The 128,747-nt window shown below is 33.4% G+C and overlaps 19 protein-coding genes and 1 pseudogene across 29 annotated transcripts; 15 read left to right on the forward strand and 5 right to left on the reverse strand.

The window, feature by feature from the left end:
• The first annotated feature begins 807 nt into the window (after positions 1 to 807).
• LOC125419137 (purine permease 21) lies at positions 808 to 2,666 on the forward strand. Its single transcript, XM_048464433.2, has 2 exons — positions 808 to 1,114; positions 1,237 to 2,666. The coding sequence occupies exons 1-2, from the start codon at positions 958 to 960 to the stop codon at positions 2,349 to 2,351; spliced, it is 1,272 nt and encodes a 423-aa protein (XP_048320390.2). The 5' UTR covers positions 808 to 957; the 3' UTR covers positions 2,352 to 2,666.
• Positions 2,667 to 9,307: 6,641 nt separating this feature from the next.
• On the forward strand, positions 9,308 to 10,564 carry LOC107431138 (purine permease 21-like). Its single transcript, XM_016042021.3, has 2 exons — positions 9,308 to 9,344; positions 9,474 to 10,564. The coding sequence occupies exons 1-2, from the start codon at positions 9,308 to 9,310 to the stop codon at positions 10,562 to 10,564; spliced, it is 1,128 nt and encodes a 375-aa protein (XP_015897507.3).
• A 3,062-nt stretch (positions 10,565 to 13,626) lies between these two features.
• LOC125419074 (purine permease 21) lies at positions 13,627 to 15,518 on the forward strand. The gene is made up of 2 exons (XM_048464149.2): positions 13,627 to 13,873; positions 14,077 to 15,518. Exons 1-2 carry the CDS (start codon positions 13,837 to 13,839, stop codon positions 15,201 to 15,203), a joined length of 1,164 nt encoding a protein of 387 aa, XP_048320106.1. The 5' UTR covers positions 13,627 to 13,836; the 3' UTR covers positions 15,204 to 15,518.
• Positions 15,519 to 21,088: 5,570 nt separating this feature from the next.
• On the forward strand, positions 21,089 to 22,699 carry LOC107431175 (purine permease 21-like). The gene is made up of 2 exons (XM_016042059.4): positions 21,089 to 21,295; positions 21,435 to 22,699. Exons 1-2 carry the CDS (start codon positions 21,190 to 21,192, stop codon positions 22,568 to 22,570), a joined length of 1,242 nt encoding a protein of 413 aa, XP_015897545.1. The 5' UTR covers positions 21,089 to 21,189; the 3' UTR covers positions 22,571 to 22,699.
• Positions 22,700 to 28,929: 6,230 nt separating this feature from the next.
• Positions 28,930 to 30,612, forward strand: LOC107431164 (purine permease 21). The gene is made up of 2 exons (XM_016042042.4): positions 28,930 to 29,086; positions 29,289 to 30,612. Exons 1-2 carry the CDS (start codon positions 29,083 to 29,085, stop codon positions 30,407 to 30,409), a joined length of 1,125 nt encoding a protein of 374 aa, XP_015897528.2. The 5' UTR covers positions 28,930 to 29,082; the 3' UTR covers positions 30,410 to 30,612.
• A 3,556-nt stretch (positions 30,613 to 34,168) lies between these two features.
• On the forward strand, positions 34,169 to 36,236 carry LOC107431165 (purine permease 21). The gene is made up of 2 exons (XM_016042043.4): positions 34,169 to 34,390; positions 34,747 to 36,236. Exons 1-2 carry the CDS (start codon positions 34,351 to 34,353, stop codon positions 35,883 to 35,885), a joined length of 1,179 nt encoding a protein of 392 aa, XP_015897529.3. The 5' UTR covers positions 34,169 to 34,350; the 3' UTR covers positions 35,886 to 36,236.
• A 639-nt stretch (positions 36,237 to 36,875) lies between these two features.
• LOC107431205 (alpha,alpha-trehalose-phosphate synthase [UDP-forming] 5) lies at positions 36,876 to 41,713 on the reverse strand. Of its 3 annotated transcripts, none has more exons than XM_060818508.1 (5): positions 41,389 to 41,713; positions 41,071 to 41,131; positions 38,561 to 40,639; positions 37,625 to 37,898; positions 36,876 to 37,513 (listed from the first exon to the last, which is right to left on the reverse strand). In XM_060818508.1, the coding sequence occupies exons 3-5, from the start codon at positions 40,543 to 40,545 to the stop codon at positions 37,196 to 37,198; spliced, it is 2,577 nt and encodes an 858-aa protein (XP_060674491.1). In that variant the 5' UTR covers positions 40,546 to 40,639; positions 41,071 to 41,131; positions 41,389 to 41,713; the 3' UTR covers positions 36,876 to 37,195. The 3 variants fall into 3 exon arrangements, with proteins under 3 accessions (XP_060674491.1, XP_060674490.1, XP_048320480.1); XM_060818507.1 differs by having other exon boundaries at positions 38,561 to 40,627; positions 41,071 to 41,127; positions 41,389 to 41,712; XM_048464523.2 differs by having other exon boundaries at positions 38,561 to 40,627; positions 41,389 to 41,712.
• Positions 41,714 to 49,813: 8,100 nt separating this feature from the next.
• Positions 49,814 to 53,102, reverse strand: LOC107431166 (pentatricopeptide repeat-containing protein At3g16010). Of its 5 annotated transcripts, none has more exons than XM_025079479.3 (4): positions 52,861 to 53,102; positions 52,530 to 52,600; positions 52,101 to 52,293; positions 49,814 to 51,918 (listed from the first exon to the last, which is right to left on the reverse strand). In XM_025079479.3, the coding sequence occupies exons 3-4, from the start codon at positions 52,183 to 52,185 to the stop codon at positions 50,078 to 50,080; spliced, it is 1,926 nt and encodes a 641-aa protein (XP_024935247.2). In that variant the 5' UTR covers positions 52,186 to 52,293; positions 52,530 to 52,600; positions 52,861 to 53,102; the 3' UTR covers positions 49,814 to 50,077. The 5 variants fall into 5 exon arrangements, with proteins under 5 accessions (XP_024935247.2, XP_015897532.2, XP_048320432.1 ...); XM_016042046.4 differs by having other exon boundaries at positions 52,522 to 52,600; XM_048464475.2 differs by having other exon boundaries at positions 52,483 to 52,600.
• A 1,535-nt stretch (positions 53,103 to 54,637) lies between these two features.
• Positions 54,638 to 59,970, forward strand: LOC107431208 (uncharacterized). Its single transcript, XM_016042090.4, has 7 exons — positions 54,638 to 55,382; positions 55,766 to 55,840; positions 55,932 to 56,448; positions 57,541 to 57,926; positions 58,231 to 58,457; positions 58,566 to 58,713; positions 59,624 to 59,970. Exons 1-7 carry the CDS (start codon positions 54,675 to 54,677, stop codon positions 59,750 to 59,752), a joined length of 2,190 nt encoding a protein of 729 aa, XP_015897576.2. The 5' UTR covers positions 54,638 to 54,674; the 3' UTR covers positions 59,753 to 59,970.
• Positions 59,971 to 60,541: 571 nt separating this feature from the next.
• LOC107431139 (uncharacterized) lies at positions 60,542 to 62,523 on the forward strand (annotated as a pseudogene).
• A 1,991-nt stretch (positions 62,524 to 64,514) lies between these two features.
• On the forward strand, positions 64,515 to 68,688 carry LOC107431170 (uncharacterized). Of its 2 annotated transcripts, none has more exons than XM_016042054.4 (7): positions 64,515 to 65,224; positions 65,344 to 65,421; positions 65,516 to 66,035; positions 66,218 to 66,603; positions 66,800 to 67,026; positions 67,117 to 67,264; positions 67,606 to 68,688. In XM_016042054.4, the coding sequence occupies exons 1-7, from the start codon at positions 64,592 to 64,594 to the stop codon at positions 67,714 to 67,716; spliced, it is 2,103 nt and encodes a 700-aa protein (XP_015897540.3). In that variant the 5' UTR covers positions 64,515 to 64,591; the 3' UTR covers positions 67,717 to 68,688. The 2 variants fall into 2 exon arrangements, with proteins under 2 accessions (XP_015897540.3, XP_015897537.3); XM_016042051.4 differs by having other exon boundaries at positions 64,517 to 65,224; positions 67,544 to 68,688.
• Positions 68,689 to 68,724: 36 nt separating this feature from the next.
• On the reverse strand, positions 68,725 to 71,277 carry LOC107431173 (uncharacterized). Of its 2 annotated transcripts, none has more exons than XM_016042057.4 (7): positions 71,065 to 71,277; positions 70,775 to 70,864; positions 70,413 to 70,567; positions 69,700 to 69,820; positions 69,368 to 69,487; positions 69,201 to 69,271; positions 68,725 to 69,111 (listed from the first exon to the last, which is right to left on the reverse strand). In XM_016042057.4, exons 1-7 carry the CDS (start codon positions 71,185 to 71,187, stop codon positions 68,865 to 68,867), a joined length of 927 nt encoding a protein of 308 aa, XP_015897543.3. In that variant the 5' UTR covers positions 71,188 to 71,277; the 3' UTR covers positions 68,725 to 68,864. The 2 variants fall into 2 exon arrangements, with proteins under 2 accessions (XP_015897543.3, XP_024935074.2); XM_025079306.3 differs by having other exon boundaries at positions 70,413 to 70,544; positions 71,065 to 71,116.
• Positions 71,278 to 71,777: 500 nt separating this feature from the next.
• Positions 71,778 to 75,773, forward strand: LOC107431185 (heat shock factor protein HSF8). Its single transcript, XM_048463944.2, has 2 exons — positions 71,778 to 72,349; positions 74,236 to 75,773. Exons 1-2 carry the CDS (start codon positions 72,071 to 72,073, stop codon positions 75,505 to 75,507), a joined length of 1,551 nt encoding a protein of 516 aa, XP_048319901.1. The 5' UTR covers positions 71,778 to 72,070; the 3' UTR covers positions 75,508 to 75,773.
• Positions 75,774 to 75,945: 172 nt separating this feature from the next.
• On the forward strand, positions 75,946 to 77,661 carry LOC107431186 (mitogen-activated protein kinase kinase 10). The gene has a single exon (XM_016042067.4). The coding sequence runs from the start codon at positions 76,625 to 76,627 to the stop codon at positions 77,642 to 77,644; it is 1,020 nt and encodes a 339-aa protein (XP_015897553.2). The 5' UTR covers positions 75,946 to 76,624; the 3' UTR covers positions 77,645 to 77,661.
• A 121-nt stretch (positions 77,662 to 77,782) lies between these two features.
• On the reverse strand, positions 77,783 to 79,920 carry LOC107431190 (protein SAMBA). 3 transcript variants are annotated; one of them, XR_003057834.3, is made up of 4 exons: positions 79,717 to 79,920; positions 78,765 to 78,875; positions 78,369 to 78,492; positions 77,783 to 78,227 (listed from the first exon to the last, which is right to left on the reverse strand). XR_003057834.3 is itself a non-coding variant. In XM_025079024.3 (3 exons), exons 1-3 carry the CDS (start codon positions 79,880 to 79,882, stop codon positions 78,431 to 78,433), a joined length of 315 nt encoding a protein of 104 aa, XP_024934792.1. In that variant the 5' UTR covers positions 79,883 to 79,920; the 3' UTR covers positions 78,214 to 78,430. The 3 variants fall into 3 exon arrangements, 2 of the variants coding, with proteins under 2 accessions (XP_024934792.1, XP_015897556.1); XM_025079024.3 differs by having other exon boundaries at positions 78,214 to 78,492; positions 78,765 to 78,851; XM_016042070.4 differs by having other exon boundaries at positions 78,214 to 78,492.
• Positions 79,921 to 80,045: 125 nt separating this feature from the next.
• On the forward strand, positions 80,046 to 82,510 carry LOC107431188 (uncharacterized). The gene is made up of 5 exons (XM_016042068.4): positions 80,046 to 80,171; positions 80,390 to 80,511; positions 81,190 to 81,580; positions 81,693 to 81,859; positions 82,161 to 82,510. Exons 1-5 carry the CDS (start codon positions 80,159 to 80,161, stop codon positions 82,482 to 82,484), a joined length of 1,017 nt encoding a protein of 338 aa, XP_015897554.3. The 5' UTR covers positions 80,046 to 80,158; the 3' UTR covers positions 82,485 to 82,510.
• Positions 82,511 to 82,766: 256 nt separating this feature from the next.
• On the reverse strand, positions 82,767 to 87,024 carry LOC107431189 (syntaxin-22). Its single transcript, XM_016042069.4, has 7 exons — positions 86,501 to 87,024; positions 85,480 to 85,573; positions 84,582 to 84,721; positions 84,263 to 84,337; positions 83,853 to 84,010; positions 83,673 to 83,773; positions 82,767 to 83,176 (listed from the first exon to the last, which is right to left on the reverse strand). The coding sequence occupies exons 1-7, from the start codon at positions 86,689 to 86,691 to the stop codon at positions 83,111 to 83,113; spliced, it is 825 nt and encodes a 274-aa protein (XP_015897555.2). The 5' UTR covers positions 86,692 to 87,024; the 3' UTR covers positions 82,767 to 83,110.
• Positions 87,025 to 90,068: 3,044 nt separating this feature from the next.
• On the forward strand, positions 90,069 to 93,587 carry LOC107431163 (binding partner of ACD11 1). Its single transcript, XM_016042041.4, has 5 exons — positions 90,069 to 90,225; positions 91,660 to 91,763; positions 91,852 to 91,927; positions 92,695 to 92,775; positions 92,849 to 93,587. The coding sequence occupies exons 1-5, from the start codon at positions 90,220 to 90,222 to the stop codon at positions 93,428 to 93,430; spliced, it is 849 nt and encodes a 282-aa protein (XP_015897527.1). The 5' UTR covers positions 90,069 to 90,219; the 3' UTR covers positions 93,431 to 93,587.
• Positions 93,588 to 118,786: 25,199 nt separating this feature from the next.
• Positions 118,787 to 120,181, forward strand: LOC125418919 (putative disease resistance protein RGA3). The gene has a single exon (XM_048463628.2). The coding sequence runs from the start codon at positions 118,787 to 118,789 to the stop codon at positions 120,179 to 120,181; it is 1,395 nt and encodes a 464-aa protein (XP_048319585.2).
• A 960-nt stretch (positions 120,182 to 121,141) lies between these two features.
• On the forward strand, positions 121,142 to 124,797 carry LOC107431142 (disease resistance protein RPV1-like). Its single transcript, XM_016042024.3, has 3 exons — positions 121,142 to 122,259; positions 123,483 to 123,531; positions 123,613 to 124,797. The coding sequence occupies exon 1, from the start codon at positions 121,176 to 121,178 to the stop codon at positions 122,211 to 122,213; it is 1,038 nt and encodes a 345-aa protein (XP_015897510.2). The 5' UTR covers positions 121,142 to 121,175; the 3' UTR covers positions 122,214 to 122,259; positions 123,483 to 123,531; positions 123,613 to 124,797.
• The last annotated feature ends 3,950 nt before the right edge of the window (positions 124,798 to 128,747 follow it).

A 128,747-nucleotide genomic window follows, 5' to 3' on the forward strand; every position in this document is an offset into this window, starting at 1 on the left:
TAATTTAACTCTAATTTTATTGATTGTCTACCTATTATTGCTTGATTAAAGAAAAAAAAAAAAAAAGCAAAAAGCTTCTAACTTCTTATCAATAAATGATTCCCAAGATTTTTTTTTTTTTTTTTTTGGGGGACTGAGACAATGATTCCAAAGAATTAATATTTAATTTCTATTGTGGTGAAATGCTTCCACAAGAATAGATGCTCTTTTTTTTTTTTTTTTTTCCATGGTTGCTAAGAACTAGAATAAATGTTTTGTCTATTAAAATTTAATTTCCAATAGAAATTAAAAAGGAAAAAGTTTATGCGACTGAAAGAGATTGAACAAAGATATAGTAGGTTTACTATTCTTCTTCTCCTTCTTCTTCTTATTATTGAAGAACAAAAAAAAAAAAAAAAAAGCCAGCGTACTGGTCAAATACTATATTATATATATATATATATATATACACACAGAACTTGGTCAAATACTATATATTATATATATATACAGAACTTAAATAGTAGGTTTACTTTTTTTTTTTTTTTTTTTTTGGCTTTTTTCTCTCTTCTTCTTCTTCTTTTTTACTACAACAGAGAAAATATATTAATTACTAGTCAAAGTTACATCCCCATTATTAAGACATTGGTTTACCAAACCAAAAAAAAAAACAAAAAAAGCATTAAAGTGTGTTTGGCTATCCACGACCCTTGACTAGCTAGTAGTAGAGCTCCATATATAGGTTTCTCATTTATAAATATAAATTTTTGTAATATTACTTCTTCATTTTCTAACATTATTTCTCATATTTAATAGTTAAATTAGTGAATTTAAAAACAAAAAAGAAAAAGAAAAAGTTCCCTACAACTTAGTTATGTCTATCCAAAATTGAGTGGAGTTAATTCCCATCCACACATCCAGAGCATAATCTACAGTCATATAATAAAATTGAATTTGTTGGTCATCAAGATAGTCTCTATGCATGAGAACTTGAAAAGAAATAAAGAAATAAAGGAAAAAAAAAAACAAAAAAAAAGAGAGCCGTTGCTACTGTTTGCATTTTATAGAACCTCTTCACCTTTGGATCGGAAACAACATATGGCAGAAACTCAAGAAATTAATCTTCACGTAATGGGTAAGCAATCCTCTTTATTTCCAGTAATGTATAAAACTATTTTAATTTATCAATTCATTACCTGCACAAGTGGGTTAAGTCTTTCAAAACACTTTTTGTGTTTTTTTTTTTTTTTTTTTCAGTACAAGATGATCAGGAAAACAAGGAAACAAAACTTGAAGCAGCAAGAAATTACCAGTGGTGGATAAGAATAGCAATTTATATACTATTTCTGTTGTGTGGCCAATCATCAGCAACCCTTTTGGGGAGATTGTATTATGATCAAGGTGGACAAAGGAAATGGATAGCAGCTCTTGTCCAAGTTGTTGGTTTTCCAATTCTACTTCCTTTGTATTTCATTTCTTCTTCTTCTTCTTCATCATCCAAATTTGGAAAACAGCAAGCGAAACCTTCATCACCTTCTCTTTTAGCCCTATCAATGGTTTATGGTGTTTTAGGCCTAATTATCGCATTAGGCTCGTTCTTAACCTCCTACGGGTTTTTGTACCTCCCAGCTTCCACTTTTACAATCATTTTTGCATCCCAGTTGGGCTTCACAGCTCTCTTCTCCTTCTTCCTCAATTCCCAAAAGTTCACACCTTTCATTATCAATTCCATTGTCCTTCTCACTATCTCCTCCACCCTACTTGCTTTTCAACCCAATTCTTCGTCCCTCTCGGGAGTCTCTAAAGCAAAGCAAGCAATAGGTTTCATATGCACTGTTTGCTCATCAGCTTTAGCTGCACTTGGGCTTTCGCTCTCACAGTTCTTCTTCCGCAGAGTTATAAAGAAGGAATCTTTTAGAGTTGTGTTGGATATGGTAATCTTTGAGTTGCTAGTAGCAAGTTGCATGATCTTGGTTGGTGTTTTTGCTAGCGGTGAGTGGAAGGATTTAAGCAAAGAGATGGATGGATTTGGATTGGGTAAAATTTCCTATGTCATGACTCTTCTTTGGAGTACTATAGTTTTGCAAGTTTTCCAAATTGGTATAGTGGCTCTTATTTTTGAGGTTTCTTCTCTTTTCTGCAATATCATAAGTGCTTTGGCATTGCCTATTGTTCAAGTCTTGGCTGCTATCATTTTCCATGACAATATGGACGGTTTGAAAGTGATTTCAATAGTTTTGGCTATTGGGGGCTCTGTTTCTTATATCTATCAGAACTACCTTGACGATCAGAAGTCCAAGAGTAGTACTACCGTTGAAAGTGCAAATTCAAATGCCCATATTGGAGTTTCAGAAGCAGCTTCCTCTATGTGAAAGAGCGTCAAGGAAGGATTTCTCTTTTTCAATTTTTTTTTAATTTTTTTTTTTTAATCTGGGGTTAGAAGATTCCAATTTAAAATCATTACATGGGGAAACTATAGTTTTACCACTAAGTTATTCCAAAGATCGATCAAAGAAAGATGAATAAGTGGATATGAATGCATTAGCATAGTTTTAACGAGAATAGTATTCGTTCGGAACTGTTATGCATGAAAGTGGAATGTCACATTTGTAACATATATATGCTGTCTTGAGTGTGGTCATGTCATGACATGCAGCCATATAAGATTTGGTTTGGAACTGTTACTTAATGAAATTTCTTTGTTCTCTCATATCTGCACAATAAAATCTCTCTTTAACTAAATATAATTTTCTCAACCCTTGCAAAATTGAGTTTTTGACAGAGTCATGTTGTTTGTAACTAGATGGTCATTTTTTGTTTTTTTGGACCAAGTAACTAGATAGTCATTGTAGCCTAAACAGAGTAGGCTTTATCTGCCGCTAATAGCATATATAAAATGTAGCAGCCAACTTGGGCACTACTCCCACTTATTTTCCTTTGTTTTTTTCTTGGCTTTGAACATAGGGCTCTTCATATATATTCACATATATATTCACATATAAAATGTTATTGAATTTATTTTCTATAAATAGTATTTTGACAACACTAATGTAATACCCCGTCCCAAACCACATCGGAATTCGTGCACGTTGATCGAGGTTGATCGTTGACTGAGTGGGTCAAAAGTTGACTTTTTGTTCCAGTTGAAATTTTGAGTTGACCAGGGTACCGTGGCGAAGTGCATGATGCCCTGAGTTCGTAGACTAGTAGCACGTCGAAAACGGAGCTACGGTTTGAAAGTTATGGGCAAAACAAGTCGAGGTGCAAACTGTCCAAAAGGTGCCGGGAGTTGACTTTTTATCATTGTATAATTTTGCTTTGACTTTTGTATGGTTGTAAAGTACTCATCGATACGAGTCCATAGACTAGCGGCACGCTTAAATCGGATATCTGGTTAAAAAGTTATAGACGTGTAAAGTTTGCCGGATACCGTAATATTTTATTATATCTGGCTTAAGTGTACAGTAATGCCACGTGTCGTCACCTGATTGGTCCACGTGGGTGAACAGTGTCACCCACGATGGCTTTTATTTGGCAAAAATATCGGGGAGGAGAGAGAAAGAGAGAGAGAGAGAGAAACGACCGGCCGCCGGAATCGACAAATTTTCCGGCCGATTCTTGCTACACGCGCCGGCCAAACGGGAGCCCCTCCCCATTTCCGGCCAAACCCCAAAATTTCACGACCGCCGGTCGCCGGACGCACCCAGATCGAGCCGGCGAAGCTCGGCGGCGATTTTCCCCTCCACCGCCGTTTGACCCCTTTCCGGCCATTTTTAGGCCACACGTACCAGCCACCCCTCACCACCTCCTCATTTCCGGCCAGCCCACCAAATTTCACGACCACCGGACCTCCCACGAGTCGGGATCGAAGCATTTTCCGGCGAGACGCCGAAAACCTTCAAACCTCGATTTCTTCGTCGTCCGGCCTCCGTTTGCCTCACCGCCGGTCCCGTTGGAACCCTCTCCCCTTGATCTACAAAACCCCCAAAAATCTCAGCCAACGGCCACCGCACGCGCCGCCGCCAACGACGGTTGCAGGTGACCGCAACGGCTCGCCGGAAGTCATTATTCTGGCGAGTACCCAGTTGCACCGCCGGTTCATCTCCACTGATTCCGACCCCCTAAATCCAAATCCGGGGTCCTTTTCCGCCAATTCACGAAGGATTGAGAGGATCGAAGAGTTGAATCCCGAAAGTTTTCCGGCGAGATTCCGGCCACCACTGGTCCGATCTCCGGGAAGTAAGACCGAATTTGTAATCCTCATCGCTCAAGCTTCGATTCGGTATATTACTCGTCAACTTTGGTTGTCGTTTGTGTTCGCTCCCCGGGTACCCATTTGGGAGTTACCCGATTAAAATATTAATATTTTTTGTTTGGTGTATTGTGGATGTTTTAGGTGTACGTGCGAGTAGTGGAGTCGATCCTGTAGAGGATCTTGATTGAGATACGTGCTTAAGGTGAGTGACCCACCTTCAAATTAATTTCGGGAATTAAATTTGTGAATATTATGTGTAATTTGAATATTTGAAATTTATATTCCATGTGTCAAATTTTAATTGATTTATTTTGGAAATTATTGGTGGATTTATTTTGATTAAAGAAAATACGCATTATATAAATTTATGCCGTGTGAAAATTATTTTATGGTATTGAGAATTTTGGAATTCAATTATATATAAAATTCTTGTGGTTTTAACATTATTTTAGGCATGATTTGATTTTCAAATATTTCAAAGAAAATATTTGTTTATGTTGGTGACTTCAATTCTTATAAGTATGCCCATAGAATGTTATGTGATTTAATTTATTATATTTCAAAAATATTTATGCCATTGGAAAAATTGGAATATTTAAATTGGTGGATTTGGGAGTTGGTGGATTTGAAATTCATGGAATTTATGACGTTGATTATAAAGAAATTGTGGAGAATTTCCGGGTTTAATTGGATGGAATAAACCCGGTATGTTTATGGAAAATTTGAAATTTTGCGATGTATTGATTTATGATTTTTAGATGCACCATACACGTACTAGTGTTCTGTTTATATGTGATATGGTTAGTGTGCACACGGATGTGATTAACGCGCAGATGGGTGTGAGTAGCACGCAGGTGATTTTATGGGGTTGTCCTGTGTTTGCCATCGGATGAGGGTAGGCCGCCCCTCCATGGCCGGGACATCTGGTTGTAGCGGCGCGGTGGGACGCCACGTGACCATATGCCGGTTTCTCTCTATAACCTCCTGTCTGGCGGTACCTTGGGACGCTGGGTACTGTTGGCGCCACTGGTATATAGTGGGTGCATCAAGTGATTTTCAGAACTGGAATTTTAAAATAAATATTTTGAAATTGTATTGGAATTAAAAATATAATTAATACTGCTTTTGGTATTTATTCGAATGGGGATTTTAAATTGGTTTAATTTTCCCTTTACTTAATTATTCAATAAATTAATTTCTTTTAATTATAAATTTTGGATGCTTGACTTATTATATTTTATTTGATATTTAGTTGAATAAATTGATGTCTTGGTTTTCGGGGAATACGAATAAAGGGTTTGTGAAAAGGTTTTAAAAGGGGAACTTTTCCAACCTAGAGAATCGTAAGGGTTTTGAGAGAAATTATTATTTCCAATTAATTATTATTTATCTACTTTATTACCGTGGTATTATAATTGTATAGTAGATAGGGTTACTCACTGAGATGATTAGCATCTCATATTTTTAAATTCCGTTCCTCTAGGTACTAGGTTTGTCGGTATTCATCCGGAGCAGACTTGATCTTCTTCGCTATCTTAGTTCGAGAAGAACCTTTGCCTTCTTTTATTGCAGTTGTAATACTTCTTTCACTCTTGTTGTATTCTATGTTTAATAGTAATTCATGAAGCTCTGTATACTGTATTGGACACTTATGTATTAATTATGCACTGGATTACTGTTGTTCTTTTGAAGTGCTGTAAATTTGTGGAATCAACTTGTAGTATTGTGGGAGGAATAAGGGGATGAATATAGGAGTGTGTTTTCAGTGCAGGAAATTTGTGGTAAGTCCATCCCTTAGGGGAGGTTCTGCCGAATTTTCAATTGGAGAGTCCGGTATGGTTTCCCTGGGATCAGAGTTTGTCTAGGATTCCAGTGAGAAATTTTGGACGGTTCCTGACACTAATCTTCAGTCGTTCACTTAGGAGCGAATTCAACTCTTAATGAACTTTTTTCCTTCCAATGATGGGCTCAGGAATATTTTTCGGGAGTGCGTTGTGTGATATAATAACACTTTTTTTTTTTTGGAATTTTTAATAAATTGGATCTGTTTCGTTTTTTATTATTTTCCATTAATTTTATTTTGTTAGAGCAATGTAATTTCAATATTTTAACAATTATTTGACATTTATAATAAATACGTTAAAATTTTATATTAAAAAATCGTAGTTTAAAGCAAAAAGAGAAAAAAATTATTTTAAATTTTGTTAGAATTAGTCAACCAAAATAAATCGAGCACTAGACATAGAACAATAAAGTTAATCATTAAAATGAAGAATTGACGTCTTCATAATTAAAAGATCATAAAATAGTAATTAAATAAATATTATTTATAAATAATTATTTTAAATTATGTAATTATTTTGTTATTAACTTACAGAATTCATTGTAAATGTAAATGATCATTATTTTTAAAATTTGTAATTAATAAGTTATTATATTGTATTTCAAAAAAAAAAGTATTATATAATAGATAAATATTATAACTATATTCAATAAGTATGACTGTAAATAAATAAGAGATGATCAACCCAAAAAAAAAAAAAAAAAAAGATAAGTGAGATAGAATGTATTAAAACTAAGAAAAAGGAGAAAATAAAAAATAAAATAAAAAATGAAAGCTGTTAAACTGAATTTAGAATGTGTGCATTTTCAGAGGCAATGGAGAATTGATATAATACTGCTGGATGATTTCTTAAAATATAAAAAACGATTGCGAATTGAAAAACTAAATTGTATTCACTATTTATCTTTAGTAAACAATTAATATTTAAGCCAATACGAGTTATATATATAATTTATAGATGTATTAGTTTTGTTAAAGAAAGTGCATAACTACATATACCATTTTCTAAAAATATCACTTTAATGGTATAATTTTGGATTTGTATAAAAAAAAAAGTTTAATTGTATGATCATTGATGATAACAAAGTAGATATTAAATTATGTTTGTCTAAAAAAATTTTAAGCTTGAGGGGTATGAGGCCCATCAATTTATGAGAGGAGGGAGCATTATTGCGAGAGCAACAAGAATTTGCTCTTGTATTTCATGTCACATGTAGCCGAGCTTCAATCACTTGCTATTGTTTTTGGATTTGAAGTTTTAATTTTTTAGTCCATAGAATTTGAATATTTTATTTCCTCCTTTTTGCTCATTAGTGATGGCGTGGTGTATATTGCGTTACCATTGAAACTGCACCATCCATTATATATATATATATATATATATATAAAATAATCAAAAGACAGGAAGCATAACATTTCTAGCATATTCACCAAAAACATAAAAAGCATCAATGGTGCTCTTTTTTTCTTTTTTTTCTTTTTTTTTTTTTTCAGTTATAGTGGTGATCTTTAATTGATTATTTCTTTTAAAAATGAAAAGAGCAACAACAGTAATAATAATAATTAATCAACATTTTGAAATGCCTTGCGAGTTGTGGAATGGTCCAAGATAACAAGGTGGACGATAATGGAGGAAAAGAGCCAAAGCATCGGTATCTAACTATCAACCCAATTTTTAACTAAAAGGTGCGTACAATTATTTGGAAAAAATATTCAATTATAGGAAATATGTTTTTCTTTTTTTCTTTTTTCTTTTTTTTTTTTAATACAGAGCAATCATTGTTGTGGTAATTAAAACTGTTGACTAATAAGTTTATAACAGTAATAATTAATATTATTTTTAATTAAGTAGTATTAATGAAATTCATACTGAAATAATAAATATTAATTAAATATATTTAATTATATAATTATTTTATATTTTTTTAAAACAATTAATTAAATTGTCAAATCCCATATAAATTCCACTGGCAGCTAATAATGACAAATAGATTTTTTCATTATTTTATCAATGAAAATTAGCAAATTTGTACATCAGAGTATGTACATCAGAGTCTCACAGCCTGCAATTTTTATTAGATGCTTGAATAAAATAAATGCTTTGTCTATGGTATTTAAATAAAATGTCAGAGAAAAAGACGAAACCTTTCAGTACTGAAAAGAGAAAGAAGATTAAATTAAATAAAGAGCGAGTGGAGTTATTTTATTTTATTTTTCCTTTGGCAAAGAGTACATTATTACTAATTTTACATTTTCGTCATTTCAGGCCCATTACAACACCCATTCCACACCTTCTATAGCCAAAATTCTAATAATAAAATAAAAACAAAAACAGAGAACTTGAAAGTTAGATAAATAAAATAAAACAAAGTAAAAACAAAAATTAATGGTTATCAAATCGATTTCCACCAACAGATTGTCTTGCAAACTATCAGTCGACTTTTGATAATGTGTATTACTATTATTAATGATTTTCATAGAATAATTTGATATATTGCTTATAATCAACTTATTCTATGATGAAAGTAGACTAATTCTCAACCTCAACTTATTATTTAAAATTCTATAAGCTACAATTGAACTACATTAGTTCCAATATAGAATTACAGGAGCTTTTATTCTTTAAATATTAAAAATGGAAAAACATCAAGTTAACAAAATGCTCGTGTTGGACTAAGTGATGTTCACAGATAATAAATATTTGTTGTTTGTAGTGGTATAGGTAATAATTTTTTGATTAATTTTCAATTGCTAATTAAACTGATGAAATTAATGCTTTTCTCATTATAATGATATCCTTTTTTTGTTATTTTGTCTTATCCAAAAATGTGAGTGGAGTCCCATGAAAACTCAAATATCATTTCATCTGCAATATTAATATATACAACTAACAACTTTATATATATATATATATATATATATATATGTAGTAATTTTCTCCTAGGCAATGAAGCTCAAGACATGTTGGATGGCAACACTTATACTTTGTTAAAGTTTTGCATCATCGAAATCATTTTAGTTCGTATCCTATTATATGTGCCGTGGACAATGTCCTAGGTTCCATGATCGGGAGAAAAACATTATATAAATATATGCCAATGTTATCATAAAAATGTGCAACATATAATCAGTTTCCCAAGTCTCTGCGTATAAAGGTTACCCCATTGAGTTACTCAGAGTCTTTGTTTTTGTGTATTTTTTATTGTAACCTCAGTGTTCACCCCTTTGATATGGCAAACACTCCAGAACTGCAGCTTAATGTAAGAGGTAATTAAACTAAGTTATGAGCTTTTGTAAATTACTGTAATGGCTAACTAAGAAGTTCGTCAGTGCCTCCTCTTTTGTTCTGAGATTATTTTGCTTAATAAATTCTTCTGTGTACTGTTTTTCCGCCAGATGAGGAAGATGACAAGCATATCACAAATTCAGACTCATCAGCTGGATCAAGAAAATTGAACTACAAAGGGTGGATTAGAAGAGGCATGTATATGATCTTCTTCATTGCAGGGCAAGCAACAGGAACTATGTTAGGAAGATTGTATTATGCTCAGGGCGGACAGAGCAAATGGTTGTCAGCTTTGCTTCTAGCTGTAGGCTTTCCTGTTCTTCTTCCATTCTACTTCATTTCTTCATCACCAAACCCCACCACCATTAATGTTGGAAACCAGACAAAACCATCTTCTACCTTAGCCTTAGCAATGGTTTATTTAACCCTTGGTTTGCTCACAGCAGCAGGGTGCTTCTTGACTGCGTATGGACTTTCTTACCTCCCGGTTTCTACACTTATAATCGTCATGTCGTCGCAACTGGCTTTCACTTCTTTGTTCTCCAACTTTCTCAATTCCCAAAAGTTCAATGCTTTCATTATCAATTCGGTAGTGCTTCTCACCATCTCCTCCACTCTCATTGCCTTTCAACCCGGATCTTCGAAGCTCACTGGAGTTTCAAAAGCGAAGCAAGCGATAGGATTCATTTGCACTTTAGGTGCTTCGGTTTGTGCATCGATTTTGCTTACCCTAACACAGTTCTTCTTCAAGAGAGTTATAAGGAAGCAAACTTTCAACACCATGCTCAACTTGATAATCGTCGAGTCATTGGTAGTGAGTTGTTTGATACTGATTAGTTTCCTTATTAGCAATGAATGGAAGAGCTTGAGCAAAGAAATGGAGGAGTTTGGATTGGGAAAGGTTTCCTATGTAATGACTGTTGTATGGATGGCCGCTACTTACCAGCTTGCGCAAATTGGTGCAGTGGGACTTATATTTGAAGTGTCTTCTCTGTGTTGCAATGTAATGGGTTTTTCGAGTCTTCCTGCTATTCAAGTTCTAGCTGTGATTGTTTTCCATGACAAAATGGATGGTGTAAAAGTGATGGCAATGATTTTGGCCATCTGGGGCTTTGTTTCTTATACCTATCAGCTCTATCTTAATGACATTAAGTGTGAGATCCCATATTGGTTGGAAATGAGAACGAAGCATGCCTTATAAGAGGATATGGATACATTTTCCTTTAGAGGCCTTTTAAAACCGTGCAGGCTAGGTCCAAAGCGGACAATATCTCATGCAGATAGACTGGGCTGTTACAGTTGGTATCAGAGCCAGACTCGGATCGGTATGCCAACGAGGACGCTGGCCCCAAAGGGGGTGGATTGTGAGATCCCACATCAGTTGGAAAGGGAAACGAAGCATGTCTTATAAGAGGGTATGGATACCTTTCCCGGGAAAAGCCTTTTAAAACCGTGTTCTCATGCAGATGGACCGGGCTGTTATATAAGTCTAAGAATGCTCAAGAAAACCCTTTCATGCGGGTGGACTGGGCTCTTATATAAGTCCAAGAATGCTCAAGAAAATGCTTTCCTTTCTAGTGGAGAGATGTCAAGAAATGATCAACAAGGAATATAATATTCATAATGTTAAATAATATGGAGACCTGCTTTGTCTATATCTATATATGTAATTTATATGTACATATGCATGTACACATGTAGAAGCAAGGATGTGTTGTCCAATGATTATGATATGAATGTGATATGGTGATTCTGGTTGGAAGTTTTGAAAATGATTTCAAAGACAAATCAGAAGTGCGCTTATAATCATTTACCTCCCATAAGTATTGAATATGGTTTTATTTAGTTATAGATATTGATTTCTTCCTTAATTTTCAATGTATTTTAGATAACTTTTCACATTTGGCAAGTTAAATATATATATATATATATATATATGTTTGATATGATAAAGAATTTAGAAAAATCAACTGTGAGGGATAGTCATTTATAATCATCAAATCATAAAATTATGATGATTTTCATGATCTAACACAATTGCTCTCCATAAGTCCTTACCATATATATATATATATATATATATAATGGATTTCACATGTGGATATTACGATTTTAACGAAATTAGGATGCACTAATTACATACAATTTTTGAATGGAGAAAAATTAGCTACCTGATCTATGAAGAGAGATTTGCTACATGCATGGCACTCGGATGTGAAAATTTATTTTATATATATATATAGAATTCCATATGCACAAATCTTGGCCAAGTTAGCTTTTCATTGATTCAAACGGAAGCTAACGAAATATTGGATTAGATAGCAAAGCAAGCAAGGTCGAACAAGGTTATTAGCCACGGACTAGTCTCTCATTCTTTTACTGGGGAGTTGAATGCTATGCCTCAGGATTCTAATTTTTCTTAATTTATGGTCTGTTTTCACAGTTGACCAAAATTGAAAAATAAATTCCATATGCATGTAATGGTAAGCCAAATGGGTTTAACTGAAATATATAGTTTATATGGCACCTATATGTGGATCACCAGATAATAAGGAAGAAAATTAATTAAGTTCATATAATTCACAATACCAGGGAAGGGTAAGACCAAGTTTGATGTATCTTGTAGAACTGTTCTAAAAATAAAAAATAAAAAATAAAAAAGCTTATATATATGCGATCTAAACAATTGGATTCCAATAACAAAATAATAATGATAATCAGAAATGAGGACTGGATAGAGACATGATTAAGGACACCCGGACAAGGAATTAAACGCCAAAGAACAAGCCACCCAAACCAAACAAATAGATTAAATGAGAAAGAAATAGTGTCACAAGAGTAAAATCAAAACTAAAACGACTCAGCCTAATAAGGAAAGTAAATAGATTCACAAGATATAGGAAAATCAAAAACAATAAAGGGCTCAACCAACTAATAACCACCACCACCTCCGCAAAACCTAACTCACAATTAGAAAAGTTAAAAGAGTACTGACAAAGTATATACAGACCAAAAACAAATACAATTCATTACGAAACCGAAATGATATCTATCCCAGGCCAAATCATCCACTTGAGCTGAAAGACAAAAGTTAGGAAGAATATGCATCCAGTTTTCTGTGAAGCTTCAATTGCAGCCTTAGAATGCAAGTCAATGGTACAACCGAAGTGTATACACTCCGGTTGTACTAGAAATTTTTCCCACAAAATATGTAAGAAACACTTGGTGTGCGTGAACAATGAAATTAAAAGGAGCATATAATAAGAATAATAATAATAATAATGTGTACGCCAATTATAAGGTCCGAGGCCACAGGTTCAAAAGCATTCCCTGTTACAACTTTTAAAAGCTATAGAGTATCAGATTTGGAGAATTAAAAAAACAAAAACAAAAAATTAAAGTTAAAGGAAAACAAAAAAAACAAAAACAAAAAATGATTATCAGTTCGATTTCCAACTACTGGTTGTCTTCAAACTACCAGTCAGACTTTGATAATATATATTATACCATTATTAATAATTTTCAGAGAGTAACGGATATATTGGTTATAATCAATTCATTATATAATGAAAATGGACTAATTCTTAACTAATTATTTAGAATTCTATAAGTTTATCAAAAAAAAAAAAATTAGAATTCTATAAGCTACAGATCAACTTGCTACAAATCAACTTACTAACTCCAATAAATAATTAAAAGGAGCTTTTGCTCTTTAATGTTTTCTCCCTCTCTCTCTCTCTCTCTATATATATATATATATGAGTATAGAAATTGATTATGGACAAAAAAAGTAACGTTGACTTGAAGAGGCATATATGAGTGAGCAAATCTGTATATAATTAAACGGAACTTGTACAACTGGTACGTTTAATATTCATCTTTGACTGGTTGCTATCATGCTGTATCCTTATACAGGATTTTTTTTATTTTCCTTTCCTTCTTTTTTTTATTTTTTTTTCCTTTTTTTATTATTATTGTTTTTTTTGGGTGGGAATGATCAGCAACTAGTGCACAACCACAATTTTTGTTGTTTTGAACGTGAAGTAAACCAAAATGCACGTGTTGCAAAAAATGAATATCATAATCACAAATAATTTTGTTTATTCATCGTGGCAGTACTTGATACTTTTATTTAATTAATTATCAATTAGTATAAGTGCAAAATATCAATTAATCTGATTAAATCATTACTTTATCGTGAGCAATAATATGAATGTTCCACACCCCCCCCCCCCCCCCCCCCCCTCCTCCCTCTCTCCTCTTTCATTATTTTTGTCTTATCCAACATTGTGAGCACTGAGCACTGACTCACATGGGTGTCCCCATACCGATATCTCTTCAACATTAATATACAACTCACACTGATTGCTATTATAAAATTGTGCAACAAGATAATAAACCAGTTACCAAGTCTCTTTGTACAAGATAGCTCAGCTCACTGTGTGATACAGAGAGAACTCTTCACCTTTTGAAATGGCAGAGACTCCAGAACTGCAGCTTAGCATAAGAGGTAATTAGTATATGCTCTTAGCTTATATTGTAATGGGAGTAACTAACTAACAACTTCATCAACCAAGCAGTTCCCAAATATTGCTTTTAATTTATATATATATATATATATATATGTATATATATTTTTTTTTTGCTTAATTCTTTTGTGTTTTTGTTCTGTTTCTTTTTTTCATTCTTTCCTCCCCTCCCCCCCCCAACCAGACCAAGAACATAATGAGAACCAGAACACAAACTCATCATCAGCTGGATCAAGAAACATAAACTTCAAAAAATGGATCAAAATGGGCATGTATATGATCTTCTTCTTCGCAGGGCAAGCAACAGGAACGATGTTAGGAAGATTGTATTACGCTCAAGGTGGACAGAGCAAATGGTTATCAGCTCTGCTTCAAGCTATAGGCTTTCCTCTTCTTCTTCCATTGTACTTCATTTCTCCATCATCACCATCCTCAAACCCTACCACAAATGGTGGAAACCAGACAAAACCACCTTCTGTCTTAGCCTTAGCAATGGTTTACACAATACTTGGTTTGCTCACAGCAGTAGGTTGCTTCTTGACTGCGTATGGACTTTCTTACCTCCCGGTGTCTACCTTTTTGGTCATCATGTCGTCGCAGCTGGTTTTCACTTCTTTGTTCTCCTACTTTCTCAATTCCCAAAAGTTCAACGCTTTCATTATCAATTCAGTAGTGCTTCTCACCATCTCCTCCACTCTCGTTGCCTTTCAACCCGGGTCTTCGAAGCTCACCGGAGTTTCAAAAGCGAAGCAAGCGATAGGATTCATTTGCGCTTTAGGTGCTTCGGTTTGTGCATCCCTTATGCTTACCCTAACACAGTTCTTCTTCAGGAAAGTTATAAGGAAGCAAACTTTCAACGCCATGCTCGACGTGATAATCTACGAGTCGTTGGTAGCGAGCTGTTTGATACTGATTGGTTTCTTTGTTAGCAAAGAGTGGAAGAGCTTGAGCAAAGAAATGGAAGTGTTTGGATTGGGAAAGGCTTCCTACGTATTGACTGTTGTATGGCAAGCCACCAGTTACCAGCTTGGCCAAATTGGTGCATTGGGACTTATATTTGAAGTGTCTTCTCTGTTCTGCAATGTAATGGGTTTTTCGACTGTTCCTGCTGTTCAAATTCTAGCAGTGATTATTTTCCATGATGAAGTGGATGGTGTAAAAGTGATTGCTATGATTTTGTCATTTTGGGGCTTTGTTTCTTATGTCTATCAGCTCTATCTCGATGACATCAAGTCCAAAACAGCTCAGTTAAATGCTTCATCTTCCAACGGAGAGAGGTTAGCAAATGATCTTCATCAACAAGGCATATAATACTATGTAATGTCAAATAATCATGGAGTACTCTACTGCTCTACTTCCCCAAAATTTTGTTTCGGTTTCCTCTTCCAGTGGAGTCAAGGATCTATATGTAGTAATAGTACTCTTATGTAAGACTCAAGTATTTTTCGTCGTCTTGTCCCTAGCTTATATCTACATCTATGTATTTGTATGTGTACATGTACAAGCAAAATGTATTATCCAGTGATTATTCATGTGATAAGATGTAACATAGTGATGCTGGTTGGAAATTCGAAAATAATCATTTCAAAAACAAATAAAAGCTGCATAATAAAGGCTTAATTATAATATTCATTTACCTTTCCAACGATATTGAATATGGTATTGTGTATCATAAAGGCTTATAATCATTCCATATGCATGAAATGGTGGCTGATCTAATAGTTTAAGTGAAGATAAATTTTGTTTATCAAGTCTTTTTTATTCAATATTAATATTCATAATAGCAGGGGGATAAGATCAAGTGTGATGTATCCTACAGTGCTGCTTAATTATTTAACTTCTGGACGCAAGAGATCATCATAAATAGATAGTATTGCATATGCAATAATTAGTTTAGCCACAGATATTTAAATTTGTTCACTTGTTTGTTGGTTCTAACAAAGAGTATATATACACACACACACATACAATCTAAGCAATTGAAAAAACTTTGATCCTTCCAGTAAACAATTGAATTCCTAACAAAACGCTAATATTACAATAATAATAATGTGTATGATTATGCTAATTATTAGGTCCAAAGTCCAAGAACATTCTATGTTATAACCAGAGGCGGCCACAGCATGAGGCATGGAAACAGCTGCCCCATGTTAATTCAAATTACCTTTTTTTTTTTTTTTTTTTTTTGACATGCACATAATATAAGGCGCTGGCCTTTTCTTTCTCGTCTTGACTGTTTATTTTTTATTATTATTTTTTTGGATAAATACTGCTCTTATGATTGTGAAAAGGGTAAAAGGACAACCCCATAGAGATTAGCTTGCTTCCATTGGTGGCGGGCCAGGCAAAGGGTCCAAAGGATACGTATCCTGGGGAGAGCGAAAAATATATTCAATATTATATGAGGAAAAAATCTATATATTTACTCGTTTGCCCCTTTATGAAAATTTTGTCATGTTTACAGATAGATTTTTTTTCTAATTTTGTCATGTTTATAGATAGATTTTTTTTCCTTTATTATTCATAACAATTTTCCCCTCTCTCCCATCCTAGTGTTGGGAGTGAATGATAAATACATCAACTAAGTCAACATTTTTTGACATAAATAAAGTTAATATTGTAAAAAAAAAAAAATATATATATATATATATATATTATATTTTGAATTATTGCATCAATGAATTTATTGAATGTGAAAATAGATTGATAGGTTTAGAATCTTCACCTAATTAAATTAATGTTGGGAATATGGAATACACTCCAATTGGGATCATAAATAGCATACTCACCATAAATAATACACAATTAAAGCTTAAAAAAAAAAAAAAAAAAACTCTTCTATTATTCTATTCATGATTAACTTTAAAAAAAAAAAAACTGTTTTATTATTTATATACCAATTGTTTTACTCAAACTAACTTGTAAATATTAGTATATTCGAAATTTTTAAGCTGTTTTGGATTTTAAATATATTTTTCTTATTATATGCTTAAATCCTTTTTTTAAAAATCCTTTTAAAAAGTCCTTAAATTCTTATTTTATTAATTAAAATTTATTTTTATAAGCTATTAAGCATTTGCAAAATAATAATAATAATAATTTACAGATCCCTTTTTTATTTATTTTTATAATAAACTAAGTTTTTTTTTTTTTTTTTTTTTTTTTTTTTTTTTTTTGGTGAAGGAGAGTTTATTGTCAGAATTGAGTGGTGGCAGTTGAGGGATAGTTGTGAAAGTACTCAGAGCCACGTTTAATTGGGAAATGAAGCAATTAAGGTGACTCACAATACAAGGACCAGGTATGGAAAAGAGATTGAGCAATCAAGGACCAGGTATGGAAAGAGATTGAGCAGCATGCCCCGCAGATGAGAAAATTTTCAGTGCAACGGTACTGGTACCACTTCAAGTCAGTACATGACACCTGTTAAAATTTAATGTCAGTTTATCTTCCCAATTTATTATATTCATTATTATTATTATTATTTTTTAAAGTTTTAAAATCTTTTACAGGAGAAAAGCGTGGAGGCCAGGCCACTTATCGATGGGTTTATGGCTTATTCCTTTGCCAACACCATTGTGATTAAGGGTTTGAATGAAAACGTAATAATTAAAACAAAGATAATAAAAGCATCCTCCATATAAAGCTACATAACTCTCCAAAACCTACATTCCAGAAGCATTAGAACTCTCCAAAATCTTTATTCGGAAGCATTAGAGAGAGAAAGCTAGCCTTCAAAGGGAGCTCCAAAGCTCTTTCTTGTTTTTTTTCCTTTTTTGTTTTTTATATGTGTGTTAAAATCATCATGGAAATCTTAGATCCAAATCAAATGAGCACTGACGAATAGAGATACAGAGGTATATTATTCTAATAGACCCACTTATGCAAGATCTCATGTGTTACAGTGCTCGAATGCATTGTCTATCCATCTAATATAAATAAAAAACAATTTGAAAATGAAGGAATCCTATGGATGGATCAATTTAAAGAAAAAAAAAATTATAGCTTTGAGGATCTAAAATTGCAGACAAAGAAAAGGACCGTTCATTTACGCCATGGAAGGGAAGAAAAAGAATCTTTTGAAGAAGGAAATCGCACCACATTCTTTGAAAATTCAAAATACTAAAATGCTATTAACCTTTTAGTTTTATTCTTTGATTCTTAACTCTTTTCTAGGTAAATTAAAAGTTTTTTTCTTCTTTTCTTTTTTTTTTTTTTTTTTTTTTGGTCCCTCCTGTTTGACTTACGGTTAAGATAATGAATAAGAACCGCATTGTTTGCAATAATTGAATGATCAAAAAGTTACAATTATTGAACTTATATACGCCAATAATTTATTACAAGATACAATATAAGAAAGTAAGATTCCTAATCTGTCTAAGTGTAAGCGTCTTAGCTAACTCGCTTGCATACTCACAGCACAGCATTATATAAGATCATAATCTGATAAAATAACATTAAGTAAGGACAAACAGTCGACCAACTTTTACTTTTTTAGGTGAAACATATCTTGGCCAACTTATCACCAATCGAGTCATGCTGTATCTGCAGCCATTAATGCAACTTCCAGTTGAAATTTGGATACCGTTCCTAATTGAGCTTTGTCAGTCTCAAAGTTGTGCAGGTACAGCTAGTTGCATATAAATGACTCAGGCCATTCGGGGGTTACATTTATTTGTATCTACCATTCAACACTACTTTTTTAATAATGATGATGATGATGTACGACAAGTCCATGAAAACTGAAAATTTGCAAAATCTTCCACATCGCAAAATGCCAATTGAGTTTTCAAATGAAGCTGCTTTATCTATGCATTGTGTGAACAGGAAGTATCCGTACTTTTTTTATATATACCACTTGTAAGCACATGCATGCAAGATTTGTTGTCGTGTTTTTGATACATTGACCACATAATTGATTTAAGGTTTTTTTTTAATTTTTTATTATTATTTTTTTTTAATCGGCAGGGTTGGAACCCACTATATTTATTCTTCTTCGTCGCCACTTTCCATTCTTGATTAATACCTTGTACCATATTTCGCTTTTCTTAGGAAAAAGATATTAAAACAGTATACAACCTTATGGCTACAATTGAAGCGTTTGTCATAAAATCACAGGGTTGGACCGACTAAATTAATTCTTCTCTTTATACACTTCTCCATTGTTGATAAATCACCAAGTACCTTTTTTTTTATTATTATTATTATAAGACAAAGATATAAAACTATTAATAAAACGTAATATGGATATAAACATTAATTTATAACGTGGATATTCATTCCATTAGATTTGATCGAACTAAAATGTTTTAAATTTTTATAAAATCAAACTTCAAATATAATTCATTCTAGTCCAGTACTACAGCTCTAGATGAACAAATATTTGTAGCACCACATTGTGCAATACGCATAGCACCAATTAATACTACCCAGCATTTGACAGTCTCGGTACGTTTGCATACCCTAACAATTAACGTGTGGGCCTACCTTTTTTAATGTTGTCGACACAACCTACTCCGACTTATGGAGGTAGGATCATGGACTCATAGATGAGGCCCTTTTTTTTTTCCCCTTTTTTTTTAAATACATTGATTTTTTTAAAAAAAAATTTGTTTAATAACTTTTGCTTGGCCATAAACTTTTTCATAATTTTTATTTAAAAAAATCATTCAAATAATATTAATTTATAGTTTTCAATGTTCTTTTTCTTTTCTTTTTTTTTTCTTTGGGGAAAAATGTTTGACTTTTTTTCTTAATTCTTTTGGTTAATGTAATTATTAGTATGAATAGTAATCAAAATTTTATTTAATATATTAAAGATAATGTAATAATTTTAAAAAATTATATTATAATATTAAATAATAAATTTAATTTTTATTAATTATATTAGAAAATAAAATAGTATTAATTTTCTGATTTTTTAATGTTAAAAATTTTTGTTAATTCTTTTAATATTATATAACTTTTGATACTGTACTAGTATCATGACTAATAATAAAAACTCTATTAAATATGTTATGAGTAATGTAATTTTTTTTTTTAAAGAATTATGTGAGCAATAATGAAAAGTCAATTTAACTATTTTAAAAAATGTTATTATTTATAAAAATAATATATGAATAATAATAAAAAATTAATAATCTATTTTGAATAATGTAATTATTCAAGAAAAACATATGAATAATACTGAAAATTAAAATTTTTTTTTTTAGTTAAAATTAAAAAAATAATTATAATATAATACAATCATGCATCAAACATTATATAATATTAATATAGTACAATACTACACATTTCAATATAGTTTAATCCAATAAAATAAAATAAAACAGTACAGAGCGTATCTATGTTATACTAGATAAATAAGGAAGAACCCAAAGGGCCAAAACAACAATTAAAAAGGTTGACTAGGTCAGGGTCCAAAATGTGGCTATTGGATAAACTCCCCTTCTTGCTGATGCTATGTGGTCTTGGTCCATAAAGTAACTTGAATTAAAGCCCAAAAATTAGTTGCACCCACTTACATTCAAGCCCAAATATTAGTTAGCCCGTTGTTGAGTGTCGTTGACAATCAAAGACTTCAAGTTAACCACCGAGTGCAAGTTGAATATGAGATGAACTAGAAGATAATTCATAAAATCACCAGACCACTCCATTTTCGTTAAAGCAAATATATGCACGTTAATAGCACCAAAAATGTCACATTCAATTGAATATGGATATTGAATATTTTGACATTATGGTAAGCATATGTTGAAAGTGAAATAATTCTAAGTTGAATTATTATTTTAAAAAAATAAAAAAAGAAGAAGATTTTTACCACTTGGCTATCTTCACAAAAACTTATAGCGAGCAACTAAGTAAACATTAATATTATTTTAAAAAAAAAATAAAAATAAAAAAAGCATTATTTTTTGTACTATTGCTTTGCCCATATATTCGAGACCAATAATGTTAATTAGTGCCACACAGTGCGTAGTAGGTTCATTAATTAATTATTACTCCTCCTTTCACCTCAGTCTCAGCGTAAAATTTGATTGATGGCTCTTCCAAGCAATTGCTTCAAAAATATTAGTTTAAAACTTTTATAAAATACGAAACCTTTTTCTTTTCTTTTTTTTTCATTATACTTTTAGTAAACAAAATTTCACGTGAGGAATGAAGTAACAATACCATTTAAAAACAACAAAACTATTCGTTTAATTTGTCTTCTACATATCATTGCAAGTGGACAGGGCACCTTTTCACAGAGCAGCCATACTAATATAAATTAAAGAGCATCACTACTTGGTATCTTTGTATGAGATCCAGCTTTAGATCAAGAACACAGTTGGCTCTCAGTGCGCTAAGCTTTTTGGACATGGCAGATATTCAAGAACCCCAAGATCACCATATTAATGTATTGGGTAAGTAAGGCAATTTTTAAGCAATCTTTGAGTTAAAAAAAAAAAAAAAAAAAAAAGGAAAGCTCTTATTTTGATATATAATACCAGTCAAAGATTGATCTTAACGTATTCTTCAACATTAATTCTTTTGTTTTACAAGATCTGGAAGACAATAGCAAAGCAAGCTCATCCTCAACTGAAAATTCCACGAACTTTCAAGCAAGAAACTACAAGTGGTGGATTCGAATATCCATGTATATACTTTTTGTTTTGTGTGGACAATCAACAGCAACCCTTTTGGGAAGATTATATTATGATCAAGGTGGACATAGCAAATGGATAGCTACTCTTGTTCAAACTGTGGGTTTTCCAATTCTCCTTCCTTTCTATTTCATATCTTCTTCTTCTTCTTCATCAAACCCTACCACCATTAATGGAAGCAATAATAACAACCAAGCAAAACCAAAGTCTATCTTAGTATCCCTATCAATGGTTTATGTTACCCTAGGCTTGCTCATAGCAACAAGCTGTTTCTTAATCTCATATGGGCTTATGTACCTTCAAGTTTCTACTTTGTCAATCATTTTAGCATCCCAACTAGGTTTCACTGCTTTCTTCTCTTTCTTCCTCAATTCCCAAAAGTTCACTCCTTTCATCGTGAACTCCATTTTCCTTCTCACTATCTCCTCCGTCCTCATCGCCTTTCAACCTAATTCTTCGAACCTCAACGGTGTCTCTAAAGCAAAGCAGGCAATAGGGTTCATATGCACTCTTGCTTCTTCAGCACTCAACGCGCTCATCCTCGCTCTCTCGCAGTTCTTCTTCCGAAAGGTTATAAAAAAAGAAACCTTCAAAGCTGTTTTGAACTTGATTTTGTTTGAGTCGATAGTAGCAAGCTTTGCTATAGTGGTTGGTCTTTTTGCTAGCAGTGAATGGAATGGTTTAGGTGGAGAAATGGTGGGGTTTGGGTTGGGAAAAGCTTCTTATGTTATGACTCTTGTTTGGACTGCTATAACTTGGATGCTTTTTCAAATTGGTGCGGTGGGATTGATATTTGAAATTTCTTCTTTGTTCTGCAATGTGATTTCTGCTTTGGCTTTGCCTCTTACTCAAGTTTTGGCTGTGATTGTTTTCCATGATAAGATGGATGGCGTTAAGGCTATGGCAATGGTTTTGGCCATTTGGGGCTCGGGCTCCTATATCTACCAGCATTACATTGATGATTATAAGGCAAAGAAGAATAACAATGTAGCTGAAAATTATGGAAATTCAAGTACTGGAGTACTAGCTAGCTAATTCTGGCTGCTATTTCCTCTACTAGTGAATGAATGAAATGTAAATGGGAGACATTTGTCTTTTCCCTTTAGCCAGGTCCTACAACTTTTGTTTTTTAAGAAAATAAAATGTGAGTTACTTCCTCCTTAATATTTTTCTTAATTTCCTGCTTTACTTTATACATCAAACTGGAATACCACATGTTTAAGCACTGGTTGGTGCAGTGGTTGAGCTGCAACCTATATTATATATGTATGAAATTGCTATGGTGAGGGAAGATGCTCACCAAGTGGTAGACTTCTTCCCCTACCATACACGATATATATATCTTGTTGTTCATAAACTTCAATTATATATAATTTCATTCATTAATTAGTTTTTTAACATAAATGAGACAATTTAATTTTCATAACAAAATTATACATATGTGTTAATTATTAATTTGAAAGTAAGTTTACAATACATATTAACTTTAATTAGGCTTATTATCATTGTAGTTGATAATTTCCTAGTCAACGTACTGGTTGTATTAATTGTAGAGAGCCAGTTAATTTGTTCTGTTTAGTCTGTATAATTGAGCTTAAATAGCCCATCTTTATAAATATTTTGAGTAAAATATTAAGATTTTCTTATAGATATCTTAAATTCCAAAAGCATCAAGAAGTGTCAATTGTTCTTCCCTATTTATTCTAATTATATATGATAGTATAACAGCTGGGGTAAGATCTGCTATCCGTATGATTATATGGTGACCTGGTTACTAGCTAGGACTAATTTACAAAATTGATTCGTAGTTACTTCATCTGCATGATCTTATCACATATGGTCTAACCTTTTTTTTTTTTTTTCTATGACTTGTAATTTATCATAGATTATATTCTTATTTACCTAATTAAGATCTCTAAAAATAGGACCAAAACACTATAAGATAGACTAGAAACTTTTCAATTTTCAATCTCACTAATATATATTATATATAACCGCTTCATAAATGGATTCTATTTGTTATTTTATGTCCTTTAGACGTCTAGCAAAGTAATAGAACTTAAAGATATAATTACTATATATTACGGTCGTTCCAATCAAAGATTTAGCTCAGCTTCTTAATTATGCGAGTAGGCATGAAACTTAATGGATAAGGGGAAAAAATTGTTAGGATTTATTGCACTTTTATATCTAACTTTGGTTAAATTTCACATTTGGCCCTTGAATTTCAATTCCAATTTTTCATATTAGTCTAATTTTCAAATTGGTAACCAAATTAATTAACAAAAAACTAGTCAATTTTTTTTAAAAAATTTTTAATACTTTCTGTTAATGAATTCGGGAATTGAAATGTGGAACATTTTGAATTCAATGCTATCAATGTGCAATATAACAATCATACAGCTATTAAAACGTAATTATCCCCAATTATTAACCCAAAAAAATATTCATACATTTCCATCATTTTATTCCTGTGCTAGTTATCAATTCATATACTTAGAGAGAGAGAGAGAATTTCAACTTTATTATACTTTGTCAAAGAAGGGGCCACTTTTCTGATAATTGCTATCGTTGCTTTTAATTATTTTATTCTAAATGGACAACCATTGATTGGTAAAGGGTAACTACTAATTAGTTTCCATTATTCGACCTCTAATTAATGTTTTTTTCAAAAAAAAAAAATAGATTGTTTCCTAATTTCTCTTCTCCCTTTTACGTAATATGACATTGACACATATAGGCCCAGTTTAAGTTATCCTTATCTGATATTGGAGATCATCACGTTTAGACCTGCCCTTGATCTCTAGTTCTGTGGACTTTGCAATATAAAAGCTGCCATAATCATGGGCTAATTAACAACTTCAATTAATATGATAAAGAAAAAAAAAAAAAATCCTTACACTAGTAGTCAATTTTGTATATATATATATAAATTTTTTTTTAATCTTTATTTGCCAAAGTACCATTAGTTTTCTATGGCATAGATATGTAAAATTAAAAAATGCATTTGGAATATATATGCACATAAAAAGTCTCTATGAGGTTTAGTCTTATTTTTCTTGATATTCACTGTTTGTGTTTCACAGCTTCAGCAGAGGACCCCTGCTTGTGTTTGCATGCACTCTCATACTTCTTCTTCCTAAGGATCATAAAAAAACCAAATTACCACTGGTTGCGCTCTTCTCCAAAAGTTTTAAGCTATTAATTAACAAGTAAACTGTCATTATATTTATATTATCTTAACACTACTTCACATATAAATCCGGCCAATTTTTTGGACTCAATTGAATTTTTTTTTTTTTTTAGTGTACTTTTTGGTGGAATTGTTAATTAATAATGAGTGGAAGGGTCTAAACAAAGAGAGATATGGAGGGATATGGATTAACTGGGGAAGGTTATATATAATTCATATGGTAATATGAGGTAATGGCAATGGTGCTTTAGAAGGTGTTTGATTTGGGGTTCCGTTTGATCTTATTTCCATCAGCTTTACCCTGATGATACAAGTCCAATAAGTATACTGATTCTTCAAAAAAGGAGAAAAAAAGAAATCCAAGCAGAATACTGAAAATGCAAAATTTGAAAAATAGGTGGGCATCTTTGATAGATGCTAACACCACTATTTAACTAAACATATATTAGCGTATGTATATAGAGATCAACTCAAATATTATTATTTCCTGCACTTTATGTGCCAAGACACTCAAAGTGGAGTATCACATGCTTAGCTAGCTAAGCTTTGGTTTGGTGTGGTGGTTTCCCTTTTTTTTTCCCCTCTTTTTTTTTTTTTTTTTTTTTTGGTTTTGTTTTTTATGGTGGTTGTGACCTATATATGCAAGCTATTTTCATATACAGGAAGTCCTTATTTTGACTACCAACTTAATATACAATAAGCTGTAGGGGCATCAATTTGTTCACTAATTTTTTGATAACATATATATACATACTATTATCTTCATGGATCTCCATTTATTTACTTATTTAGATTACATTAAAATATATCAACCAATGATGTATTATCACATTAGTTGATGTCTAAAATGTTGGTAAAATAAAAAGCTAATAATCCTAAAATAAAAAAGTTAATAATCCTAATAGTAGTCCATTAATATATTAAATCAATTAGTTTCGTCAATTGTTGTTTCTATCTTTTCTATACTCCGAATTCATGTAAAATAAAAAATAAAAAAAATAATTTGCTATCCCTATCACCCCATACTGGCAAAAGAGGAGCCAACTTGGCTGCGCCATCGCTTACTTGATTAGCTTAGAATCAGCTAAAGTTGTGCGTTACAATTTGGCTTCTCTGCCATAGCTCCCAATATATACATAATGTAGCTTTTTTTTTATTCTCGGTTTGGCATCCTTTTCTCCACTGAAACATTTCTTCTCCTCTCGTTTTTATCATTTTTTAATACCTTTCAATTTTTATGTCAGATCGTTCTCCTGTGACCATTTTGCTAAAGGGGAAAGAAATTGTAATATTTTTATATGGGGTTTTGGATATGGCAGCAGAGATAACAATTCTCCCACTCATATCATTATTTTAATTGCTAAAGCTGAACCTTCCATTATATGTTTAAATAATGAAGAGATAACAGAGGAAAATATTTGGTGAAATGAATGTTGGAATGAGTGGAAGACGGTGGATTCTTTCTTTTTTCTTCTTGTTGCATTTTGAAGTCAAAAATAAAAAATAAAAAAAAGAAGAAGAAGAAGAAGAAGAAAAATTTGGTTCAAACAAAAAAAAAAATGTAAGTTAGCAAACAAATGAAAAAGTATACTTATAATAAGTACTTGTTTTTAAAAATATGCAAAGAAAAAAGAAAACAGTACTGGTATAATGAGTAAGCAAACAAAGTATATATTTTTGTCTACCACCAGAGAAGAAAAAAAAGTATAATTTTTTGTGTTTAGATCCTCATCACCAAACCCCTAACCCTTTTCCTTTGATTCCCACAAGTCATGACTCTTCCAAAAGAGATAGAAAGAGAATATTCTATTTTATTTATTGCTTAAAGAATTTTTTTTTTTTTTTTATCTTGCCATAAAAAGAGAATATGGAAACCATGACTTGGAATTTTTTTTTTTTTAATTATTATTTGAGCATTTGATTTTTTTTTTTTTCCATTTTGAAAATTAGCATTTGATAATTTTAACCGACTTTTTTTCTATGTGACTTAACAAGGGCTGCCTATTATAGGCTTCTGGTGGTTATTGGTTGGGTGTAAATTACTAAATCATGCTCACTAATATTATATAAACCAGTCAAGGGATCCAAATGATTATATAATTTTAATCTTAAAAAATTATACCCGTAGTTTCTGCCTTTTTAAGATTTGGGTGGTCAATCGGTCTCTACGACCATAACATAAATATGCTTCCTTTAGCCAAAAACTTTAAATTTTTTATCTATAATGGGTACATCATAAGTATGATGCATGATATTTTTTATTTCTTAACATTTTACTGTGAGACGTACACTTTATGATGGAAATATATATATATATATATATATATATCAATGTCTATAAATGATTCCATTTGGATTGAGTAATTATCCACTCAAAAAATAGGAATTGTACCATTCTAATACTTAAAAAGGATTAAAAAAAATATTATTCATACTGGAAAAAGTGAAAGAATCTTGAATAGAATCTTAACCTTGAGAATATAAGCTTTCTTCTTCTTCTTCTTCTTCTTCTTTCTGTTTTTTTTTTTTTTTTTTTTTTTTTTCCCTGGAAGAGAATATAAGCTGTCTTGAGTTGTTCTTTCGATAGAACATGAATGAATAAACTATATATGCTTTATTAGCTTGGCCTTAATGTAGCATCTTAAAATTTCACATAGAAAAGGAAGAAAATAGAAAGAAAAAAAACCTTTTTGAGTGTGTAACAAAAGATTAAATAAAAATCGTTAGTGGACCATAAGTCTCTCTCTCTCTCTTTCTCACACACACACACACACACACACACACACATACTCGAACAGAGACACTTAAAAATACATAGTGTAAATTAAAAAAATAAAATTGAGAATCTCAATTAAAAAATATTGCAAATACAGAACCATTTAATCAAAAGTAATTAGGACAAAGAGAAAGCCCAAAAATATAATTAGATCTTTATATAAGAATTCTTTTCCCCCTGTTTCATAATCTTTTTAACACAAATAAATAAATAAATACATACATACAGACACATAAATGGGTTTGATGCCAAAAACAAAAGCAAAAAGACAAAACATATAAATCTGGTCTGGGTAGGTTTAAGTAATTATCTTTGAATAAGTATCATAGTCCATAAACACTTGTTTTCTTGTGAACTTGTGGTCAACATGTTGGGTCGTTTTGATGAAATATAGGGGAAAAGAGGATTATTTATAATTAACTATAAACAATTTTAGCAACAAAAAAAAATAAAATTAATAATATTAACAAAATAACATTTAATTCAAAGTGCATGCACCTGTTGTTTCTCAAAGGAAAAAGGTGAGCAACGAATTAAGTGAAAATGGGTGGTCTGACTTTCTTCGCCCGGAAAATTAAGCTTGGAGAAAATAATTTTTCTATTTTGGACTACAGGTAGGACAGCATAATGAAAAAGATAAATTGTCCTTTTTCTTTTAATTTTTATTTTATAATTATGCTGGTCAATTCAATAGGAAATACTTTTTAATCTTGAAACACTAAATTATTATTGACGACCCAAAAAAAAAATTATGATTAAGAATAATTAAATTATATATATGTTAAATCACAGAATGTTAATTTTGAAAACAAAAATGTTATGTCTAATATCAGGACATATAAATGGATAATTGATTGATCAATACTTATTCTCAAAAAAGAATTCATAAATACAGTTGGCACGGGATTTACTGGTTCATGTCTTTATCTATACTTAATTTATAATTTATCCAGATTCTCTAATTAACGTATATGTGAGACCCATTAATATCACTAGCTACTTCTAAAGTAGATATTATCACCACTAGATTTTTTTTCTTTATTTTATTTTGAAAGGAAAGTTAAATCTATTTTTCTATCGCATGACTAAAAGAATTAACTTAATAATATTATGTCATAATTAATATATAAAATTATTAATTATTAATTATTAGATAAATAACTAAAAAGAGAAATTGATTTTTAAATTGATTAATTAATAAAACTCTATTAGGAGCTCATCTTGACGTCACAACATGATCATAATGTTTTTAAATAAGTTTGTATTTTCACACACCCTTTTTGTAGACTAGTGGAGTTAATGATATTTTTTTGTTTGGTTTTGTTTTTTTGTTTTTTTAAACTTTCAATTTGTCTACCATCCAAAATAGTGAATGGACTTCCATGTGACACCTCACCAGCAAGAATATTGACATGTTATAAATGTGCATCTGTTCTCAAGTCTCAATGTAGAAAGATCACCGAGAGAGTGAGAAAGGGAGAAAGAGAGCTAAAAAACGCTGCGTTTCCACCTCCTCCTAACCTCTTCACCACCACCTCTTTTTACCTGCCAGAAACTCAAAGCCTTCGGATTTATATAATGGGTAAGTGAAAAATGCTTCACGAAGACCAATCCTGTTTCTCAATATGTTCTATGATCTTTCTTTTATTATTATTTTTTTTTTCTCAAATTAATTTTATAAAAACAAATAATTTTTTAAAATTAAAAAAAAAAAAAAGGAACATTTTTTTGTTTAAGTTATGTAGTCTTATTTCTCTGTTTTTCTTATGTTCTTCATCACCCAGATCTAGAGAAAGAATCAAACCCACAAAACCAAAATTCAACAAACTTCAGTGGGAGAAATTGCAAATGGTGGATAAAAATGGTGATGTCTATGGTGTTTGTGTTGGCTGGTCAAGCTTCAGCAACCCTTCTGGGAAGATTGTATTATGCTAAAGGTGGACAAAGACAATGGATTGCAGCTTTTGTCCAAACTGTGGGTTTCCCAATACTCCTTCCTTTTTATCTTCTATCTTCTTCTTCATCCCCAAATTCCACAACCAGTGGTAACACCACCAACCAAACAAAATCACCCTCTTTCTTAGCCCTCACAATGGTCTATGCTATTCTTGGTTTTCTTATAGCTCTGAGCTCTTTCTTATCCTCATATGGCCTTTCATACCTCTCAGCTTCCACTTTCGCAATCATTTTTGCATCCCAATTGGGTTTCACAGCTCTTTTTTCATTTTTCTTAAATTCCCAAAAATTCACTCCTTTCATTATCAATTCCTTAATCCTCCTCACAATCTCCTCTGTCCTCCTTGCTTTTCAACCAAGTTCCTCATCACTCGCCGGGGTTTCAAAAGCAAAGCATGCAATTGGGTTCATTTGCACTGTTCTTGCTGCAGCAGGGACAGCACTCAGTCTTGCTCTCTCACAGTTCTTCTTCAGGAAAATTATCAAAAAGGAAAATTTTTCAGCTGTTTTGGACATGATTTTCTTTGAGTCATTCTTTGCGAGCTGTATGATTTTGATTGGGCTTTTTGCTAGTGGTGAGTGGAAGGGGCTGCGCGGAGAAATGGAAGGGTATGAATTGGGGAAAGTTTCCTATGTAATGACTCTTACATGGACTGCAATTTCTTGGCAACTTTTCCAAATTGGTGCAGTGGGGCTGATATTTGAAGTATCTTCTCTGTTCTGCAATGTTATGAGTGCTTTGGGATTGCCTCTGATTCAAGTATTTGCCGTGATCATTTTCCATGACAAAATGGATGGTCTAAAGGTTGTGGCAATGATTTTGGCCATTTGGGGATTTGTTTCTTATATTTATCAGCACTATATTGATGAGCACAAGTCCAAGACTAGTAATAGTACTGAAAATAATGCAAATGCTAATGGAGTCGTAGTTACAAAACCTCCTGTGTGATATTTAGTAGGTCATCAGAAATGAATAACATGCAGTAGAAATGGGTATTTCTTACCCTTTTTTTTTTTCAAAGAGGTCGTTTTCTCTTGGTTGGTAGATGCTTTATATACCAGCCATCATATGTAATTAAGGAAAGTATTTGACAAAGTTTTTGACTAATATCATCTTAATCATTGAATCAAAATATTTAAAAAATGTGTAAATTATGACTATAACCATCTATAACTTTTCATTGTTATCTTTGCCACGTATCTACTAAAGGGCCAATACAATTTGGTAAATATTTTGGTTTACAAAACTCTCGTGTGTGTATAGATATATATATATATATATATTATTACCTCCAAAATTAAAAATAATAATATTATTCTTTCTTGCCCATTTTTATATATCAAAGTGCGATGTCAGAATCGCAAGGTATGACATGTGCTGAGATGGTTATGATGCAGCCTTTTATATATGTTCATATAATTATACTTGTAGTGCCATGCCACTACAGTATGACTGTCTTGTCGGAGCATATCAACTAATCATTTTGTTATAAGAAAAATAAATTAAATTAAATTTTAAAAAATAAAATAAAGAAATAAAACTAATCATTTGCCTGTAGAATTGTGTAATAGTATTGATTGCTCGTAGTTTTTTTTTTTAATTATTATTATTTTATTCCTGTGGAGAGAAAAGCTTTCACTGGAATTCTGCCCTGATTTTCAGAATTCAGATCAACTTTAACGTATAACGGTTTAACAAAGCTGCGTTTGCCGCAGTTATAAGTACCGAGTAGCCACACATATACACACAAAATAATATAAAATAAAATATAGTTAATATCATATAACTTTACTCGTTCTAATACTTATACTGAAAAATAAGTTACGAATTAATTAAAAATCTCAAAAGCGAATTGCATTTGATATTTATGATAATTAATGCGTTAAGAGGCACCCATTAAACCACTATTAAAAATTATTTTTACAATTTTTGTATGTTTCCAATTATTTTGACAATTTGTTATGTTCTCAGCTATATACAGTAAAACTTCTATAAATTAAATGAATATCTTTAGGAACATAAAAATTAGCCATTTAAAATAATTATTTATTTGAATAATTTATTGATTTATTGATAAATAAATATTATTAATTTAAAAATAATTTTATATTATTAATTTTAAAATAATTTTATATTATTTTTGAAAAATAATTTTATATTATTTTTGAAAAATAATTTTATGAGCTATATAATATATATTAATAAAGAAAAAGATCAATCAGACTTGATCAAATTTATAGTCATAAAATTGATCACCACTCAATTAAAAGTAAAAAACAAGGAGAATCAATAGAGTATCAGTTAATTAATTTTATTTCAAATCTTATTACATCTCGATAAAAGCAAAAAATTATAAATGCATATTTTGGAAAGAGGCCAAATTAGTGAAGAATAAAAAAAAAAAAAAAGCATATTAAGTAAAATTGTCTTATCATGTATGGTAAATGTTTATATATATTATTAATTTTTTAAAATTTAATCAAACATTAGTTTATATATTTGAATGTGTCCAAAAAAAATTTTAAAAAATTATTATTTTATGAATTTAGTGAATTTATTCATTTAGTACGCTAGTCCAAATTGAAACAGAACAATTTTATTTATTGAATTACTGTATTTTTTATTTTTTATAAATAAAAAGCTCACCCAAACAGTATTACATTTCTTTAAGATTCTTATTCAAAAAAAGCTCTGCTGTCAAACAGTATTACATTTCTTTGAGATTCTTGAGAATTGTTATTTATGAGCTACTACTTGTTCTTGAAGAAATATATGAGCTTTTTTTTTTTTAAAAAAAAAAAAAACCAGTGAAAATAACGGGCCAACTACTCTCGCATTGACTACCATTATTCTCTAATTAGAAATTTTAAAAAATTTAAATTATTTCTTAATCTAACCTTTTTAACACAACTTAGCCTTAAACTATAAAGAAATGTTATTTATCGCAAGATCTTTATCATCTCTTAAAAATGATTGACGACTGAAATTTTAATTAATTTTTTAAAAATAAATTAATCATCACAAATAGACAAAACTCTTAAAAGCTATTCTACTTTACCTTTAACAGCTCTGGAAACAGAAAAGAAATGTAAACAATAGCATTTACTTTCCTGAGTGGACGACATTCAAACCGGCCCTCTCTACCTCTGTGGAGTCTCTAGCTCTGTCCAGTCCTGTACAATAAATACTTATCTGTCATATTCAGCATAATAAAATATAATAGTTTCTTTCTATTGAGTTTTAAAATGGAAAAGAAATTCTTTTAAGAAGATTCTGTCTTTCTCTTCTCAAATGAAGTTTCATATCTCAATCTAAATCTTATTTATATATGAACATAATTAATCTCGCAGATGAGACACATCAAAATCCTAATTCTTATCGAAGTCTGCAATCAGGTGAGATTGTCTATTATCAATTATATATTATTGATAATAATTTTGTCACTCGCTCTACTTCTCTAATATTTTATATATGATTTTAGGATAATCTATCTTTTTAAAAGTATATAAAAAGTATGGATTGTTCAGGATTAACTTTTTACATTGAAATCTCAAACTTTCAAGAACATATCTTGGACATATCCATTGATATTTTGGCCTTTTTCTTTTTTCTTGTTTTTTCCTTCTTCCTTATAAAATATTAACAACTTTTGATTTGGTAAAATTCATGCTAATAAAATTCATGACATTTGATAACCACTTTCTTATAAATGGAAACAAGGTTGCTCAAAGATTTTATATATATCTTCATAAAGTTTAAAGTTAGTCTCCTTTAAAAATAAATTACAAGCTGACATATATTTTTTTTATTAATTAAAGCTAAACCACGCAAATCTCATGAGCCTTTTACGTGTAAAACTATATCTTTTGGAATACACTAATTGTGAAGGGCACCATTAGTTAGCCTAACGATATTTCTTAATCTATTTTTGAACAAAAATAAATAAATAAACTCTTTTTTTTTTTAATTTTCTGATTTACCATATTTAATTTTGCATTAATGGGTTGACAACGACACAACCATATATCTCATTTACTCTATTTATGCATACAATTCAGACTGTATATATATATATATATATATAAAGTATATAATTGTGAAGGAGGAGCTTACATGTCCTCCTCAAAATTATCTCTCAAATTCTAATGTCACCATAATATGGTGAGACGCAGTACATTATATATATGGATGAGAACTTAATTTATAATTTAAAAATAAAAAATAAAACTCTGAGTGGAAATATGGCAATCTGAAACACTTTATCGATCATTATGTATTTCATTATATTATAAGTGACGATCAAATCAACTGATTAATGAAGTATTACATATATTAGCCAGCCATATATACCCTTTTAAAAAAACTCTTTGTCTTTTTTTTGTCTTTCATTATGTGAAAGAAAATAAATTAACAAGGAAAACATTTGCTTTTTATTCTTTTTAATGTAAATTTTTCTACAGACTATAGATTGATTGACAAAGAAATTTTGCTACATTACGAAAAAAGCGAGCTTACCATACAACAAAAATTTTAAAGAAAAATCATAAAAATTGTATTTGCAAAAACAAAACTGAAAGTGATAGTTCAAAAGGACAATTATTTACGTAAAGTTATTAAAAAAAAAAGAAAAAAAAAAAAAGAAAATTGCATGCACACTGCCGACATAAGTAAAACTGGCCCGTTCAAAATTCAATTATTTTGGTTTATATCTAAAAGTTGTGACTTGAGTCCGTCTGTCTCTCTCATATCAATGGAGAAGAATTAATATGATTAATTATATCTTTAATATTTATACATAAACATGTGTGTTGAAAAATCTAGCTAGTACTAATAAGAAGGATCATTTTGAGTTTATCTTTGCGCTTTTTAACCTTCCCTTTCCCTTGGATATGGCAGAACTAGCTCAAGAACTTCAGCTTCCAGTAATGGGTAAGTTATTTTTTCAATTTCATTAGTACAAAAGTAAGATGTCAAGATCTTGTTATCTAAAGCAAAGAAGTGATCCTTAAACGAAAAATAGTTTCTTATTAGTTCCTAGTTACGATATTGACTAATTGAAGGAATTTTGATATCCTTCTTGCTTTTTCATTATTATTTTTCAATTAAATAATAATTCCCCTTGACATAAATCTAGATCCCTCTTTTGACGTTCCTTATTATGTATATTTTTTCTCCCCCAACTTCAAAACTTGCTTTGTAGATATCATAAACCTTAATATAGCAAATGTTCATCATTAATTTTGATTTAGGAAGCAAGTCTGTTTGTGTTTTTTGTCCATTCTTAGGAAATAAACATGAGGAAGACAAGGAGGCAAACACATCAACTGGTCATCAACAACAACGCTCCACAAATCTTAGAGCAAGAAGTTACAAATGGTGGCTAAGAATGGTAATCTACATGCTCTTTCTTCTTGCTGGACAATCAACAGCAACGCTATTAGGAAGATTATATTTTGATGAAGGAGGAAAAAGCAAATGGATAGAATCATTGGTTCAAACTGCTGGTTTTCCAATTCTGATTCCTTTCTATTTTTTATTTCAACCATTTTCCAAATTTCCCACAACTCAAAATAGCCAATCAGATTCAAAACTTGGGCCATCAATCTCAAAACTAGCAATGGTTTATGTTACCCTTGGTTTGATCACAGCAGCTGCCTGTTTCTTGAGTTCAATTGGGCTTCTTTACCTCCCAGTTTCTACTTTGTCAATCATTTTTGCATCCCAATTGGGTTTCACAGCTTTCTTTTCTTTCTTCCTCAATTCCCAGAAGTTCACTCCTTTCATTATCAACTCTTTAGTCCTCCTCACTATCTCCTCCACCCTCCTTGCATTTCAACCAAACGCTGGACATCTTAATGGAGTCACCAAAGGGAAATATGCAATAGGTTTCGTATGCACTTTCTTTGCTTCAGCCATAAGTGGACTTGTACTTTCTCTCTCACAGTTCTTCTTCCGGAAGGTTATCAAAAACGAATCGTTTAAGGCGGTTTTGGATATGAATTTCTTTCAGTGTCTGGTAGCAAGCTTTGCAACCTTAATTGGACTATTTGCTAGCAATGAGTGGAAAGGTCTAAGGAAAGAGTTGGTGGGGTATGAATTGGGTAATGTTTCCTATATCATGACCCTTGTCTGGACAGCTTTGAGTTGGCAACTTTTCTCAATTGGTGCAGTGGGGTTGATTTTTGAAGTCTCTTCACTATTCTGCAATGTGATTAGCTGTTTGGGATTGCCTATCGTTCAAGTCTTAGCAGCGGTCATTTTCCATGATAAGATGGATGGTTTGAAGGTGATTTCAATGATTTTGGCCATTTGGGGTTTTCTTTCTTATATCTATCAGCATTATGTTGATGACCAGAAGTCCAAGACTACTATTGAAAATAGTACAAATGCCAATGGAGTTTCCAAGCCTTCCTTCTCTGTCTAAAAGGTGAATGATTAATTATAGTATTCTTATTTGGTATGTTTAAGAACTTAAAGGTATTGTTCGACAAAATCGGATTCATGTCAGGTCGACATGATTATTATAGCGTCGATCAAATTTTGATGATAAAACTATCAAGTTTACTTGATATGTGAAGATGATTGTTTAAGATGCAATATAAATAATTTTGTAGCAATAAGCCAATATAATAATTTAAATTACCTTGCCAGAAGCAGTGCTTTTGTTTATTTTTTGTCTATTTTGTATCCATTGAGAAACTGGGGAAGAAAGTAGAGTGTAATTGAATTTTCCAGCTTTAAAAAAAATAAAATAAAATTTGCTATATTCTATTTAGCATTATGTTGAAATTACACAGAGTCCATTAGGAATTTATCATACGGTTTAAAGAAGTATTAACAAGTGCTTAATGATATTCATATTCTGGTGTTGAATATTGTATGAATTGATTGGTTGACTCATAAAGGTACATTAAATAAATAATTAACATATCACATCAGAATCCTTGTCCAATAAACCCACTTGTTCGTGGAAAATTAATCCTTTCAAATTTGGTTTTTCATGTCTAATTTATTTCTTCTTTAGTGTTACTTGTAAAACTATTATTAGGCATGTTACATCAACTAGCTCTCAAAATATATATATTTCATTCAAGAGGAGACAGGAGAGACAAATTATTTGCTGTGGAAATATAAAGGAAGAAAAAACTGCCGTTGTCTTGGTCAATATTGTCGAAAAGCATGGAGCCAATTTTTCAAGTTTTTGTTTTTTACTTAAGTAGCAAATTAATAAAGATTATGTCCATTAAAGGACAGAACAAAATGTGAAAAATATATTTAATATATAAAATTTGATCCGTAACTGAAATCTAATATGATTTGAATTAACCTGAAAAAAATACAATTTCTTAGTGGATCACCTGGAACAACATACATCATTTGATATTTTTTATTAAACCCATAAAATCACAAAAAATAAAAAATTAATTAATTAATTAATAGAAGAAAATCCCATATCATAAACAAAATTCAAGAGAAAAGAATCCCAAAATAGCCATGCTCAATGCATAACAAGGAGTATATAATATATATAGTTATTATATATAGTAATGAATCTAACCCATTTCAGGTACTTTGCAGCAAGCAGTCAAATAAAAAGCTGAGTGTCTAAATGAATCCAAGAAATTCCACACAGGACCAACCCAATATACCCCTATAATTGTGACCCCAACCATCTTGACCTTTTATGGTGGTTAACGGTTTTGGATAGAGACAGTGACACAGACCTATTTTACTCTATGCAACAAAGGCTCTCTGGGTATTTTGTGGAGCATTTCTAGCAGCAGCCTGCTCTGAAGCACTAGCAAGGGCCTGCAGCATTCTCAGAATCTCAGTTGTGTCTTCCAAGTAATACTTGGCCTTGCTCGGTTTCCGGCCAACAGTGCAAGCAAATACTTCAGCTACCGGAGAGAGTGAGTCTTTTGCGCTCGCTATCACCTCGAACATGTCCTCATCAGATCGGTCATCCCCGATACAGAGAACGAAATCTGGAAGTATAGACTTCTGTTTCATCGTCACGAGGAGACGTTCTGCTACAAGGCCCTTGTTCACACCCTGTTGAGAATGGTGACAAAGGAAGTGAAGTGAGTTAAAAAAAATTTCGACAATTTTGAGAGGACTTATCGAATAATACCAGAAAAGTTAGCGAAACAAAATCTGGCTAACCTGAGGTTTAACTTCTACAATGTGCTGGCCACTCTTGACAGAAACTGGCTCATTAGCAAGAACACTTTCAAGGTGATCAAGAAGCTCCTTAGCTTGACATGAGCCAAAGTCCGGATCTGCATGCTGGTAATTCCAAGCAAGAGCACTCTCTTTGCTCTCTATCGTAGAACCATCAGTTGTTTCAGCATATAACTGCATTACCGGTTCAGCAATTTGCTTCCAGTCAAAATCTGGAATTGAGGCACAAGTTTCCCAATCTGCTTCCTGGTTTGGCCTGAGTAAAGAATAAACCCCAACTCCTTATTACACACTCAGAATGAAAGCAAATATGGTTTCGTGCCATGCTTTTCTTTTTACCACAATGGGACCAGGATAAAAGGACCATCACCAACACTAAATCAATTGTATAAAGCATAACAAATATTCAATGCTTCTCTTTCACTAAATAATAGAAAATGGAACAAGAAATATGATGAAAATAGGCTTCCTTTTTTTCATTCGAATTAATAATATAATAGTTAAATTTTTATGGCTCCGATTTTAGATTTTTCTTGTAAACCGAGTGTGTTAGCCTAAATGAGCCAAGAAGCCACGCAGTATAGGGCAGAAGATACCTAGCCAAGCAAGTTTGTAAACTGAACAAAAGCAAATTCCAAACTTTTCAGCGCCTAAAAGCTCGAAAGTGGCATCTCTAGTCTGCTTTATACCAAATCAAAGCCAATTCACCTAATGGCTTACCAGGACTACATCAATTCCATTAAGTTTCTATGATAATTTCCAAGACATCCAAAGCAGCACAGCAAACGGTTTAAAATTTGTATTTTTGTTCACCATAATCATTATTTATACTTGCTTAAGCAGTATTCAAGAAAAGTGCACATTCATTATGATCTCAATATAAATGTTCAAAGAATGCATAACAAAAGAAGTGCCTACCTCAGAAAATAACCATGCTCTGCTGCAATCCCAAGCAGTTCACAAGAAGAAAACCATTCTGTCAGAGTCTTTCTATCTTTGCCACTAACAAGGAAGACAATATTTTTAGGGTCTCTGCACAAGCTGTTTAAGATACCAACAGCCTCTGAGCTAGGAGTTGCGCTAATAGAGCTTGGTAGCATCACAGCCCCATCATAATCCAACAAAATTGCTCGGTTCTTGGTTCTCTTATAAGCTGAAACAATATGCTCACTTGAAAGCTTTCTGAAATTCGGATCCAAAGCAATCACTCGGAAACCTAAACCAAAACCAATACCCCAGCACCTCCTCCTAACATGATCTCTACATGCCCTTTCAAGATCCTGCCAAAAGCTTCGCGCCCAATATCCAACATCATGTGTGCTCACATACCTATGATGTTTCTCATGTCGCAATTGTTTCTCTGATTCAGCAACTACAAGAGCAGAATTCATTGCTTCAGCAACAGCATCAATGTTCCATGGATTAACTCGAATTGCCCCACTTAGGGAAGGAGAGCAGCCAATAAACTCGGATAGAACCAGCATGCTTTTTTTTGGGCTTTCAGGGTTTAACCTCAAAGTCTCATCTAGTTTCTCATTTCCTTGCCGGCATATTATATATTCATAGGGTATGAGATTCATACCATCCCTCACCGCCGTAACAAGACAGCATTCCGCAAGTACATAATAAGCAATTCGCTCGTAAAACTGAAGTGGGATATCAATCAAGACCACAGGTTGATATCCTGGCCGACCAAATGTCTCATTAATTCTACCAACCGTGGCATTTGTTTCGGATTGGACCTCCTGTACGTCTCTCCCCCTGCCCCTTGCAGGGTTCGCAATTTGAACCAAAACAACTTTACCTCTCTTATCAGGATGCTGTATAAGCAATTGTTCCATGGCCAAAAGTTTCAAGCTTATTCCCTTAAAGATATCCATGTCATCAACCCCAAGCAAAATAGTTTGATCCCTAAACTGATCTCTCAACTCTGCAACTTTGGATTCAGTCTCAGGAAGGTTCAACACATATTGGAGTTGGCCTATATGTATACCAACAGGAAGAATCTTAATGCTCACCGTTCGACCATAATACTCTAGCCCTATGTAGCCCCTTTTGGATTGATAAGAAAGACCAAGCATTCTACTACAACAAGAAAGGAAGTGCCTAGCATAATCAAAAGTGTGGAAGCCAATAAGATCGGAGTTCAGAAGTGCTCTTAGAAGTTCATCTCTTACAGGAAGTGTCCTGTAAATCTCAGAGGAAGGGAATGGACTATGGAGGAAAAAACCGAGCTTCACCCTATTAAACCTTTTCCTCAAGAAGGTTGGAAGAACCATCAAATGGTAATCATGAACCCACACAAAATCATCATCAGGGCTAATCACTTCCATCACTTTATCAGCAAAAATCTTGTTCACTGAAAGGTAAGCTTGCCATAGAGACCTGTCGAACCGACCACCAAGATCCGGTGACAGAGGAAGCATGTAGTGGAACAAGGGCCACAGATGCTGTTTACAGAATCCATGGTAGAATTTACTAAAAAGCTCAGGAGGGAGAAATGCAGGGACACATTTGAAAGAATCAAGTAAAGTTTGAGCTACATCATCTTGCTCATCCAGGTCAATTTCTTCTTTAAGGCCGCCGATATAGATCACTTCCACATCTTCACCTAGTCCATCTTTGAGTTGCAAAAGGAGTGAGTCTTCGTCCCAGCTGAAGTCCCACTCCCCATTTTCTTTTCGATGCACCCGAAGTGGAAGCTGGTTTCCCACAATGATCATCCTTTCTTGAGAAACCGATGATGGAGCATCGGAGCCAACACTGTTACAATTATCATCATCTAGTTCAGATAATGCTCCGGCAACTGTTGTTGCCCGTGGAAGTCTCTTCTTCTCTCGACCGAAGGTCGGCGAATCACCCGAAATAAGATCTAGCAAGTTCGAATAAGACCTCGAAACCATTTTTTTAAGACAAATGAATGAACTTTTGCTCAGCTGGGAATAGAAAAAGATTCGAACTTTGTTTATTTCCCCTGTTAGAGTTCTACAAAGAAAACTCCAATGAAAAAGCATAATCAGAAAAACAAAATTGTATAAATTCTTGCAATATGAATGTAAGTACAATAGCAAGTTCTTCTGTTGAGCTAAAAAAATTCCAGTAAAGTCTAAGATTTCGCTGTCGCTTCAGGATTCTTGAAGCCTAAAACTGGCATATTGTTGTATTAAAAAGATATATTCACCATTTAAAACAAAGAAAAACAAGAACTCACCATATAGCTACTCCAATTTGCCCAGAAGAAAAAAAGTTGAAAATTTTTCAGAAGTAAAGATTTCATTTGGAAATATGGAGATAAAAACTTAAAAAATCTGATTTTAAACACTGCTTTGAGCAAAACTAAGATAGTAAATGGAAATTAACATAAGGATTTGGAACTACCAAGAAGCTAAATCAAGCAAAAATAACATCAAACCGTAATAATAGATTACCTTCAAACTGCAATTAATGAAACGGCAACCCAGAAAAACTCAAGCGTTTAAGAAGGTCTATCTACAAAGCAAAACCGATCAAAAGAGCTTAGAAATCCCAAATGCATATTCATAGCTATTAGAGACAGAAGAGAGGTTCAACTTATTGGAAGTGAAGCAGCACGCAAAACCAAAACCAATTTAGGGGAAGAAGAAGGTGTATGAAAGGACCAGAAAATGGCATGAAAAATATGAAAGAGAAGAAGACGAAGAAGAAGAATATCACTGAAAAAGAAGCTTAAATTTATACAGGTTTCAGAAAAAAAGAGTGAAGCTTACCCCTGAAGTTAGAGTGAGAGTGTAAAGACAGAGAGAGAGAGAGAGAGAGAGAGGGAGATAGAGAGAGAGAGTGTGTTACTGGGTGGTGGGCTTAAGTCACAGACCAAAAGATTCTTCTTTCTCTCTCCTTTTTCTCTCTGTTGCTCTTTTTTATTATTGTTATTTTTTATATATTTTTTTTTTATGACAAAGGCTTTAGAGCATGCCTTTTTTCTTTTACTTTTGAGTTCAATACAAAAATTTCATTCTGATATTTTTTTTTTTTTTTTTTAATCTTTCCCTATTACATCAAGCAACAAATGGGATGTCTTTGTTGGAAGAATTGGATTCTCTCTCTCTCTCTCTCCCCCAATCTAATGACTGTAGTTTTTTCTAGTTTTTAGTGTGAGAGAATGACGAAATGAGGGACAAGAAAACAGTAGTAGAGAAGTCCAAACCAAACTCTCTCTCTCTCTCTCTCTCTCTCTCTGTTTACAACTAAAACAAACCATGGTTAGGTTCATGAGGCTGGGGGACTACCTAACTCCAATGCGTAGAATCTGGAGGGAAACCCAGCTCAGCATACTGGTCTATCGCGTGTTCTGCACTTCCATTAATCATTGGAAATCAATCTACTCCCATTGTTTATTGGCTTTTTTTTCTTAATTTTGCAGTCTTTTCAAACTTTGAGAGGGAGATACGGCTACCATTTCCTTTCATAAATGAAAAATAATAATAATTAATAAAATAAGTAAACCTTTTGATGGAGATATCAATACCAATAATCCCTCGACACGTGTAAATCATTTTTTATGTTGTCGAAATATCATTACTCAATTTTTTTTTAAATTTTTTTTATTTTTACTTAATGGTAGAGTTTGTATGTAAATTGTTATTCGATATGTTAATAATTTTAAAATAGCTGATGTAATCAAAAGAAGGAAAAAGAAAGCTGGAAAGTAAAGGAAAAAAGAAAAATGGACTCTGGCTCATGTTTTACCAATGAATTATTACCATCTCATTGAGAAAATTTCACCTCTTTTCCATTGGTTTTTCCATCCACTTCTCCATGCCGTTTGCTTTTTGACTTTACTTATTCTGTCTCCTTGTCTTCCTAATATCTTTTGCACAATAGCTTCCTTTTGTTTTTTTTTTCCCCCCATAAGGAGAACATGGAGGACAAATTATTAGAAACTTTAAAATTGTTTCAGAATTGGATTATGTAGACAAGGGGATTGGGATTTATTTGGAGAAGTGAATTTTAAAACTAGCTTGTAGCTTAAAAATTGACGCTCGAATTGGATTGATGAAGAATGATGTTTGTGAATAGGATCAATATACTTTCCTAAACAATACTATATAAACTATTTAACTTATCAATATATCTATAATATATATATATATATATATTATTAATTAATTGATTTATATTTAATAATATTTATTTTTTAAAATGTTCAACTATTTATTTTTATATTATATTAATATATTAATAAAATAAATAGTGACATATATATATTTGATAAATATATTAGTAGACTAAGTAGTAATTATAACATCACTTAATTTCCATGCACAAATTTTGATTTGTGGAAAAATAAAAAATAAAAATCATCCAAAGTGTTGATTACTATGGGATTTGTCTTTTTATAGAATTGGGGATGAATCCCACTTTTCTTTAATCTTAAAAAGAAAATAATATCTTAATAAAATAAATTACATTGAAGCTTCCTCCATAGATTCAAATCTTCTTCTTAGGAATGAGCCTCTGATCAGTGGTTTAGGTTTTGTTTCTTCACATCCATGGTAATGTCAAGTTAATTTGGGTTTGGCAGTAAACCAGAAAGCAAAAGGTAAACGAAATGCGACAAAAGAAGAAGAATTATTTAAATGAAATGGAAATAATTTATTTTGACGAAAGACGGTAAATTAAGGACAGAAGATATCGGTCCAAGAAAAATAAAGATAAAAATTGGTGGATGACGTAAGGAATTGGGGGGTAACTGAACACGCGCTGTGGAATCGCGTAGGAAGAATTATGCGGTTGCTTTTCTTTTCCTTTTTTTTTTTTTTTTTTTTTCCTGAACTAAATTTAAACAGTACGGGTAAGGATCGAATGGAGTCGTTTACTTTATAATCGAATAGTACCATTTCCAAGTGTTGTCATTTCGCAGCCTAATCGTAAGCTTTTCATTACTTAAGAAATTGCAATCTGCCACGCTAAGGACCATCAAATACCACCTAACTTGTCCATCCAACTGTAGCAACTGCACGTGGCACCAAAAAGTCTGCTCTCTCCACCATGGGATCTTTCCCTTTTTGTTGAAAAAGCTTTTTTGGGGTTCAGGACTCAAGAGTTTCATGTTTTAACGCATTGTTGTTACACACAATATTTTGGTCTCTAATTTTTTTTTTTTTTTTTTTTTTGTGGGGCTAACTTTTTGATATATAAGCTAATCCAATTTCTTTAAGTTAGAATACAATTTCTAATAAACAAGTTAATCTAATAGTTATTGGAACTTTAAAACACCTTTTTTTTTCGTATTTAGTTTTTAAAAAAATCTCATATGAGAGCATCTAAGATAATAACAAAATTTATCAAAATTTAAATATTAATTTTAAACTTTAAAATATTTTTTTTATATTTTTTTATAAAAATATTTTTAATTTAGTTAAATATAAAGATTCTTCATGAGGTAATAATCATATGGTAGTCATTTAATATCAAATTTTTTAATGATTTGTGATCTAATTTTAAGAAGTTATGTTGCAATATTATAAGGTACTTAGTTAATAGATCTTATATTGGAAAAAAAAAATTTACTTAAATCCATAAGCTTAGAGCATCTCCAATAATATTTATTAATTTAAAAAATATAATATTTAAAATAAAGAGTATATTAGAAAATTTTATAAAATAAAACGCTTGATTTTTTATCAAACTTCAATGGCGCTCTTTAGCATACTTTTTAGTTTTTCATTTCTAAATAAATATTTAATATTCACCATTTTTTTTATTTGTTTATTTTTTTATTTTTTTATTTTTTGTTTCCATCAATGGTTTCCCTCAATATATATATATATTTATATATATATTCAAACAAATTATACTAACAGTGCATACAAAAATATTGGTATAATAAATACATGCATTAAAAATTTTGTACAAGAGAGTTTGACTTTTTATATTTGGATATATATAATCAAATAAATTATACTAACTGTGCATAAAAAAATATTAGTGTAATAAATGCATGCATTAAAAATTTTGTACAAGAGAGTTTGACTTTCAAGTCCTACTCGTTATTTAATTTTTAATTTAAGAGTGCATTGAAGTTGTAGAAAAAAATTTGACTTTTTAAAATGGAGAAAATAAAACTTTTAAAAAATTTGTTGGAGATGTTTTTATTAAGATAAAAACAAGAAATAAATGCCACCTTAACTAATAAATTAAATTTTTATGCTTTGTCTTCAAAAATATAAGTGTCGAATAAAATTAAATTGATAGACCTTAAGTTTGAAAAAAATAATTAATATGCATTTAAACCCCTAAGCTTAGTGTATCTCCATTTATATTCATTAATTTGAATAGCATAATTTTTAACCTAAAGAGTTATTAGAGAATCTTATAAAATAAAAAGCTTGATTTTTTATCAAACTCCAATTGTGCTATTTATCATACTTTTAATTTTTATTTCTAAATAAATATTTAATATTCACTTTTATCTTCTTCTTCTTTTTAATCAATGATTTTCCTCTTTATATATATATATATATATACACATATATAATCAAATAAATTATATTAATTGTGCGTGGAAAAATGTTAGTGTAATAAATGCATTCGTTAAAAAATTTTATATAGAGAATTTGACTCTTTATATTTGGATAATTAAATCCTATTTTTTATTTTAACTTTTTAATTTAAAAGTGCAATAAAGTTGTGGATAAAAAAGATTTGACTTTTTAAAATAGAGAAAATAAAACTTTTAAAAAGCTTGTTGGAGATGTTCTTATTAAGATAAAAACAAAAAACAAATGCCACCTTAATTAAAAAATGAAATTTTTATGCTCTGTGTTTACATATATAAGTGTCAAATAAAATTAAATTGATAGATCTTAAATTGAAAAAAATAATAATAATATGAGCTTAAGATCTCCAATGTTATTCATTAACTTAAAGAACATAACTTTAAAAATAAAAAATATATTGGAGAATCTTATAAAATAAAAAGTTTGGTTTTTTTATCAAATTCCAATGGTGCTCTTTATCATACTTTTTAAAATTTTCATTTCTAAATAAATATTTAATATTCACTTTTCTCTTTTTCTTTTTCTTCATCAATCAATCGTTTCCCTCTTTATATATATATATATATATATAATCAAATAAATTATATTAATTGTGCATAAAAAAATATTGGTTTAATAAATGCATGCATTAAAAATTTTATATAGAATGTTTGATTCTTTATATTTTGGGAGCCAAAAGCCCTACTCTTTATTTTAATTTTTTTAATGTAAGAGTGCATTGAAGTTGTGGGAAAAAAAAATCAACTTTTTAAAATAGAAAAAAAAAACTTTTAAAATGTTTGTCAGAGATGTTTTTATAAGATAAAAACAAGAAAGAAATACCACCTTAATTAAGAAATGAAATTTTTATGCTTTATCTTCAAAGATACAAATGTCAAATAAAATTATGCTCAAAATTCATCCGTAAATGCAAAATTATTTTTGTCAGGTTTACTTTTTTATGATGAAATATTTAAAAATATAGTAGTGATCATTGCCATGAAATTGAAAATTATGAGTTGTATTAAGCATAATACTTTCAAACACTAGTGATCATCATACTCACTAGTACTCCTTTGTTTTTTTTTGGGCTTCCAATCACACACAATAGTACTTGCTTACCCATTTTGGCTCAGCGTTGGTGAATTAATAGTGTCAATAATTATAATGGTGAATCACCACTACACAGCCTAATAATTCAAATTAATAGTGAGTTTTATATTTGAGATTCTTCTTGGAATACTATAAAAAACCAATGAAATGAAAAAGAAAATCCTCATATAATAGTCTAATGGAAAGTCTATCATCTTTTGTGATAGAAATTTCGTTCTCAAATGAAATTCAATAATTCCATTGGAATTATAATGTACGTTCACATTGTATAATTCATAATCTTGCATCTACATTGGAAAATTTGGTTTTGTGGGTCAATAATTTTATAAGTCCCATGTCATTCAAAAAATAAAATAAAATAAATTGTTTTGCTCTTCTTGCAAGCAAAGACACAAAGTTTGAATGACCTTACCATGACCTTAAAATAAAACCTGTCATATTCATTGCAAACGGAAATCCCATCATTCTACATTAGCAATTTATAATATTTAATTAGTAGGTGCTTTATATAATTACGTTTCTAGAATTATTAATAATTGTTAGTGTAAGCTTTAAAGTTTCCATAAAGGGAAAGTCTGGCGGAATTTTTTTCAAACAGAAAATTACAAAAATATGGCTTCTATGTTTTTGTTTAAATACATTAAATTTTCAAAAAAAAGTGTTCCAAAACATAAACAATTTAAAAATACAAGAGAAAATGATATAATTTATAGTTTAAAAAAACTTACATTTCTAGAACTATTTTTCTTATAATAAATCAACTAAGCATTGAATTATTTTGTTGTAGGAAAAATATGAATTTGAAAAGAATAAAAGAAAATAAAAAGAAGAAACATGGGCACAAAGGCCTTGGACATTTGGGTGAGTTCTTCTGAGTCGAGTTCCTGCTTTTTTTTTTTCCTTTTTTTTTTTTTAAAAAAATTTTGATTTGAAAAATAGAAATTAAAAAAAATAAAGAAAAAGAAAAAGAAAGCTCAACAGCACAAGAGCGAGGTCACATCGAATTCATGATTACGATGTGATTGGCTGGTCATCAAACTCAATCACTTAATGCCCAACGTGTCCCCGAAATGTATCAAACAACCTCTGCGAAATGATTGCCAATGACGAAGAAAGTGGGGGTCACAATTGGAATGAAAAAAAAAAAAAAAAGGATGAACCCCCCATGCTTTGACACGTGTACGGACCTACTCAGAGGAAGGCTTTTTGTCGTTTTATGCAACATGTTAAAATGCCCGGTGATGTTAGCATTTAACCTATGGAGGACTTTGCCTATGGAGTCTGGTTTCTCTGGTAATGGTTCCAAGTAAAAGGCAGCCCTGTCGATGGTCAATTTGCTCATCCTTCAAAGAGTATGTTTTACGGCAAAACCTTATGATATATATAATATGATTTTCACCCAGACAAAGAAAAATAAAATAACATTATATGATTGTTTAGATAAAGTTGTTTAACTTAACCAATCATTCATAAACCAACATTCAATAAATATTTTTAAAATTTATATACTTTATTTTATCTTCTTATGATATTAATTATAGATTGGGTGAACCTGAAATCACCATTAAATATAAATTTTACTAGTATTTTACTAGTGGATCAATTCGTGCTTTGCTTTGATGTTTTAAGATTGAAGCTTGAAACTCTTTATTTATATTTTCTTTTGGATAAATAAGCTTGAAACTCTTTTGTTGGAATTTGGTAAGTGCAAAATATATGGAATTAATGAATAGATATAAACATAATAATACATGAATTAAAAGGAAAAAAAATATAGTTATTTACATTAATTTAGTGACCATGTAAGGAGTAATGACAAAAACATTATAAGCAAATGTTGTGATTCAATGAGTAATTAATGACAAAAACATTGAAAATCAAATTTAAACACCTATTTATAATTTCTTCAAAAATGCAAGTAGAATATAATAAATATAATTAAAAAAATTGTAAAAAAAAAATAAAAAATATCTAGATATATGTACTCGATAAGTCATAAGGAAAAGGCATTGGAATATTTTCTTATTGTTTTTTTTCCATCTTTTCCACAGCCCCTACCCATAATATAAGGTGGTGGTGGAGTGGTATAATTTATGGCCTATAAATAGGTAAGGGGCAAAGGTCCCAAAATATTCTTCTTACCGGATAAAAAAAGGTCCCAAAATATTCCAATTCTCAACAATATCTATAATTTGTCTCCCTTGTGGGTGCCATCTTATGGTGCCTAGAGCTATACACTATAGAAATGTCAAAAATCATGATGTACCATGTAAAATTAACACCATATAACTTCCACATGCAACAAAATACTTGTACATAACCATTATGTAGATTCCTTTCACAATCCTATTTTCCATGACTAATGATTATTCCCCTAATAATTACATTTGGGATTGATTTACTAAATATTGTTGATCCATTATTAGCAGTATTTATTTAAAGTAATCATTTTTACTTGGATTATGTCATGTATTAGCTCATTGATAAGGGCATTCGAACTTTAATTGATTTTGACCGGGATCAACAATCCAACTCAATTATGCATATATAAAAAAACAGATCATATGCGTTTATGATGCTTCCTATTCTCTAGCAAAAATGATATAAATTGTAATTTAATATTTTTTTTAACCCAATAATAATAACAATAATTACTAGTGGACGTCATAATTAGAATAGCTCATTTTCTATAAGTGCTCACTCACTCTAATTAGTATATTGTTTAATTCAATTAAGTGCTACAAGGTCTAAACTATTGTAAAATGCTTTCTTAGACTAATAATCATGTATGACACATAAAGAAAAGAGTAGAGAAAGTAGAAAAGGTATTTGGAAAAAAAAAAAATTGTAACAATAATTGTTAACATCACCAGTCTTGTATGCGTTGGTGACAATTACCTTCTATAAGTATAATAAACATTCTTTTACATCCGAATTTTTTAAATAAATTAAAAGGTTTTATTTAATTATAGTAAGTTATAAATCTATATCTACATCATGCTTAGGCAATTTTGGACATAAACCACTTGCTGTTATGAAATTCAAGATTGTAATCATAGTGTAGCAAAAAGAAAAGTACACAATAGGGCTCTTTTCCTTTTTTCCTTTTTTTAATCTTTTTGGGGTAAATAAGTACATAATGGTGCTTTTTCATTTTTTATTTTATTTTTTATTTTTATTATTTTATTTTTTGGTTTTGGTGAATAAGTACATAACAGTGCTTGGAAGTTCAACAACAGTGCATCATCATAAAAGAAAACTCACTTTAACTCTTTTTTTTTTTTTTTTTTTTTTTTTTTTTTTGGTGTATTTACCAAGTTACCTTTTCGAGATGGACATATAAGTTACCTTTGACCATATGATGTACGATTTAATAGTTCTTATGCCTTTTTTTTTTTTGGGTGGACCAGTTTTTGTGCTTTGAACAGTTTTATTGTATACTTGAGCATTATCATAGCGATTGGGCAACTGAAAAGTAAAGTTGGGCTTGAGAAACCCCTCAAGGCGGCAACATGAAAACCTAAATAAAACACTTTCAACGTAAATATATATTTAGAATATCACTACATGTAGTTAATTATGATATTCAATATTTATATGTACAAGGATGTATATTTGACATTCAATTAGAAAAATACAGGCCATTCATATTTGTTGCTACCATATATCTGTTTCGTGAAATATTACACTTAACAAGTTCTTAAAAAAAAGGAGTATAAAATCAAAGAATTTTCAAAAATTTTGAGTCAGGGAGTTTTAAACTTTACTTTTGAAGAACAAGAACTATACAACAGCAGATCATTTATCACAAAGTGATACGATTAGAGACTTCATCAACCTTGCCAACTGCCTCTAATATTGACGAGTAAGTGATAAGATCATACTGAAAACCTTTGGAATTCATTTCTTTCATCAGCTTTGCAGCATCCTCAAACATACCAGCTCGGCTGAGACAGCCAAGAACGGTGTTGTAAGAGACTGCATCAGGAATAATCTTAGACTGCTTCATCTTTGTGAACATTTCTATAGCCCGCTTCGGGCCGCCAACCCGAGCTAAGCCATTTAGGATGATATTATGTGAGTTTATGTCTGGAACACAACCATTTTCTTCCATGGTCTTGAGTAAGGAATGAGCTTCATCTACCATGCCAGCCCTTACCATCCCCGACATAAGGGCATTATAAGCATAAACATCAGGGTTGCATCCAAGTTTCTTCATCTCGTTAAATAGATCCACAGCTTCGTTGAGACGCCCACATTTTCCATAGTGTTTAATCATCACAGCATATACCCGAGCACTTGAACATCCATAATTCTCTTTCAATTCTTGAAATAACTCATTTGCAGCTTCATACCGTTTAGCTTTTCCTAGACTATTGATCAAGCTGCAATAGGCAGCTGGACATGGAGGAAAACCCTTTTCATCCATCTCTTCAAGAAGCAAAAGAGCTTTCTCAACTCTATTTGTTTTACAAAAACCATCTATAAGAATTGAGAAGGTAAATGAACTTGGAACAACACCATTTTTCTTCATCTTCTCAAACCACAGAGAAGCCTCAGAAGTGGGAGCTTTGGAGTCAAATAAAGCTTTAATGATAGAGTTGTATGTCACCACATTAGGCATACACTGAAAATACTTCATCTCCTCAAAAATCTTGAGGGCATCTTCCAAACGACGTGCCTTGCCTAAAATGTTAATCAAATTGTTTATGAGCACTACATCTGGTTTATATCCCTCCTTCAGGATTTTCAAATATATGCTATAGGCATCTTCAACTTTTCCAGCTCTACCAAGCCCCTTTATCAGTTCTGTGTAAGTGAAGACAGTAGGAGGACATCCCTTCTCTTTCATCTCCTTCATGAGATCTAAAGCTTTCTCTACTTTACCTGAATTAACATATATCGTCATCAAGTTAGTATAAATCTTTGCAGTAGGCTGTAACCCATTCTCCTTCATCTCGTCAAACAACCTAATGGCAGACTCATCACGCCCCAATTTCCTAAATGCTATTATAAGTGCATTGTATGTAACAGTGTCTGGTAAACAGTTGCCTTCATTACACATCTCATTGTAAAGCTCATGGACTTTCTCATAGTGACCTTCCTGTATCAACATCAAGATCATAGAGTTGTAAGTATTTGCAGTTGGCTTGCACTTCCGGCCTTTTATCTGGTAAAATATGGATAGAGCCTTGTTCATCATCTTAGACTTTCCCAAGATTCTGATGAGTTCAGAGAGTTCAGCAGGACCAAAAATGCATGGACTCCGAACCATGTCCTGGATAGTCTTCCACATTTCACCAACCAGTCCTGCTTCATCCAAGCAGTGGATTAAAGCCATGTACGTAGTTGAGTCATGCTGAAAGTTCCTTCTTTTTCCAGCCCACTTGAAAAACTGAATCTTAACGTTGACCTCAACATCTATTTTCAGGACCTCACGAACCAACCGATGATCAACTTTCAGCTTTAGAACTTCCAGTGCCTTTTCTGCATCAGGTCCCCACTTGAATATTTTCAGGATCCTTATGAACCTTTCATCCAATATCCGAACTGAAGGATCCTTCCTTGACATCTTAGCATTCATGGGTGAGTTTTGCATTTCACCTGCTAGACTAGGCAAGCTGAACATTTGAACTATCTGACTCTCTGCCGAGTTAAGATCATAATTAGAACAGGACTTCACATGGTCAACACGATATATATAAGAAAATATTTCAAACTTACCATTATGAATTGACAATGCCAACCAAATACATGAAAACATAAGTAAAATCATATATTTACAAAAGCCATTCATATGCTTCGATTTCAAAGGTAATGAACTTTACCTGTTTGCTTAACTCTCTCACTGAGATTAGGCAAAGTTGATATAGACCGCTTCAAAGCAGATGATCCAAGAATCATTTTAGCCATACTCAAAATTTGCAAACCAGATTAGACCAATAGGCAGGCAAACATCTGCTTGTGATGCTAACAAAATTGCACGAAGATCACCCACTTCATAACAGCCAATTTCAGCATCTGAACAAAAAAAAGAAAAAATAAATAAATAAATCGTAAATTGCCAAAGCACCATGCAATAGTAAATATTCAGTAATATATACATCAGGCAAAACCAAAAATTGTCTCCCACACAAAGCGCTTGACGCAATAAGATAGCATTGGAACCACCAAATACATTATATGCCAATGAGAACATAGCTACATTACTATCAATTAGGAGCAACAGTGAGAACAGCATTGTCTAACCAAGATACCACTTTTCATCAAGAAAGGCTTAGTGGAGTCCACAAAGCTCATGTTTTTTTCCTCTATAATTCACTGTTAGCTGCACACCATTAGAGATCCAAGGACCCATATCAGTTAACAGAGTTTGGCAGTCAAAACAGACATCCCAATACAGACCCACATGGATTTTCACAAAGCTCAAATCCACAAAGACATATTTTTATGAACAAAACCCACATTAACAAGAAAAAATTATCAAGTTCAACATTTCAAATCCATCTAGAATAAACATTTTCATGATAAAATTGAAAAAATAAATAAATAAATATATAAATAGAATTCCATCCGAATGGAACTTACACTGTTTAGCAGCTACGGGTTTTTGCTAAACCACGGTAATTTCACCCGAAATTCCTCATTTGCAAAGAAAACTAAGATTACTTTGCATTTTATCGAATTTGAAATTCTATTGAATTCAAATTATTGTTATTATTATTATTGGTTTTTTTTAAAACCCTAAAACACAAAGGTGGTGGACCAAAGAGAAGAGCAAGGCGGAAAAGACGACAAGAGAGACAGAAGAAGACCGACGGAGCTTGGGAGACTTAGTGGAAGATAGGTACGACGTCGTTTAGCGTATAAAAAAACATATCAATTTTAAGAGGTTTATATCATTTTTGAACATTATATTCGAAAACAAAAACTAATAATTAAGATCAAGTTGGTAATTTTCACCAAAAAAAAAAGTGTATATAATAATAATAATAATAATAATAAAGTTGGTAATTTGAAAATTTAAGAGTAAATATCACTTTAATCTCTCCTACTTTGTTATTTTTTTAATATTATAATTTTACTATGAATAATATAACTCCCTTGTATTTCATTTTTCTTTTAACTAATTTTAAAAAAATCTAATAATAAAGTTAAAATTTAATCCATTTATTTTTCACTTAATAAAATTCTTTTAAACTTTATTAAAAATGAAAAATAATAAAAATTAATGTATAAAAATAATATGATCAAATTCATAATTAATTTTTTTCTTTTAAAAGTTAGTTTTAAATGTACTAAACTTAAATTTTAAATTTATATTTATGACAATCATAATTTCTATACATAACTTATTCTTATTATGTTTATATTTTTATAGAGGGAGCGGAGATTTTAGTATGAATATCTTAAAGATTTAGCAATTTTAAAATAAATATGTATATATATTTTTGTGTGTACCTTTTTCAAAATTCTTAGAAATCAAAAAAAAAAAAAAAATATATATATATATATATATATATACATATATAAGTTTAAAAAAAAAAGGGGAGGTCAAAGGAAGGGTAAATTTGGTGAATTCTAATTTTATGAGTAAGAGTTTTAAAAAATAATATTATATAAAACAAAAATGAAATTAATGAAAATTAACGAACAAAGTAATATGTTCAAACCTACAATTAACTTTTTTTTACTTTTTTAAAAAAATAGTTTCAGATATACTAAATTTAACACTTAAATTTGTATCTAAGATTATCATTATCATTATATATAATTTCTTAATAAAGAAAATGGAGATTTTACTATCAATATCTTAAAGATTTTTTTTTTAAAAAAAAAAATATGTATATGTATTTGTATGTGTATTTATGTATATGTATTTATGTGTGCATTTTTTTTTCAAAATTCTTAGAAATAAATTATATATAAGTGAAAATAAAAAAATTCAAAAAAAGGTAAATTAGTCGAATTTTAATGTTATGATTAAAGTTTTACAAAATATATTATATTAAAACAAAAGCAAAATATATAAGGGTTGTGTTGTAATAATAGCTTTCATAACATAAATCTAGCATAGAAAAAAATAATAAATTAGGAATTTATCTAAAATTTAATGAAAAATTTCATAAGAATATGGTATTACTTTCAAATTTTATATAATTAATTTTTATACAATTCTAAACACTAACTTTATTCGTTTTAATATGAGACAAAAAAGTTCAAGGATAAAGAATCTCTGAGTGTATGTTCAAAAAAAAAAAAAAAAAAAAGAATCTCTGAGTTTTATAAATTATAAATTATAGTTATTATTATTTTTTTAAAAAAATAAAAGACAATAAAATTAGTAATTTTTTTTTTCCCATCGAAATTCATTAACGAAAATTCAGCGGCAGAAATGAGCAATGAAAACATATATCAACAGTTACAGGTTCCATGCATTTTTCTTTTTGTTTAGTTTTTTTTCTTGTAATAGCGCGCAAAGTGTTTGTTACAGTTGTGACTTTGCCGCCATGATGAATCCTGGAGAAGGAAGAAGAAGACAGGGACGCCATCCTAGATTAGAGGAAGGTCACGAGGCTCGGATTCCGAAACCCATTGGTGAAGAAGATCATATTCCAACTCCGGATTCTATTTCTGGTTCGTCGCCTTCAGTATCTTCGACTTCTCAGCCGCAAAAGAATCTCGAATCTACTACCACTGCCGCCGCTACCAAGGTACCCTTACGCAGAACCCCGAAATACCATAGATATCCCAAGTGGGGTTCGAGGAATCGGCGTGCCCGTGGGGTCAAACCTCAGTTTGTGGAGAAATCTGAGGTGGGTTCTTCGAATTCTGAGGTGGGTTCTGCGAATGGTGAAGTGGGTGGGTTTAGTTTTGGTGAAAGAGCGAGTGAGGAACAAGAAGATCACGAAGAAACCCAGGAACAAGAAAAGCAAGAGAATTTGGCGGCGAAGAATGGAATGAGAGAAGAGAAAATTGAAGAAATGTTCGAGTCCAGTCAGGAAGTGGATGATATTGTCAGTCGATTGGCAGAGTTGCAATTGGGTGCTGAAGAGCCAGAGTTGTCAGAAGAGCAGCTGAGGATCAATGACCAGTTGCAGGAGGATGAGGTATTTATGTAAATTCATATTGGTTATATGTGTTCACTATATTGTTGCCATTCTTTCAGTGCTCATTTGTGTTTTAGTTTCAGCTGCTGATTATAAATTTCTTTTAGATATTTATTCACATGGAATCTGAAATATTTCCCCTTCACCTCTACTTTGTTCAGTTAATGAAATTTTCATGTGAGATAATGTTTGATCCTCTGAGGATCTATTTTCTTTTTTGGATCAGTGGTAGGAACATTGGATTGATTTGTGCTACTAGCAGGAAATGCTAAATTCTAGAGATAGTGAACAGTAACTTTGTAGGAAAATTATGCCTTCTCTGTATGAACATTATAACTGCTCTTGTTGTCCCTGCATTCTTTCATCTTTAATTTTTCTTGCAGCTACTTGCTATGGAGTCCATTTATGGAGAGAATCTTTTCATCCTCGACAAACAGAGAGACCTTCGGTCTTTTCAGGTTTTGCAATAACTTTGTTGCTTTAGATTAAATATTCTTATTCAGCGAAAAGTAAAGATGTAAATAGTCTGACAGCTATGTGTCTTTGCAGATTCATATACATATTGAACTTCCTAATGAAATTACTGTTATTACAAACTTAAGTTCTTCTGGTGATCTGAAGACCATAACCGACAATTCTGATTACTTTTCATACTCATTCAAAGTTCAGTATCTTCCACCGATTGTGTTGACATGTTTATTACCTAAATCGTACCCAAGTCACCTACCTCCCCATTTTACGTTATCTGTTCGGTGGTTGGATTCTATTAGAATTTCAAATCTTTGCTCCATGCTGGACTCTATATGGATGGAACAAATGGGCCAGGAGGTTATATACCAATGGGTGGAATGGTTACACAGTTCTTCTCTTTCTCATCTTGCTTTTGATGAAGAAATGATGCTCGGTCCTTATGGAGTAAGACACATTGAAGATAGGCGTGCAGTTTCAGAGTGTGTTTCCCCTGATGTTGATATTCCTTTTATAAGAAATTACAATAATGAAAGACTGCATGAGAATTTCCAGACAAACTTACATGAATGTTGCATTTGTTTTAGTGAGTATGCAGGTAACTTCAAATCTTTGCTTGATATATGATCTATAGGATTTGATTTTTAACTATATATTGCTGTTGCTGAATATGGTTGATGATAAGTATATTTGTCATAATATGGTTTTTTTCATATGTTTATGGTTACCAAATTTACCAAATCACATAAATAAAGGTTTGTTGATTTCATAAATAGTTGTTAAGCCTTATGCCAAGCTGCTGCAATTAAATTATTTCAAGTCTAAGGAGAATTAGCCATGAATAAGGTTTGGGAATTATTGGATGCAATTTCTACAACTGGCCTAATGTCTTTGATATGGTAACACCATGGTGACAAGTAAATTTATTAGAAATAGCTTTATGAATGTGGTTATCTTCATCATTGGAAAAGTTTGTGGACAAGCTAATAACTGCTGTTGAAAAGAAGCAAAAATATTTGTTTGCATTATATGAGGGAAACTAAGAGATTTATTAAATTTCATTGATCACGAAGATGATAGTCTTGTGTCCTTTGAACATGATGCCACTTAACTCCATCATCTATTTATAGGTTTAATCCTTATCAATGGTTGCACAATATCAACATGCACACGTGTTAGTGTCTGTTTGTGTAGCAGTGTTTTGTGAAAACAATTCGAGAAAACAGTAAGGGTGCTTATTAAATTCTGCTAATTTTTTTTCTAGACCAATGGTCCTTTTGTGAGAGGAACATACTTGAGAAGTAGCTAGATATCAGGCCTAGGATATCAAGTTTCAATTGTCTAACTGGGATTTTTCAAATCCTACAAACCCAACCCCCAATGCGAGACTGGTATTGGTATTAGTTCCAATCTTGTTTGCCCCTGCTTGTGGTAAATATGTTTTAAGTCTAAGGTCCATTTGTGTACGAGTTGCTGGTCTATCTACAAGTGAGGGGGGGCTAATAACAATAGTCTAGTCTACAAGTGAAGTTGGTTTCTTAATCAAGTCAGACTTCTGATGAACTGATTCATGTTTTCTAGTATATACAAGGATGCTAAATTTATCCTGTGCGCTACTGGTTGAACCTGTCATCAATTTAATGTCTCATTCTTTATGTCCTATTTTCACTCCATTAATGTTTGTTATCAGGCACTGAATTTGTCAGGCTTCCATGCCTGCATTTCTTCTGCTTCAAATGTATGAAGACATATTCCGACATACATGTCAATGAAGGCACCATAATGAAGCTTCAATGCCCTAATGCAAACTGCGGGGGTATGCTTCCACCCAGTCTGTTAAAAAGGTTGCTTGGTGATGGTGAGTATGAGCGGTGGGAGTCTTTAATGTTGCAAAGAACACTTGAGTCAATGTCTGATGTTGCCTATTGCCCACGATGTGAAACACCCTGCATAGAAGATGAAGACCAGCATGCTCAATGCCCAAAGTGCTACTTTAGCTTTTGCACGCTTTGCAATGAACGACGCCATGTAGGTGGTGAATGCATGACACCAGAAATGAAGCTTAAAATCTTGGAGGTAAAGTTTACGGATTTATATCTCGCATTTTCTTTTTTCATCTACTGTTTGTTTCCCTGCGTCTGCTAAGATATGGTTAGCTTTATCATTTTGTGAAACCAGGAATTCATTTGACTGCCAAATTGGTGGTCATAGAGTTGTCTTTGTATAACTAGTTCTTGCATTTGCTGTTAAATATTGATCCTCTGACTGTGGGAACCTATTAGTTTAAATATTTAAATGTGGGGGCATTGTTCCAGCTTTCCCTTCTCTTCTGAACCTTTATCATGTTTTCCCAGTTTAATTACCAACTTCATTTATGCAGGAGCGTCAGAACTCAACTCAATTAAAGGATTCCCAAAAGAAGAGGGAACGTGATATGATTAATGAACTTCTCAGTGTCAAGGAAATACTTCGCGATTCTAAACAATGCCCCTCTTGCAAGATAGCAATCTCTCGAACTGAAGGTTGTAACAAGATGGTCTGTAATAACTGTGGGCAGTATTTCTGCTACCGCTGTAACAAGGCAATTGATGGATATGATCATTTCAGGTTTGTCATTTGTTTTCAATCTGTTTCGGATGCATCTATATCATTGTTCTTTGTATGAATTTCATATCCAACTCTACATACAACCACTAAATGTTTTATCTCTTGAAGGGAGGGGTCATGTGACCTTTTCCCACAGGAAATGATTCGGAACTGGGAGGAGCATATAAACCCCCGCCAGGTTTTAGGTCAGATACAAGCTGAACTCTTTGCTGAACATGGTCAACTATGCCCTAATTGTGGTCAATTCAACGGAAAGGTGAGTAAACACTGGATGCACCATGTGGATGATGTTTATTTTTGTTTGGTATTTGGTAATGGACTTGCTGAAATAAATGGATAAAATTTATTAGAACCGCAAATAAGCTCGCTGAAAACAAGTATAAGAGTTTATTTGGTAACTTTATGTTTGCTTAATAAAACATCTTCTGAAAATTGATACTAAAATCTCCCTCTAATGCTTCCTATTTTGATTAGTTATCTCTGTCTTATTGTACATCTTTCAGAAACTGTGTTCATGTATGCTTTTGGTCTGTAGGACATTCTCTTAAAGTACAAATAATTTAAATGGAATATACAGGTTTATCTCTAAATATAGTTGATGAGAAAATTTATTTAAATAAAACAGGAAAGATCGCAAGTATACTTTATAATTATTCGAGGGCCCTCAATGCCAAATTGTCCCTTAGGTCGGGGGCATCAACAAAACCTAGAAATGCTCTAAGAAAGAGAAAGTAATTTTGCCAAGGGGAATAGCATAGTTAAAATAAAATATTCTCTTATGCTTACACCTTTCAAATCCAATTATCATATATATCCTGTCAAGGGCATCAACAGAGTTCGAAATGGGCAAACCAAGAAGAAAACAATTTTACTAGTACTGAAATAAGCTTAGAAAATACACTTCCCTGCCATTTTCATTTTTGGGCTTCATGTAGAGGCATTTTTCTTTGCTCCATGTGGTTAATTCGAATGTTTCTTAATCTCTTTTTTTTTTTTTTTTTTTTTTTTTTCTTTTTCTTTTTTTTAATTATTATTATTATTTTTATATAAATAAGGTGATAATGTTATCTTTCAATTTGCATGATGTTATTTTTTCCTCAAGGTTTTGGAATTTTTGTCAGCATGGTTTATAAGAGATTTCTTTCCCCATCTTAACACATTGACAGGTTGGGAACAATAATCATCTGTTCTGCTGGGCATGCCAAATGCACTACTGTTACTTGTGCAGGAAGGTTGTGAGGCGCAGCACAGAGCATTATGGACGCAAAGGTTGCAAACAACACACAGTAGGATAGTTTTTAACACGATTAAGGATTTGTCTGAAGGATTTTGTATGTCAATAGCTGTGGGAACGGTTGAATGAGACCATATGGATTCGATAGGATACTTGAAGAGTGGGAAAGGTTAGGGGAAACCTTCGGGATAGAATCCACCGGTGTTTTATAGTCCATTATTGGATGAAAAACATAAAATAAATAAATGAGAACGAAAAAGATGAAGCTTATTTTGTTCATGGGAATGGCTACTATATATATATATATATATTTTTTTTGGGTCAACTCTTTTGCCACTATATGTATGATGTTTAAGGAATGTTTCCACTATATGTTAAATGACAACAACCACGGGTATTGGGTATATTGTGAGGGAAAAGATAAGAACTCTTAACAAAGTTCTTGATTACAAGAGGATTCAATATACTTGTTGAGAACCCATGAAGGAATTGCATACTTCTTCCTTTGGAGTTTGTACTGCGTTTGCTATAAACATATTATGATATGAATTATGTATATAACATATAATATAATTTTGCTATGATGCACGTAGATCTATACCTTAATGTAGCCACTAGCAGCCTCTTGAGGCTGTAAGATTGCTTACGGACATAATATGGCATTACTTCAATGTTTTTTCTTTTTTCTTTTTTTTTTTCCTTTTCCTGAAGGAACATTACTTAAATACTTAATTTTTATACATTTTAATTTTAATTTTATTTATTTTTATATGACAAGAGTTGGAACATAAAGAATGAACTTCCAAGGGATATTTATTTATTGATTGATTTAAAAGGAAGAAAAAAAAGAAAAAAGAAGGTAAAACAATAAAAATCAAAATACATATGAATGCATATAATTTTAGAATATAAAGTGAAATATATATACCGTTATGTCAAATCCTAAGACGGCTATTAACGGTTAAACACTAGTCGGATGAACGGTAACCTTTTTAACACTTGCTTGCAACGATTTTCGATTTTCCATAGCGCTCGCGCGAAGTGTTTGTTAGTGTGACTTTGCCGCCATGATGAATACTGGTGGAGGAGGAGAAAGAAGAAGAAGAAGAAGAAGACATGGACGCCATCTCAGATTCCACGACGATCACGAGACCTGGATTGCGAAACCTGTTGGTGAAGGAGATCATATTCCCACTCTGGATTCTGGTTCGGCGCCTTCAGTATGTTCGACTTCTTCTCGGCGGCTGCTACAGAATCCCGAATCCACCACTGCCGCCGCAACTGACTGGGGGGTCGAACCTCAGTTTGCGGAGAAAACTGAGGTGGGTTCTTTGAATGGTGAAGTGGGTGGGTTTTAGTTTTGGTGAAAGAGTGAATGAGAAACAAGAAGATCATGACGAAAGCCAGGAGCAAGAGGAGGAACAAGAAAAGCAAGGGAACTTGGCGGCGAATAATGGAATGAGAGAAGAGAAAATTGAAGAAATGTTCGAGTCCAATAAGGAAGTGGATGATATAGTCAGTAGATTGGTAATGTTGCAGTTAGGTGCTGAAGAGCCAGAGTTGTCAGAGGACCAGCTGAGGATCAATGATCAGTCCCAAGAGGATGAGGTATTTCTGTAAATTCATATTGGCTACATGTTTTCGCCTTATTGTGGTCATTCTTCAGTGCTCATTTGTATTTTAGTTTCAGCTGCTAATTATTCTTTTTCATATTCATATGGAATCTGAAATCTTGAATTTCCCTTTCACCTCTGCTTGGTTCAGTTAATGAAATTTTTATGTTAAAAATGTTAACTTTGAGGAGGCATCTTCTTTTTCATTTTTTTAATTTTTATTACTAAGAGTAACATTGAATTGATTTGAACATTAACTTTGACACAGGAATATTATGCCTTTTATAGGTATGAACATTATAACTGCTCTTGTTGTTCCTGCATTCTCTCATCTCTAATTTTCTTGCAGCTACTTGCTATGGAGTCCATTTGTGGAGAGAATGTTTTCGTCCTTGACAAACACAGAGAGACCTTCTGTCTTTTCAGGTTTTGCAATAACTTTATTGCTTTAGACTTAATCTTCTTCCTATTCAGGAAAGAGGAAAGATGTGAATAGTCTGACAGCCATGCGTCTTTGCAGATTCATATACACATTGAACTGCCTAATGAAATTACTGTTACTACAAAGTCAAGTTTTTCTGGTGATCTGAAGACCTTAAGCGGCATTTCTGTTACTTGTCATACTCACTCAAAGTTCAGTATCTTCGACCGATTGTGTTGGCGTGTTTATTACCTAAATCATACCCAGGTCATGTACCACCCCATTTTATGTTCTCTGTTCGGTGGTTGGATTCTCTTAGGTATTTCAAATCTTTGCTCCATGCTGGACTCCATATGGATGGAACAAATGGGCCAGGAGGTTATATACCAACGGGTGGAATGGTTCCGCAGTTTCTCTTTCTTGTCTTGGTTTTGACGAAGAAATAATGCTTGGTCCTAATTGAGCAAGACACACTGAAGATAAGTGCAGTTTCAGAGTATGTTTCACCTGATGTTGATAGTCCTTTTATAAGAAATTGCAATGATGAAAGACTGCACGAGAATTTCCAGACAAACTTACTGCACGAGAATTTCCAGAAGAACTTACATGAATGCTGCATTTGTATGCAGGAAATTTTGAACTTTTGCTTGATATGCATTCTGTAGGAGTTGATTTTTATGTATTACTGTTGTTGAATATGGGTAATGATACGTTTATTTCTCACTATATGGTTTTTTTCATATGTTTAGGGTCACCATATTTACCAAATCATATAAATAAAGGGTTGTTGATTTCATACATGTAGAGAAAATAGTTGTTAATCCTCATGCCAAGTTGTTACAATTAAATTATTCCAAGTCTAAGGAGAATTAGTCATAAATAAGGTTTGGGAGTTATTGGAAGTAGTTTCTATAACTGGCCTAATGTCTTCAACATGATAACACCATAGTGACCAGCAAATCTATAAGAAATAGCATTATGGATTTGTGTCTTTTTCATTGGAAAACTTTGTGGACAAGCTATAACTTCTGTTGAAAAGCAGAGAAAAATTTGTTTGCATTATACGAGGGAAACTGAGAGATTTATTAAATTTCATTGAGCACAAAAATGATAGTCATGTGTCCTTTGAATATCATGCTGCTGAATTCCAGCATCAATTTATAGGTTTAATCCTCATTAATGATCGCACAATCTCAACATGCAAACATTTTAGTGTCTGTTTGTGTGCCAGTGTTTTGTGCAGATAATTTTACAAAACAATAAGACTGCCTATTGAATTCTGCTAATTTTTTTTCTAGAGAAATAGTCCTTTTAGATAGACCATACTTAAGAAGTAGCTGCATATCTGGACTGGGATATCAAGTTTCAATTGTCTAACTAGGACCATTCAAATCCTACTAGCCCCCAATGTGATACTGGTATTGGTATTAGTTCCAATCTTGTTTGCCCCTGTATGTGGTAAATATGTTTTAAATCTAAGGTCCACTTGTGTTCAAGTTGCTAATATATCCTACAAGTGAGGGTGGTAGTTCAAGTTGTTGGTATATCTGAGGGAGGCTACAAGTGAAGTTAGTTTCTTAATTAAGTCAGATTTCTGATGAACTGATTCATGTTTTGTAGTATATACATGGATGATAAATTTATATTGTGTACTACGGGTTGAACCTGCCATCAATTTAACATCTAATTCCTTATGTCCTATTTTTATTCCATTAATGTTTGTTATTAGGCACTGAATTTGTCAGGCTTCCATGCCTGCATTTCTTCTGCTTCAAATGCATGGACATATTCTGACGTACATGTCTAGGAAGGCATCATAAGCAAGCCTCAATGCCTTGACACAAAATATGGAAGTATGCTTCCACCCAGGCTGTTAAAAAGGTTGATTGGTGATGCGGTCTGTTAAATCAATCATCTGCTGCTCGACCTTCTTGCAGCTAATCGTAGGCGTTTAGCATGCGGATACAACTCAACTTGTATTCGAATATAAATTATGTGACTTCCAGGATTGGCCGGATGATATCGTCTATAAGAATAAACTTGTATTTATATGCAAGTAATGATATTTCCAATGCAAGTAATTGATGATATAAAACTAAAATGCGGATTAGACAAGTGATAACTTTTAATATTTTCAATTTATAAAATAGTATATAAATTAAAATTCATATATATTATGTTAAGAAAGATAGTTGTGGTTTGGTCTCGTTTTAAAACGGTGCATTGGAGATGGGTTCATTATTATTATTATATGCATAAAAATGAAAAAAAAATTAAAAAAAAATCTTAAACTGTTATTATTTTTTTTTTCTAAAATGTTTGAAAAGAATATATGCGTTGAAAGGTTACATGAATAATTATTTTTTTAGATTAATCTAGAATTATTTCCAAATAAAAAATTAAAAAGATTAAAAGATAGAATGACAAAATACATATGAATAGAGTAATTAGTTCTAGTAGATTAAAAGATACAATAATAAAATATCTAGAAAGAGAGTAGAGATTAATGAAACGAGGACTGTTGCTTAGTCTGTATATTAATCAAATATCACGTAAGCCACGTTACAGTGATTATTACCTGTAACTTTATTAAATTACAAGTTTTTTTTTTTAATTATTTTTTTGTTGAATAATGCGGCTCTATTTATTAATGTAAGTCAATATTGGCTTTATTCACCAAAAGGTAAGTCAATATTGGCTCTATTTATTTTATGTCGTAAACTAATTAATATTGCCGAGACGGAATCAAGTTGCCTTTAAGAACTGATGTGATATCAACAAAATAATCCCATAATATTTTTCTTTTTCCGTAAACTGAAAGGTTCCCTCTTTGTACAAATTGTTCATTTCAAGTTTGCAGCAAGCCATGATAAAGACTGGACGTGGAGGAAGAAAACAGGGAAATACTACATTCGAAGACAGTGATGAATCTTGGATTCTCAAACCTGTCGATGAACATGAAGACTATCATCCTCTTGCTCTGGAATTAGATTCTGATTACTCACTCTCACTCTCTTCCACTTCCCAGACACAGACAGAGATTCTCCAACCCAACATCATCAGTAAAGGGGTTTCCCTCCTAGATTTTCTCCGCACAACCTCCAAAAACAGCCAGAAATCCAAGTGGGTGTCCAGGAATCGGCATGCCAATGTTGTCAAACCCCAATTTGTGAAGAAATCCGAGGTGGGTTCTTCAAATTCTGAGGTGGGTATTTTGGAAAGTGAAGTGGGTTCCATGAGTGTTAGTGAAAGATTAAATAGGGAACATGAAAATGGGGAGCAAGAGAAGCAAGAAAAAGAAGGGAAGGAAGGAGATGGAAATGGTTTGGCATCAGAGATTGAGGTGAGAGAAGATGGAATTGAGCAAATGCTCGAGTCCAGCAAGGAAGTGGATGATAATGATATTTCCAGTAGGTTGGAAGGGTTGCAGATGGGTCTTGAAGAGCCAGAGTTGTCAGAAGAGCAGCTAAAAATCAATGATCTGTCACAGGAGGATGAGGTAATTCAGCTAACTTCAAGTAATTTTTATTTTGTTTTTTTAAATTTCGGCTTTTTTAGACTTCTGATGTGAATATGTACATTTTATGTGCAATTGAACATCTTTTAAGTTTCTTGCAGCTACTTGCTATGGAGTCCATTTATGGAGAGAATGTCTTCATCCTCGACGACAGACAGAGCGGTCTTCGAACTTTCCAGGTTTTTGCAACAATTTGAGTACTTTTAAGTTAAATCTTCTTTGTATTCACCAATAGATGTGAGTGAGTAGACTGAGATCTATGGGTCTTTGCAGATTCATATACACATTGAAGTTCCCAGTGAAATTGCTGTTACTGCAAAGCTGAATTCTTCTGGTGATCTTAATAATACCATAAGCAATAGTTCAGATGGCTATTCATACTCATTCAAAGTTCAGCATCTGCCACCAATTGTGTTGACATGTTTATTACCTAAATCATACCCCAGCCACTTACCGCCGTGTTTTACATTATGCGTTCGATGGCTGGATCCAATTAGGATTTTGAATCTTTGCTCCATGCTAGACTCCATATGGAAAGAACAAATTGGCCAGGAGGTGATATACCAATGGGTGGAATGGTTACACGATTCATCTCTTTCCCATCTCGGATCTGACAGAGAAATAATGCTTGGTCCTTATGGTGAAAGACACAGTGAAGATAAACGTGCTGTTTCGAAGTGTGTTTCGCCTGATGTCGATGTTCCTTTTATCAGAAGATACAACGATGAGAAGCTCCGAGAGAACTTCCAGAGAAACTTGCACGAATGCTGCATTTGTTTTAGTGAGTTTGCAGGTAAAATCCTGTACCTTTTTTATTATATCTTTCTGTTGATATAGTTCGTATTCCATCTTTTCCTTTTGGTTCATGTGCTCTGAAACTTTAATACGTTTTGAACATTTATTTGGTTACTCCCAAACAATTGACTATTCAATTCTTTTTGTATCTCTTTTTCACGCCATTCATGTTCCTATTAGGCACTGAATTTGTCAGGCTGCCATGCCTGCATTTCTTTTGCTTCAAATGCATGAAGTCTTATTCCAACACACATGTCAAGGCAGGCATCATTAGCAAGCTTCAATGCCCTGGCGAAAAATGTATGGGTATGATTCCACCCAATTTGTTGAAAAGATTGCTTGGTGATGAAGAGTATGAGCAGTGGGAGTCTTTAATGTTGCAAAAATCACTTGAGTCTATGCCCGATGTTGTCTATTGCCCACGATGTGAATCACCCTGCACAGAGGATGCAGACCAGCATGCTCAGTGCTCACAATGTTTCTTCAGCTTTTGTACACTTTGCAAAGATCGACGCCATGTAGGTGTTGAATGCATGACACCAGAATTGAAGCTTAAAATCCTGGAGGTAACTTTCATAGATCTGGTTCTTGGATTTGCTCCATAGCTCTAGTTGAAGTTATGATAAAAAAAAGCTTTAGTTGAAGTTGTACAAGTCTATGAGTTATTTTCATTGCATTTACCATGATCCTCACAAAGAAAGTCATCTTTCCATCTTTCCCAAAATTCTCATAGTTCAGATATCCTCAACTACATACGTGCAGGAACGACAGAACTCATCTCAATTAAAGGATGACCAAAAGAAAAGGGAACTTGAGATGATTAACGAAATTCTTAGTGTCAAAGAAATACTCCGTGACTCTAAGCAATGCCCAGCTTGCAAGATGGCAATCTCCCGAACTGAAGGTTGTAACAAAATGGTCTGTAATAATTGTGGCCAGTTCTTCTGCTACCACTGTAATAAGGCTATTGATGGATATGATCATTACAGGTTTGTGTTTCCTTTTCTCTTATCTGTTTATAAAGCATCCGACTTTTCATTTTTCTCTGAATGTAGTGCTAAATCTTTTATCACTTTAAGCGAGGGAAACTGTAATCTGTTCCCACAAGAAATGATTAAGGGCTGGGAAGAGCGCATAAATCCCTACCTGGATATGGATGAAGTTCCAGATGAACCCTTTGATGAACTTGTTCGACCATGCCCTAATTGTAGACAATTCAATGCAAAGGTGAGTATTGAAGGTGTTTGCTTCAAGCAAGTTCAAAATAAGTATTCTAAAGGTTTCCTTGAACAAGTAAAGATGGTTAAATTCTTGTAGCTAATGTTTAGAAATATTTAATATTGTCAAAACTTGTTTATCATAAGGTCCAATTTCTCAGTCTTTACAATTTTCCTAGATCTTTGTTACAAACCATTTGCATCTTGATAGTTGTGGTCTCATCTTTTCCTCAAGATTTTTGAGTTTGTCACTGATAATAGATTTCCTCCATATTATATGAATAAACAGGTTGGAAACAATAATCACCTATTGTGCTGAGCATGTGAAATCCACTACTGTTACTTGTGCAGAAAGATTGTGAGGCGAGCTGCTCAGCATTATGGACCCAAAGGCTGCAAACAACACACTGTTGGTTAGTTCTCAACACGATCAAGAAATCCATTTTTAAGGTTTGTGTATAACAGTGGTGGAAACAATGCATCAACACTGTATGCATATTGAACCTCAAGCAATTTAAACACAAATAATCGTTGTAACTGTAAGCAAAGTTCATTTCCCTTTATAAAAAGGTTCATTTCCCAAGTGAATTAAGTTGTTGAAGGTTTAAAGAGTGATGGAAAGTATTAGGGAAGGAGTTGAGGGGAGAAAGATTCCCTCAGTTTTTATAGTACATTGTTGGAAGGGCGAAAAAATAATAATGATAATAGAAAAAAAAAAAAATAGAGAAATGCATTACGAGAGAATGTAAATAAGATATGGAGATACGTTGTGCATGAGGATGGCTTGTACATCATTATTTTTCAATTATAGTAAGGTGTTTGAATTTTGAATGGAATATTTTTTAAATGCCAAAGCATGTTCAAGCAATATTACTAATATATGTTCAAAGGTAGACAACAGGTTTACACTCGTTGCTGGATATATGATGAGTTTGGATTCCTTGAGGATGAAACAAGGAGATTCGAAATCTTGTTATCCACTAAAAAAGGAAAAAGAAAATAACAGAAGAGAATAAAATCTTTGCATATTTCTATGGAAGATACAACGTGTACATTTTAGTCTCATTTTATATATCTTTTATTTTCTTCATAATTTTCATCTGAAACAAAGTAAAATATTTTGGACTTTTGTTTTTCCTTTTTCCTCATAGATTCCCAATTCAACACGACTTCAGAAGATTGAAAACTTTAAAATTCTAACAAAAGAAAAATTGATGTTATTCGCATTCGTATGGGGATAAGAAGTGTTTCTTGCAACTGATACTTATTAGTTAGCAGCTCCTTCGCTTTCAAAAACGGTTTCCTTTTACTTTGGATCTGTAAAATGTTCCCCTCCAAATTTGTCTCAATTTATTCTCACACTTTAAGAGCATCGCAAATTCGTCTAAATTTCTTTCAAATATCTTAGCCCCTTTTTCTCTTTCCGATTGGGGGGGGGGGGGGGGGGGGGGAACCAGCAAAATTGCTCCCTAATAATAACAAGGCGAACTATCATACAAATTTTTTTTCAAGTTCATTGTTGCAACTTGCAACTATAATCAGTACAAGGAGAAACAAAAGGAGATTCCTATTATGTGCAATTGCTCCCCCAAAAAGATAAATGGCGCCAACTAATCATTCTCAGTGTCTTCATCTTCCTCTGGTTTTACGAAGAATTCAATATAAGCAATACGACTTGGATGCTGATAGCCAGCAGAATCGATATGCGGGTGAGGAATGGATGATCTTGCCACTGAAACCAGGTGCTGAACTTTCAGCATTCCACCTCTCCCAATAGTCAACTTGCTTCCCCTATTATCTTTAATGACGCTACCAGGTATGTTCGAAGTTGTTGCTTTGAGGAACTTGTATTTATACCTATAACAATAGGAAAGAACCATGAAATAAAATGGTGCAAGGAAACTGGCCAAGTGGACATGATTATTCCAGGATAATTATTATGATACCTGTGAGAAACTTGGTGATCACAATGAAATGCCATCAAAAGATCCGCATTTGCATAATACATGAAGTCTATCTGCAAATTGACAAATGGTTTAGACCTGAGAAAAATATACAAGCGTGATTCTGTGACCATTTAGTGCTTGTTTGTAAGTTTGAAGCATAGTAATACCTGCAGATCTCCATGGCCATCACCTCTAAAGGTAACAGTTGGAGGAACTGGTTGTAATGTGACCTGGATGCTCGAACCAGGCCATTCAAGATCATCAATAGCTTCCTTCAGTGCTGCAGACTTAGGTTCAAATACCATAATTCTTGATATTAGTTGTAATACAAGTGGATAACAAAGACATAGAAAGAAAATAATATTAATGGATCAAAACCGCATTTTATAATCTTTTAGCAGTAAGATTCTATGTTTTTAGTGCAAAATGCATACAACATCCCTCCCTTCACAAATATACATATATACATAATAAATTTTTTAGTAAATGCATAATGTACCTTAACAGTAAAAGTAAGTGGCGCGCTCCCTGCAGGTTCAAAATTGTAATCCCATGAAATTGTATCAGGGATTCTTGTTCTGATCTCTGCATAGATGCCTGCATCCAATGAATCAACAGACCTAACATACACAACAAAGAAAATAAATTTGTCACATAGGAATTTGGATCATCACCCAAAACACATATATAAAGATCATAAAGGTTGCACTATGAACTGTGCATCTTCACAAAGCACACTTAATTTGGATAGAGAAAGACAGAGAGAAATTCCAACCACCAACCAAGCAAGAACTTTCCACTTGACCACAAAAATGTTTTGAACTATGATAGAACAGTAAAAGTACAATCTAAATTTTGTCAGCTTTCATTGCTTTGATCCAAAAGCATGAAAAGTTTCCAACAATTCACATGCTTTTTTCTCTTTTTCTGAACAGAATCTAACCAAATATGCACCACTAACTCAGCACATGCAAATGCTTATCAGGAATTTATCTTGTCCCAGATGAAACCGACAGATATTTCTATAAAAAAGGAAAGAAAATATCACAAACCAAATGTTTAAATCAGAAAATGGCAAATGCTGATTACTTTTTCCAGCGAATCATTTCAGTTTTTCTTTGTGTTAAGTACTTGAAAAAACAACAAGACTACATATTAAATTCTGCTAAGTGTTTATTCCAGACCAACAATCCTTTTGTGATAGGAACATACTTAAGAAGTAGCTGCATATCAGGACCCGGGTATTGGATTTCAATTGTGCTTGAATGTCCAGGAACTGAAAACGTGTTCAAGCAATCAACAAACAAGCCCAAGCTCACTCCAAAACGCGGTCGCCCTTGCGCACTGTACTCATAACGAACGAAAAGCTACACAAATATTTAAATAATAAAAAAAAAGTAAAATATATATTTTTTTTGGAAATTTCAGTTTTCCAGCTTAGAATCAAAATGGAAATTTCAGTTTTCTCAGCTTAGCTGCAAATTTATTTCATTTTCCCTAAATTTTCCAGGCAACCAAACAATGCAATTACAGCGTGTTAAGCAAAGCAACTACTAAAGCGAAATAATCAATACCTCGCGCTGCAGATAAACTTTGGCCTGAAGACAAGCGGTTTCCTCCACTATCAAAACGATGCCGTGTTCGGATAATTCGATGACCGCATCCTTGTTGTATAACAATCAAACACAATTTCAATAAACGAAAAAAAAAAAAAATGAAATCCGATCATTTCTCACAGTAAAGATAAGCAGAGCTGCTTCTAGGCTATATTGAAAATTTTTTCCGACAACCAAACAGAGTTTTTTTTTTTTTTTTTTTTTTTTTTGGGGGGGGGGGGGGGGGAAGAGGGATAGATTATTATCACCTGATGGCGTTTCCATCGGACGGCGGTGAGGGCGTCGACCATTCCTTGGACGTTGTCCAGCTGGCATACCAGATCAGGTGCTTCTGATTCTAACGCCGCCGCCGCCGCCGCCGTCCTGTTCATTCTCTCTCTTCCTCTTTCCCGCCAAATATATTTCTCTCTCTCTCTCTCTGTCTCTCTCTCTGCCCCCCCCTCGCAAATTCAGTTCCTGCTACGCTCTCTCTTAGTTTATATACACACTTTTATTTATACGAATTAAATAATTATTTTTTTTAAAAAAAGTTGAATGTATTTTTGGTTGAAATTACTATTTAAATTAGAAAAATTGAAAATTTATTCTCGATAAAAAAATAAAAACATTTTCAATAAGTATTGCCAAATGAATTGTTATATTACATGTACATGTTTTTGTCAAAAATTTTTTTTTAAATAAATTAGTAGAGGAAAAAAAAAAACAAAATTTATATTTTGGCTGGAATATAAAATTTTGGAGAACTTATCTCACTCTCACAAAATTAAAAAAATTTAAAATAAATAATTAAAAAAAGAAAAAGAAAGAAAAAAGGATTTTTTTTAAACAAAAGAAAAAAAGGATTATTTAATTAATATAGGAGTAATGACGTCATTCGTCGTCACTAAAAAGGAGCAACCGGTTAGTGTCCGTTTCCTCCGTCGGTCTCCGCCCTATAAACACCTCCACCATTTGTCCCTGTCCGTACCACCATTGAGCCCTCTCTCTCTCTCTCTCTCTCTCTCTAAATATCTTACACTTTCTCTCTCTAGGATTTACCTCTGTTCCTATCCTGTAATCTAGGGTTTATGCTTCACCTTCTTTTACCAATGGCTTGACGCATTGCGATCCTTCCATACCCAAAACCCTAGCCAATAGAAATTTTCCTATTTTTTCTCTGTCTTTTACTGCGAAGTGATTTTTTATTTGTATTATTATTATTATTATTATTACTGTTCTTTTTTGGTAAATTCGAATATAACGGAGGAGGTCGATATGGAAGGAGTTTCCAATGGCGGCGATAAGTCGTCCGGCGGCGGCGGTGGGGCTCAACAGCCGGCGCCGACGCCGATTACGAACACGAACGCTCCGCCGCCGTTCTTGAGCAAGACTTACGACATGGTCGATGACCCGGCCACCGATGCGATCGTGTCTTGGAGCCCTACCAACAATAGCTTCGTTGTGTGGAACCCTCCTGAGTTCGCTAGGGACCTTTTGCCTAAATACTTCAAGCATAACAACTTTTCAAGCTTCGTTAGGCAGTTGAATACTTATGTATGCCTTGCTCTATCTTCCTCTGTATTTATTATTATTATTATTATTATTATGTTTTAAGCTTTTAAAATATTTTACTTTATTTTATTTTATTGTGATTATTTTTTCTTGGATGATTGCTGGAAGTAGGGATTGGTCTTAACTGTAGAATATATAGCATATGGCACGCTCATTGACAAACCCTACTTCATTTGGTTGCTGGGAAAGTTCAGGAATTGAAAACATAGTAGTTAGGAATTTAGTTTTGGGCTTTTATTTGATGCTTTTGTAATTTTATTTTGGAAATCAACAAGGCTTATGTAATAGTGGTGATATTAGGTTAATCTGTAAGTATCTATCAGAATATTGAAACATCCGACATGGATGGTTTTATGTTTTTGTATTTTTCAAAATTATCTCTCTGCTATTTCCTTCTTACGATTTAAATGTTAGGAATATGTTAGGAATTTGTTCTGGTGAAGTACTTCTATTAGGGATAAGGTGCCCTTTTTATTTTTATTTTTATTAAGGATAAGGGCAGGACTCATATTTAAATAATTTAATGATTCTTCCTCCTGCACTTTCTCAGCACCGAAATGAAGCAAAGGGGAATAAAGAAAAAAAAAAAAAGAAAAAAAAGAAAGCTGAGTTCCTGGTGACAAGGTTGATGATGTCTTATAAACGCTATTGTTGCATTTTTAATCTACTATAACTAAAGACTATTTCAAAGCATTAGACTTGCTATCTATAGAGCAGCAACCTGTGTTTTGTCACGGAAACATAGTGGTCTTTTGTTATTGCCTTATATTATATCAATGTTGAAGGATGTGCATCTGTTTTCTTCGTCTTTATGGTTTTTTAACTGTTAGGATGCTCATAATTATGTGAGCTCAGGTGCTTAAATCCACCTGATGCAGATATGGACCATTGGATGGCTGGGCAGAACAACTTCTGTTAAATGTTTGCAGCTATGTTAGAATTTAGAAAAGGGAATTTTAGCTTCTTCACAAATTGAATACAGGCTTTGAGTTTAGATGGGTGCATTAGGAAGCTGCTGCTTTCAATTGAAACATTCAATCACTTTGTCGGATAGATCATCTAAAGCATACACTTTCTATATGAAATAATTTTAATCGTTGATACAAGCATAAGAAATAAGATTGAGACTCCAAATATACTTTAATGCGTATGCAGAGGTTAGTATAGATATTAATTCATTCATTCTGGTTAATATCTGTAATATATTTTGAGGACTTTACTACAGTTTTTTGGTGTATAAGGTTGTTGAGTTGACATATGTGCCAAAATGTACTCCTTGTGTTGATAGGATATCCCTGCCCTTCTTTAACGCATGTTTTCTTATCTGAAGTGGGAATCATTCTCATTCCTTCTAGTTCTACATTTGCTTTTTCTTCAAGGGCCAATCCAAAATCAAAGACTTAGATTCTATTGACATGATTGCTAATGTTTCTTTATATTTTTACTTTCTTTTGGGTGTAAATAACTGCGGAGAGTGGAGTAGATGGCAATTTAAACAGTGATTGTATTGTCTTATAATATAGATATTGTTATTAGCTTGAAAGTTGGAAAGGGGAAAAAATTATTATTTTGAAGACCTTAGGAGCCTTTTCATAATGATTGCCTAATGGTAGATGTAAGTTAATTTGTTGAACCTTATCAATATGAGACCACTAGAAGGTTTCCCTGTAAATCATTTAGATATACCAGTTGTGTATTTCTCTTTTCTTTATCAAATTTTCTCTATCATTTATTGCAGATTATTTTTTTCTTTAATGATTTTCTTGGAATGTATTTCTAGGATGGTTCCATAAAAAAATCCATTGATGTCCATGTTAATTTGCTGATGGAAGGTTGTTGTTGACGTTTTCTTTATATTTGGCAAACAGGGTTTTAGGAAGGTTGATCCTGATCGCTGGGAATTTGCAAATGAGGGCTTTTTGAGGGGTCAAAAACATCTGCTTAGGAATATTAATCGCCGAAAACCAGCTCATGGACACAGTAATCAACAGCCACAGCAATCTCATGGACAGAGTTCTGTAGGTGCATGTGTAGAGGTTGGGAAATTCGGGCTTGAGGAAGAGGTTGAGAGGCTTAAAAGGGATAAGAATGTCCTAATGCAGGAACTAGTGAGACTGAGGCAGCAGCAACAGAGTACTGATACCCAACTGCAAACCATGGTGCAGCGTCTTCAAGGGATGGAACAGCGGCAACAGCAGATGATGTCATTTCTAGCAAAGGCTGTGCAGAGCCCTGGTTTCTTGGCTCAGTTTGTGCAGCAGAAAAATGAAAGCAATAGACGCATAAGTGAAGCCAATAAAAAACGGAGGCTCAAGCAGGAAGGTATTGCTGAGAATGAGCATTCTGCTGCTCCTGATGGACAAATTGTTAAATATCAGCCTCTGATGAATGATGCTCCACAGGCAATGCTCAGGCAGATTTTGAAAGTAGATAACTCTGCCCAGATGGACTCTTTTAACAAAAATCCAGATGGATTCTTGATTGGTGATGGTTCATCATCATCTATAGACAGTGGGAGTTCCTCAACCCGTGTATCAGGAGTAAGACTTCAAGAGGTCCCACCAACGTCAGGGCAGTCACTACCAGCTACATCTGAACTCACTAGGCACTGCCCTTCAGCTGCCATATCTGAAATTCAATCTTCCTCACTGCCTGCAACTTCTGAGAGGGTTACCACTGCACCATTCCCAGATATAAGTGTACTGGTTGGAGCACAAGAGAGACCATCCATTCCTCTTTCTCAGGGAGATGTTGTCATGCCCGAGCTTTCTCAAATGCAAGAAATGGTGCCTGATGGTGCAGTTGATATTCCTGAAGACGATTACATGGGAACCGAGACAGGTGATGGATTTATTCCAATGTCAGCAGGAATGAATGGATCAATGTCAATAGAAATTGATAATTTTACCCCAATTGATGATATTCCCCCTGATCCTGAAATCGATGCATTATTTGAAAATCCTTCCTTCTGGGATGAAATTCTTGTTCAAAGTCCAGTGCCGGATGAATCAACCCCTGCGGAGGAAATTCCCAAGGGAAATGAAGTGCAACCAACAGAGAATGGATGGGACAAAGTTCAGCATGTGGATAAGCTTACAGAACAAATGGGACTTCTTGCATCGGAGACGAAAGGTGTTTGATCTTGTTTAACAATATGTACATTAGTTTCACACCAGTACAAGGAAAACCCAAAGACATATATTAATTACATGGTTCCTCTTGACCATTGGAAAGCAGTTAAATGCCGTTTTGTATCACTTTACCCCAACTTTGGTTTGCACATACGGGGAACCAAAAGTACTTTTTTTTTCCCCCACGTTTCCAGTCTGGATTTTCCTTTTACTCGGATAAGATGTACCAGAGGCTAAAATCTTTTTATTTATGAATTATGATCCGTTGTACATTATTATCCCCTGGATGATTGGATGAAAATTAGGATCAGATTTATGAATTATATCTCATTGTATTTGTGCATGAAAAAGGACAAATTGCTGAAATATTAACATGGCCATAAATGGTTATTTTGATTTATTTTTGTTAGTTCAGGTAAAATCGGCTGCTACTTGGCTTTACCTTCCATTTCGTATTCTGATCCGATTAGTCTGAGACTCTGATGAGCCTCTATCAGCCGGCAAAATACTTTTCTCTCTTGCTCTGTTATTGTATGGTAATCCCTATATTATATCACTCAGGACTCTACCTTTTGCACCTCTTATCATTTACGGGCTAATAGGGGGTCACAGATTTTTAGCACAACCCTGATGGCCAAGATTTCAAGTGCATCTTTGAAATGTTAGTCACGAGTTAAATGTTTATAATCTTTCACTGGTTAAGGACACATGTTAACCAAGGCCATAAAATGGATTTTCTTTCTTGGATTTTTAATTTTTAAGTAAAATGTAATTATTGGAAAACTAATAATAATATTGGTAACAAAAGAAGTCACGTGGCAGACTATAAACCCAGCTCAAAAACTAACTACACAATTCAGAGCCAGAGATAGGCATCTACGTCACCTCAAAAACCTCACCTGCCCGTGAATTTTGGGATAGTCACAAAACACTTGTCAGCTTCTTGGTGTTGGGAAGCAAGTCCCTATTGATTCCATGAACTCCATTAGTACCCGTCAGATTGATTTCTTAGCAAATATTGATTCCTTTGAAAACTTTCTTTAACTATAATAAACAAAAGTGCGAGAGAGAAAAAGAGAAAAAGAGAAAAAGAAACAAAGGAAAGTGGGTGTATTTTGGAGTGTAAATGACATTGGTGAGAGAAAGGAGACACCAGCAAGCATTGAGGCTCGCCCTTCCACCACCATCCCCATCAACTGACCGCAAGCAACGTACCCATTTGCCGGCATTATCGCCGGCCACCAGTCCAGATTCTCCTTGCATCGAGAACCTCTCTGAGCTTGAAAAACTGGCGGTTCTTGGCCATGGAAATGGTGGCACGGTCTATAAGGTTTGTCATAAGAAAACCTCGTTAGTTTATGCTTTGAAAGTTCTCCGGTTTAATCACAATGCGATTGCTAACCGGCAACAAGCTGCTCGGGAAGCCGAGATTCTGAAACTTGTCGACTCACCATATATTATAAGGTGTCATGGCGTTTTGGATAATGGCCTCATGGATGAGGACAGTGGAGGTGATCTATGCTTCCTCATGGAGTACATGGAAGAAGGGTCACTGCATGACATGCTTCGAGCTCGCCAGAGATTGCCTGAACAGGTGATCGCCAGCGTGGCAAGAAGAGTCCTTCAAGGACTGGAATATCTTCATGGCATGCAGATTGTTCACAGGGATATCAAACCCTCGAATCTCCTCATAAATGGGAGAGGAGAGGTGAAGATTGCAGACTTTGGGGTGAGTGATGTTGTTGCAGGAACTTGTGAGACATGTGACTCTTACATGGGAACCTGTGCCTACATGAGTCCGGAAAGATTTGATCCAGAGAGGTGGGGCAGGGACGGCTCAGATGGGTTTGCTGGAGACGTATGGTCCCTAGGTGTGGTGGTGTTGCAATGCCACATGGGTCGGTTTCCATTAATAGGTCCAGGGCAGAGACCAGACTGGACGACATTGATGTGTGTGATAAGCTTCGGTGAGAGGCTAGACATGCCAGAGACGGCATCAGCAGAGTTTCAGAGCTTTGTCAGTGCATGCCTTGAGAAGGACTGGAGGAAGAGAGCAACGGTTGCTGAGCTTCTTCACCACCCATTTGTGGATACAAGTTATTGCTCTTCTGCAGAAGATCTGATCGATTATGTTTTGCATGGTTGAGTTCCATTATTCTTTTTCAACCCTGTCATTGAATATATACACTTTCCCTAAAGTAATCATTTGACATGAGACAGAGTTTGCAATAGAATTTCAATTTAGAATGTGATTACGAGCTATAGCCAAGAAACAAAGTATTCATTTGACATGAGACAGATTTTGCAATAGAATTTCAATTTAGAATGTGATTACAAGTTATAGCCTAGAAACAAAGTGACTGGATTTACTGCTAAACAAACAATTATAATTCTGTAAGCTGGCGGTGTTTGTTGTAGGGGTTGGTTGTCATGGTGCTATATCAGCACGTCGTGTAAAAATCTCAAACTTGATGCTCTGAAAAATTTTCAGCAGTTGGGACCAACCGATGTAGGATACTTGCTCCTCTTTCCGAGTAAGTTCTGATAAGCTGACCATAAATAAGGACGAAGATAACAAGAAATACGAGAAAAAAATTTTACAACAGAACTTGGAATATTTGCTCAACTATGTTATTTCACAAGTTTGGACAACGCAACAATCTTCCAGCATATGTTTTGCAATGGATATTTGACATATATTGCATGCTCTTCCCATTCAAGAAAGCAGCCTGAAAAATGGCAAATCCAATTATCCAAAGTGCTTCCAATACATCAGTTCACAGTCATATTCAATGAAAGAAGGTGAAAACTTTAGGCAATATTGTATAGAAGCCTTTCATCCTTCCACATCTAATACACAAGCTACTTACATCAGAGGCAACCTATTAATAGAATACAGATGCAAGATCCTTGCTAGCTGAAGAAGTACGAATCATCTTGGTGGGGCCAAATTCCTGTTCTTTGAAATTTCTATCTTCTTATGGAGAAAACCACCTATGTCATAATATTTACAGATAACAAGAGAATTAGTGGTAAAAGAAAAAAAAAAAAGAGTAATATAAAACTAGTTTCATAAAAGGATTTATGACAGGCATAAAAAGCACCAATGAATTATAATCAACTCAAAGATTAAGTGGTGAAATGATTATTCTGTCTACTTAGGAATCAAAAACCTGAAGAGTTTCATATGAATATACGATTATGATATACCACCGAAGGTAGAAAGATATGCCAAAACAAGAGGTAACTGCTGGCATTGAACAAACCTTGTCGAGATATAAGGTTGATACGGGAGACAGGTCCTTCAAACATCCAGTTATCTTCATCCAGGGATTTAACCACCTTGTTAAGTGCTGCCATTAGATCAGATTTTATAACTGCAATTCAAAAAGTAAACGCATTCCTTGTATAAATAACATCTTCTATATTATGAAGCACTACCACTATCCATACACGGACTTGAAATTGTGGCTAAAACTAGAACAAATTATGGTTTCTCCAAGAGAAACTAGACATTCCGGTCATTGAAATATATCTCTTTCTCAAAGTTTTTTCTACATTTGAACTGAAATTTCTAGTTTCGTTTAAAGAAACTTCTCTTTCTTATCAACAGTAATATTTTAATGACAATTAACTATAGTTTTTAACATATACCTAAATTGTCTAAGCTCTTTAACATAAAATTAAAATAGTCTTCACTTTCTATGCTCAAAGACATTTGTAATTATGACAAACAAAAAGAGTTTCACTAATCCCAAAATAGAACTATCCAATAAAGATACCAAATCCTGAAAAAAAATACATACATAAACTACAAATAAGATGATAAACAGGACTTGGACACAAATAAAATCTATGACAGAACAAAATTCTATATCACTTTTATTTGAAAAACATAATAGGCCCCTAGAACTCCATAGTCTTTCTGGTAAGTAAAATGACAAACTTTACAAGCTAAAAGCATGTAAGCATGTAAGCAAGCCAGTCAGAAATTGATCTCTCAAAATTTACTAACTGTTCTTACAATTCTTTCAGCAAAGTACGATATTTTTTTTTTTTCTGGAAAGCCCACCAAAAATTATGTGAAAAATAAGAATGACCCAGTAAGCTCCTATAAAATATAACTAAAACCCACAACAGATAATGAAGAAATTCGAAGAAAATAAATAAATAAATAAATAAAAATGAAAAAGACAGAGACTGTTCAGTGAAGCTAACCAAGCATGGCTTCGTCTTTGCGATCTTGAATAGAGATAACGTCAGGGGGAGGAACGAAGAAATCATCATTAGACAAAGCAGCATTGCTGCTATTTCCTCCTCCTCCTCCACCTCCCACAATTGCGGTGGTTGATATCGAAGAATGTGCCGGTGATGAGCTATTCATCTCTCTCTTTCTTTCTTTCTTTCTGCAGAAATGGAAATTCTTCACAACTGCACCAAATGTTTGAAAAAATGCTTCTCTATAGGCTCTCTCTCAAACTGTGACTGCGAGTGTGACAAGGACTAAAATTACAGTTTCGCCCTTCAACTTTGCCTTTACACTTTGACCTCCCTATTGACACTTAATTACTTTCTCGAACCAACTTCTTCTTTTATCTTCTTAAAATTTGGTCTCCTTATTCTGGATGCTGGACAACCTTTCAAAGATCTGCAAGTAGCCATGGCTTATTCAGGTCAGTTCTATTTTCTTCTTCTTTTTTTTTTTTTAATCTTTAATTTCAGTTCGTTGCAAGTATCAGAAGAAACCCAGAAATCCAATATTCACTTTGGTGCTCTTCTATGTAACACTTTGGGGGAACCCAGAATCAAGATTTACGTCAAAAAGTATTGGGTTTTAATTAATAATAAATGTTAGCGATTTTCCTAATTTTTTTTCTTCTTCCTGTTTCAGTTACTTGGTACGTGGAAACTCAGGGAAAAATTCACATGTGCATTTCCTTGTTAGTCGGAATTCCCTTGATATTTTTCTCTAGCAATGGCTTTTGCATAGACTCTTCTTCGTTTTCAAGCAAGGTCGGTGCTCTATCAATGTTTTTTTTTTTTTCCCTTTTTATTAGTTTGCATTAGGGAAGTCATGTTAATGAGTTGGGAACTGTTACCATTTTCTGGTTAACGGTTGTTCTTTTTTCTTGAACATGAAGTTGTTCCTTGTTGGATAGTCATTCTTTTTCTCTTTTGAAAATCTCATATTTTGCAGATATATATTGTTTGGTATAGAAAAATTCATCCTTTTTTTTTTTTTTTTTTGGTTACTGATGATGTTGTGAAAGATTTTCATTATTGTTTGTTTGGATTGTTTGTAATATTATCTTCATTTTGTTTTCCTTTAGTTTGTTTTTATCCTTGATTGATATTGGGAACGCATTTTGAATTTAGTTTACCTTTCCTTATTCACCTCCTTTACATCCTAGCTTCAGCTGCAACTGTGTATGGGTGCTAGCCTTATACAATTCCCTAATAAAACCAAAATTGTTGGACTTGGGTGAAAATTTTCTATTCAATGAGTTATGAAACCCACCAAGGATGGTGCTATCCTTTTTTGTCGAATAGACTCTTCGATGGTTCAAATATCTTTACTGCTTATTTTACTCGGTTAATCTTCAATTTGATCCTTCTCTTTTAACCATCATCAACTTTCACTTCCATGCAAGTTTAAGATTTTGATTTCTCTCTTGTATCATTAATTTTCAGGATGTAACAAGTGATTCGGATTTTGACTCTTACAGCTCAGTGAGCAGCTTTTATTGTAGTTCTAATAAGTATATTATGAAATCTTACTCTGAAAAATATGAAAGCTTGCAAGATCCAGACTTCCAAGAATTTGTAGACCAAGAACTTCCATTAGGCTGTGGCAAATTTCTGCCAGATAATCTGAATCTTGTGTTAAGGCATTCAGTTTTACATCGCAGCCTAGTCGGTGAAGGCTCTCATCGTCATCTCTCATCATCCATCAGATTTAGCTTCAATCTTGAGTCCACATCTGAGCTACGTCCTCACGAATGTGATGTCATACTCATTGAGAGGCTGCCTTCTGGGGTTTATGCTGACCCTTTTGAACTTCAGCATCTCCTTCAGCGTGGTGGTATCATTCTCTTTCATTTACAAAAAAGAAAACACTACTCATTTCCTGTTATTTACTGATATTATTTGTTGTTGTCCTGTCTCCTTTATATTGTTTAATCAATTCATTGCAGTATTTAGTGACATTGCTGTATTTGGAGATGCAAATTTAGAATCACCTTCATTTCTGTCCAACCGTTCTGCTGTCGAGATTAACATGGATATTGATCTCAGTATCCTGTCAGGGCATAAGAATGAGGTTGTTATCAAGGTGGAGCTTCCGTTACATGCAAGATATGCGGTAAGTGAATGAATTGGTAACTTTTATGCACTCCCTTCTTTGTTAGTACTCAGTATCTCTTAGTAGACGATGTTCGGTTTGTGCTTTGGAAAATTTATGTGTGTCAAGCTTCTAGGAAGACATTATTACCGTATGCATTGCCCATTTTGCATACTTTCTCTCAAATATCTCTCTATTTTCTGCTCAATGTCATATAGCACTATCAAATCTCTTTTTTTCTTTTTCTTTTTTTCTTTTTTTTCCTTTTTTATTTATTTATTTTATTTATTTTGTAATTTTCTGTTTGGTTTCTTGGTTACAGCCTCTATCCGAAAGTGGCTATTGGGATGTCAAATTTGGTGAACCTGATTTGTTCATGCGCTGCAGTGTGGAAGGGAAAGCACACAACCAGAACAGTGTAGAAGGGAAATCACACAACCAGTGCTGTTTATACATGATTAAAAACGATGATGATCAAGTACAACATGGTACAATTCTCTGGAAAATACCTTCTGGGATAAAAGCACATGCTGGAGTTGTATATGTTTTTACTTTCGTTTCAGCCTTTTTATCATCTCTTCTAATTGTTTTGACATCCATATTTTATACGAACATCAATGGGTCCAAAAATTCCAAACAATCTTAATATTCAAATAATTTTCTTGCTTGACATTTCAGCCTGTGACAGAAGTAGGGTTGGTTTTCAGTTTTTATCATTGATTTGGGACCAGTGCGATCTTTCCCTGACAGCTTGTTTCCTGCTATGCAACTTGTTTTTGAAGGTGAATGAATTATCCTCCAAAACCAGAAAATCAATGAGATAATAGGAACCATTGTCAAATGCTTGCTTGCTTCCTAGGTTAGAATTAAGTCTTCAAGATCCCCATTTGCAAAGCTCCAATTCAAAAGCATCGGGAAGAATGAATAATTATGACATTGCAAATAAATATTGCATTTATATAATATGAAAAGCCCAAAGAATTATGAATATTACTTAAACAAAAGTAAAGAGACAAATTACATAACACGCCAATAACAAACCCTCCAAAATCCGAAATTCCAAAGAAGGCAAGAAGACCAACTTTAACGTAAAGCAACAGCCACCCCACCCAAGCAAAGCAACCATCTTACATAGTATACAAACTTGGCCCAGCAGTGACACTCTTGTCAAGCATGCTCCATGAGACAACGCATCAAACAGATTAGCAAAACCACGGTTTTTTTGTGTCGGAGCAGATTTTGAGTTTGCTCCGTAGTTGAATTCAGACAACGTCATGCCGCAAGTACTATAATTACAATTAGAAGAATAATTCCAAAAATCACCAATAGCAAGCAGGTCTGCATGAAAATAAAAAAAGTTTAACAAAACTTAAATAAAAATTCAAACTAAAAAAAAAAGATATATATGCAAAATACTTAAAAGGAAAATACCAAATCAGATATCCTATTTTCTCTGGTCCATGGGATTAATTATGTTATGCATTATTAAGAACTGAATACAGTACATTTGAGCTCACTAAGTTAGACATGCATATATAATTATCAATTTAATAGCAGCAAATGCACAGGGCTATACCTCCCAAAAAAATGAGGTAAAACCCTAAAGGACACAAAATTTAAGAGAAAAAGAAACTAAGTAACTCTAATTCTCAAATATTCAATGCATCCAAACACTTAAAAATGGAAGTTTAATCTGGCCCCAACAACACACATTATAAAATAGTTTAACAGGGTCCTTCCAAGGATTTTATTTACAAGCCCACAAACAACATGCAGATCACATAATCAATGCCTATCTATGACTGGTGCATGCTTATAAAGTTTCATAAATTACCAGTGATGAATTGGATCTCTGGGTCTTTGAAGCCTTCACAAGTTGGGACTTCCCCTGTGCAGTTGCAGCCTGGGCACCCTCGATATTGGATCCAATATCATCTACAGAAAGGTCCAAAGTAAGAAAACATTGGCCAGAAAAGTAATAGGACCATCAACTAATCAAGACGGATTAACTTACCAATCATAGCTCCTTGCTCATGGACCAGCACAGCAAGATCTTTAAAAATTTCGTTCACTTCCCCAATTTGCTGTTGAATTTCTTGTATTCCCTGATCTCTTTCATCAATTATAGCCTCATTGAAGGCAATTTCATTATCTAACAACAAGACCTCCTGTCTGCAGCACAAATCATTTAAAGGCTAAGAGTATGCAATTTGTCATTTGAACTCAGTAGGAATTTCCACACTAAAGAAGCTAAAGAGTGGTTTCAATCCTGAACTTCTAAATGTAGCAAAAACTGATTTCCCCACTGTATGGTCAAGAGTATTAGAACATTGAATATTACTTTTCCAGTATCTTAGTTTCCATGGAAACATTTTATAAGGATGAATCAGAAAAATACATATTAAATTATGCAGAAAAATTTACCTCCTTGATTCCACAAGAAGGGCACGCTGTTCTGAGCTCTTATCTGAGCTTAGGTCTAGCTCGCTGGAAGTATAGCTGTATGAAGCATCAACAAGATTCCACATGTTAAAGAAAGAATGTATCATGCACTACCAACTACTACAGAAAGTGTGGAATGTATAATTATTGCACAAAGATCTTATGGCAGATGCAACTAAAGATTCAATTATTATCAATTAATCACTAGAATTCAATCAACTTTAAAAGCATATACAATTTGCATAAAACAATTGACAAGATTACAAAAAACATATAGTTGAAAGCCTCTGATAATAATCACCTGGAAGGAAGAACTGCTTGGGGAACAAACGTAGTGTATGCTGTTTCCCTCTCAGCTGCAAGTCGCTGAGCCTTTTGAAATTCTTTCAGAACTGCTTGAAAATCTTTTGCAAGTTTAGCATCTGCAATCTTCTTGTTAGGCTGTAATATAATCAGGAGGAAATCTAATTCATCAAAAGACAGATGAGGAAAAGATAAAAGATAAACAAAAGGATCCAAAACATCAAATGTAAAAACAAAGTTTCATGAAAATAGAAAAAATCCAAAGCATCAAACAAAAAGAAAGAAATAAGTTTCAGGTCCTCATTTCTCAAAGCCCACCATACCAACGTATCAAATATAAAGGCATTCAGGACTCATATGTTCAAGTAATCATTTATATCAATCAAACGGAGACATTCAGGAAACTTGCCGAAGAAGACTAAACCAGGTCTATGCTCCAGAAACTATATCATTTGTTGAAAACCAATATTATGTTGGTTTCAGCTATATCACCACCAAGGAGTGCTTTCGACAAGTTCAGCCTCAAAACAAAAGACGTTCCTAGCTAAATCTCAAAAGTCAACACTAACAGTGAGACAGATGTCATCTTATCCTCAACAAACCAACCATGACTTTGGGCTCCAAGACAGCCCACAAGATCTTGCATTGATATGAACATTAAAGAACCCACAGAACCACATGCACACCTAAATGAGTCCAAAGACATTTTCTTGAACCAGTTGAAAATTTTAAGATAGAGTAGTGCTGAACTCAGTCAGGACAAACATGAATACATAAGATGTTCAACGGTATATGGCGGCTTGCATGTGTTTGTGCCACAAATATGTGTGTGTGTGTGTGTGAGAGAGAGAGAGAGAGAGAGAGAGAATTTGCATTAATAAAACTTATAAACTTACATTGACTTCAGCATGATGATCTCTATCACTTGCTTGTTTAAGCTTCTCAGAAGTATCCTTCACCAATTGCCCAATATGTAACCTTGTCTTGTGTCTGCAAGTTGGCAAAAGTCAATATGAGACCACGTTGGAAAGCCATCTCTCAATGTGTATTTGATTAATTCATCCAGAGATTAAGCCAATGTACAAATGAAAATTTTCAGCATATAGAGATACCACCTAAGAGCACATCAATATAACTTGTAACTGTTGACCAATATTTTTTGAGTGAAAAGTGTTGACTGCAAGTAAATATTGTACTTGGAGCCAAGACTGAACAAACTAAAACCTAGAAGAATGTGACATGTCCATATACTAATACGATCTCATCTACTAGCACAGAGGTATAACAGTCCATACATCTCATTCACATACTCTTCACTCTGAGATGGTGAATTGCATACCGATGTACATTGTACACTTCGTTGGAAGTCCAAATTGTACGGAAAACAATGGCCAAATGAGCTAAATTTCTAAATTTCTAACAGGGAGAAGGGGGAAAAAAGAAAGATGCTCCACACAGAAAATTATGTATGACATTTGCATCGATGTCTAAGTAAGCGTATCTCCATTTTTTTTTTTTTTTCTTTTTGCCAAATTTTTCATTTTACAATCCGCACGACTAACACAATTACTGAAAACACCAACTAAATCTTTACTTTAGAAGTAAAAATTGCCGATCAAGTACACACAGTGTACTCAAAATGATAGCCAAAAAGCCTACAATTTAACATGATGCGCATTATTATTAGCCAACCGCATTATTGATACTCCCCAGAATCCCATAACTATTGAATTCAGCTCATTCTACCCACGATAACGAAAACCAACTGAACCAAATCAAAAACTTTCTTCTATAATTGAACCATAAAAAATAAAAAGCATACAAAACCCGACAAACACCCAAAGAAATGACAAAAAACTGAAAAATCAATCAGACAACAAAATTCCAATAAAAACAAAAAAGGACAGCAAAACTCACAGCTTCTCACGAAGCTCTGGGGTATCCTTTGGAGTACCAAGGGTGTTGACGAGTCTCTGGAACGTAGACACGGCGGTGTTGATCTGGAATATACCAGAAGCCACGGCTTGGGTTGGGTCCTGTTTGCCATTGATGAGGTCTCGCCTCGAAGAACCTAAGGATCGCCCGGCTTCCAGATCCTGAAAGCTCATATCGTATTTTCCCTAATCCTAAATATAAAAAAATTAAAAATAACCTAAAGTTTTTTTCCCGAGAAAATTTGGACGGGAATATCAAGAAAAAATAATTTTCCCGGGAAAAAGGAGCAGAGAAAGTTCGACGCGTTTGGCTACAGGGATCTGGAAAACCCAGCCGGGTATGGAATTAGGGCTGAAAAGCGGAACTAAGAACGAGGCGATGATCGAGCAGAGAGAGAGAGAGAGAGAGAGAGAGAGTTTATTTTAATGGTAGAGAGAGAGAGAGGAAACAGAGGCATAGAATAGAAAGAAAAGAAAGGAAATGTTTCGGTGAGGTTGTTTTTTCGGGTGGAGGCGTGGGACGGTCCGTGGTCCGTTTTTCACAAAACCAAACCTGCCGGCACGTTGATGTGGACCTAAGAAGGTCTGCAAACGTGTGAGGTTCTGATTGGCTGTGGGTACAATTTTGTCCTTTTTTTGCGGTGCGGTGTTCATTAATTTAACTTTTTATATTAATTTTTTTTAAAAAAAAAAAAGAAAGAACTTTATAATAATTTTTTCAAATTCAAAATAAAATTAAAAAAAGTGAACAACTTTAATCATTTTTTTTTTTTTTTCCTTCTTGTGTGTGTGTGTGCGTGTTTTTAATTTATTTGTGGAGGGAAAGGGACCAAAGAAAATGACTTTGCACGGTTTCTTTATAAACAAATTTGATTTTGCTTCGTTGTATGAAAAGCTGGAATTGAATTTGTTGATTTGCTACCGTTATCATGTATAAACTGCGACACGCTGCCGTTTAATATTAAACAATCATTTTGTCCTAAAGATAAAAATATATATTAAGAAACAAAAAATAAGATTATAAATTAATTAAACATATCATACTTGCGAATTTTAAGATTTTTCATACACAAATGAATCTCCACTAAAATGTGCAATATGTTTTAAAATTTTAATATTAATAAATAACACTAGCGTCTAGATTAATGGAACCCAAAATAATATCTCAAAATAAAATAATTGTGCTTAATTTGTCCATTTACAGATAACCTTCTCTTATACGATCCTATTTATTAATCAACACTGAAGTTCTTTTTGGCTTTGGCTTTTTTTTTTAGAATTAATATTTGTTACCAGTAAAATTATTATTAACATTGGTAGTATTTGATTTATATAATAATAAAAAAAGATAAAACTTTAATTTGGAATGGCAAAACCATAAATTAAAAATCAAAAGTAAACCTTTTTTAATAACCATTTAAATTGATAGCTAATATATATTTTATTTTGATTGTCATCAATGGATTAATAGCATTTTTTTTCTTTTTTAATTATAATAAGCTATTTAGATGAGCTTCTATTTTGTTATTTATAGGAGAAAAAAAAAATAAGATGGTTCTTGGACCACCTAATTCTACATAATTTTTTTCATAAATTGTTGTCCGATTAAAAAAGTAATTGATATAATTTTAAAATGGTTAATATGATTTAAATTTTTTTTATTATATTTTTACTAAGTATGAAAAAAATTTATGAAAAATTTGTAAAAAAACCATATAAAAATAGATGGCTCATAAACACTTAATTTTATTTTATGAAAGTTCTACAGGAAGTACTGTTGCAGTGTATGAACAATTAGTCGGAGAAGTTTCTAAGGATTAATTTGCCTAATAATTTGAAATTAATTAGAGTTTGGTAAGCTTTCTTCATTTATTTTTATATACTTTAATTGTTATCCTTTCTTCATTTATTTTTATGTACTTTTATGGTTATCCTTATCCACAAAAACTTAGAACTCATTGAAAAGTAACAAACAAAGGTGACCTTTTTCAAATGTTGTATAATAAGAGCTAGCATAAGATTGATCAAATTCTTGATGAATACTGTCAAACATTTCTCCATAATAATAATAATAATAATGCATATTGTCAAACATAATAAAGAGCAGCTTATTGATATTAAGCAATTAAATTGAGAAACACAACTTCACAAGTCTCTTTTTAATTTTACTCTTTCTATATATTTCATATATAGAGCGCTTCATTGTTTTTCCTATTTATTTCTACAATTTTGCTTTGCAACATATAGAAAATGAAATTTCACTCATTTTATTTTATTTTCCCATTTATATCATAAAAAAATTTACATTTTTACTTCGTTCAACCATTTTCTCCATATTAAAAGAAAAAAAACTATTTTCTCCATTCTTATGGTTTCTTCTATACCGATCTCTATATCCAATCTGAATTTCTTAGCTTATTATTAAATTGGTTTATGATGTATATTATTTTTCTATCCTTTTTTTATTTTTATTTTATATAACTTAATATATGTGTATAGAAATTATATTACCATTTAAAAAGTTTGATACTTGTCGGTGTCATTGGGACTTGTCAATGGAACATGACTGTCTTAATTTTAGCAAAACATTAAACAATGTCAGGTGATGAAGCAAGAAGGAAAAACCAATTTATTATGTCAGCCTAAAAAACACAAAAAGAAATAGAAAAACCAATTTGCTCTTAAACCTGTATAGTATAGTCACACAGATTTATTGGCTTCATCTTTTGTTAAATCTAAAAAATAGTTGATGATAAATTATATAGAAAAATTAAACTAACTATGAATATAAAAACAAAGGCAAACCAAGACGTTTTGAGGCATCTATGGTTGGTATTTTAGCTTTGGTTGTGTATTTTAGTTTATTATTCTTTTTCTTGTTTGACCAAATAAAGAATGAAAGAATGAAAGAAGCATTTCTTATTTTTAAATTTAACGAAAGAAAAAGAAAATTGTGTTAGAAGGAAAAAAAAAGAAAAAGAAAAAAAAAAGCTGGGCATCTATTTGCTAATCTACTTGCTTAATTTTTTTTATAACAAAACATAATTAAACTTTAATTCTTAATAGAATTACCTTTTTTTTTTGTTTGGCTAAAGAAAAAAAGCCTCCAAAATAATTAATTATCAGAATCAGAAATTCGGGTAAGTCAGTGCAGTGGAGTTAAATTCAAATAAATGCCCAAACAAAAAAATTAAAATTGGTAGTCCCAATGCGTCCGATGACTCCGGTGTGGGGCCAACCCTCTAAAGCTTACAACTCCGCGTGGACCGTGTCAGAGCCTCAATTACGAAACGCTCACCGTTTCAAACTTCGGGAGGAAACAAAACAAAACCTCCCCCAAAAAAAAAAAAAAGTCACCAAAAAGTCGTGAATTCCACGAGCCGCGCTGGACATCCCAATCAACTGCCACGTGGAAGTCAGTCCCAAGTTTCAAACAACGAGATGCGACGGGAAATATCACGTGCGATTCCCACGTGCTTCCTTGACCCGCTCTCTCTCTCTCTCTCTCTCTCTCTCTCTCTCTCTCTCTCTCTCTCTCTCTCTCTCTCCATACATATCCCAATTCAGCCAAACTTCCTCGCATTTTCTCGAAGACCAGAAGACTTCAGTTTCCTCAATTTTTTTGGGGCGACTTTTCCGTTGGTTTCTCCGGCACCGGAGGTCCTCGAAACTTCTTCTTGATCTTGTTTATAGCAGTTCGCCATGTCGGTCAGTACACTTACTCTACCTATCTGCTCCCTCGCTGTGTGTGTGTATATATACATATACATATATATATATATATATATATATATATATATGTAATATATCAGTTTTGTATTCAGGAAATTTTGGTAGGGTTTTATAGGTGTTTATGAGAGCTATTTCTTTAGCTTTTGCTATAGCCGTAGTGATGGACTTAATGATAGGGACAGATCTGCGTAAGCTGTTTTGCTACTGTTAATTGAATTTTATGGTGTAGCATAGATTGTTCTGCGTGTTTTGGTCCAGCAAGCATGGTGCTAAGCTAGAGATTTATATTTTTACTGTCTGAATGTTTGTTTGATGGCTGCTTAATATCTTTTTTTGGTTATTGAATCGCAAATGCTCTTTTGGGTTTGTCTAGTTTGGCCGACGATTTTTAGTATTGTTGTTTTAATTGCAACAATTAGCATATATTGTTCTTGCTAACACCTTGAGAATCTTTTATGGCGGTGGTGCTTATCGAACTAATGGAAGCGAATCCCGAAATCACTCTATTCCTCTTGAGAATACCTTTTACCTGTCTTGGTCGTACAAGTCATATCAGGATGAGTGAAAAATGTGGAAATTAACTCCTCATAGAATGTAGTATGACAGAGTATAAAAAAGCACAGAGTATAAAAAATCTATCTATATAAAGATTTGGATGGTGGACAAAGTAGAGATGGGAGTACTAGTTGATATCGTGAATTAGTGACTTGGAAATGATATTTGAAGAACTCGGACACCATTCATTCATGCTGCAGATTTTCTATCATGCAAGTCACAGTCGACTAAGGGATGGGAATATGGGAGCAGTGATTGGACGACTGTGTTTGAACCAGAATTTTATTTAGTGTGTTTCTAGCTATATTGGACAATTTCTTTTGTTGGGGAAGGGGTAAATTCCTGAAGATGTTGTTAGGGAGAAAGTGTATCTTTAGCAAGTATGAACAGAAAGAGTTAAAAAAAATTTAATCTAGACGCTTCAGATGCTTGTATGTTGGTATAAGTGGTTATAAAGGTTTTGTTGAGAGTTAGTATATTATTTATGTTCAATAAGTAGGACATAGGTTAGATGCATTACAGTTATATTTTGTTGTACTAGAATGCATTTAAATTAGAGTTATGTATGTTATTGTCTGTTTGATTTTACTTTTTCTTCTTTGTAGAGAATGTAGTATTTTCTTGATGGAATATTTTTATGTTTTGAGCAGGCATAGGATCTGTAGTTGCAATTTCTAATTCTATCAGAGCTTTGTTTTTCTTTTCTTGTTATTATTATTTTTTTTTTTGGGGGGAAAAATACTTGAATTCATAATATCATGCTTTCTAAGTCAGATATCTCTAAGTAAATTCTGTACTTTGTAAAATTATGTTTTCCCATTCTCAAACTCATATATTTTTTTTTTCCTATTGTAGGTAAAAAGTGTCAAGGTCAGCAATGTTTCCTTGGGAGCAAATGAGAGAGACATCAAGGAGTTCTTTTCTTTTTCTGGTGATATCGAATATGTTGAAATGATGAGGTTTTTTGTTAATATTTAGTACGGTTGTTTCCTACTTTCTTTATGTTATTGTATTAGTCAAGCTGAATAGCCTATCATATGATTATAGTGACAATGAACGGTCTCAAATTGCATATGTTACCTTCAAGGATGCACAAGGAGCAGAGACTGCGGTCCTTCTTTCGGTAATATGACTTATCAGTTTAATCTTAGAGGACAAAATGAGATTTCTTACATCTTCTAATGTAATGTCAAGTTACCATCAAATGCAAAATCCTAATCTGTCTAACTATGCGTAAGAAAACAAACACACATTTACATTTCCACTTTCTTGATACCTGTCAAATAACTAGATGAAGTGGATTTTCACATATGGAACGATAAAGTCAGTTCATCTGAAATTATTGGGAAGAGTTGATTGCTAGATCTTAGCAACAAGTTGGATATTATAGATGTCTATGCTTTAGCTGGGAGGATATTTTTTGTAGGTTGGAGTGCAGACGCACCATGCACTTGGTATAGAAAAGCAGTAAAACTATATTTCTTTCCTCATTTACTGTTGCTGGTCAATGCACAGAACCATGTGCCATTTAATAGAAACCAGCTCTAGTATTGCACTTTCCATTAGTGGCTTCGGAAACTAAATATCTGGTAAAGTGTTTGTCTATGCATGCGTGTTTGGATATTTGGAATGGGCTTTAAAACAGGAGTTAGTTATTAGTCTTATTTGTATGGTTTATCTTTAATTCTTTCTGCTTAAGTTTGAGCAAATAAATGAGTTTTTTTAACTTTGTTTCATTTCGTGAGTATGTATTATGGAAATAATGTATACATAAGCTCGGTAGACATGTATCAAGGGAAGTGGGAGACATTGCATGCATTTGGATGCATGAAAATTTGTGTCTTAACATTTTTAAGCCGACCGATTTCATTTTCATCTTAATGTCATCAGGGTGCTACGATAGTGGATATGTCTGTCACAATAACTCTAGCTCCTGAATATGAGCTGCCACCTGCTGCTTCAGCACCCCCTGTAAGAGTCTCTAATGGAAACTTCCATTTGTATTTTTACCATAATAATGTTACTAACGTGTTCATATTGGCAGTTTGTGCAGGAAACAGAAGATAAAGCTCCCAGTGGTGCCGAATCTGCATTTCGGAAGGCAGAGGATGTGGTTAGCGGCATGCTTGCTAAGGGCTTTATCTTAGGCAAAGATGCGGTCAACAAGGCAAAGAACTTTGATGACAAACACCAGTTGACTTCAACAGCCTCAGCCAAAGTTGTTTCTTTTGACAAAAAAATAGGGTTCACTGAGAAAATAAGTGTTGGTACTTCTGCAGTCAGTGACAAAGTTCGTGAAGTGGATCAGAAATTTCAGGTTTCAGAAAAAACCAAATCTGCTTTCGCAGCTGCTGAACAGAAAGTTAGTAGTGCTGGATCTGCCATAATGAAGAATCGGTATGTTTTTACTGGAGCATCTTGGGTTACAGGTGCTTTCAACAAGGTTGCAAAGGCAGCTGGAGAAGTTGGGCAGAAGACAAAGGAAAAGGTTGGAATGGTTGAAGAGGAGCAAAAGAGGAAAATGGAAGATGACTACGCTCAAGTTCTATCCGACTCTCCTAAAGTGTCTGCACCAAGTGAGCATAAGCCATCTAGGCCTGAACCTGCTCAAGGATTGATTCTGTGATATGGACTCGTACTGTAAATACTTTTGAACATTTGTATTCCTTTATATTTTTACGACTTGCTTTATTCTTCTAGCCTTTAAAGTGTTAAAATTTTGAAACATTTTTCCTCAATTAGTTGGACGTGTTTTGGCTTTATAAACACAACTTTGATGAGTAGTCTGATGAACTTTTGCTGTTCTGATGTGTTGTTCAGTGTGGCTCCAGGTCATATGGAAATTATTATGCCTGGAGTACATCATTTTAAGCAATCATTTGTAATTTAGTGCAAGTGCACTGACACTGAGAATGATCGTACGGTCCAAAGATTCCTAGAAGTTGCAAAATAACCTTGGAACTTGAAAACTGCTTCTATAATCAAGAGGTAAAGCATAAATTCATTGCCAAACGAGCTTAGGGGACTATGCTGTTTACCACCAACCATTCGTACCAAAATATATAACACTAAATGTGTTAACTTCCAACTGTTTATTTAAGATAATATATGAAGCAAAAAGCAAACTTACATGCAAATTATATATGAATCTAGAAATATAAATTATATGTAAATAATATTTGTCAATAAATGGTATGAAATCTCATTCTATTTCATTTTAAAACAGAAAGCCATTGCCCAAAAAAGAAAAAAAGAAAAAATGAAAAAATGAAAAAAAACAAAAAAAGACACAATGGGCTAGGGGACTAAACTGATACGCATAAAACTTGCTTCTCTCTCTCTCAATCTCCTTATATATTATTAAAAGAAAAAACCAAATTGAAAATAAAAGGGCGTGTTTTTGCCCTAATGCTCTCAAATTCATATATAAAACAAGCACACTTCCTAGTTCTTCCAACGGCTACATTCTTCTCATTCTCTCTCTCTCTCATTCTGAGTACAATACGTGTTTTTCCCTTTTCCTCCCTCAGATTCAAAATTTTTTCTCCATTGTAATTGTACCAATTACTTTCCCTCTCGTGGTCTCTGAATAGCTTTTGGCTTGGTTTCTGAACAATTATTTGATCTGTTTGTTCTCTGAAGAACCCAGTCGCTCCCTTGTTTTTTCCTCCTGTAATCTTCTTCTTCTTCTTCCTCTTCGTTCAGTTTCAGTTTCAGTGTAGACTTTGCCCGCCTTAAACAAAAAAGATCGAACAACGGCTCAGTTGCTGATTTCTCAGGTTCGATCAGAATATTCAATTTGTCCCTTTTTTTAATTTTTTTTTAGGGTAAAAAGAATTATTAATTACTTTTGGATATATGATAGTTTTTTTGGTTTAGAATTATTAATTACTCTTGGATATATGATTTTTTTTTTTTTTCCCCTTCAATCGTAGTGGAAAAAAAGATATTATGTGACCTTTGGAACTGGAAGTGAGAGTTATTAATTTTGTGCATTTTTTTTTTTAAGTGAAAAGCCCAATTAATCCTCCCAACGGCTAGTTGGATGAGCAACCGTCAAATTTTAAATCTAAAACGTATAGTACAGCTCTTCCCAACGGCTAGTTTGATTACAACGGTCAAATTTTTACTGTAATGCATAGACCACTTTAGCTCTTTCTACGAACAAATTTATGGGTCGGAGTGGTTTCTTTTGCGGTGGAGATTTCCTTCCTCTTAATTCTGTAAGTAATTTTCTCTCTTGGTTTGTTAATTTTACTTCCTTTCCGTCGACTTTAACATTCTGGGTTTCCGTTATTCAACCGAAAATGGTAAAAGTTGTAGAAAATAATGTATGAATATATATATATATATATATATATATATATATATATATATATATATATATATATGTAGATACATGTGGAAGTATTAATATAAAATAAATAAAATTATATAAAATAATTAAAATGGTTAGAACCTGTATTTCATTAATAAATATGATTTCTAGAAGTCTAATCGAGTTCTGTGTGGTACCACAGTTTTCTTAAAACGATTTCTGTCCCACCGGTGCAAATGTTTTCTGATAGTCGTCTCCCAGGATACAATGGTTGCAAAAGCTTTTAGATTCAGCACCTCTGAAGCTTTTCTCATCGAACTATCAGTGTATCTTTACTTTACCACTGTATCAAAATCACTGTGATTTTCTCTCTATTTTTCACGTAAAGAACTTAAGAATTTTTCTCTGTATATTTTCCAAAATTGAAAGAACGTTCAATCATACATGCAAGCAACCACTTCTCAAACAAAGAGTTGTAAACCCTCAAAACTCTCAACCCCCCACGTTCAAAATATTCTTTCATTTTTTTAAAAAAGATTAAAATTCTCATTTTTTCAACCAACCCAAAATCATTCACATAAGTGGGCTTGTGCCCAAACTCTAACAATCCCCTAGATGAATGATTTGATTTCTAAAATAAACATGACTCTGGTAGTAAAGCTCTACAGCTGGAACCTGCATAGAATAGGTAGATGTTACTCTTTGAACCTTCCTTTGAAAAACTACATCTTCTTTACTGACTTATGGTAGATGCGATATCTTTGAACCATTTCGTCTTTTGTGTAAATGACAACATAGCCCACACATGATTCCTTCTTGGTACACTTCAGTTCTCACTGTTGTGTTCATTTTGGCCCTGAACACCTCCTTGGTTCTGCGAAAGTTTCTAAAGAATTGTGCCCTTAACAATTCTCCTTTGAAGCGGCCACTCTTCTCTCTCACATAGGTGATTCCTATTCCTAATGTAATCACTATAACTATACATAGATTACCACACACTTATAGCAATCATTAAAAACATACTTTATGCTTAACCTCTTTCTATCACTATTTCATCATAGGAATGGGCAGAGGATTAACCTCCACAGTGATCTTTACCAGTCTTTACAATTGTGTTGTCCCATTAAACCTAGATATTGGGATCTTCAGTCAACTAGGTTGGGTTTCCATCGTATTGACTTTATTAACGGGCTTTAATCCCATTCCCCTCGATGACTTCTCAACTAGTTCTCTATTTAACCCTTTGGTTAGCGGATCCGCAATGTTATCTTTTGACTTTACATAGTCTATTGAGATAACTCCAGTTGAGATTAACTATCTGACGGAATTGTCACTACGACGAATGTGTCTAGACTTTCCATTATACATAATATTCTATGCCCTGCCAATCGCAGATTGACTATCACAATGTAAACTTATTGTTGGCATAGGTTTAGGCCACCTAGGAATGTCCTCTAAAAATTGACGTAGCCATTCTACCTCTTCACCACATTTATCTGATGCGATAAACTCAGATTCCATTGTGGATCGAGCTATCATAGATTGTTTTGAGGACTTCCATGTCACGGCTGCACCCGCTAATGTGAACACATAGCCACTAGTGGACTTTGAGTCCTTAACATCTGATATCCAATTTGCATCACTTTATCATTCTAATACAGCAGGATATCTTGTATAGTGCAGACTGTATTCACGAGTATATCGCAAGTATCTTAGTACTCTGACGATCCCTTTCCAATGATCTTCATTTGGATTACTCGTGTATTTACTTAGTCTACTTATAGCGTAGGCTAAGTCTGGTCTGATGCAACTCATCAAGTACATCAGACTTCCAATCATTCTAGCGTATTCCACTTGAGATACACTTTCCTTTTTATTTTTGGATAAGTGTAAACTCAAATTTATGGGTGTTCTGGCTATACTAGTATCATTATTACTAAATTTAGTTAGTATTTTAGCTACATAATGAGTTTGACTAAGAATGATTCCATTCGAAGTTCTCGTGATTTTCATACCTAAAATCACATTAGCAAGCCCCATATCTTTCATGTCAAATTTAGAATTTAACATGGCTTTTGTAGTTCGGATCATATTGTCGCTACCTACTATGAGTATGTCATCTACATACAAACATAGAATGACATATCCATTCTCTATATCTTTTACATAGATACATTTCTCACATTCATTTATTTCAAATCCATCTTTTAGCACGACATTATTAAATTTTTGATGCCATTGCTTTGGAGCTTGTTTAAGTCCATATAAAGACTTTACAAATCTACAGACTTTTTTTTCTTGTCCTGGAGTAGTGAAACCCTCAGGGTGCTCCATATAGATCTTTTCATCTAGATCTCCATTAAAAAAGGCTGTTTTCAAATCCATTTGATGTACTGCAAGATCCGGCAATGTAGCGATCGCCAGTACCATCTTTATGGAATTTATCCTCGTTATTGGACAATAAGTGTCAAAATAATCAAGACTTTCTTTTTGCTTGTATCCTTTAATTACAAGCCTTGCCTTGTATTTATCTATTGTTCTATCTGCTTTCATCTTCCTTTTAAAGATCCATTTGTAACCCAAAGGTTTACAACCTAGAGGAAGATCTACTAATTCCCAAGTGTGATTCTGTAAGATGGAATCAATCTCATTTTTTACAGCTTCTTTCCATAAATTCCCTTCAAGAGAATTTACAGCTTCTTGGAAGCTTTGAGGTTCACTTTCTAGTATATATGTAAGAAAATTTGGACCGCAGGATTTTTCGTCTCATCTTCATCCTCCGTCTCATCTTCATTCTCTTGCTCTCGGTAATCATCGTTATCATCATCACTGAAAGCATCGTAAGCTCGTTTAGACGAACTTGGTCTTTCTTCCACTTTATACGGAAAAATATATTCGAAAAATGATGCATTTCTCGATTCCATTATTGTGTTCTTGTGAATATCAGAAATTTCTGACCTATGCACAAGAAATCGATACTCACTATTCTGTGCATATCCTATGAAGATGCAATCAACAGTTTTGGGACCTATCTTCACCTTCTTAGGTATAGGTACCACTACTTTAGCTAGATACCCTCACACTCGTAAATATTTGTAGGAGGGTTGTGTAACAAATTGGGTAAAACAATTTTGATTACAAATAAGTATATATTATACAGATGCCCAAACACAAAACAGTACAGTATGAAGCAATTTTTTTTTTTCTTCAGCCAACGGGAAACTCACAAAATAAACACATATTCAAAATATATATATAACCATGTATATGCAACACATACAGAATAATCAATTAACATAACAAATAAATCAAATCTCCACATATATATACATATATAAAATTTTGAAATCATCTTAAGATTATAGGAAATAATGTATGAATATATATGTAGATACATGTGGAAATATTAATATAAAATAAATAAAATTACATAAAATAATTAAAATGATTAGAACCTGTACTTCCTTAATAGATATGATTTCTAGAAGTCTAACCCAGATCTGTGTAGTACCACAGTCTCCTTAAGATGATTTTTGCCCCACCGGTGTAAATGTTTTTTGCCGATCGTCTCCCAGGATACAACGGCTGCAAAAGCTTTTAGATTCAGCATCTCTGAAGCTTTTCTCGTCGAACTATCAGTATACCTTTACTTTACCATTATATTAAAATCACTGTGATTTTCTCTCTATTTTTCATGTAAAGAACTCAAGAATTTTTCTTTGTATATTTTCCAAAACTGAACGAACGTTCAATCATATGTGCAAGCAACCACTTCTCAAACAAAGAGTTGTAAACCCTCAAAACTCTTAACCCCCCACGTTCAAAATATTCTTTTATTTTTTTAACAAAGATTAAAATTCTCATTTTTTCAACCAACCAAAAATCATTCACATAAGTAGGCCTGGGCCCAAAACTCTAACAAAAGTAACAGAAAAAAATATAAACGAAAGAAATCGGGCTTTCTGGGAGGAAAGGTGGAGATGGAGAGTGGGTGAGAAAAGAAGTTTCCTAAGAAGAAACACTATGGAATCGTTATTCTCTCTCTCATTGTCCTTTTTTCTCTGCTTTCAATACATAACCGATATACCCATTAAAATTTAACATGGTTTTTCTCTTTTGTATTTTCCATACCCAGATCAGATGATAAGGAAAGGCTGAAACTGAGCCAAGAAGTGGATCTCAATCGGTGGCATGTCAAGTTCTGGTTACAAAACAGGCGAGCCCAGGTGAAGGTGCGCAGCTTAGCAGCATTCCTTCTTTTTGTTTTTCATTCTTTCATGTTATCGCTAAAAAAGGAGCTCCCTAGCTAATAACCTATTAATTTAAAAGAATTACGAAATTCCATTTAATTTTCACTCCAATTGCTTATAGTCTCTGAATTTTTTAATGTTGCAATGTGATAGCAAATAAATGCTATGCCTTTTAGGGTTATGGTGGTGACGTTGATTAATTTCAATGTCCATTAATCTTTAAGTGTTTCTTTTGTGTATATGTACATACATACGGATGATCGTTAATTCTTTGAATGTGTTATAAATGCTATTCCTTTTCCCCTTCTGGATGCTTTGTGTTTATCAATTTGTTTCTCAATGGTGTATTTCTGTTGTACATTTTAAGATCTTTGATATCTTTTAAAGTTACATGGTTTTATTATGTTCTCTTGGGTTATAGATTTTTGGTTATGCTGCTTCTCATAAAATGGTTAGTTTAGTTTCTTTTTCCTTCTTGTTGCAATCGAATGGTGTGTTTTTGTTGTACATATTTGTGGTTTTTAAAATCTTTAATATTTGGGCTAGAGATTTTTGGTTATGTTGCTTCTCATGGCATGGTTAATTTAGTTTCTTTTTCCTTCCATTTGCAATCTAATGCTTCGCTAGTTGTTCTACATTGTAATTTGTAATTCTGATGTGCTGGCCTTTAAATTAAACATGGTTTGTTCTTTTCATGTGTAAGACTAGGAATATGTGGTTGGCTGATGAACATTATGCATTACATAATAATAAAAGTCAGATTTCAGTTTTCTTTTGTTAATGTTAGTATTCAAATATTTAAAATCCTGACCATATGAGATTGTCGAACAAGTTTGGAAAAACGAGAAATGGCAATGTGTGTGTGTTTATATATATATATATATGATGATGATGACGTATGCAGATAGCATTTTACTATCTTTGTTAATACAATTGCAATATATATATATATATGCTGATGACGTATGCAGATAGCATTTTACTATCTTTGTTAATACAATTGCAATATTGCTTTCTTATTTTTGACCAAGAAAAGAATGTAATAGTCTGTGCTGTTTAATGCTTGATGGTCCAGACATAGCATGTGATTAGCTTATTGGGTTCATTACATTTGCCAAATGTTTGCCAGTTGTATTAATAAGGGTGTACAAGTAATAAGCTACTATGCTAAGAATCAATCTCTATCATTTGCATTTTTCTTTTGTTGCTATATTATGCATATCTCACGTTGTTTTTCACATAGAAAGTGACAAATAGGGCTTATCTTTCTAATGTATTCCTGCCTTTTTTGCATTTTACAATTTCTCATTTTTCCCTTTTCAATTTCAGGCTAGAGATGCTTTTGTTGATACAGTTGTATCATAAATTCATCAGTGACTTTGAGACTGAATAAATCAGCCTTGTCAAGCTTCCCTACTTTGTTGTTATAGTTTCTCGACAATATTCAGAGAAAGAAGCAGCCATTTGAAGCATAGACACCATAAGATATATATGCTAGCTATTATTATTCATTTTATGTGAAACTTAATGGATGGTGTTGTATTATCACAAGATGATTGTTAATGACAAAAGATAAAGATTTGTTTGGTTTGAGAGGAAGAAGGCTGCTGGGATTGCCAGGTCTTTTCCTCTCTCTGCTGTGTGGTGTGTGTTCCCCTCTCTCTCTCTCTTGCTTTCTTTCCCTCTCCATTTCTCTTTGCTGGTTGTGATTCAATTGAGAGGGGTTAAAGTCAACAGCTGATATATTAGCCTTAGCCTTTGAAACGGTGCCGTTACACTTAAAGGTTAGTTAGGTGATTCAGCAAAGTTGGTTTTCGGTTTTGGAAGCTTATAAAGGGTGGCATAACTGCAGAAATAGAGTTGTTGAAAAACACAAGTTGTCAGATTTCGATCAAAGGCCATTTTTCTTCTTGTTCTTCTCTTTCTTCTTGTAGCCTCTTTCTCATTGTATTTCTCTTTCTCTTGGTACTATTTAGGATCATTCTGGGTGAGTGATTTGTGACAAAGAGAGAGGTTGTAAAGGGGTTTTTGGGTGTAGAGAATTTGTGAAACCAAGAGAAACTGCTGCAATGGTGCATTTGATATTTGTTCATAGTGCAAGAACTTCTTGGATGGAGTTCACCAAGGATGTAGATCTTTTCTAGATCAAACCTCGTAAAATCCTTGTGTGTTTTCTGTCTTTCTTGATGCTGTGATTGAGTTTCTGTATTGAATTAACATTCAATTGTGGTATCGGAGTAGTTTCTAATACTCATTTACAAGAAAAAAACGTGTGCCTATCATTTGTTTGAAGAAATTCATGAGTGATGAACCAGAAGGCTTAATGGGGTCAAAGGTAGAGTTAGAGATCTTCAATGGAAAATGAGACTTCCTTTTATAGAGGCAAAAGATGAAGGCAGTCCTGGTGCAACAAAAAGTTGCCAAAGCCATAGATGGGTCTTTTCCAGAGAGTCTCACGGAAGAGTAGAGGAAAGATATGGATGAAATTGCCTACAGCACCATAATTTTGCATCTGTCTGACAGCATCTTGAGGAAGGTAAATGATTCTAAAACTACCTCTGAAATCTGGAGTAGATTGGAACAATTGTCTTTGGTTAAATCTTTGCCAAATAAAATATACTTGCTGGAGAAATTCTTTGGTTTCAAGATGAATCCAACAAAGGATTTAGAGGAGAATCTTGATGAATTTTGTCAGGACCCGTCCAGAATTCCTTTTCCGGAACCCTAGACAAGCCCTGATCCCAGGGAAACCCTACCGGACCCTCCAATGGAAAATCCGGCAGAGCCTCCCCTAAGGGATTTACTTACCATAAATTACTTGCACTGAAAACACACTTCTAAAAACATCCCCTTATTCCTCCCGCAAACTACAAATTGTTTCACAAATTTCAGCACTTCTCAAAAACAACAACAGCAACTCAGTGCATAAATAAAACATAAGTATCCCAATAGTATACAGAGCTTTAAGAAGTGCTAAACAACAGAAATACAACAAGGCTGAAAGAAATAATACACTGAAATGAAAGAGTACAGAAGTACTTCTCGAAACACAACAGCAGCGGAAAACTTGGTTCGCTCCGGAAGAACGTCTACCACCACTTGCACCTAAGGGAACGGAATTTAAGAGTGTGAGATGCTAATCCTCTCAGTGAGTGACCCTATATACTAAACACCTTTAATATTAATAATATAAAAATAAAGAAATTTAATTAATAGTATCGAACAATTAAATAAATAAATAAATAAACATTTGAAGTAACAATTTCTCTCAAAACTCTCACTATTCACTCCGTTGGAAATGTTCCCCTTTTAAAACATTTTCACAAAATCCGATATTCATACTTCCCGAAACCCAAGGGACCAAATAATTTAATAACAACAAATAAATAAACAAATACCCCAAATATATAATTAAAATATAATAAATTATAGTAAATAATTTTTGAACACCTTTGGGGTTTAAAACATTATTTGCAATTTACACCGACGCACCACACCATATACCGATGATGCCCTCCGATACCCAGCGTCCCGAGCACCGACTGGCGGGGGGTTAAAGAGAGAAACCTGCAACGGCACTTCGGCGTCCCGACAGTACCGCTGCTAAAACCATCAACTCGGTCAAGGAGGGGGGCGGCTGTGCGCAACAACAAACTTGCCTGCCTACGGTCCAATGGCAACTCACGGGTGAAGTAATAACCGCGCGCTAAACCACATAATACCTGCGCGCTACCACGTGTCCATACACCATACACCAGAACACCAATACTGTATGAGTGCGTCTAAAAATAAACATTATTAACCAACCGTACCGTTTTCCAAAATTACCGTGGGAAATACATTAAATTCTCACACTTACCATCCCACATATTTTTATTTAATCAAACCGGTACGAAACATTGATAACCAACAAACTACAATTTTCTCGAAATATGAGATGCAACCATAAAAATACCGCAGGCATAATTTATAAAATTTAAACAAATATTTTCGTAAAATATTTAACCCAATTATGCCCGAAAAATATTACTTAAAATCACGTACAAATACTACCGAAATACACTTTGCTCATGCATAATAAAATAAACCACAATAAAACCATAATTAAATCACACCACATGAGCATAATTTAAATACCAATTTAAATACCAAATAAACATAATTAATTGCCCAAAAATGATATAAAATCCAGACACAATTAATTTCTGAAAAATACTTGTTTATGTGTAGTAAATACCATTTAATCACGATAAAATAATAATCGGGAATTTCTTAATGACCCCAAAATTTCATTTAGCACCATTGGGTAAATATACATATAAAATAATATTTTTCCCGATTATATTTAAAATACGCCACATGAGCACCAATTACAGATATCAAATTAATACCACATAAATACAATTAATTACCCCAAAAACATTTTCAAAGGTGGGTCACTCACCTGGAGCACGCAATTAACCTACGATCCACCACGGGATCAATTTCACGACTCACCGGTGCTCCTAGAACACAATTCACAGACAGTCAAATAAATTAATATTTTAATCGGGTAAATAATACCCGGTACCCGGGGGGTCAAACACAAACTTTAACCAAAAAAGGCGAATAATATACCGAATCGAAGCTTGAGCGACGAGGATTACAAATCCGGTCTCCATCGACCCCAATTCCGCCGGAGGTGGCCGGAATTTGGTCGGGAAGCTTCGGCCGATTTTAAACTTGAGGGATCTTTCAAACGGTGGGGATTTTGGGCAAACTAACCCCGGAAATGGACTCAGAGGGGTCGAAAATGGTGGGATAGAGGTATGGGACGGGCTGGGTTGGTCGGAAACGGCACGATCTGGGCTTCACCGGCACGATCTGGGCTCGTCCGGGGGCGACAGGCCGGGAAATTTGGGGGTCGAGATTGCGGCGAGGTGGGCTTCCCCGGTGGCCGGCGCATGTGGCATTCCGGCGACTGAAATCCGATCAAAACGCCGGTCAACAGAGAGGGGGTGAGAGAGTCAAAGGAGAGAGAAAGGGAGAAAAAAATTTCTGCGTGTGTGTCTCTGTCGGGCTCGGGGAAGAAGAAGGGAAAGGGAAAGGAAAAAAAAGAAAAAAGAAAAAAAGAAAGTGTTTTCCCACGTGGGGAAAAAAGAAAAAGAAAAAGAAAAAGAAAAAGAAATAAATTCAAATTAATTAAATAATATTAATAATAATACCATTATTTAAAATAATAATAAAAATAATTTGATATTACACATGGTTGACATGTGGCTTCTCCACATGGTGACACATGGTCACCTTCATTAAGTCACACGTGCACATCGTTGCGCGTTTAAAAATAATATTAAAATAATACGGTATTTGAAAAATTCTACAGGTCCATAACTTTCAAACCACATGTCCAAATCGGACGTGCCGCCAGTCTACGGACTCGTATCGACGAACACTTCACAACCATGCATGAGTCAAAGCTCAACCTTGCATGAATAAAAAGTCAACTCCGACACCCCTTGGACAGATTGGACCTCAACTTGTTTTGCTCATAACTTTCAAACCGTAGCTCCTTTTTCAACGTGCTACTAGTCTACGAACTCGTGCCAACGTGTACTCCGTAACGGTACCTCAGTCAACCTAGAATTCCAACCGGGTCAAAAAGTCAACTTTTGACCCCTTCGGTCAACGATCAACGATCAACGGTCAACCTCGGTCAACGTGCAAAAATTCCGACATGGTTCGGGACGGGGTGTTACAAATTTAATAAATTAGGTTTAGATCTGGCTAATTGTAATGAAAAGTTCACTAATGAACATCATGCAGTGATTTTGTTAAATTCCCTTTCTGATAGTTATAAGGATTTTAAAAATGCAATTAAGTGTGGAAGAAAGATTTTGACCATTGATATTGTCATAAATTCTTTGAGGGCAAAAGTGTTGGAAATAAAAATTGAGAGGCCTGACACTAGTGGGGAAGATCTGATTACTAGAGGAAGAAATCCTATTAGAAATTCAAAAGGCTATAATAACAATTTCAGGGGAAAATCTAGAGACAAGTCTAGATCTATATCAAGAAATAGAGGGAGGAAATGTTATTATTGCCAAAAAGGAGGTCATCTAATTAAAGATTGCTATAAGAGGATAAATACAGAAAATAGAGAAAAACATTCTGAGAATGGAGATGCTGCTGTAGTAAGCAATGAGGATGACATTGGAGATGTCTTGGCTGTCTTAATGGATCAAACCAGTCAAGAATGGATTCTAGATTTTGGATGTACCTTCCATATGTGTCCAAGACAAGATTGGTTTGTTAATTTTCGAAAATTAAATGGTGGTAAAGTGCTGCTAGGCAATAATCAAACTTGTAATGTGACTAGAATTGGAGATATTCCTGTTAGAATGAGTGATGGAGTGATAAGTGATACGAACCTAGGACGACCTGCTCCTAAACCCGTATTATATTAGCCCGGATCTCAATTAAGTTCAAGTTCTAATGGAATGGACCTCAATCCCTAACCAACCTGTGGTTAGAAACCTTGGTATAATGTAGACGCCACAATAGGGGATGGAAAACCTATTGATAAGTCAAGCTAAAACAACCAATTCTCTAATGGTGTTTTAGGTGTTATTAAAGAACAAAGAGATAATTAATCTCACTAGTATTTTCTCAATCAAATTAAAGTTTTTTATTCTTATTGAAAAATAAGCCTTTAAATAGGCTACAAAGCCATGAAATAAAATCCTAGAACATAAAGAAAACTGGCCACCACACATAAAGAAACCTAGTTGTCCGAAACTATACTTCCTTTCCTAATCTAAGTTTAATTAATTAATTAATTCCTTTATATTAAATTAGGAATTAATTAATTTACAATGGAAAGAATAAAATAAAAACCTTCCTAAATTTATTTATCCAGAAAATAAATAAATAAAAGCCAAAAAAGTAATGGTAGTTTCCTAAAACAAAAAGTAAAAACAAATTAGGAAACTAAAAATGTTAGCCTTTTGATCAAGTTGACTTTGATCAATCTTTGACCTCTTTGAACTTCAAATCAGCTTCTAGATTCCTTTTAGGATGCCAAATAAGCTGAATATGAAGTCCCACATGTTGCCCATGCTTGGAAAAATAAGAAAAGGCTAATACAGTAAAATACAGTAAAGCTAGCAAGCAATACAGCAAATTGGGCCAAATTGTTGATGCTGTCCGTACAAGCCCTTTTTGATTGCATTTGAGGCTGATTTAACTTGATTCCATGACCTATTAGGAATATGTATTGAACCCATAAAGCATTGGAACCATTTCGTGCTTCCTGGACTCAAAAAATGTACCAAAACCGTCACCCGGGTCCGTATCGGCTTCCACCACTTGGATGCTTAGAATAGGTTTTGTATCTTCAAGTATGGACAAGCACTATTGAGATTGATTACCCTCTGTATAAATACTCCCAATTTGCCCTTAAAGCTCTTAATTTGAGCTCTTGTGATTGGCCTAGTCTTCATCCGTGTCGAGTCAGCACCCTAGCGGGTTATCAGTGGAGCAGACTTGGGCGGACTCACATCATTCCCCTCCTCTTGAAAAGGATTTGCCCTCAAATCAAGATCATCACCTGCAGCAAAAGGAGTTAAATCAGCAATATTAAATGCAGCACTCATGTTATACTCACCCGGTAAATCAAGCTTGTGGGCATTCTTGTTATTCGTCTCCAAAACTTGAAAAAGTCCATCCATAGGCGGCATGAGCTTTGACTTTCTTTGTGTAGGAAACCTTTCCTTTCGTAAGTGCAACCAAACCAATTCTCTTGGGTCAAACACTATTACAACAAAATCTAGAAATACATACTCATTATGGTAAAAATTACACTTTTTAAAGTTAGCAAACAATATTTCCCAAATTTTCAAATTACCACTAAGTAAAGCTCTCAACAATGCAGATAAAGTTCTATGCAATAAAGACATCTTTAAATAAGTATCTTTAAAATTCATGGTCAGCAATGATTTCTTATTCATAATTACTTTATTAACATCACCAAAGCTAAGATAAAAATTTATATTTTTCCTTTCTTGTCTTCCTTTTCCTTTCTCACTCACGGCCATCTCACCTTCCTCACTCTCGGCTTTTGCACCAAATTTCTCACTCTTGGTTTTATTAAAATTTTTCCACACAACCTGAGTATTAGAAGACTTACCTTGGACAGCAAGCTCACCTTTTCCCTCTTGATTGGATGGTAGTCCACTTGGAAATTCATTTGGGAAGACATCTCCAAATTCCTTCAAAAGAGAAATCATTGAACTTGGCAATTCAAGTTCTTCAATGTTAATTTGATCATTAAAATAATTTTCTTTATAAATCATGACCAGAAAATGTTTCTTATACTCAATAACCTTATTAATATCCCCTAAACTCAAATAAAAATTGCTACTTGACCTTTCTTTTCTTTCTTTTTCTTTCTCCCCCTTGGATTGGCGCAAACCTTCGAATTTCCTTTCCTTCTCCAAGCGCTTGGGTTTGCCACTTTCTTTCCCCTTTCTTTCGGTTTTTCCTTGATCTTTCCACTCAATATGAGTCTTAGAAACCTTACCTTGATCAACAACCTCAATCTTACCTCCTTGAAAGGATGGTGAAGCCGTTGGTGCCATACTTGCTTTTTCCTTGAGCTTTTCGGCTTCTCTCCTTTGTTGCATTTGTAATTGGTCTTTGTAAACCTCTTTAGGAGATAATGGTTCCAGCTTGATCTTCTTCCCTTTAAACCTGAAAACAATACTATTTTCTCGACCAAAATGAGTAGCATCTTTATCAAATTGCCATGGTCTACCTAATAGTATATGTCCAGCAATCATGGGTACAATATCACATAAAACTACATCCTCATATCTACCTATATTAAATTTTACTTTGGCTTGTTTGTTTACTGTCATCTCACCACTATCATTAAGCCATTGTAATCTATAAGGTTCTGGATGTTTAATAGTTATTAAGCCTAATTTATTAACTACACTGTTACTAATTACATTTGTACAACTTTCACTATCAATAATCATACTACAAATCTTACCTTGAATTTCACATCGGGTGTGGAAGATGTTCCCTCTTTGAATTTCATCCTCATCTTTGTATACAACAAGTACTCTCCTAGAAAGCAAGTTTAATTCAGCATTGGATGCTTGCAAGGTTTCGGGTTCATCCTCCAAGTCCTCCTCCTCTTGCTTGGCTTCATCCTCACTTTCTTCACTTTCCGATTCTAGCTCGTCATTGCCCTTTAACACCATGATTCTTCTATTCGGGCATTGGCTAGCAATGTGTCCTCCTCCCTAACACTTAAAATACACAACATCATGAGTTCTAGAAGGTTTAGGATATAATTTTACCTCATTCTTTGGTGCTTGGACAGATTCGGTTCTAGTCTCCTTCCTTGGCCAGTTTGAACTTTCTTCTTTGACTTTCGGCTTTGGCTTGCTTTCATAGATGGGATTGTTCCTCCAGCCACTTGAATTGGACCTTCCACTGTTGGAAACACCTCCAAACCATGATCTTACACCCCTCCTCTTGAATTGATGCTCTAATTTAATAGCCACATGCAACATCTCCTCCAATTCCACATATTGTTGCAATTCTAGTTGATTAGCTATTTCACGATTCAAACCACCAAGAAACCTTGCCATGGTTGCTTCCCTATCTTCATTCAAGTTCAATCTCATCATAAGCATCTCCATCTCCTTGTAATAATCCTCCACGGATCCATGTCCTTGAGATAAAGATTGAAGTCTTTGATGCAGCAACCTATGATAGTGTGATGGTACGAATCGCTTCCGCATGGCTCCTTTCATTTGTCGCCATGTAGTAATCAAGTCATCACCAACTCTCCTTCGGGTGTTTTGCTCATTGGTCCACAATTGGAGTGCATAATGGCCAAACTCCATTGCTGCCAATTTCACCTTCTTAGCCTCTGAATAATTATGGTGGTCAAATATCATCTCCATCTTTTCTTCCCACTCCAAATATGCTTCGGGGTCACTTTTTCCCATGAATGGTGGGATGTTGATCTTGATATTGCTAAGATTGTCATCTGTTTCTTCCCTCCTATATCTTCCACGGCCAGCTCTACCTTCCTCAAAGTCTCCACCGAATGGCTCCTCATCAAATTCCTCTCTCAATCTTTCGCGACCTCCTCGTCCTCGTCCTCGGCCTCGTCCTCCATGGAATTCTTGCCTATTTCTTGTGTTCGGAATTCCTTGGGAAACTTCTAGCCTTCCCATCCTTTGATTCACATGCTTAACTTGAGCACTAACCCGCTGTATTGACTCCAAAACAGCTCTCATGTCCACTTGGTCTCCACTCCCGGTAGCTCGGGCATCGCCATGGAATGCTACGGATTCCTCCTCATTGATCCTCAAAGGTGGATCTCCTCTCCTCATTCTTGATTCTGTCATGTTAGTATAATAATGCAATAGAAATAAAATAGGACCTTACCAATCTCACTCCCTTACGTGTTTCACTCAAATGAAGACTCGACACTCGTGTTTGCACACTTGTTTCGGCTTTTTACCCTCTTTTAAGCTCACACACTCTTGCCTTTTTCCACTCAATGAATTATCTCAAAGTTCTAATTAAAACACCCACAAAACAGCAATTAGATCACTAATATGTTTTAATTAAACTTATCAACAAAACAGTAGCAAAAAGTAGGCAATACCGAAAGAATCCAACAAATCCTAATTTTTCGGCTTTCTAGACAAGAAAACACAAAATAATGGGAAAACGTTGGAATTTTTGAAAACTGCACCAGATGGTAATAGATTATGAGTTCAAGAATAAAATTCTAGAAAAAGAAATTCAAATACGAACAAGAATCAAAGAGAACAAAAATATAGAATAGTTATTGGTTGTTGTTCTTTGTAATTCAAGTTTTTGTATCAAATTCTTTAACTAGTTTTAATCCAAATAATTTAGCACTCAAACTCAAATATCCAGCAGCAAAAATAACTCTCCAAAAACTCCAAATATGAAATAAATAATCAACACAGCAGCAGTTACAAGAAATTTCCAGCAACAACTTCAACACCAATTTTCAACAAACCGATATATATATATATATTTTATATTTGGCTTTCTTCTTTTTTTTTTTTTTTTTTTCCTTCTCTTTTTCACTCACAGAACATAAACAACTGCAGTAGCAAGAATAATTACCAAAATTGCAATTCCAACTCCAAAACAAACACCAAACCTGAGACCTCCCAATCAAAATTAAAGTGCAGTTTTTTTTTTTCTTTTTATATGTTGCCGCAAAACCTTCTCTCTGCTTTTTTTTTTTTTTTAAAAATATATGAATGAAAATATTTAAGAATAAAACAGCAAAGAAAAATCAACAAACACCAAAATTAACAAGAACAATGATGAAAAACAACCAACAAACTAGGAAACAAAAATACGGTAAAACTAGGAAATCCTAATTCAACTAGGAATGAATTTTTTTTTTTTTTTTAAAGATGCAGAACGTGTATGATGATAGAAGCAACCTTAACCTAATGCTAAAATTGCAGAATAACACAAGAACAAATAAAGCAAATAAAGATAGATCATACCTGAACAAAACTTAGCTCTGATACCAAATGATACGAACCTAGGACGACCTGCTCCTAAACCCGTATTATATTAGCCCGGATCTCAATTAAGTTCAAGTTCTAATGGAATGGACCTCAACCCCTAACCAACCTGTGGTTAGAAACCTTGGTATAATGTAGACGCCACAATAGGGGATGGAAAACCTATTGATAAGTCAAGCTAAAACAACCAATTCTCTAATGGTGTTTTAGATGTTATTAAAGAACAAAGAGATAATTAATCTCACTAGTATTTTCTCAATCAAATCAAAGTTTTTTATTCTTATTGAAAAATAAGCCTTTAAATAGGCTACAAAGCCATGAAATAAAACCCTAGAACATAAAGAAAACCGGCCACCACACATAAAGAAACCTAGTTGCCCGAAACTATACTTCCTTTCCTAATCTAAGTTTAATTAATTAATTAATTCCTTTATATTAAATTAGGAATTAATTAATTTACAATGGAAAGAATAAAATAAAAACCTTCCTAAAGTTATTTGTCCAGAAAATAAATAAATAAAAGCCAAAAAGTAATGGTAGTTTCCTAAAACAAAAAGTAAAAACAAATTAGGAAACTAAAAATGCTAGCCTTTTGATCAAGTTGACTTTGATCAATCTTTGACCTCTTTGAGCTTCAAATCAGCTTCTAGATTCTTTTTAGGATGCCAAATAAGCTGAATATGAAGTTCCACACGTTGCCCATGCTTGGAAAAATAAGAAAAGGCTAATACAGTAAAATACAGTAAAGCTAGCAAGCAATACAGCAAATTGGGCCAAATTGTTGATGCTGTCCGTACAAGCCCTTTTTGATTGCATTTGAGGCTGCTTTAACTTGATTCCATGACCTATTAGGCATATGTATTGAACCCATAAAGCATTGGAACCATTTCATGCTTCCCAGACTCCAAAAATGTACCAAAACCTTCACCCGGGTCCGTATCGGCTTCCACCACTTGGATGCTTAGAATAGGCTTTGTATCTTCAAGTATGGACAAGCTCTATTGAGATTGATTACCCTCTGTATAAATACTCCCAGGTTGCCCTTAAAGCTCTTAATTTGAGCTCTTGTGATTGGCCTAGTCTTCATCCGTGTCGAGTCAGCACCCCAGCGGGTTATCAGTGGAGCAGACTTGGGCGGAATCACATCAATAAGGACCTTGAGCAATGTAAGGTTTGTTCCTGAGCTGCAAAGAAACCTCATTTCACTTGGAGTCTTGGATGAATCAGGTTTTAGTTGTAAATCTGAAAATGGGTCAATGAAGATTAGTAAAGGTGCTCTTACTGTTATAAGAGGAATTAAGAGAAATGGGTTGTATGTTTTGCAAGGAAAAATAGTAACTGGGATTAATGCAGCAGCTATGGGTTTAATCAAGATGAGACTCAACTTTGGTATATGAGATTGGGACATATCAGTGAGAAAGGTCTTCAAATTCTCACCAAGTAAGGGCTGTTTGGCAAGAACAAAATCAGTAAGATAGAATTTTGTGAACATTGCATATTGGGGAAGCAACATCTGTTGAGTTTCAAGCTAGAAACACATAAAGCTACCTCAATACTGGACTATGCACATGCAGATTTCTGGGGACCAGCCAGCATACCTACACATGGAGGTAACAAGCATTTTCTTTCAAGTGTTGATGATTTTTCCAAAAAAGTTTGGGTTTTTCTATTAGAACATAAAAATGATGCTTTTTTTAAATTTAAACATTGGCATTCTTTAGTTTAAAACCAAACAGGGAAAAAATTGAAAGTGTTAAGAACTAATAATGGACGGGAGTTTTGTAATCTAGAATTTGACAATTTTTGCAAAGAAATTGGAATTCTTAGACATAGAATAGTTAGTTATATCTCTAAGTAAAATGGAGTTGCTGAGAGGATGAACAGGACCTTAGTAGACAAGGTTAGGTGTATGTTGCTAAGTTCTGGTCTACCAAAACTATTTTGGGGTGAAGCTGTCATGACAACAACTTAGGTGAATAGGTGTCCTTCAACAGCTATAGAATTTAAAACTCCTAAAAAAATGTGGATATGCAAACCAGTAGATTATACTAGCCTAAAAATCTTTGGATGTGCAGCATATGCTCATCAAAGTGAAGGGAAACTTGAATCTAGATCATTGAAGTGTGTCTTTCTAGGTCAGTCTAAGGGAGTTAAAGGATATAGGTTGTGGGTTAAAGACTTGAAATGCTTTAGAACCACATAAGTAGGGATGTTATTTTTAATGAAAATATTATGCTTTGCTTGAGTAATAAGGATGCAGGGACTGAAATTTCCACCAAAGATAAGTCAGTTCAGTCTGAGGTGGAGCATATATGAAGGGAAAAGGAGGACCAAACAACTCAAATGGAAGCTGAAGCTGAAATATAACTTCCAGAATCTATAGATGAGCAACCATATCAAGAAACTGAAGAAGAATCAATTGCTGAAGGCTCTAATCCTCTACAACATTACCAGCTGGCCAGAGATAGGCAAAGGAGAGCGGTAAAACCCCCTATCAAATTTATTTCTTCTAACTCCACTATGTTTGCTCTAGTATGTTTTCAGGAACTTTTTGATGAGGAACCTAAGTCCTATTCTGAAGCTATGAAGAGTAAGCATTCCAAATTGTGGTATAAAGCTATGTTGGAAGAATTGGAGTCCTTACACAAGAATAAGACATGGGTGTTGGTTCCTAAATCTGCAACTCAGAAGGTAGTTGACTGCAAGTGGATTTTTAGAGTGAAAAAGGGCATATCAAATGCTAATCCAGTCAGATTTAAGGTAAGATTAGCTGCTAAGGGATTCACACAGGTACAAGGGATAGATTATACTGAAATTTTCTCACCTGTGGTGAAGTACACAACTATTAGGACGATTTTATCATTGGTTGCTCATTTCAACTAGGAGCTGGAACAACTTGATGTGAAAACAACGTTTCTGCATGGTGAGCTTGATGAAGTTATATATATGAAACAACCTGAAGGCTTTGAGGTCTCAAACTTGAATAAGGAGATGGTTTCCTTGCTAAAGAGGTCATTGTATGGATTAAAACAGTCTCCACGGCATTGGTATAAAAGGTTTGACACTTAAGTGTTAAAAGTTGGATTTAAAAGGGTAGCTATGATAGTTGTCTGTATTACAAGGGTGAAAACTATCATGAGTCAGTCTACTTACTATTATATGTAAATGACATATTATTGACTGGTCAAAATATGAAGAATATCAAGGCTATAAAAGATGTGTTGAAGGCTGAATTTGATACAGAGCTTGGACCAGCAAAGAAAATTTTAGGCATGAATATTGAAAGGGATAGATTAAAGAATCATCTTTTCTTGAATCAGAAAAGTTATGTTAAGAAAATATTGACAGAAAATATTGACTAAGTTTTCTATGAGTGCTGTAAATTCAGCAAATGTACCACTTGGGAATCATTTCAAGTTATCTGCCAGTTTGTGTCCTCAAACCGAAGAAGAAAAGGAAGACATGAGTAATGTGCCTTATGCAAGTGCAATAGGGTCTGTCATGTATGTTATGATATGTACAAGGCCTGATCTAGCTCATGCAATCAGTGTTCTTAGTAGATATATGGCAAATCCTGGAAGAAAACATTAGGAGGCTCTTGAATGGCTTCGAAAATACCTTAAGGGGACTTGTGATGTGGCTTGATGTTTAGTCACTACAAAGAAGGTGTGGTTCTCGAAGGATATGTAGACTCTGATTATGCAGGTGACAAAGATAGAAGAAGGTCAACTAGTTCTTATGTATTTACACTTTGCAATAATTGCATTAGTTGGAAGTCTAGGTTACAGTCAAGAGTGGCATTATCATCAACTGAAGCTGAATATATTGCTACTGCAGAAGCTATGAAAGAGGCTTTATGGTTAAAGGGTTTGTTGCAAGAATTGAAGCTTTTAGAGGGTGAAGCTACCATATATTCAGATAGTCAAAGCTTAATTCATTTATGTAAAAATTCGGTTTATCATGATCAAATAAAGCATGTTGAGGTGAAGTACCATTTCATAGGGGACGTTGTGAATGAAGGAGTTATAGGCCGGAGAAGATTGCAACAACATATAATCCAGCAGATATGGGAACTAAAGTGCTTCCAGCTAGCAAACTTGAAACTTGCAAAAGTTTGCTAAGAGTTGAACCTGGATGATAGGTTAAAATAAGTGAATTGAGAAGTCCAAGGAGTCTTGCACACAATTTTTCCCCCTCACTTGAATCAAGGTGGAGTATGCTGGTTGTGATTCAATTGAGAGGGGTCAAAGTCAACAGCTAATATATTAGCCTTAGCCTTTGAAACGGTGCCGTTATACTTAAAGGTTAGTTAGGTGATTTAGCAAAGTTGGTTTTTGGTTTTGGAAGCTTATAAAGGGTGATATAATTGCAGAAATAGAGTTGTTGAAAAACACAAGTTGTCAGTTTCGATCAAAGGCCATTTTTCTTCTTGTTCTTCTTTTTCTTCTAGTAGCCTCTTTCTCATTGTATTTCTCTTTCTTTTGGTATTGTTTAGGATCATTCTGGGTGAGTATTTTGTGAGAAAGAGAGAGGTTGTAAAGGGGTTTTTGATTTGGTTTCTGGGTGTAGAGAATCTATAAACCAAGAGAAATTGCTGCAATGGTGTATTTGATCTTTGTTCATAGTGCAACAACTTCTTGGATGGAGTTCAAATAGATCTTTTCTAGATCGAACCTCGTAAAATCCTTATGTGTTTTCTGTGTTTTTTCTGTCTTTCTTGTTGCTGTGATTGAGTTTTGTATTGAATTAACATTCAATACTCTTTTCTCTCTCTCTTACTTTTCCCTCTTAGACTTGTTCTCTGTTGTCTTTCTTTCTTCCATCTCTCTGCTTCTCTTTTACCTCTTTTACTTCCTCTCTCTAGTTCTTTTTTTATAATTTTCTCTGTCTTTTTTACTCCTACTTTCGCTGTTTAGCTTTCGTCTCCTCTTTCTTATGCTTTTTATCGTTTGATTTTCTTCTTTTTACATTTCTTTTCTTCTTTCTCAAATTATTTTTTCTATGCACTTTCTAGTTGTTGGTCTTATTGACCTTCTTGTTATGTGGTAAACTTGTTTGTTCCATGGACTACGAATTTTATATTTATGGAATTCCATTTTATGCCCTTGAAATTAAAATACTAAAGAAATGAGAAAAAGAAAAAAGAAAGAAAAATGCTATACTATTTTGAACTATAACTTTTTCTTGGTATAAATAATGAAAAAAGGCAACCGATTTTATTTTTATTTTTTTTCAAAAGAAAAAAAAAAAACAGAAAATAATGTTCATAATTTATACATTTTACTATTTTTTTTTAAATATATACATTTGACTATTTTTTTTTAAATATACATTTCATTTTTTTTTTCAAAAAATTACTTTTTATTTGGATAAATACTTTAACGAAAATTATTTTTTATTTGTTTCTTTTTTTTTTTATGGAAAAGAAAATATAGATATAGAAAAAATACATAAATTATTATATGTAGAAAAACATAATAAAATATATTTAAAACTATTGCTTTTAAAAACACGAATGCTATTGCCAAAATTAAGACAATAATTAGAAGAATGTTGATAGATATCTAAATTTTTCTTTTTCTTTTTTTTTAATTTTTTATTAAAAACAGAATGTTTCTTACAAGTTATTCTTATTTTTTTAAACGATACAATATTTTTGAAAGAAAAGTTTTTACATTTACCAAAACTATATCATAAGTTTTAATATTAAAGATAACAAATTTTAACTTAAAATAATTAACTTTTTAGAATTTAATTTATAAGAAAATTATTACTTTAATTTTGAACTTTTAAACTTTCAAAGTTTTTTTTTTTTTCATGCAAACTAAACTAGTACTACTACTTGATAAAAAAAAATAAAAAATGACACTACTACTTAGATAAGAACATAAGGGCATAAATTGGAATTTCATAAAATTTAGTATCAGTAGTTAGTGGAGCAAACAATTTTAGCATATGACAATAATGTCAAAGGATGGACAATTAGAGTTTTGCAACTAGAGAAATTAAAGAGAGGAATTAGAAAGAGTGTAGTCGAGAAAGTGTAGAGAGAGAAGAGAGTAGAAGGAAAGTGGAGGGAGGAAATTTAAGTGAAGTAGAGAAAGAAGAATAGAGGAAAGTGAGAAAGAGAAATCAAGGAGGAACGGGGAGGGAGGTTGGTAGTGAGAAAGTGGAGGAGAGAATGTTGGAGATGGAGGAGGAGTAGGAAAAATAGAGAGAAAAAATGGGGATAGGAAGATTGAGTAGAGAGGTCTGGGAGGGAGGAATTTTTTTTTTTTTTTTTTTTTCTCTCCTTGTTTGACGAAGAGTTAATGTTATATATTTTATATAACTTTGATAATAAATTTCATTTCAATGCTAAACTACTTGGTTCTCACTCTCAATTTATATCTCAAACCCTTTACTATCTACAAGTACAATTTTTTTTTTAAACAAAAACAAAAAATGAGAAAAAAGTTAGCTCTTTATAAAGGGGTAGAGAGCAAATACCGGAACAGAGGAGGAAGAGATATGACAAGATGGACCCGTAGGCCTTCTACCTCCACGCGGCATTATAATGTAGCATGTGATAAAATTCTATAGTTTATACCAAGAAGTTACAAATTATTTATATGTAGGAGAGAAGTAAATTACTAAAAAGTTCACTGCTTACAAGTACGATCTTTCTCTAAATAAAAATAAAAAATGGAAAAAGGGTGGCTCTTAATGAAATGTAATGTAGCATGCGATATAATTTTAGTGGTTCATCCCAAGAAATTATAATTATTTGTAAGTAGGAGAGAAATAACTTATTAGAAAGTTACGCTTTTGTTTAATTATTTGTGAGTAACAAGAGCAAATTTAACTCCCAATCCTACATATTGAAAACTAAGCAATTACTTGGAATAGTATTCAAACTAAAAATGTGAAAAGAAGTACAATTGTCTTTTTGGATAGTGTTAAAAACCAAAAGCAAAATGCAAAAACCTACTACATTCAAATTTGATAAACGTTCAAATGTTCTACCCACTAATTTTGAACAACTTGAACATGAATAAAGCTTTAAGAAAAATAAAAATTAATTTTTCCTTTATGAGTACCGCTTGGAATCGATAGTATCCTACAACGAAGAAATATGCTACAAGCTAAATCTAGCAGCATTGACTTCAGACAAGTAGTGACCAAAAATTTGCATCATCTTCTTTTTGTGATACTTGGTCTTGGGATGTTCCTCCCGATGTATCTTCTTTGTTATATGGTGATTCACTCCTTTGATTTTCAATAAAATCTCATCTTTTTGACGCAAAAAAAAAAAAAAAAAAAAAAAAAGTGAAACATAGCAGGAAGTCTCGTGTTATGGAATTAAATTTATTTAACTCCAGGAATCCCTTATGATATTACTAAAAGATTTTCTAGATTTTTCATCGATATGACATGTTTAAAATCTCGCAAAGGATATGGAATTGATATCTGAGTGATATTTAGGTAGGAACTTCTATAATTTCCTGGTAATTAAGTGTTAATGTAAACTGAGACTTTCAAAAGTTTGATAAAAAAGGGAGAGATGGCATATATTAAGTTGAAAAAGGTTTGATAAGAAATTTGTAGTGTGTTAGAACCAATAAACAATCAGCAAAATATTAGAAAAGAAAGGATTTTAATTTCCTTCATCGCCAATTTTTTACACAATTATTTTGAAAGTTCCGGGAGATTTCTTGCCATTGACTTTTTATGTACCTGCAGTCTTCGTCAAGCAAACTTATATCTTAAGCCATTTGACTGATGAACTAGCAAGCTTCATCCCTTATTTCTTGACTTAATTTCTTCATTCGAATTCATTTGCTACTGTGACAATGGCTGAAGCTTTACTTACTGTCATGCTTAAGAATCTGAACTCGTTGATCCAGAAAGGGTTTGGATTGCTTTGGAGTGTGAACAAAGAGATGGAGAAGCTGTCTAGCATCCTCACAACCATCCGTGCTGTTCTTGAAGATGCAGAGGAGAAGCAGTTGAGAAACAGAGCAATCAAGAATTCGCTGCAAAAGCTTAAAGATGTTTCTGGTGAGTTGGATGACATTCTGGATGAGTGCTCAGCGGAGGCATCACTGCTGGAGTACAAAATGCAGAGGTTTGGAGTATCCCCAAAGGTAAAAGCTTCTTTCTTGTCCTGTTTAAACCCAAAAAATACTAGATTTCGTTTTCAAATTGCTAAAAAGATGGAAGATGTTTCAGAGAGATTGGATGATATCGCAAAAGAACGTGAGAAATTTCACTTGCATGAGGTTGTTGAGGATCCGAAACACGTCCAAGTAAGAAATAAACGAGATACTGGCTCCATTGTTGATGAAAGACAGGTTTATGGAAGAGAAGAAGATAAAGGTAAGGTTGTGGAGTTTTTGCTAGAGTCCAATTCAAGCAATTCCAAAGATCGTCTCTCTACCTATGCAATTGTAGGTATGGGGGGCATGGGGAAAACTACCCTCGCTAAACTTGTGTACAATGATCCAAGGGTTACTGACCATTTTGATATGAAAGTATGGGTATGCGTTTCTGAAGACTTTGACGTGTGGAGATTGATAAAAGCCATAATAGAATCTGCCTCTGGAAATGCTTGTGAAGCTTCGGATATGGATCCTCTGCAGAAACACCTCCAAAACATGTTGGAAAGGAAGAAGTTTTTACTTGTTTTGGATGATGTGTGGAATGAAGATGAAGATAAATGGGAAGGATTGAGAAATGTACTTGCTTGTGGGTCAAATGGTTCTTATATTGTAGTTACCACTCGTCTCGAAAAGGTTGCATCAATTATGGGAGCAACCCAAATGCATCATATATCTAGCTTATCAGAAGATGAATGTTGGTTATTGTTCAGCCAACGTGCATTTCTCAATGAAATTGAAAAACGTCCAAGTCTTGTGAAAATTGGGAAGGAGATTGTGAAGAAGTGCAAGGGAAATCCGCTAGCAGCAAAAAGTTTGGGAAGCTTAATGTACTCCAAAGGTGAGGAACAGCAGTGGCTTTTGGTTATGGAAAGTGAACTTTGGAATTTGCCACAACATGAAACTTCCATCCTACCAGCTTTGAGATTGAGCTACTATCAACTAACCGCACAATTACGAAGATGTTTTGCTTTTTGTGCCATTTTTCCAAAGGATTCTGAAATAGAGAAGGAAAAATTAATTCACCTGTGGATGGCTAATGGCCTTATCTTCCAAAGAAAACATGGAGGTGGAAGAGATGGGCAGTGAAATTTGTAATGAATTATATTGGCGATCATTCTTTCAAGATGCTAAAAAGGATAAATTTGGCAACATAAAAAGTTTCAAGATGCATGATCTAGTACACGATCTGGCTCAATGTATTATGAAGGATGAATGCACAGTTACTAAGTCTGATTTGCCAGATGTCTTTTCTACATTTTACAATGGAAAATCCTTGCGTACTTTACAGTTAACGCGGATTTCTGGCTGTATGGGTGATGGGTTACCTCATCGCTTATATTTTCCTACTTTGCGTGGCTTTGATATAAGAAATGATCGCAACTTGAGTTTGGAGTTCAAGTTGAATTCCATATCTTCTCTAATCAGTAATTCCAAACATCTACGATATTTATATCTTTCCAAAACTAACATTACATTCCTTCCTGAGTCAATTTGTTCGTTGGTAAACTTACAGACTTTGGATGTAAGTTATTGTTTTGAACTTAAAAAGCTACCAAAGCATATGAGTCGCTTAAGGAGTCTTCGTCATCTTTATATTGAAGGTTGTCGTTCGTTAACTCACACGCCCTCTAACATTGGGAAACTAAGTTGTTTAAGAAGTTTAAGCTGGTTTATTGTGGATAGGAGAAGAGGATGTGATATAGATGAATTGGGAAGCTTATTGAAACTTGGTGGTAGTCTAAGAATCGAACACCTTGAGAAAGTGAAGAGTCCATTGGAAGCCAAAAAAGCCAATCTAGTGGGAAAGACGAATCTCCAAAGGTTGCATCTGCATTGGTATTACAACCAAAATGAAATAGTAGACCAAAAGCTAAATGAACAGGTACTTGATGCTCTTGAACCTCCTCTGGCTTTAAAACTTATGGAAATTTCAAATTTTAGAGGTGGACATTTGCCTCATTGGTTCAATGCAAACTTTGAAAATTTAGTCAGCATATGTTTCAATGGCTGCAAAAACAGTTTGGAACTTCCTACAGCCATGGGGAAACTACCATCTCTAGCATCTCTTTATTTACGTAGTATGGATTGTTTGAGGTATGTGGATAATGAATCCTATAATGGACAGCTAATTGGCGGTTTCTTCCGCTTAGAAACTCTCGTGATTGATTGTTTACCGAATTTAGAAAGGTTGTCCAGAGAGGAAAGAAGCGACATATTCCCACGCGTATCCTATTTGAGTATTGCTGGATGCCCTAAATTGGTCTCCTTACCCAGTCTTCCGTCAATCGAGGAGTTACGTACAGGTAGATGCGATAAATTGACCTCCTTACCCAGTCTTCCGTCAATCGAGGTGTTAGGTATAGGCGTATGCAATGAGACAGTGATAGAATCAGTTTCGAATCTCTATACTCTAACATCACTTTATATATCTAGTAATGATGATTTTGGTGCTTCCTTTCCCAATGGGTTCCTACATAATCTCACCGCTTGCAAATCACTTGAGATTTCAGGATTCACAAAGCTTCAGTATTTGCCATCTGACATGCTTATTGACCTAACCGCTTTGGAAGAAATATCTATCTCTCGTTCCGATATGCTTGAGTGCTTTCCTACGGCAATATTTCAAGGCTTAGTTAGCCTTAAAAATATGCAAATTGTGAATTGTACGAAGTTAAAAAGTTTGTCAGATAGTTTTGGAGACCTTACTGCCCTTGAATCATTGAAACTCCAAGGTTTTCCAGAGTTGGAAACTTTCCCAAATGGTCTTAACAATCTTTCTTCCCTCCAATATCTGACGCTATCAGGATCCAAGTTGGCAGCTTTGCCTGAGAACTTAAAGCATCTTCCCTCACTCAAAGATCTGGAAATTTCTGGGTTTCCAAGTCTTGAAAAGTTGCCTGACTGGCTTGGAGACTTGACATCTCTTGAATCATTAGATGTTGACGATTGTCCCAACTTGGAATATCTACCCAAATGTATCCAACACCTTACCAACTTACAAAGCTTGATAATTGAAGATTGCCCTAAATTAACGAAACGATGTAGAAGGGGAATCGGAGAGGACTGGCACAAGATAGCCCACATTCCACGTATCTTTGTGGTGCCTGCTAGCTGGTGACCAACCCATACAAGAAGATGCTGCAAATTGTTTGTTCAACGTAGAGGTATTTAAATATAAGTCCCTCCATGGCTTTTTTTTTTTTTTTTTTTGGATAAACTTTTTATGATTTTTTCTTTAGCATTTAAATATAAGAAGACACTGCTAGTATTAATTTTTTTTTTTTTTTGCTCTCTCTCGCAACGGAGGATCATTTATATGTGATTGTTTTGGAGATTTGGCATGTATGTATTTTTGGATAATTGATAAAATAAGACCCGATGCACAAGCGGAGATGATGATCGGTAATAGAATCAGTGCAATGAATAGGCAACACTTGGTAGAAGTAGTTGATTACTGGCTAGCTACTTAAATAGCTTACATGTATGGCTCATACAGATTTATAGGGGGACAATGTCAGTTTGTATTGCCTAAATTCTAGTTAACCGACTCCATCATGTCGCTAACATTTACTATTCTAGAATCATCCATATGCTATTTTTTTACAGCCGCTAGTCTTAAAATTAATGTCCAAATAGTAACTAAATTATTATAGAAACTCAGTTTACTATAATTTCCTCTAAATATCTTGATGTTTTCAGCATATGCTCATCATTAATTTTAATAATATATATGCAAGCTATAAAGCATTTTAACTATATATTAAACCATGATCTGTATTTGTTATCGTTCTTAGAAATCTTCAGACACAGACATATTAGCTATTTTACAATATATGTGAATATTTGTTACACTTGCTACCTAGGAAAGTTATACATCATTGTAACGAGAAGACAATCCTAGCTACTTGTGTTACCATTTTTCATAACAGTGCAAGTCTTTGGAGAACTTCTATATCCTATTTATTTATTTATTTTTTAAATCTTTGTACTCTATAAAATACATTTGATTAATTTTGTCTACTACTCTCTCTCTCTCTCTCTTGTTTTTTTTTTTTTTTTTTTTTTTTTTTTTTTTTTTTTTTTTTTTGCTTTTGTTTTTTTGTTTTTTTGAATTACTTACTTGATATGAAACTCATGATTGATTTTGAAATTTTATATAAAAATCTATAGATGAATGGAAGCTTTTATTTCTGATTTACTTTTTCCAGTGGATGTCAGTTATGCTATTTTTAAACGTTTGGCATTAAGAAACAACATGCATTGAATAGATGAAGTTGATGCAAAGGATTCTAAGAACAATGAATGGAAATATTGTTAAAAAGACATTATAAGGACTGTATTTAGGAGAATTTAACATTCCTTTTTTCCATTTGGTTTATGTCATCAGGAAAATAAAATAGTGGATATGTCAGTCACCAGCTACCTCGGCAGCCCCTGTAAGTTTCTCTAATGTAATTTTCCATTTCATACTAAGTTACCATGTATGATAATCTTTTGTAACCTTTTTATTGCACTAGTCACTGCAGGAAAACTGGTAACAAAGCTCCTCATGACCACTGGTGGTGCTGAATCTGCGTTTCAGAAGGCCGAGGATTTGATGCTTCCATGGTCAATGACGAAGTTGGTGAAGTGGATCAGAAATTTCAAGTTTGGTTTTGCAGATCCTGAGTAAGAAGTTTGTAGTCAGTAGTACTAGATCATCCATTATGAAGAAAGTTAGTAGAAATTTCATGATATGGATTTCGTACTGTAAATACTTTTTAGTATTTGTATTCAGTTATATATTTTACCATTTGCGTTGTTCTCCTAGCCTGAAGGTGTGAGACTATGACATGTGTCCACAATTAGTTAGACATATTTGCAAATTGTGGCTTTGCCTTTTCAACTTTTGTGTTTAAATTGATGTTTAAAGTTCATATATATGTAATCTTGTTTCTGGAGTTTTGCATTATGTCATTATTAATTGGTTGGAGCACCAAATTATTTTCTCAACTTTCTTCTCTGGATTTCAATTTGCTATTGTGGCAATATAGTTGAAGCTGTCTTTAATGTCATGCTTGAGAATCTCAACTCCTTTATCCAAAAAGAGTTTGGTTTGCTATGGGGTGTCAATATGGAGATGCAGAAGCTCTCAAACATCCTCTCAACGATCTGCGCTGTGGTTGAAGAGACAGAGGAGAGATAATGAAGAGACAGGGCAATCGAGAGTTGGCTTCAAAAGCTTAAAGATGTGGCAGATAAATTGGATGATGACATTTTGGTTGAGTATTAATCAATTAAGGCATCACTACTGGTGTATAAGAGGCAGAGGTTTGGCACAAGATAGACCACATTCCTCATGTCAATATGTGGCCTCCAAACGATGAGCAACCTATAAAAGAAGAAGTTTTAAGTATTTAAAAAAAGTTTGTATGGTTTCTTTCGAATTTGGTTCTTTTTTTCAAGTGGAATATTATATACATTATAGGCACTACATTTTAGAGCATTTTTATCAATATATCAAATCTTGACAGGTTGAATTAATGAACAAACGAAGTCATATCAGGGCGTCTGTTGGCCTTCATTTACAGGTTGGTTACTTCTATGCTTCTTCCATCATTCTTACCATATTAACACACGCAGTCAAATCACCTGTTTCACTAAAATGCTAACACTAAAGTATTTCTTATTTTTTAACAATATATGTGAATATTTGTTACAGTTGCCAGCGAGGAATATTTTTATTTGTTTATTTTTTTGTAGCGTTATGATTGGAAGACTTCCTAGTTAATATTATATGTCTTGGGAGAACTTCTACATACTTTTTAGTTAACAAAATCTTTGTATTTATAAAATTATTCTATATTTGATTTATTTTCCTGCTTTTGTAAGAAGCCAATACTCAATACCATCCCAATTATCTTCCATTTGGGTTCCCTTTAAAATATATGAAACAAGTTCATAATTTTTGGAAGAGTATATTTATAGCATGCAGGGTGATTAACTGAGTTAATAATTTGATTCATTGTTGTAGTTTTTTGGAAGAGTGTATATATATATATATATTACATGCAGGAATGGCTCATTCTATCTTGCTAGTTTTGGTACTTGCGTTGTCTGTGATGTCCAGAGTATAATGTTTTTTTCTTTACGATTTTTTAATCTGAAATATCTAATATAACATGAAATCTTTCCCAATTCAATTCAATTTACGAATTTAAACGTGCATCTAGTAAATGCAGCCAATGACTGTAGTTTGAGATAATAATGAGTTGAGATAATAATGAGTGGCAATACTTTTTAAGAATTAAGAGAATGTTACATGCTTTTTCCACTTGATTTGCACTGACAAGTTTCAGTTTAAACTTTATGTAATAAGGGGAAGCTACAATAGTGGATAACTCTGTGATAACGACTTTGCCTGCAGGCTTTTCAGCAACCCCAGAAAGAGTCTCTAATCGAAACTTCCATTTCATATTTAACATACGAATGTTACTGACCTGTTTAGTAATAAATATCTTGGTGGTTCTGATTCTGCATTTCAGGAAGCAAGGATGTAACCACTTTCTGATTCTACATTTTAGCAGACTGTTATCAGCATTTTTGCTGAAAGTCCAAATACAGGTATTTTGGACTTTCAAGATTTTGGGAAAAACTGAATAGTCATTCTTGACAGCTTGCTGAGTAGAAAGTTAGCGGTGCTGCATCTGCCGTAATGAAGAATGCTTTTATAGGTTGGAAAAGTAGGTGTAGAAAGTTGGCCAAGAAGACAAAGGAGAAAAGTTGGAATTGTTGAAGAGGGATGAAAAGGAAAATGGTTGACATTATGCTGGAGTTCATCAATCTGAGTCTATTAAAGCATCTGCACCAGATGAGCATCAACCCCTTAAGTCTGAACCTGCTCAAGGTTTGATACTGCCGTGATATGGACTTGTACCGTAATACATTTTTATTCCGTTATTGTTGTAGCCTAAAGTCTGAATGCTTAAATCTATGCCTTCCTTATTGATTTTAAAGGCATTTTGAGTTTACCTTGCAACTTTTGGGAATTTTGAGGTTTGGAAGGTTCCTTATGTTACTATGGAGGCTAATGGCATTACTAATTGGATTACAAAGAAGTCCTGAGAGTTCTTCTTTGTGCTAATTGGTCTTGGAACTTCTTTGTTTTATGGTAATGTGCTCCTTTGATTTTCAATAAAACCTCTTATTTTGTCCCAAAAAAAAGAAAAAAAAGAAAAAATAAGACAGAGTAGGAAGTCTTGTAATGTATCATTAAATTCTCACAAAGACGTGAGCTACTTTCACATCTAATTTTTTATTTCTTAAGTAATGTATCATTTATATGCAATGGATATAGAATATTTCAAGCAATATATCATTTTTATGCAACTGATATGTTCAAGATTTTTGATCTTCACAGTTTTGAATTAATTATGTTCTTTTGCTTTCCACCAATTTTCAGCATATTTACACACGAACATACCAATTATTTTACTCTGAATGCAACACTGTATATTTGTTACACTTGAATGCAACACTAGATGTGAATATTTGTTACACTTGCTAACCAGGAAATTCCTTTAACATTATGATTGGAACTCAAATCCTAGTTTTGTAACCAATTTTTATAACGTTATGAAGTCTTTAGAGATATTTTTGTATTTTATAAAATTTATTCTACATATGATTTATTTTTCGACTTCCATATATAAAGTTAATACTCCAAACCATTCCAATTATCTTCCATCTAGTTTTCTTTTAAAATATCTTAAGCAACTGCTGGTTTTTACTTTTCTTTTTTGAATCACTTGCTTGATATGAAAATCATGTTTGGTTTAGAAACTAGTCCTTTTGTATCTTTCTCACCATATTGGCATAATTTTGTTCAAAAATTCAGTTAATGTCTAACTATCAATCTCAGTTATTCATTGCTGTTATTTGTGAGAGTATATGACAAGCAGGATGGATTAACTCATTCTATCTTACTACTTTTGGTATTTGCTTTTATTTGTGATGCTCAAAATATAATGATTTTCATTTTATGGTTGCGTAATCTGAAATATATAATATAACGATGATATTCTATCCCAATTCAAACTAAAGCTGAAACTTATCATTTGAAACATGCATTGAATAGATCTATCCAGTACTTGGATTTTTAGATTATAATAATCAGCAGAAATACTTTCAAGAGAAATCATAACAAAGGCATTTAGGAGAATTTAAAATACTTTTTGCCACTTGGTTTACACTGACAAGTTTCAGTTTAATCATTATTTAATCAGGGGGAAGCTACAATAATGGATATGTCTGCCCCAATAACTCTGCCACATGCTGTTTTAGCAACTCCAGTAAGAGTCTCTAATGGAAACTTCCATTTCAATACTTAACATAATAATTCTACTGACCTGTTTATTGTGATATTGCACAGGTATCAGCAGGAAAGTTGTAATAAAGGCTCCTGGTGGATCTGATTCTGCACTTCAGAATGCAGAGGATGCGGTTAGCTTTATGTTTGCTGAGTCCAACAAGGCAAACAACTTTGATGACATACAGCAGTTGTCTTCAACAGCCTCAGCTTTTATAGGTTGAAGACTTTTTTTTAATTCATGACCATATGAGCTTTAAATTTTGGAAGAAAATTGTTTTTTTTAATTCATGACCATATGAGCTTTAAATTTTGGAAGAAAATGTTTTTTTCTTTACAATTTGATTGTTTCTAAACTGAAAATAGATATAGAGAAAAAAAGGGTAAAGAACAAACTAAGAATATATAAATTATATTTCTACAACTTGCTTTATTCTTCTAGCCTGGGAGTGTTTAGTACATGTTTCCTTGGTCATCTGGACATGTTTGCAATTTAGTTTAGATTTCTCTTTTACTAAGAAAAAAATGTCACAAAACTCTACTATTGTTGTTCTGTTATGTTATTTGTTATCATGATTCAAGGTCATTTGCCATGTAGAAACAACTTTTTGAGGACTTTATTTATCTGTTAGCATTTATAGCAAGTTGTTTAAGTATTGTTGCTTCAAGTTTAGGTATTTAAATAATAGTTTGTATGGTAGTTTCTTACATTTGATTTTTTCTCAAGTTTTATATCATTTACATGCAAATGGATATAGAGCATCATTCTCACCATATTGAAGCACACAGATAGAGTAGTTATTTTACTTCCAAGGTAATACCTAGTATTTGTTCTTCTTTTACCATACATGTGATTTTGTTACTCTTGCTAACTAGGATTTTGTTTTTTTCAACATGATTTTTTTTTTTTAAGTCTTTGTATTTTTTACAAATTCATTCCACATTTGATTATCATCCAATTAGGAGAGCTTAACATACTTCATTCCACCTGGTTTATGTCATCAGGGAGATGCAATAGTGATTATGTCTGTCAAAATAACCCTGCCTCCATGGTATGACCTGCCACCTGCTAATTATGCAACCCCTTTATGATTGTGTACTGTTATAATATTATTAACCAGTTCATTGCACTGGTATCTGCAGGAAAAAGCTCTTGGTGGGTGCTGAATCTGCATTCCAGAGGGCGTAAGATGTGGTTAGCTGTCTGCTTCCTAAAGGCTTTTTCTTGGGAAACAAGGCAAACAAGTTTGATGAAAAAAAACCAGTTTTCTTCAACAGCCTGAGCCAAAGTTGCCTTCTTTTGAA

The sequence above is a fragment of the Ziziphus jujuba genome, chromosome 6 (assembly GCF_031755915.1).
Source record: "Ziziphus jujuba cultivar Dongzao chromosome 6, ASM3175591v1".
NCBI lineage: Eukaryota > Viridiplantae > Streptophyta > Magnoliopsida > Rosales > Rhamnaceae > Ziziphus > Ziziphus jujuba.

Excerpts from the sequence above, each read along its gene's own strand:
- LOC107431170 (XM_016042054.4), top strand. The coding sequence starts at position 64,592 with ATGATAAAGACTGGACGTGGAGGAAGAAAACAGGGAAATACTACATTC. Across the intron at positions 65,422-65,515 it reads GCGGTCTTCGAACTTTCCAG|ATTCATATACACATTGAAGT; the intron begins GTTTTTGCAACA and ends GGGTCTTTGCAG. Across the intron at positions 66,604-66,799 it reads TGAAGCTTAAAATCCTGGAG|GAACGACAGAACTCATCTCA; the intron begins GTAACTTTCATA and ends ACATACGTGCAG.
- LOC107431142 (XM_016042024.3), top strand. The coding sequence starts at position 121,176 with ATGGATTGTTTGAGGTATGTGGATAATGAATCCTATAATGGACAGCTA.
- LOC125418919 (XM_048463628.2), top strand. The coding sequence starts at position 118,787 with ATGGCTGAAGCTTTACTTACTGTCATGCTTAAGAATCTGAACTCGTTG.
- LOC107431190 (XM_016042070.4), bottom strand. The coding sequence starts at position 79,882 with ATGAATAGCTCATCACCGGCACATTCTTCGATATCAACCACCGCAATT. Across the intron at positions 78,876-79,716 it reads CAAAGACGAAGCCATGCTTG|TTATAAAATCTGATCTAATG; the intron begins GTTAGCTTCACT and ends TTTGAATTGCAG. Across the intron at positions 78,493-78,764 it reads CAACCTTATATCTCGACAAG|GTGGTTTTCTCCATAAGAAG; the intron begins GTTTGTTCAATG and ends ATTATGACATAG.
- LOC107431166 (XM_016042045.4), bottom strand. The coding sequence starts at position 52,185 with ATGGCTAAAATGATTCTTGGATCATCTGCTTTGAAGCGGTCTATATCA. Across the intron at positions 51,919-52,100 it reads TGAGAGAGTTAAGCAAACAG|AGAGTCAGATAGTTCAAATG; the intron begins GTAAAGTTCATT and ends TTAACTCGGCAG.
- LOC125419137 (XM_048464433.2), top strand. The coding sequence starts at position 958 with ATGCATGAGAACTTGAAAAGAAATAAAGAAATAAAGGAAAAAAAAAAA. Across the intron at positions 1,115-1,236 it reads AATTAATCTTCACGTAATGG|TACAAGATGATCAGGAAAAC; the intron begins GTAAGCAATCCT and ends TTTTTTTTTCAG.
- LOC107431205 (XM_060818508.1), bottom strand. The coding sequence starts at position 40,545 with ATGGTTTCGAGGTCTTATTCGAACTTGCTAGATCTTATTTCGGGTGAT. Across the intron at positions 37,899-38,560 it reads GAGCATGGTTATTTTCTGAG|GCCAAACCAGGAAGCAGATT; the intron begins GTAGGCACTTCT and ends TTCTTTACTCAG. Across the intron at positions 37,514-37,624 it reads TTGTAGAAGTTAAACCTCAG|GGTGTGAACAAGGGCCTTGT; the intron begins GTTAGCCAGATT and ends CATTCTCAACAG.
- LOC107431163 (XM_016042041.4), top strand. Across the intron at positions 91,764-91,851 it reads GAATATGTTGAAATGATGAG|TGACAATGAACGGTCTCAAA; the intron begins GTTTTTTGTTAA and ends ATATGATTATAG. Across the intron at positions 92,776-92,848 it reads CTGCTGCTTCAGCACCCCCT|TTTGTGCAGGAAACAGAAGA; the intron begins GTAAGAGTCTCT and ends TCATATTGGCAG.
- LOC107431138 (XM_016042021.3), top strand. The coding sequence starts at position 9,308 with ATGGCAAACACTCCAGAACTGCAGCTTAATGTAAGAG. Across the intron at positions 9,345-9,473 it reads ACTGCAGCTTAATGTAAGAG|ATGAGGAAGATGACAAGCAT; the intron begins GTAATTAAACTA and ends TTTTTCCGCCAG.
- LOC107431185 (XM_048463944.2), top strand. The coding sequence starts at position 72,071 with ATGGAAGGAGTTTCCAATGGCGGCGATAAGTCGTCCGGCGGCGGCGGT. Across the intron at positions 72,350-74,235 it reads TTAGGCAGTTGAATACTTAT|GGTTTTAGGAAGGTTGATCC; the intron begins GTATGCCTTGCT and ends TTTGGCAAACAG.
- LOC107431175 (XM_016042059.4), top strand. The coding sequence starts at position 21,190 with ATGAGATCCAGCTTTAGATCAAGAACACAGTTGGCTCTCAGTGCGCTA. Across the intron at positions 21,296-21,434 it reads TCACCATATTAATGTATTGG|ATCTGGAAGACAATAGCAAA; the intron begins GTAAGTAAGGCA and ends TTGTTTTACAAG.
- LOC107431188 (XM_016042068.4), top strand. Across the intron at positions 81,581-81,692 it reads GCATCTCCTTCAGCGTGGTG|TATTTAGTGACATTGCTGTA; the intron begins GTATCATTCTCT and ends AATTCATTGCAG. Across the intron at positions 81,860-82,160 it reads CGTTACATGCAAGATATGCG|CCTCTATCCGAAAGTGGCTA; the intron begins GTAAGTGAATGA and ends TCTTGGTTACAG.
- LOC125419074 (XM_048464149.2), top strand. The coding sequence starts at position 13,837 with ATGGCAGAGACTCCAGAACTGCAGCTTAGCATAAGAG. Across the intron at positions 13,874-14,076 it reads ACTGCAGCTTAGCATAAGAG|ACCAAGAACATAATGAGAAC; the intron begins GTAATTAGTATA and ends CCCCCCAACCAG.
- LOC107431189 (XM_016042069.4), bottom strand. The coding sequence starts at position 86,691 with ATGAGCTTTCAGGATCTGGAAGCCGGGCGATCCTTAGGTTCTTCGAGG. Across the intron at positions 84,722-85,479 it reads ATCATCATGCTGAAGTCAAT|CCTAACAAGAAGATTGCAGA; the intron begins GTAAGTTTATAA and ends ATTATATTACAG. Across the intron at positions 83,774-83,852 it reads TGAGCAAGGAGCTATGATTG|ATGATATTGGATCCAATATC; the intron begins GTAAGTTAATCC and ends ACCTTTCTGTAG.
- LOC107431186 (XM_016042067.4), top strand. The coding sequence starts at position 76,625 with ATGACATTGGTGAGAGAAAGGAGACACCAGCAAGCATTGAGGCTCGCC.
- LOC107431173 (XM_016042057.4), bottom strand. The coding sequence starts at position 71,187 with ATGAACAGGACGGCGGCGGCGGCGGCGGCGTTAGAATCAGAAGCACCT. Across the intron at positions 69,821-70,412 it reads GATATGCAGCTACTTCTTAA|GTCTGTTGATTCATTGGATG; the intron begins GTATGTTCCTAT and ends TGTGTATGTTAG. Across the intron at positions 69,112-69,200 it reads GATCACCAAGTTTCTCACAG|GTATAAATACAAGTTCCTCA; the intron begins GTATCATAATAA and ends CTATTGTTATAG.
- LOC107431165 (XM_016042043.4), top strand. The coding sequence starts at position 34,351 with ATGGCAGAACTAGCTCAAGAACTTCAGCTTCCAGTAATGG. Across the intron at positions 34,391-34,746 it reads ACTTCAGCTTCCAGTAATGG|GAAATAAACATGAGGAAGAC; the intron begins GTAAGTTATTTT and ends GTCCATTCTTAG.
- LOC107431208 (XM_016042090.4), top strand. The coding sequence starts at position 54,675 with ATGAAAACATATATCAACAGTTACAGGTTCCATGCATTTTTCTTTTTG. Across the intron at positions 55,383-55,765 it reads ACCAGTTGCAGGAGGATGAG|CTACTTGCTATGGAGTCCAT; the intron begins GTATTTATGTAA and ends TTTTTCTTGCAG. Across the intron at positions 58,714-59,623 it reads GTGGTCAATTCAACGGAAAG|GTTGGGAACAATAATCATCT; the intron begins GTGAGTAAACAC and ends ACACATTGACAG.